This window comes from Trachurus japonicus, chromosome 22, assembly GCF_045865225.1.
Source record: "Trachurus japonicus isolate A0001 chromosome 22, Traja_1.0".
NCBI lineage: Eukaryota > Metazoa > Chordata > Actinopteri > Carangiformes > Carangidae > Trachurus > Trachurus japonicus.
Genome location: NC_140928.1, coordinates 14880628 through 14987179, shown reverse-complemented (window position 1 = coordinate 14987179; position 106552 = coordinate 14880628). Strand labels below are relative to the sequence as shown.

At 40.5% G+C, this 106552-nt stretch overlaps 9 protein-coding genes across 20 annotated transcripts; 4 read left to right on the top strand and 5 right to left on the bottom strand.

The window, feature by feature from the left end:
- Positions 1-5349: 5349 nt before the first annotated feature.
- htr1b (5-hydroxytryptamine (serotonin) receptor 1B) lies at positions 5350-6797 on the bottom strand. Its single transcript, XM_085766920.1, has one exon. The coding sequence runs from the start codon at positions 6547-6549 to the stop codon at positions 5416-5418; it is 1134 nt and encodes a 377-aa protein (XP_085623046.1). The 5' UTR covers positions 6550-6797; the 3' UTR covers positions 5350-5415.
- A 15651-nt stretch (positions 6798-22448) lies between these two features.
- LOC146963745 (snake venom 5'-nucleotidase-like) lies at positions 22449-27502 on the top strand. Its single transcript, XM_085768581.1, has 9 exons — positions 22449-22805; positions 22962-23184; positions 23291-23479; positions 23603-23800; positions 24397-24551; positions 24924-25032; positions 25131-25280; positions 25499-25699; positions 26584-27502. Exons 1-9 carry the CDS (start codon positions 22464-22466, stop codon positions 26739-26741), a joined length of 1725 nt encoding a protein of 574 aa, XP_085624707.1. The 5' UTR covers positions 22449-22463; the 3' UTR covers positions 26742-27502.
- Positions 27503-28271: 769 nt separating this feature from the next.
- On the bottom strand, positions 28272-44330 carry LOC146963744 (sorting nexin-14-like). 9 transcript variants are annotated; one of them, XM_085768571.1, is made up of 31 exons: positions 43811-44330; positions 43444-43614; positions 43201-43321; positions 42907-42980; positions 42397-42475; positions 42250-42293; positions 42076-42163; positions 41904-41988; positions 41661-41817; positions 41432-41507; positions 41214-41258; positions 41037-41117; positions 40840-40954; positions 40501-40656; positions 40271-40395; positions 39579-39637; positions 39078-39104; positions 38068-38217; positions 37247-37379; positions 35869-36055; positions 35326-35409; positions 35006-35106; positions 33596-33707; positions 33334-33374; positions 32938-33057; positions 32135-32258; positions 31203-31367; positions 30840-30935; positions 30627-30718; positions 30421-30477; positions 28272-28512 (listed from the first exon to the last, which is right to left on the bottom strand). In XM_085768571.1, exons 2-31 carry the CDS (start codon positions 43578-43580, stop codon positions 28471-28473), a joined length of 2973 nt encoding a protein of 990 aa, XP_085624697.1. In that variant the 5' UTR covers positions 43581-43614; positions 43811-44330; the 3' UTR covers positions 28272-28470. The 9 variants fall into 9 exon arrangements, with proteins under 9 accessions (XP_085624697.1, XP_085624698.1, XP_085624699.1 ...); XM_085768572.1 differs by having other exon boundaries at positions 43815-44080; XM_085768573.1 differs by having other exon boundaries at positions 28272-28509; positions 43444-44120.
- Positions 44331-44986: 656 nt separating this feature from the next.
- Positions 44987-53553, bottom strand: LOC146963743 (heterogeneous nuclear ribonucleoprotein Q). 4 transcript variants are annotated; one of them, XM_085768582.1, is made up of 12 exons: positions 53428-53553; positions 51458-51617; positions 50400-50518; positions 50054-50161; positions 49742-49855; positions 49290-49466; positions 48872-49007; positions 48125-48330; positions 47876-48025; positions 47645-47766; positions 47214-47539; positions 44987-46530 (listed from the first exon to the last, which is right to left on the bottom strand). In XM_085768582.1, the coding sequence occupies exons 2-12, from the start codon at positions 51603-51605 to the stop codon at positions 46502-46504; spliced, it is 1635 nt and encodes a 544-aa protein (XP_085624708.1). In that variant the 5' UTR covers positions 51606-51617; positions 53428-53553; the 3' UTR covers positions 44987-46501. The 4 variants fall into 4 exon arrangements, with proteins under 4 accessions (XP_085624708.1, XP_085624709.1, XP_085624710.1 ...); XM_085768583.1 differs by having other exon boundaries at positions 44987-46527; XM_085768584.1 differs by lacking the exon at positions 51458-51617.
- A 4459-nt stretch (positions 53554-58012) lies between these two features.
- Positions 58013-59926, top strand: cga (glycoprotein hormones, alpha polypeptide). The gene is made up of 4 exons (XM_085767513.1): positions 58013-58190; positions 58283-58394; positions 58642-58817; positions 59633-59926. Exons 1-4 carry the CDS (start codon positions 58113-58115, stop codon positions 59705-59707), a joined length of 441 nt encoding a protein of 146 aa, XP_085623639.1. The 5' UTR covers positions 58013-58112; the 3' UTR covers positions 59708-59926.
- A 920-nt stretch (positions 59927-60846) lies between these two features.
- Positions 60847-73035, top strand: znf292a (zinc finger protein 292a). Its single transcript, XM_085767512.1, has 8 exons — positions 60847-61058; positions 63051-63205; positions 64320-64398; positions 64705-64840; positions 64986-65188; positions 65488-65624; positions 66155-66296; positions 66428-73035. Exons 1-8 carry the CDS (start codon positions 60909-60911, stop codon positions 72602-72604), a joined length of 7179 nt encoding a protein of 2392 aa, XP_085623638.1. The 5' UTR covers positions 60847-60908; the 3' UTR covers positions 72605-73035.
- Positions 73036-73889: 854 nt separating this feature from the next.
- On the top strand, positions 73890-80752 carry orc3 (origin recognition complex, subunit 3). The gene is made up of 20 exons (XM_085767510.1): positions 73890-74038; positions 74189-74240; positions 74331-74428; positions 74782-74920; positions 75025-75129; positions 75228-75397; positions 75516-75661; positions 75865-76024; positions 76932-77045; positions 77153-77286; positions 77421-77484; positions 77592-77708; positions 77810-77889; positions 78899-79032; positions 79214-79308; positions 79419-79516; positions 79623-79764; positions 79886-80002; positions 80234-80313; positions 80531-80752. Exons 1-20 carry the CDS (start codon positions 74015-74017, stop codon positions 80634-80636), a joined length of 2175 nt encoding a protein of 724 aa, XP_085623636.1. The 5' UTR covers positions 73890-74014; the 3' UTR covers positions 80637-80752.
- A 341-nt stretch (positions 80753-81093) lies between these two features.
- LOC146963739 (akirin-2-like) lies at positions 81094-83769 on the bottom strand. The gene is made up of 6 exons (XM_085767509.1): positions 83606-83769; positions 83058-83237; positions 82695-82838; positions 82435-82584; positions 81893-81964; positions 81094-81735 (listed from the first exon to the last, which is right to left on the bottom strand). Exons 2-6 carry the CDS (start codon positions 83233-83235, stop codon positions 81725-81727), a joined length of 555 nt encoding a protein of 184 aa, XP_085623635.1. The 5' UTR covers positions 83236-83237; positions 83606-83769; the 3' UTR covers positions 81094-81724.
- An 869-nt stretch (positions 83770-84638) lies between these two features.
- On the bottom strand, positions 84639-87974 carry LOC146963738 (cannabinoid receptor type 1B-like). The gene is made up of 2 exons (XM_085767835.1): positions 87801-87974; positions 84639-87038 (listed from the first exon to the last, which is right to left on the bottom strand). Exon 2 carries the CDS (start codon positions 86967-86969, stop codon positions 85542-85544), a length of 1428 nt encoding a protein of 475 aa, XP_085623961.1. The 5' UTR covers positions 86970-87038; positions 87801-87974; the 3' UTR covers positions 84639-85541.
- Positions 87975-106552: the final 18578 nt, after the last annotated feature.

Genomic DNA, 106552 nt, shown 5'->3' with positions numbered 1-106552 from the left:
TAAAAAGCGAAAAAGTGACTGACTTGCTTTAAAAAAACAAAAAAAAACATAATACAATGAAGTGCAGCATTGACATCTGAGCAGGGGAATCTCAAGTTCTCAAGTTCAAGAATCTCAAGACACACAATCCAGCTCCTTATTATACAACAGTTTCCCGTACTCTCTCCAAACTTGACTAACTTTGCGTCTCTCATCCCATCAACATTTGGAGAAGAGGGAGCCATTTGATGGTTTTGGGTGGGAGGGAGAGGGGGGGTTGAATCACAACAACGAGGGATCTGTCCTGATTTGGATTTGTCCTATTTGGTCTCAGTTGCTACAGTTTTAAGCTGCTGAGGATAGAAAGATGTGACCACAAAAACTAACAGAAACAACACATTTCTGCAGACTACTCTTAATCACCCCTGTCTCTACTGTATCTTTGTGTCTGGGTTGCATTTGTCATTTAAATTTGCAATAATCACTTCTTACTGTGGGTTAAGCATATAGTGCTTTTCGCCCATTCTCTCTCCCCATATCACGCCATGCCTCCACTGTCCTACGTAATTAGAGGAAAAATGGGCCAAAAAATAACTTTAAAAAAGGAGAAATCATCTAACTTAAACATGTTGTCAGGTTGAACAAATAAAGCAGAAGGAGACTGCGACTCAGTGTTATAGTTTATATAGGCTATGTATTGGTTGGCATTATCTCAACAGCTAGACCTATAAAACAGAAACAATCCAAATATACTGTATACCACTGAAAGTAGTGTTGGATTTTTTAAAATCTAATTTCATTGAAATATTTCTCTTTGTCATTTTGTCATTTGTCATGGAAATACTGTTTTAAAAATGTGTCACTTGTTTCAAACCTCTGATATGGATCGTCAGTCATATTGGTTACTGTAAATATTTTTAACATCTATTCATTATAAATATAATATTAATATAATATTACATTAAAAATTGATATAGAATTGAAGAACAACACAACCAACTACATTTTATCTGCTGATGAAAATACTGCATCTCCTAAATATCAGCTTTTTATGACGTGCTGTAAGAAACTCAGTTGACCAGATTTTACTGCATTTCATCCCTCAGAGGTTTATGATAATGAAGAATATGAAGGCACTAATGCAGGAGAATAGAGGACAGCCTTGTCTCTCATATTTGTAATTGACTGCCCATATTTTGTGAACATTGCTTGAAAGTCTTCGTGACAGGCACAAGTGAAAGCACAGTCAGGCTATTAAATCACCAGTAGCCTACTGTATAGTGGCAGTGGTAGTGCGATTTTCTTATATCAAAGCAGCCAAATAGCTTGTGTTTTCATCTGGACGAGAAAAAAGTATATGTGTGCTGGGCGAGCGACTAACGCAAAGCATGTGAGCCTGTCAACTAACCCACTTTGAAACTGCTTGTGGCGAAGGATCTGCTGTGAAGCATGGAAAGGATAATACGCCTGACTGACAGCTGTGTTTTAACACACGCACACACACACTTTGAGTTGAAAACCTTCAGCCGTACATGGAGCTGAGGTGTGTGTGCGCCAACTTTGACTCTGCTGTCTCTCTATCTATACTCCATCTCCATATAGCACTGACGAAAATAATACAGATATATAGTCCTGCAACCAGGTATTGATTTTTTTTATTATTAAATTTTGATGAATTTCACCACAGTATAGGGCAGGCTGCTGTAGAGGGGAAAGGTTACTCCTGAGCTTATAACTAAATGCAGCTTACTTGCCCATCCTTTATACCATTACATTACATTACCATTAAATTACAGGATGTAGCAAAAAAAAAACTGGACATTACAGGCGTCAGATTGAGAATCACTGGGATCTAATATCAGAACCTGCCTCTAATTGTTATTCACCCTCAATCTCTTTACCTCTCCATGTCGCCTAATAGATGACTTGCTGACTCGTTTTCCCTCCTGTCAAGGTCAATTGTTATTGCCTTGTTGAGGTAATTTATTAATAGCGGATGGGCTGTTGTGCCTCTGTTTTTTAAGTGATGAATGCCGCAAACCTTCTTCAACCAGAAAGGGTGAAACAATAAAGCTGCTGACCAAAACTATATTCATTGAAAGAATATTTTATAGGTTCATTATCCGTGTGTTCGGCCTCACTAGTTGTTACATCAGAGACGTCCTTGACTCCAGAGTGGTCCGGTGGCAGAGCAGTACAGCACCTTCAGCTAATAGAAAAAAAAGTGGTTGTATAATTAATGTATTTGCTTGCACGATGCAATCATCCCGTGTCAACAATGAGAGAATGTGTGCCTCCCTGCAGCTGTAGGAGGTAGCGCAGTTACCTGTGTGAGTCATGCAATACTTCGTTGGCAGCACAAAATCATAAACCGTGTTTGTTAAACGTCGACAATCTTCTCTGCATGAAAGATTTATTCAGAGAGACTGTGTGCCATCAACACCCCTGTGCTATGAGCTCTGTCTGTGTCATGACTTGGAGAAAAAGGTTAAGTCTTGGGAGGCCTCAGTTGTGACTGTGGTGACAAGTTTAATTATGAAAACAAATCAGTGGATGTGGAGTTCATTAGAAGATGGTTTTACAATATCATTCTCTACACACCCAATTGCTACAGTAAGGGCTAGCAGGTAGAGGCTATAGCCGACACTATAGCCTAACACACTTTGATCACACTATGCAAAGAACTATTGTAACTATTTTCTACTGCATTTATTCTAATACTTCATTTTTTTCAAACTGCCCATTACAGGAATGCAATTTTTTATCGCTCTTTTAATGTAGCATTCCTATCGGCAATGTCTATACACAAGCTCATATTTAGCCTACACAAGAATGGTATCTCCGCCTACATTTAGGAAATACAAGGTACTGTATTAACTTTTATGCCCACACAAATCACTATCCACTGAAAGAAATAATGCACATAATGCCCTAAGGAAATTACTGTAGCATGAGCAGAACATTAGCCTATACTCAGTTTAACTTTTTTTTTTGTCTAATGTGCATTTAGTAATAATCACCACATTGTGTGAGACATGAAGTGTTGAGTCTATGGGCTTGTTATTTTTCTCACATGAATGCCTGGACCTTGCATGATGGAAAAACATTGCATTAAAATTTGTGGGGCATGCAAATTTCAGTATGCAAACAACCATTCCCCTTTTTATGTTATCTTTATGTTTTGTTTTTGTTTCGGTCCTGGGCATGAAAATGCACTTGCTCCACCGTCTTTGCATGAAAAAATGTGAACTTTCTCGTAAATGAGGTCAACAGCTATAAACTGGGCACCAGCCTAATTCAGCCTGGCCTCATTTTTTGAACTTTGAATCTCCGATGATCATAAATTGAAGCTTTTTTTTACATTTATTTTTATGTGCAAGTATTGATTTTATGTCATATTGAGGTAAAAAGAAAATGTGTTTCCTGAGGGATAAACCTTTCTTCCGAATGAATTCTTGTTGCCATACTTTGTACTGGAAACAGAGGTTGTAATGAGGAAAACATGATGGAAGCACCACAGTAACGTTAAAGTGTGAACTACATAAATAGTCTTTATATCACAACACAACACAACTTTGTCAATCTGTAATTGCAGCAGAAAACCTTCATTCTGAGCTTTCAACATCTGTCTGCTCAGGTGCACTCATCTTTCATGCATGATCAGCCGTACAAAAAGTCAGGAATGGAAAGCCAAAGGGCAAGTGTGTTCGTATGTGCATCAACACTATTGTGTGTGAAGGAGCTGCACTAGAAAAGCATCACCCACTGTCGCTTGCATGACTTATTGAACTGTGACAGCTGTTGACCACACAGCACGTGTCTTCCTCTGCCTGCAGGAAGGCGACAGAGAAAGAGAGAGTTAAAGGGCAGGAAGGTGGTGGAGGAATCAAACCTAAGTGAGAATCTCAGCCACAAATGAATCTCCTCCTTTCTTGAGAAGAGGGAGAAAAAAAAAAGAAGTCAAGAGGAGCTGGTGTGAAATGACGCACATTCTTCCGAGACGATTGGTATTGTTTAATGCTCTGCCACGTCTGCAAGATCCTCAAGAGATTGTTGGATTTCATTTTTCACATCATCATGATCTGTGGGGGCCATGACTCTAATCTCTCATTAGATTTCATGGTGAGACTTTAAAAAAAAAATCATCTGTCAGATTATCTGTTCTGCTTTCAACACCCAAACAAAAATGAGCAAAGAATGAGCAATCACCTGGACTTAGACTTGCATTAAAACATTCACTCATAGAACATTAGTGCCAAACAAATGCTTGAAAGCTTTTATTGCACAGCATCTCTGAATGTGAACAGATAGATTCCCAGAACAACATACCTTTATTTCACATAATGCTGACAATTAATCAGCGTTAATTCTGTGCCTCTAACGGCCGGACTCAATTATTCAAAGCAGCAGATCAGTCTCTATAGCCATAATGTGGCAAACCATTTCACACATGAACATAACATACTGTAGATAGAGATTTAATGTAGCAGCAAACAGACCCACACACACGGTAAAACAGAGGAAGTGTTTGTTCAGTAAAATTGAACTTATCATCAGTGTTCAGCTCTGCTGGGTAAATATCAGCCACAGTTTCTTTGTTTGACGCTGATATTGTATGAATCTTTTCTCAGCACCTGGTACAACAAGCAGACTTCTGACAGTTTTTCCCTCTTTTTTCCCCCTCGCTGCATGACCGTGCCTTTCTAAAGAAATAAGATAACCATACAGGGCAGCAGCAAGCACTCTATCACCATAATCAAAATATGTCTTATTATTTTTCAGAACACATAGATACATATTGTTGATCTATGATTTTGAAAACTAAAAATACCATATCTTTACACATAATGCAAAATGGATCCTGGGTCATTTAGCCATAGTTCATTTATATATATATATTTTGTTTGTTTGTTTTTTTACTTATAGGAATCATGTCAGATGTTTGCTGCTTACTCACATTAATGGCTCAGGTATAGTATAATATAATGCACCATCCAGATCCATAGACTGAATGTTTTCTGGCACAACATAGCAGGTAGCAGGGAGCCTCTATGTCATGTTCAAGTGATTATGATTTCACCTCAAGCTCTCATTCCCACCCATCACTCTGCAAAAATGACTGCCAGCTTCTATATTGTATTTCATTGCCTTGAAATTCTTGATTTTAAACTTTAGAAATGGGTTTTTAGCTAATGACAGTACTGTGATCTTTTTTTTTAATCCCCACTACAGAAAAAAACAAAACATTACTGAGAATAGATGACCCATGTTCCACTGCATGCAGATTTTGAATATGAATGAATATTGAAAATGGCTCATTATGAGTCTCAGCATGTTATTAATGGCATTGTCTTTTATCATCTTGTACTATGTTTATAGAGCTTTATATCCAAAAATAAAGAAATCTGGAAGAAGGAAACTGAGTGAAACTTTTGTTCACGACCCGCAGCACCTGAAGCGCACAAGTTTATGGAAAGCTTTCTTAAAGTCCTCGTTGGACATGGTGTATATGATGGGATTGATGAGGGAGTTCAGGTATCCCAGCCAGGTGAAAATGTCAAATAACGCTTGGTTAAAACATGTGACACATGTGGCCACAACCAGTGTATAGATGAAAAACGGGAGCCAGCAAACAATGTAAGCGCCGAGGATTATCCCCAAAGTCTTTGTCGCCTTTCTCTCTCTGGCTGCTGAAATCCTCTTTTTCTCCAAAAGCGCGTCCGACACCGTCACTTTCACCTGGTTCTCGCTCGTTGAGGACGCGGTATCGCAGGACTGGGTGTCGTGTCTCCCGCACTGCAGAGAGGTCGTGGATGTCACGGAACCGGGGGAGTTGTTGACCAGGTGCGCAGAGGTGAGTCTCTTCCCCACTTTCTTGGGGGACTGCTTCAGGATGCGTTTCCGAGCCTCGACGTAAATCCGTCCGTAGAGGACAATGAGCAGCAAGGTGGGGATGTAAAAAGCCCCAAAGGTGGAGTAGATGGTGTAGAAGATATGATCCGTGTTGACGTCGCAGCTGGTCAGCTTCTCCGCCTTCACCTGCCTCCAGAAGAGAGGCGGCAGGGAGATGGAAATGGCGATGACCCAGGCTGTGGCCACCATCCCGGCTGCGCGCCCCGGCGTGCGCTTTTTGGAGTACTCCACCGCGTCCGTGATGGCCCAGTACCTATCCAAAGCTATTACGCACAGGTGGAGGATGGACGCGGTGCAACACGTTATGTCCGAGGAGAGCCAGATGTCACACACGACCTGACCCAGCTTCCATTTGTGGGTGACCGTGTACAGCACGCAGATGGGCATCACCAGAATGGACACCAGGAGGTCGGTGACGGCCAGAGAGGCGATCAGGAAGTTGGCAGGAGTTTGCAGTTTCTTCGACTCGGAGATTGTTGCGATTACAAACGAGTTGGATAAAGTGGTGGCCAGTGTGATCAGAGAGAGGACCACCGCCAGGCTGATCTGAAAGGCGAGACTCTGCGCGCTCTCGCCCACAGTGGATGAAGCTGTAACAAAACTGTCATTGGTGGTGTTCACCAGCTGAGTTGTCTCGACTGGACCGGAGCGCTCCATAACTTTGACTTTTCTTCTTGTCGTAGTTTATGTCACCCTCTGAGATGTCTGGCATTTACTATGCCCTTTCTCTTGGTCGACGCCGCCTTCACCCGTGCCCCCTGGTCAGATTTAATGGCACACACAAATATGAACGGATTCATTTCTCCCTCATTTCTTCCCCATAATGCGCAGATGCCAAAATGTGGACGCGTACATCCATCCCCAATAGGAATTACAACTTTTCCGTTTTTTCGCCATAAAAGAAAAACTTCCTAACTGTACCTGCCTGCCTCAAAAGAGACAGAAAAAGACTGTGTGAGGGATGAGGAGCGCGTCCTGTTCCAGCATCTGGGAAGATGTCATAGATAATCCTCATGTAGGGCACTAAGTTCTCCAGAGCTGTGTCTCCTCAGGCCCCCTGTGGCTGAATGGTAAGCCAGCTCAAAGTCTCGGTTTTATACAGACACTGACATCAAACGAGGACCACTAATCACAACCTTGTTTTTTTTTTTTTCCTCTGGATGAAGGGTAGACTAGCTGCTGGGTCATAGTGCCCAGTGCTTCTATTTGTCACACATCAGGAACCTTTAGGCTATGGTGTGAAATGTGAAAACTGCCCTTTATTACCACACAGGAGGCACTCTATTATATGATGTTAATGATGTGGCTTTACTGGTTTACCAGTGATCCACAGGCTGTTTAAAACCTATTAGGACTTAAAGCACTAGTCGAAGTCTTCACTGAAGGTTAATAAAGTCCTAATTAAAGCCCCCTAGACATTGCTGAAATAAGTTGTGGAACAAGCAAGTGGAGATACAAATACACAACAATCCCTTTAACACGCTAAAGCAGAAGTAAGCGATCCGGTCATTTTCGCTAATGCTGCATTCCAGGTAGGCTTTTGAAATCGTAAATTACAGCTTCAAGTCACAACTTACGACTTTGTAGCGTTCCAGGCAACCCACTCGTGTTTTTCCGACCTGTTTTACCTGTGAAAGTCACTATAACGGCCACTCGTAACTTCTGACCCGTGAACTCGTACCAGATCAAACTGATACAACTTCACAGGTCGGAGTTACGAGTTTCCTTGAACGCACCATAACAGTCCTCGTCCCTACGTCACCACATTCACGGCGTTCCTTGGCTGCACACACAGCCCTGCATGCCGTTCTCTCTTCTCATTGGATAAAAACTGTAGGATACGATAAATGTTTTCTCCTCGACTCAGAGCAGAGCAGAGTGACTGGGAGACCCGTGTTTCGGTCCAAACACTCTATGTAAGTGATTGCTGTCGGAAGATATAACTATTTAAGACTTATATTAACACAAATATATCACTTACTTCTGCTTTAAGTCTATCACCAAAATAATACATTAGCAAATTATATTTACATTTGTGATTAAATGCCTATAGTGACCATTTATATCCGGATGTATTTGAGATAAGCACCTGCACTATAACCAGCATAACCTGCTTAGCTAGGACAAGACAAAACAAATGTGCTTATTGTATCATTTGCATTTGAATTATGCAAACAGTTTATGAAGATACACACAGCTACGATTGTCCATCATGATGTGATGTGCAACTATGTAAACAAACATAGCGCTGCATCTTCGTGGAGCTGGGCAGTGTGGGCTGAGGGGTTGGGTGTATAGGCAAATAGTGGATTACGGTCTCTAAGTCCGTGTTGATCTAGGACTGTATCTGTACTGATAAAATTTGATGATACATTGATTAAAGAAGAACACAACCGCACCAAATGGCAGTCAATGGCCTGTATTTAAAAGGGCAAGGACGTTTCTGAACCATAAACCATTTATAAGCAGTTAATACATTTTTTACAGGACGTCAAAGGTCACTTCTGCATTATGGGATAGAAAGACAAATCAAGCCTAACATCAACGGCAGCAATAACCTCACACTACAAAAATTTATTCCTATTATTACTTTATTATTACTGAATAAGCCATTAGTTGCAAATTGTAAACCCTGTCCGACACCCAAACCTTTGAGCATCGTTTTAAATAGAAATAGAGATGATAGAGCACATTGATGTTTTGACAGTTCATGCTGGGAGTTTTCGGATGTGGAGTTCACAGGCACTGAATCCTGCCACTCTTGTCACTTCTAGTGTGTGAAAAACGTCCGTCAGTGATATTGACTTTGAGTCACTGCCAGTTACACATGAGGCTGTGAACCTCTCACTCTCATTCAATGCATGACGCATCTTCTCAAGGTCATCCGTTGCCTTCACCGAGGCTACGGTGGACGGGTCTTCTATTCAAGACCCTGATGATATTTGTGGAATCAATTTTTAGTCTGGTCAGGAAATATATAAATTATGCAATCAGTCTCTCAATCCCCTCCACATGCACACACACACACGCAAACACACACACCAGGGCAATGTTGTTATTCCAAACTGAAGAACTGAAATGACTCAGAGAAATGAATCTGCTGTCATATATTCTTTTTCCATCTCAAGCGGCTGTAGCAATCATACAACCCCCTCTACTTTCAATAATTTCCTCATCAGAAAGTTTTAATTGGAATTGACTTGTCACTTACATTGCGTCCAATATTCATCAGAGTCACACTTGACTGTCCACAGCTGTTTTCTTCTCTTTGTCCTCTATTAACGGAGACAGAATAGCAGTTGATCAAGTTTGCAAAGAAAACGAAGCAGATTAATGAAAAGGTCTCGAGTTGTGAGACACCGTGAGACAAATTTTATAAACGTCATTTAATTCTTTTTGATGTGTATGATGGTGCTGAATGACAAACACCATCATTAAGCATGTCCATTATTGTAGCTTATTTTGGATGAAACACACATGATTGCACTCAAGCTTTAGGTCACTTGCATGACCAGTCATACAGTATAACATAGCTCTAGGGGTCACATGGATCCAATTAAACATACTGAACATATTGTTAAGAAAACAGATGGTTGGTCAGTCTGTCTTCAGATCAGGCGGTCATGCCCTGAGGGTCGTCCAGTCTGCATGTTCAGGCAACAGGAAGGGTAAATATCAGTACAAAGCAAAAAAACTCAGGGTCCAAGGCAAAGTAGCATAAATAAGATCACAACCAGTTTTGCATGAGGCCATTATGTGTATATTGTATATCACCTGCAGTAGATTCTGATGAGTGGGCTCATAGTAAGGAGAGTCAACTGGAGGTTCCAGCAGAGTGGAAGAGCTACAAGAAAAAACATGTTTTAAACACTTTTAAACCCAAAATTCAGTATCTAAAAAAAATTGAATATTACATCAGACCAATTTAAAATATGATTGTTAATACAGAATTGTTGGTCTTTTGTAAAGTATGTCCATTTATATGGACTCAATACTTGGTTGGGGCTCCTTTTGCGTCAATTACTGCATCGTTTCGGGTGGCATGGAGGCAAACAGCCTGCTGTGGCACTGCTGAGGTGTTATGGAAGCCCAGGTTGCTTTGATAGCGGCCTTCAGCTCATCTGCATTTTGGGGTTCCAAGTGTGCAATTCATGTATGTGAATTAGTGTATGTTTGTTTTGCAGTTTGGCTGTATCTGTGCTGCAGGTTCGTTGTTTGTTTATGTGAAATCAATAAAATATATTACAAAAAAAAAAAAAACACTTCCAGCTTCAATAATCTAATATCTGTTTAAATGTTCATGGACCAGCACAGTGCACAAGTGCTCTGTAAGTAGCTTGATACAGTACTGTGTAGTGCTTATTTACTCCTTCCTAATGCAAACACTATAATAAACATTAGGCAACATCTTGTAATGATCATAAAAGTGTTCACAACAATTAATTTTGCCTAAGAAAAACTTCAGACAGGCCCATAAAAAAGTCAGACAGGTGAATGCCATTTAGAGTTTCATGCAGCATGAAGGCAGCTCAGGGAGGTGCAACTTAATGATGCGTTCATCTGATCCTATTGAGGCTGTAACACATAACATAGGTAGGAGACAAGGAAAGGACTAATAAAGTCTCCCAAAGAGAGACTGTGCTGCTGGGCGGAGTGTTTCCACAGAACATAATCGGACTAAACTTATTTTGACTGACTGCAGATTACATATTTGGCTAACAAATCAGTCCATTCATGTGAATTTCAGTCTAGTTCGTTTTCACGCTCATAACCCTGAGTTTCTACCTGGTAAACTCCAGATGGAAAAGGTAGTCTATCCTCAGTGTTTTAAACTTTTCAACCTTTTTTAACCATTTATGTGTACTTTTTTATTTATGTATTTATGTTATTGGTTGTTGCGTAATATTGTTGTATATATTTTTGTGCTGAGTTGTATGCTCCACATCTGTTACACTGTATGTTCTTTTAGCTCCCCATTGCCAATTGCCCCACTGGGGACAAATGAAGTGATAGAGATTGAGATATACTATCGTACATCTGTATTGTGTACACAAGAACAGACATTAATGAGGTTAAAAAGTGATTCACAAATTCATCTGTGAGAGGTGTCAGGTCATTGGTGCTTCTCCAGGGAGAGTGTACATTACAGAGCGTGGTGATATCTCTTTTATTGGCTTAAACACCAAAATGACCCATAAGGTATACATAAATGCCTCTGACACCTTTGAAAATTACATTCCAGATAATTGCTTTTTGCGCTAATGAATTCTTCTCGGGGAAGGTGCATCTGCTGCAGTGAGTGTTCATTGAGTTTGTTTTAAAAACTGATTATACTAAATGTTTCTAGCCCTCTGGACATCCCAGCAGTGAAGTCAACATACATGTCAATGAAGTTATTCTATATCTTCACTCCTCAGTGTGATGCCCTTGAATTCCCCTTCAGCCACTGACAAACAACACCCTCCTTATCCAGGCATCAGACTCTTCTCTGAGTCCATGAACGCCCCCCCTTGACTGACCGCGAATGCACAGGTCTCTGTCCACAGTGCAGCCACTGTTACCATCGTTTACACAAAAACAAATGTTTACCCCCGCCCACCTTTCAGTCAGAAAACACACAGAGACACAGAACGACACAACAAGCCAAGGTAGTAGATCAACATGTTGTCTATCCTGCTTTAAATATGGTTTGCCATGGACTACGATCACCCACTCAGACTTTTAGGTCTATCCAGGGAAACTTGTAAACTTGAAGAAGTTAAAAATGTATGAACACTGATACAAAAGCAAACATTTATTTATTTTTCTGAGTTTTAGTTTTCTGTCTGCATAAGACTCAGTGAGTGACCCAGTTCAGCAGCAGCACGGGGCAATTTCTGTGACTGTGGCTTCTGTTATCTCCCATCACCTCTAAACCCACTCCCACCAGCACAGCGGACCAGCTATGACACTGGCCCGAAAACAGGCATCGAGTTATACAGCAAGTCTCAAAATCGATGCTCTAAACCACATAAATAGGCTATGCGATTTTTTTTTTGTAGATTTCAAAAATGTTTTATTCATGAGGTGGTGAATTCTGTGTTAATGAGAAAACATCTAGGCATTAGGTAGTTTAGATAAATCAATCAGTTGAGTTGTGAAACCAAACCAGTAAATTAAACTAGAAACCCACGACCTTAACATAGGGAGTCACACCTTTTTACATCTCTCCCTTTCTCTCTCTCTTTCTCTCTCTCTCTCTCTCTCTCTCTCTGAACACAAAGCAGTTGTCAATCTGTCTGTGTGCATTTTTGTTGAGTGTGTAGTGGGTTTTGACAGTAAATAAAGTTATAAACACCGCAAACATCCTAGATATTCCTAATAATCTGATTTAAACATCAAACATCAAGATCATTGAAAGTAATTGTAAGCAAAAAGTATAAAAACCTACTGAAATTTACAGTCTACTTAGTGTGTTTTGCCTAACTATTAGTAAGTATTATCAGGAAGTATAATATAATAATATATGGTGAACCTGAGGGGTCAGCACAAGCAGCTGGATAGGCAATAGACTTTGGATTGGGAGACCGGGGTTTGAATCATGGATAGTATGTTGCCTCGGGATCTGCAGTAGAAGAGCTTGTTGTCTTCTAATGAATAGATGTGAAAAGTATTTGCTGCCATCATAACGAATTGTGTTTTGTTTCATTATTAGCCCCTGCCTCCCCGAGAGAGCCGGCCTTTGGTTGGGCCATGCACATGGCCTGCGCATGGGTCCTGCCTCGCCGGGAGAGCTGGAGGCATCCGGCCTTTGGCTGGGGAGAGAGAATGTAGGAACAGACATGCAGTTAATTCTCATCCTGGTCTCTGACATAGCTAGGGGTTATCACGCTAAATACTAATTTAAATGACAAATGCTACGCAGAAAGATATACAATAGGTAATTAACTGATGTCTTTTAGTTATTGTTGTCAGGGCGTTCTATCTTCAATAACTTACAGCCGTAGTGAGTGAGACCAAATAGGACAAACCCAAATCAGGACAGATCCCTCGTTGTTATGATTCAACCCTCCCTCTCCTCCCAATCAAAACCATCACTGTAGGAAATGACTCCCTTTTATCCAAATGTTGATGAGATGAGACATGGGAGGAACGACCAAACTGAGCAGCTAGGTCAGCCATGTTTACAATCTGGATCCTGAAAGTATCTCAGATCTGTAGCCACAGGAGATCTAAATTCAGAGAGGCAGTGTTGTGACTGTATTACAGGATGTGTTTCATGTTTGTTACACTAAAACACAATTGTTTTGGATTGGCATCGAAACATACAACCTGACCCATGGTTGTATGTTTCATATGATACCAATCCAATCCGTAGTGCCACTATGGTCTTGGTGATTTCCAATAAGAAAACTAGGAAAATAATGAATATAGTTAATCTTCTTGAGAGAACACAAATGCTAAAATATAATGTGATAGGAAATTTTACAACATTTCATTTCATTTTATTTTATTTTTCCTAAATTATCACTACATTACTTTTGTAAATGTACTTTTATATCACTACACTATCAGTCATCGTCACCAGTGACTTTACAGGGATTTTACATAAAAAATATATGAGTTTATGAAATGTGACCAATAAGTATTGGAACTATAAAATCCTATACAGTTGGAAAATCATTTGGCCAGTCCTCTCTGGTGGTGCTGACAGTGTTTGTAAGTGTCTCGTCTTACATCTGCAGTAGTATATGAGTTAGTTCAGGCAGACAACTCAAGCTGTGCCAATCCTGATCAGCTGATCAGTCACATGCTCTCCTCATCTAATTAGGGCGGGATATTTAAACCCCCTGTTTACCTGATCATTCCTGGCTGCTCTGCTGCTGATGCTCATTGCTGCTCCTCCTGCTGCCCATGAGGTTTCTCAATCCCACCACCTCCCCAGCATCCACCTGTGGGCTCAGTTTCTATGATCCCCTGCGTGTGGTTGGCTATTCATTCCTTGTAATGTCTGTCAAACAGATCATTTTTCAAATTAAACTTGCCTCAGTCATGCTGAAATAATTATGCTCTGCTTCTATTATGTAAATGTTTGTGCTAAATAAAAAAATTTAATCTCAATCTGGAGTTGTCTGATTTAATTTATGTAATTTTACTTGACTAAAACTCTGATGCATGACTTTTACTTTTCATTTTTTAATAGTATATACTATATCTCACCACAGACTGACTTCTCTACCACTGTATATTATCTGAAGGCTATGTTGAAGTACAATGAAAGAAACAGTATATAGGACAGATGTACCGCTTCAGTGTGCTCCCAGCCTGGTTGGATGACATATGGTGCCTTCTGTTCCGCCAGTCGACTCTCGGAGGTCCCCATGCTAAAACTGTATTGGGAGAGATTTTAACTTCTATTTACAACTGGAGGATTTTTGGGTTTGAACTTTCCAAATCCGATGAACACATGAAGGATCTGGAACCGCCATAGAAGGGATTGTGCTACTTTTCAGAGGGTCAGCGCTCTGTCTCTGTGAATGTGGCATGAGCCACTTGTTTAAAAAAGGTCACTGTATAAGGATGAACAGGAGAAGAGGTGAACACTAAATGTAAACATTATTGGCTGAAATTTTATTTACTCCCTAGGGCGAAACATGTGACAGGAAATGAGCTAAGTGGTGACGATGTTTGCTGATTGATAAGAGTGCGGCATGGCTCTGGTCAGCCTCATTTTGACTGTGGAGGAAGTGGCTGAATCCATTTAGGGAGATGAAAGGTCAGATGGGAAACTGTCTGTCTGTAGGCTAGGCAGTCATGGGTTTGTTGCATAATGCAAATTATTCTCTCTCTAAACATTCAAAGCATGCAACTACAGTTTCGCAGATGGCCTCATTTTAACAATTAAAGGAAGATTACCCAGCGGTATAGATTGCAAACAATGTAATTGACACGGTGTTTGGAAATATGAGGAGAAGAATAAGACTTGATTATGAGAGTGTGTGAGATGAATTGATTTACTGCCTCCCGGACATCTAAGCTGTCTCGCTCTGTGTGTGTGTGTGTGTGTGTGTGTGTGTGTGTGTGTGTGTGTGTGTGTGTTTGTATATTTGCTCACATACTATATATGTGAGGTCTGTGAAAGAGACAAGGTGATAGTGGGAGGAGGCGACCACCCTAATCCTCAGGGGGCAGACGAGTGCTAATAGCACACATCAGTGGTGGTGTGGGTGACGGCTCGTTGAGTGCGAAGAGGAGAAGTTATCGAGCAGAACAGACACAGAGTTGATGAAGCATCACTGAAATTCATCACCTCATCAGCTAATGTCTAAAAAAAACCAAGGCTGGACATAATGCTGGAGAAAAAAATGATCTGATCATGTATGTGATGTAAAGGTTAGAAATGCGAGGCTGTCGTAGGGTGGAGTGCACCACTCGTTGCTTCTAACTTCATTTCAGGAGTAACGTAGGGTGCAAGGGGGGCAGCCGAACAGATGATTTATTGGGTAAACACTTCACACCTCACTGGCAGAGCTGCGTTTGCTGAAAGTTTACCAGACATAAAAGATCTTGTTATCACAGTGAGGGTCTGTGCAGTAAAGTGGTTTTAGCCCTCAGAGGGGCAGTGGACAGCAGAAGGCAGAAGGCAGAGGGATTCAAAAGAAACCCAATACCACTGAAGAATGATTGTGATACAGCTTCACAGAGTACAATGACATCTGTTGAACTGTGTCATCTCCAGCTCCTCACCCGCTTGAGAGCCAGTACCATTTAGGCTTAATCATAACTGGGTTTGAATCCTACTTAGGTCCTCTGCTGCATGTCAAACCCTCTCTCTCTCTTTCTCGCTCTCCACTTAAAGGGATATTTCAACATTTTTGGCAAATTCACCAATTGCCATAATCCCTATAGTCTCAGGTTCATTACCTTTAATTGTCGGTGCAAGCTGTTTTTAGATTGGCGAGGCAGAGATGTGAGCTGCACGGTATTTCCACATTTCCCATAATCCAACAACTCCAATATGCTTTCATGGACAAGTTGTGACCTGCACCATTCACCACACTGTGAAATAATAATGGTAAGTTACGAGACAAGAGTTGTTTTTGAGGCAAATGCATAACCTAAACTACATTTCAGACACGGCTGCTGGGCGGAGTGATTTCAAAAACAATTTGCAAAAATGTTGAAATATCCCTTTAAAGAGGAACTATGCAGGATTTTTAGCTTAACTATGCTACATTTTTACCTTAATTAAGCAGCTTTGGAGTAATTATGATGGTTTGATAAGTGACATGTAACTTGTTATGAGGGAGACTGGAGGCTCTCTGCCGTCCCCCTAGTGTCTCTTGGCTGGAAAAAAAACTTTGCAAGATCAGTGCCACCGCCCCTGTGTTCCAGCTCTCGTCTCTGCGGCATCGCAACAAAACTTGCCCCTAGATGTAATCTCTTGTTTATGACAGATTAAACTACACAATATACAGGTCGTGCCATTGTATATGATATATAACGTTATGTACCGCTCTATTAATTGATTTCTCGCCAGCTTCATTAAAAACAAATGCACATGGCCAAGAGGAGGGTTAGCAAAACAGCGGAAAAGCAACCAGACTTGCATAGTTCCTCTTTAATTCATTTCAAAAAGAATGGTGTACACTGGTCCTGTGATGGCACAACAGGGCAAACTTTGAAGATATTTTCATGGTTATAAAGTTTATGCACTTTTACCAGAGCAAAAATGACAGTGGTGTTTCTATCTTTTTAAAGCAACCACAAAGAACTTTGAACTGCAAAAGTCTCTTGTTTCTGTGATGTCTCTGTATAACCTACAACAGCAAATGAGGCCATCCGTGGGAAGATAAGCTATTTCTTAATAATGTAGGCAGTGTAATAGGTCAATATTGTCTGACCCTGAATTTTGCTCTATGATAAAAAGGGAACTTTTGGAATTTTTAGAAGTGAATGATAATGGGGAAACAGATCCATCAAACCTATGGGAGACAACAAAAGCCTATTTGAGGGGCCTGATGATATCGTACTGTTCTGCCAGAAAGAAGAAGTTTGTGGAAGAACAGAGGAGATTAGAATTAAAGCTACAGGATGCAGAATTGGAGCACAAGCTGACTCTTTCTAAGGAAAGCTGGGACAAAGTTTTAATTTATCGATCTGCATTTAATACATTGCAATCTCAAAAGTCAGAAAGAGCCTTATTCTTACAGAAGCACAAGAGGTATGAATATGGAAATAAATCAGGACATTATTTAGCTAATCTAATTAATAATAAAAAACCTAGTAATATAATTACAAAATTGAAAGATAAAAATGGTAAATTAGTATATACATCCTCTGAGATTTCAAATGTTTTCAAAGACTTTTTCTGCTCATTATATAAATCAGAAAATTCAGGAGAAGAGGAGGGGATGAATACTTTCTTTCAAAAACTTAAGTTACCTAAAGTTAGCGATGGTGATAGGAAGAGGCTTGATGCTGAAATTACATCTGAAGAGGTTGAAAAAGCTATTATTAATTTAAAAAATGGAAAAGCTTGTGGCCCAGATGGCTTCCCTTCTGAAGTATATAAGACCTTTAAATCTATTTTTGTACCTGTATTAACAAATATGTTTCAGTATTCCTTTCAGGTTAGGAAACTACCTAAGACAATGCATTTTGCCACTATCAAGGTAATACCGAAAGAACAGAAAGATCCGGATAACCCTTCTTCATATAGACCTTTATCAATTCAAAATATAGACTCTAAAATATTGGCCAATATTTTGGCAACAAGACTTAACTTAGTGCTGCCCAAATTAGTGGACACAGACCAAACTGGTTTTGTTCGAAATCGTCACTCGTATACAAATATCAGACGATTATTGGGCATTATGCAGTATTCAAGACTTAATATGAACAATGCGGTTATAGTTACATTAGATGCTGAAAAAGCTTATGATCGAGTAGAATGGAATTATTTATTTAGAACACTCAATGAATTTTCTTTTGGTAGTATTTTTATTGATTGGGTGAAATTGCTCTATGCATCTCCACAAGCTGCTGTATCTGTTAATGGTTTGTCCTCCCAGATGTTTTCCTTAGAGAGAGGCACAAAACAAGGCTGTCCACTGTCTCCCTTACTCTTTGCTCTGATTATAGAGCCTTTAGCTGAGACTGTAAGAGTAAGTGATCAGGTGATGGGCATTCAAACTAATATCAGAACACATAAAATATCATTATACGCTGATGATGTACTTTTATTTATGAAGGAGCCATCTAAATCTATACCAGCTTTAATTAAGATTATAGATCAATTTAGTACTTTTTCTGGATATAAAATAAATTATGAGAAGTCCCTGGCCTTACCTCTTGGGAAGACCTGCAGTGATTCAGAATATCTGCCTTTTAAGGTGACCTACAACGGATTTAAATATCTTGGGATTTTCTTTTCGCCCAATCTCTCTGATTTAACTAAATTTAATTTTTTACCTGTAGTTACTAAAATCAAATCAGACCTTCAAAGATGGGTGAACTTACCAGTGTCTTTATTAGGCCGAATTGCAATTATTAAAATGAATGTTTTGCCACGATTATTGTACCCAATTCAGATGCTACCTACTTATATTCCGTTAAAATTGTTTAAATCAATACATGGTGCAATTCGTAGATTTGTTTGGAGAAACAAACGTCCTAGGTTAAAGCTGCAAAAGCTTCAATCACCCATAAAAAATGGTGGCTTAGCTTTACCCAATTTTATTTATTATCATTGGGCTTCACAATTGAGATATGTCACAGACTGGGTAAAAGATAGTCAGGTTTCCTTCATAGATCTGGAAAGTATAGGGCTAGATAACGTATTAATAGCAGACCTTCCCTTTGTATGTTCTAGGAAACTGCAAATTAAGATGAAGGATAATTTCATAGCTACAAATATATGCAAGTCTTTGACTAGCATACGTAAATACTTTGGTTTAAATCAATATTCATTCTTAGCACCCATTGCAAATAATCCTGACTTTGAAAATTCTTGTGTAGATGTGGGATTCAGAGATTGGAAGACCGCTGGTATTACAAAAATTGGTGATATGTATATAGGTGGTGCACTAAAGTCTTTTCAGCAACTGCAAGAAGAGTTTAAGCTTTCTCGAACTCAATTTTATCGTTACTTACAAATGAGGAGTTATTTAAACTCAATTTCATATTACAAAAGTGGTAGTAAGCTGAACATTCTTGATAGTCTCATCATGAAAGCAGCAACAATTAATAAAAAAGTGATTACTTATATATACGATCAGTTGCTTACGAATGATGGGACTATAATTAATATCAAAAATAGTTGGGAAAAAGACTTTGGTGCTCACCTAGATGACCAGACCTGGCGTAAGGTGTTAAATAATGCCAAGAAAATTACTAGATCAGACAAATCACATGAAGTACAATATAAGATAATTAACAAACTGCATGTGACTCCTGAAATACGTAGTAAATATGATGACTCATGTTCGGTAGCATGCAAGAAGTGTCAAAAACAACCAGGCACTTATTTTCATTTAATGTGGTCATGTCCATTGATCAAAATATTCTGGTCTACTGTCCAAACAGAGATAGAGAAGTTTCTTGGCATAAAAATGGTAATGGATCCTAAACAGTGTATTCTTGGTATCGATCTTTTGTCTTTGTCTGGTCAAACGGGTAAATTGTTGAATATTATGTTGTATGCCGCACGTCTGTCAATTTTGCATGCTTGGCTTGACGAGCACCCGCCTACGCTAGCAATGTGGTATGAGAAACTGTTATCAATTGTTCCTTATGAAAGACTATCTCATGTGGTGCAAGGAACCTTAGATGAATTTGTTAAAGAGTGGACCCCCCTGAGTATGTTTTTTGGATGCGAGTGGCCTTCAATAATAAGTGTTGGTGTAAATTAAGACAACACCCCCACACACACACCTTTTTTTTTTTTTTTTCTTTTCTTTTCTTTTTCCTGTCTTTTGTGTTTTTGGTTCTTATTATATTATGTAGTATTATTTTGTGTTGTATGTTGTGTTCGCGACAGCGGAAGGCTGTACATTTGTGTTGTTTTTTCTGATGAGCTTGTCTTGCTGTCAATGTAAATTAAAAATTAAAAAGAAAGTTATAAAAAAAAAAAATAATGTAGGCCTAACTCTATACCTACGGGAGGAAGTGGTCAGGGCGGTCGGTCCACTGGACGAAACGATTTACGGCACTCAGACCGGAGACGTGCGTGCAAGCTAGATAAGCGTTTTTACGACAATTTGTGCTAGAACTCATGGGAAATGCAGTCTTCGTTCCGGGAAAACACTACCGCTTTTGTCCACAGGGGTCACCATAATCAACACAAAATCCAAGTTCTTTGAAGATGGGAGCTGGCACTGAACATGTTTCTTCTCCTTCCTGTATTTTGACTGTAAAATATATCCTGTAGATTCACTTTTGACCACTAGGGGCACTGGTTAAATAATTTGGCCATGTAGGCTACTGTTTGTATTTATGCACAAAGATAAATGTAGGTTTAAGTGCCTAAACAAGGGCGATAAGAAAGGTGACCTGATAGACATTCCTCATTTCCAAGATGTCCCTTTTATCGACACTTGGTGGCAGTAACATACCAAAGGGTCTATAAACGTGCCAGCAAAATAGGGTAGAAAAAATGGACACATAGATAAATTCAAAGTATATTATTTGTCACCAGCAAGGCAGTTGTGTATGCAAGCAAGGCACTAACATATACACAGACACACATGTTCCTGCACATGCACATAGTTGCGTGAAGTGGGAATGGGAAGATTCCCCAAGGGGAGGGGGCAGAGTTCAGAAAACAAATGGCCTCGGTGATGATGTTCTGCTATTTGCTCTGCTGCTGAGGCAGCACAGAACTCAACCAGAGAGTGGCCAGTGGCCTGGAGGGAACGTGAGGGGTCATTAAGGATTTTACTGGGCTTGTGGAGAGAATGGTAATTGTATTAGGATCAAAGGATGATCCTGGAACTCATGCTGAACATTGTGATTACAAGTTACTGTAAGATGATGTGGTGTGATGTAATCCAAAATGACTTACGTTCCTCAGAAAGCATTTTAAGGTGGTTGATTAAGTTGGTGGCACTAATTCTGCCACTGAACCTTTTACAGGGAAACAGGGCACATTAACATGACACAATTAAAAACACACTAATTTAATGTCTTTTAGTGCAAAATATGGCTTTTAAAAATTGAACCATGGAACACAAAAAAGAATAAATTTGCTATTAGTTTATGACTAACATCATGACAGTCTATGGCTGTATTTCTTTTTGCACACTCTTCAGTGGCACAGCACAGAAAATGAAAACGCAAAAAACACAAATAAAATATGACCCGTTTTACCAGTGAAATAATAATTTAATAACATTGTTGGCTTTCTATTTATGTAGAGTACCTTACAAAGATCGGATTTAAAAAAGTTTCTGCTGATTAGTTTTCAGTGACATTGTTGAGTTCACAGTGGTGGCACTGATGAGGATTTATCCACAATTACTGCATCAGTGACCTGTACTGTTACATCTTTAAAAGGCTTTTAAACTCACTATAGGGAAAACATTTGGGAGGCAGTGTTCCTCCTTGATTAACCTTTGATTAATTAGGTGTTCTAGCCCTTTTCTGTCCACTTAGTAGTGCTGCTGGGGTGAAGGACACTGAATTCACCAGAAGAGATTAATCAGTGCAACTTCTTCTCACTCAACACAAACGGTATTTGGGAAAACAGGAAACTCTGCATTAAGGCTACTGAAAAGAAGCCATGAAAAACGTGACCTATAGACATCGTGTGTATGTGCAGACAACCTCTTCATTGTTCTTGTTTCCTTCCAGGAAAAGAAAATAAATTACATTTAGATTGGCTAAGTAAATATTTCTCCTAATGAATCAAACCTCTCGGGTGTCATATTTTCTCAGTCAATGGTATTGTTCTCTTGAATTACATTTATTTGATCATTAAGTAGCCTACTAGTCTCTTAGTTTCACTGATTTCCTTTACACTGGAATAATTTAAGCTATTGTAAAATTATAGGGAGGAATTCTGCCAAAATGGTGAAATAATGTAGCCTACATGTTAAACTCATAACAGAATTTATGAAAAGCGACATTTCAGCAAAAATGTTGGTAACACTTTACAACAAGGGTCCCTTAATTAATGTTAGTTAGTACATTATTAAGCATTAATTATCTGTTTACAGATATATTAACAATCATTATTATGTATTAGGAAAATAATAAAAGTTGAATAATGTAATTAGTTATCATTATGTATGCATTACTCAGTACTAATCAACACATTAGTATTAATGTTTAATAATGTACTAACTAACGTTAATTAAGGGAACCTTATTGTAAAGTGTTACCAAAATATTACTCCTTTTGTTGTTTTATTACAAAGGCTGCTAAAAGGTACTCATACCTACTATTTTTCAAATGTTCATGTCAAAACATCTTACGACCCCAGTATGTTCCTAAGTGCTTGAACACATCCCACTTCAGACCCGAAGCCCACGCCTTTTTTCAATGTGCTTCACATTCTTGGTGACTGGTGCGTCTTTACGCACAGCTGCACCATGAGAGCCTGGACGTCTCGGCGCGCTCACTGCACCTCGCTCTGCCTCCTTCTGCTCTTGTGTTTGGGCACAGTGCGAACTTTCGAGTTGACCCTGCTGCACACCAACGACAACCATGCGCGGATCGAGGAGACCAGCGAGGACTCGGGGAAATGTGGATCCGGGCGCCCCTGCTTCGCTGGAGTCGCCAGGCGGTTCACTAAAGTGTCCGAGATCCGGAAAAAGGAGGACAACGTGTTGTTTCTTGATGCTGGAGACCAGTTTCAGGGAACTGTTTGGTTCAACTACTACAAAGGGGCCGAGGCAGCGCACTTCATGAACAAACTTGGTTATGATGTCATGGTAAATAATACTCATTTACTTGTGTATTTTTATGCGCAACCACACAGCTGAATATGGTTGATTTTTTTTTCCTTAGAGTAGTACTAAATTGAAGAGTTGGTAATTAACTAAATGAAATCACTATTTAATCAAATGAATCAATTTGACATCCTACAGGCATTTGGAAACCATGAGTTTGATAATGGAGTGGATGGTTTGATAGAGCCCTTCCTCCAGAAAGTAAACTGCTCTGTGGTAAGTGCCAACATAAAACCTGACCAGACTCTGGCCGCAAAGCTCAGTGGTTACTACAAGCCCTACGCAGTCATCAGTGTTGGCTCAGAGAAAGTGGCTGTGGTTGGCTACACCACCGCAGAAACCCCCTTCCTGTCCATGCCAGGTAAAAGCATATTGTCGCAAGTTAAAGCTTTGGTTGTTCAAGATACGTTACATCGATGGAGACGGACTAACTTTTACTTCCATCCCTTCTCTCCTCTGTGTATTAGGCCAACACCTGAAGTTTGAGGATGAGGTGGAGTCACTTCAAGTTCAGGTGGATAAGCTTCAAACCCTGGGCTATAATAAAATCATCGCCCTGGGCCACTCTGGATTTGAAGTAGATCAAGAAATTGCCCTGCGAGTGAGAGGAGTTGATGTTGTTATTGGAGGACACACCAACACATTCCTCTATACTGGTACTTACATATTTTGTTCTCCACTAAGATCTATCTCAGCCCAAACCAAATGTCATGTAAATTTGCAACTATTTCTTTTTTTATTTGTACTTAATGCATTTGACCGAATGTCTTCATCTGCAGGAACCCCCCCATCCACAGAGGTCCCAGTAGGTCGATACCCCTTTATGGTGAGGTCTAAGGATGGGAGAGACGTGCCAGTGGTCCAAGCCTATGCCTTTGGGAAATATCTTGGATACCTCAAAGTTACTTTTGATGAGGCTGGGAATGTGGTAAAAGCCACTGGAAACCCAATCCTAATGAACAGCAGCATACCTCAAGGTAGACTGCAGTAACAGTCATCCATCCATACATTGTTCACACTGCTTATCAGTGCAGGGTCACAGGGGCTGTGAGAAAGCTGGAGACAATCAGCTGACATAGGTTGAGTGCGTGTTACACCCTGAAAGGTCACCACTCACCAGTCTATCGCAGGGCTGACATGTAGAGACAAACAATACACACTTTAATAACAGTCGGTGCTTCAGCAATTAGACATGGCCTGTTTTCAGTTTTTCAGCTGGTGAAAAGTTGAAACATTTCATTTACTGAAATATTTTTGTAACTGAAATAATTTTGAGTGGCGTCGATAACCACGTTTTTCAGTCTTTAAGGAATGAGAACATAAATAATTGTGTACATCTTGGAATAATTATGAATAGTCATTTTATATGATATTTTCATAGCTGGAGAAACAAATTATGTTAAAACAACATTTTGGAGTTTCATGTAAGGTCTATTTTATTCATTCATAACAACAGCCAATGAATGTGGCTGACTTGATGCATTTCCCTTTTCTCTAGGGTTCAATCAAACTATAAAAAAAAAAAAGTGGTGCTGTGTTTCCCATGTTTCTCCTTTTTATGTAACTCCCTCAGACCCAGATGTCCTTGCTGATGTTGAGACGTGGAAGAAAGACTTGGCTAAGTACTCCGCACAGTACGTCGGACAGACCTTAGTCTACCTCAATGGGACATTTGAAGAGTGCCGATTTCGGGAGTGTAACCTAGGAAACCTGATCTGTGATGCCATGGTAATAATTTCACTTCACTTATTCATTTATTGTATTTTCACAAAGTCTTAGCTGCTCACTCTGGTCGTTCAGTTCATTAGCCACTGAGTCAAAAGAAAAACATTTTCTTTTGTCACACTTGAATACATTTTCTGCAGCATGGGGCCCTGGTTATACACCTCCCATCCTGTCTGTGCATGTTCAGAGTTTAGCACTAAGTGGGAATTTGTGGAACTGAAAGGGCTTCACAAATATTGAGAAAATTGACATAAATACCACTTAGGAGACTGTTTTAGGCAGTTCACATAGTCAAAAGGTCAATTTCATGAGTGCAACTCTGTCCAAGAAAAACTGTTTTACTGTTGTGCCATTTTTACTCTTTTATGTTGCCAGATTTATCACAATGTGAAGGATTCAAATGAGGAGCAATGGAATCACGTGGGCCTATGTATGCTGAATAGTGGCGCCATACGGACAGCTATAGATGAACGCTACAAAAACGGTAACTTTACTCGAACAACGTTTTACAAAGGCCACTTTGCACTGGTTGTAGTTTTCAAAGAACAGATCAATACGCTATATTTCTCTCTGTACTTTCAGGGTCCATAACTATGGAGGATATTCTCACTGTTTTACCATTTGGAGCAACCTTCGACTTGGTTCAGTTAAAGGGATCCACAGTGAAAAAGGCGTTCGAACACTCGATTCACAGATACGGACGCAAGTCTGGAGAATTTCTTCAAGTCTCAGGTCTGTCTTCAGACATGGAGTTTTGACTCTAACTTTTTTCAGATGGACAAGTCAGGTAGTCAGGGGACAGGAAATAGAGTCTGAATGTGTTTGATATAATGTGTCTGATATGACTTGTACAGCACTTTGGTCAACAATGGTTGTTTTTAAACGTGCTATATAAATAAACTTGAACTGAACTGACCTAATGACCTCTGTTTTCTTTCTGCTGTTTCCAGGCATTCATGTAGAGTATGACATCTCCAGGCCAGTGAACCAGCGCGTAGTGTCCCTGTCAATGCTATGCACCAAGTGCCGTGTGCCCAAGTATGAACCGTTAGACCCAGAGGAGATCTACACCGTGGTCATGCCTTCATACATAGTGGGTGGTGGAGACGGCTTTTCCATGATCAAAGATGAGTTGCTGAAGCATAACACAGGTGAGGAGACAACAGTATATAAGCATCAATGTCACATACAGATTTGAATTTTTCACTATTTTTCATTATAACAGCTCCTAAGAGTTCCCAGATTGTTAAAACAGCTCTCTCTAGGTCTAATTTCTTTAAAATCCCCTGGCCAACACCTTTCCTTCTTGTTGGACTGAAGCCCAATTAGGCCCCTTTAATGTTGTTTTAATGACAAATCATTGAAAGGCTGAGCAGCACTTTCCATCGATTTCATTTATTTAGTCAGTCGTTCAAACATCCGGAAACATTAGAAACAATGGAAACACACAGATCAAGACACATAGAGGAAACAGGAAGAGCCAAAAGTTATGGCTGTTAACACAAGAAAGAACTTGAAAGGTGCTACGTCCAATTTTCCATTTCAAGCATGGCTGTATTGATTTCAACCACGGTCCGTCTGTCAGGCGACTGGTTCACCGCTCAAGACCGATATCTCAACAACTACTGGATGGATTAACACATTAATTATCTTGTCAGGATTATTTTTTACATAGTCATCTCCTAACTTTTTATCCATTATCATCACACCAGCATTTCAGTTGGTCTAATACTTGACTGTGAAAAAATACCAACAGAACCAGCAACGTACCCGTCAGCCTCAACCTCAAACTAGACACAACTAACCTACAGTAACAGACACAGGGTAATATAACAATAAAGCAGGCCCTGCCCACTCATTTCAAGAGCTCCTTATACTGTTATACGTACACTGAGCAGATGTAATCTAAGCCTCACAAAGTTTATAGCACTATAAACATTGAGAACAGGTTTTGTACAGGATTAAATTTGATTTTTTATTTGGTGACTACCATAAAAGTGCAGCCAAATGAAGCATTTTCCCCCATCTCCTGCAGGTGATATGGATATTACCGTTTTCTCCAAATACATCTCAGAGGTGAAGCGTGTGTACCCTGCAGTGGAAGGACGGATCAAATTCAGGAACTCAGCCGTCTTTACGACCCAGTGCCTTGGATTGTTGCTGCTGAGTTTATGTCTGTCCCTGACCCTCTAATTGGCTTTGCACACTTTGGGAAGCTGTGATAAACTGAAGGGCAAGTTTAGCTACTTGGAAACTCCTCCAGGACTTTAACTGCCTTTCCATCTCACTGCCATCAAGGGTAAAAAGACAAGACAAATACAGGTTAAGCCTCAGGGTAGATTCAATATCCAGGTAGGAACTTGCTTTTTTCCTACAAATGATTTAAACGACTGATTGAATGGAGAGGGGTCAGTACTGTAAACTATGGTCTTGCACTAGCATGATGAACAGATTAAATTTGAAAAAAGCAAAGATGTATTGGGCATTAACAAACATTTTTCATGCATGTAATTTTAGCAGCAAGTGTGAATGCCATTTTCTTGAACTGAACTGACCTGAGTACCACTGTCTAAAACCCAAAAAGGCACTGTCCATCTCCATAGTGAGATAATGAACAAAGGGAAAGCTGTATAGCTAATAATACTGCCTCGGGATTGGTCATCACTTATTCAGAGAAAGAGCACAGCACCTAACATTTTTGAAGAATTATATTACCATAGCTATTTGTGTATGTGTGTCAAATCATAGAGACATCTGTATTGCTGCAACAGATATGCTGTCATTGTTTACTCCAAAGCCATATTTATAGTCCATTTAAATGTAATTGTTGTGGTAAAGTCAGTGTTTTGTTTTATTTTTTGTTGTTGTCGTTTTTTAGTTGTTGATGGGCGAGGGGTGTTTTGTTTTACATGTGGAAATACAAATGTCATCATTATCATCAGAGGAAGTCATGAATTTTGAGACTGTGAGATGCAGTAATTATCTAAAACAATAGTCATGCAGTCAATTATTATCTCACACAACCATACTTTAAAACTAATAATTAGTTTTAATGTATATTTATTGTCCTGTAAGAATTATTCAAACAAAGTCAAGTTATTTAATTTTAAGTAAAGTAAAATTAATTTGCAGAATAATTAACAAAGTTACTAATTATTGCCCTTGCAATATAAATCTTTACATGATGGCCAGTCACAATATTGTCAAGTATTTTAACTAATTTTCATATTTTTCTGTTTTCAGTGAATAATAGTCCCTTCCCTCTAAAGCTTCTGATCCTTTTCTTTAACCTCCAGTTAAGCACTTGGATTGTCATGTTCCACCATCACCTCCATGAGAGATGTGATATAAGTATCACATTTCCACCATGTGTAGTTCTTGTGTACATTATGTTCTGCTCCCCATCATGGTTTTGGATTACATTTATCACAGAGTTGAGTTTCCTCATCCTCCACACGTCACTGAAAAATGCACTAGATTTAGCGAGAAGAATCAGTCACCTCAGGGTGCATGGGGCTTAGCATATAGTTTGGGAGCCTATACTGTAAGTGGGCAAGAGTTTTTCTGATCACGCAACGCAAGAGTTGTTACAAACTTTAATGTAAGGTTAGGGTTAGAATATCTGTGTTAAATAGTGATTTATTTCCAGTTTCATCCGACAGCTGCAAACTTTTATACTGTTTGCCTTTATATTAAGGAGTAATTACACAGAGAACGCTGATCTTTCGTTTATTTACATAGTTTATTTTACAAAGTAAATGTATACAGCAGCTGAGGCCTTGTGTTTCCACATCCTGTACATCTGCATGATCCACATGTTACAGTAGGATTAGGGAACCTGACCAACAGAAGTCTTTGCAGTAGTGTAGGGTGAGTAAATGCATAACAAACATGTTTGATCATGTCTACTGAACTGCTCTTTTTACATCCATGGTGCCATCACAGAGGTCTCCTTCTGTACCTGCTGAGAAAACACAAACATGGAATAAGCACAAAGGTGTTAAACAAGTTGATAGTTTTTCCAATTATAATAATTTAGAACCTATAATTTGAGATAATATATAATAATATAACATGCATGTGTAATTATACACATTTGATTTTGAGATGTAATTAAATGATGATGCGTGTAAATGTTATGCTACTATTAAATGATTAAATAAAACCATATAATCTATGCAAACATTGTGCATACAACTTGGACGTGTCTTAATGATTGCCCTTCACTGACTGCATCATCTACTCTTTCTTTACTGCGCACTTCAAGTTGTAACATGATCTCACCTCTGCAAATACAAAGTTTGAGGCAAGCTTTCATTTCTTCCTTTTAGATATTAAGTCACCAGAAGAAACATGCCTGAGGGGGGAAGAAAACTCTAACTACTCTGTCAAACATACTGCACTTATCACAGTTTTTTTGGTGATATCACTACCGCCAAGAGTAGTTTGGCTTTGATTGTTCAACCAAACATAATTACCGGTATGTTCCTACTGCTACCAAAACCACTGCTATGTCAAATTGAGACATTAAAACAGGAAATACTTCCTAGGATAATAACAGACATGTTTTCAGGGACATAATAGGAGTGATTAGCTGCAGCGATTAAATAAATTAGTCAAGACTTCCAATCACTTAAGTGTAACCATAACGACTTTGACATTGTTATTATTCAGCATGCTTATTCACATAATTTGCCATTGTTTCATTCTTATAAAGAAAACACAGCCACACCACATACTACTTAAAACACTGTTGATGCTTATTTCCACACCCTCCATCTATTTTCTATTATTCAAGTCAATAAATATTCATTTGTTATTGTTCTGCTGGCAACATGTCTCTCTCCTTTGTTGTAGTGTGAGGAGGTCAAGGCTCCATGATACAGTGCCTCCACATTTATTTCTAGTCAACTCTAATTTGTCAGACATCATTAATAGACAACATCTAAATTATGATACAGATTCATTAAAGCAGAAGTAAGCGATCCGGTCGTTTTGGCTACTTCTTGTCAGCCGATGGAGTTAGCAGCCCCCGCCCTCGTCATGGATCTATTGGTCCTCGTCCCTACGTCACCCCATTCACGCGCATCCCTTGGCTGCACACACAGCCCTTCATGCCGTTCTCTCTCCTCATTGGATAAAGGTTGTAGGATACAAGAAAAGTTTTCTCCTCGGCTCAGAGCAGAGCAGAGTGACTGAGAGACCTGTGTTTCGGTCCAAACACTCTATGTAAGTGATTGCTGTCGGAAGATATAACTATTTAAGACTTATATTAACCATAGACTGTAAAAAGAATGGACGTAGCGTCCGTGACGTCACCCATTGGTTTTGGGGAGTCGTTTTTGTGACTCAAATAAGGCGGCCTGAACAGCGCCATGTTGGATTGGCCGGCCGAGAACCCGCCCACTGGCCTCGAAGCAGCTGTCCACGGAGCTGCTTGGACCTGTCACTCAACGTTTCCGCGCCCTAATTGGCCAGAATTTTAACCTAATAACAGTAAAACGGTAGAGTTAAAAAAAAAATTCACCCCCCTCAGAGTGTGTGCGGGGGTAGAAACTATCGATTGAGACGAAAAAACGTTCTGACACCAGGCTTTTAACATGTTTACTGAGGATGTAAAGTCGGCGATTTTAACATGGGGGTCTATGGGGAATGCTCCCTTCTGACACCAGCCCCCAGAGGAATTCGAGGGGATTGCAGTTTTTTGAACGCGGAAGTGAGCTTCACTTCTCAGACCGACAACTGCCCCCTTGATATTAACACAAAAATATCGCTTACTTCTGCTTTAACACTATAGTCCTTGCCAGTCAAGATAATGGATGGTGGAAATTCAGACTCTATTTCTTTAGAAACCCAGGTAGCAGTGAGTTACCTTGTTTAGCTCAGGAAACAGTTCTTGAATGGCGATGTCCAGCAGCACATACGTCAACTGAGGAGACAAAAAGAGTCACAAGATCTATTAAGTATTAAGGCCAGTTCTCTTCAAATAAAAACATAACGGGATTCACTGGAACATAATTTTTTATCATTTTGTTGTACTAAGCCAGTGTGTCTGCGTGTGTGTGTCTGTGCGTGTACCTGTTTGTTGAGAACTGGCTGTTGCAAGCCATCGAAGAGGAGGCGTACTCCCTCATACTTGGCCTCTTCTCCGATACATTTTACCAGAAAGTCTAAAGATAAATAAATATCTCTTGAGTTTTCCAGGAAACACGTGAAATTGGCTGCTTTTTTATCACATCTGCATGTTTCTCCTCTAAGAAATCTGGACCTTAAAAGGTTGAAGGTGAATACCTGGAATGTAGCTCATCATCTCTTCGAAAGTCTTCTTCGCCCTCTTCTGCTTATCCTGAACTGAGCGAGGCAGACTGCTCTCACAGAAAACTGTGTCTAGAAAAACATGTTTACAAAATCACATTTTAAATACTTTCCTCATATAAACATAAATAGAAATCTGCTCATGTGCTGTAACAACTCTTTATGCTAAGCTATGTTAACGTCCCCCTGGCTCCAGAATTGGCATCCATGTTTTCATCCCGCTCTCCCAAGAGCAGCTTTAAGCCCTTTCTGTCAGTAATACAATAACAACACATGGCAGTATTGTGATAACATGTGGCTCTCATTCACGTGAATATCTCTGATATGTCTGTTGTGTACCTCTCAGCAGGGTGATGAGTGAGACGAGCCGATGCTCCTGGACCACCTGGTTCAGTTTGTACTGCAGATAGTGGTCTGTGTAGGCCTCCAGGGTGTTCTTGAACAGGATCCTTCCACCCATGAGCAGGTGGTGCAGCCAGTCAGGGATGCGGAAGACGACTCGACCTGACAACCAAGACAATTAGAAAGAGAAACGTTATCATATTTTCATATTTTTGTAACGAAAAAAAGCATAGTTCTGTCTCTGCAGGTTCATCCTTCTATCTTATCACCTGGTCTTTGCTCTGATGTGTATTGTCAGCTGTGAGACTTATAATACACAAGTTAGTTACCTTTAAAATAACAATAATAATGCCCCATCAACTGACTCCAGACAAGGTGTAGAAACATCTCAAAGGGAATTTGGGAGAAATTACAGGTGTCAAAGCAAATGAATACTAAAATTGTGTTTGCATTTTGTCATTTTAAGATAATGAGTATGGACTGTTGAGGGAAACACCAATTGATTTGATTTTGATTTTAAAATGTGAAAAAGTGAAAGGGTCTGAATTCTTTCTAAACGCACCATGACCTGAGTCACTGATGACGTAGACACAGACCAGACTAAAATCTACTTAGAGCCATCTTCCAGTTCAATCTAAGCCTAAACCCAACCTAAACCCAATACCTGGTTGCAGAGAGACGTCTTCTACCTCTTTGTCACGTATTCTATTAAGAAGATTACACTGATCCAGTCTTTCTGTTCGTGAGCCATTATTTTTTTCCAGGGTCTTAAAATAACTCAACAGACACACAATGCACATTTGGACATGTTTGGTGTTTGGGACCAGTCCCTCAGTAAACATAACTTTGGAAGGGATTTCCAAATCAAGTGCTTCTCAATTGAACACAAATATACATGTGGCAGATTGCAATTAACAAACTCCACTTACCCACATACATTAAGTAGTCATACACCCCTTCCACAGTGATCATTTCCATGAAGTAATTCTGATTGTGTCTCTTCTCCGTCATTTCTGATCGGTTGGCGTTGTTTTTGAAGACGTCATTGAAGAGCTACAAGAGAGGGATTCACATCAGATTTCAAGACCAAAGAGGATTATCTATTCTGAGAACTAAGGTTTTAAAAAAAAAGATCATAGTTTGGGTTTAAATATGTGTGAAAAGGCAGAAAACCTTAACAGCCATGGATCAGATTGCATTAGGACTGGTCGTGACTTGTGAGACACTTCCTGATCTCGGTTTGCCTGTGTGGGTTTCTCTCCAGGTTCACCCGTCCAAAAACATGCACGAGAATGATTGGCGGCTCTAAATTGCCCATATTTGTGAATGTGAGTGTGTGTGTGGATGTGAAGTTGCCTTTGAATTGGCCTGAATTCACTTCTTTTTGGTTCCGTTAAACTTGATTTTTATTTTAATTTGAAAATAGTAAAAAACAATTAAAAACACTATCATGATTAGTAACAGTAACAGAAACCAAATGCTGGTGCAGTGGGTTCCCCCTATAATATGTTGGTAGGATTCAAACCAGGAGTTTGCTTAGAAACAATCAACTGTGAAGCTCGACTGGATTGCATGTTTTTAATCAGAAAGTGGTCGCTGGCAGCCAGTCAGAGTAAACATTTACGAAGCTAAATTTGAGCGTAATGCAGGGAGGTCAGACGATTACAGTCTCGAGGCCTAGCCTTGCGGTGTGGGAGAAACATTTGAAAATACTTCAGCTTGGATTCCCAACCTTCTTGTCGTTTTCCGAGGTCGGGCTGAGGATGGTGAGCTCAGGGCGGCTGGGTTTGGGTTTGGGAGATTCACAGGAGTTGAAGAAAGACTGGATGAAAGGCTCCAAGTGCTGCCCTTTCTGGCAAAAAAAAGCACAGTAGAGAGAAACTATTGAAAAGCTATTATTCTATTATTCTTTTTATTTATGCATCATGTAGAAAATGTTAAAGAAAATTAGAGAGATACAAAAAAAAAGACTGCCTTAATTTGCATTAATGTGATGAAAACATTTCTGTTGTTGAAAGATGAGAAAGGGAGAGCAAAAGAGAAAACATTGTGCTATAGTGTTAGGCTACACCCAACAAACAGACACACACACACACACACACACAAACAATGGGAATGCATTTCTTACCTCTTTTATCAGTTTGCTGGGAACCGACTTAATGATTTTCCCTGTGAAACAGCAACAGTTTATCTCAGTGAAGTATAATGTCACTTCCTGTGTCTGAAACACAAATATCTTTTCACAGTAAAGCCAAGGTCGGCCTGATCAAACATTTCCACAGTGTGTTTGACATGCTCTACTGTGCAAACACAATCCATCTCTGAGGGTTTTTTTGGGTCACATTTTCTACACTACATCCCATTCAGCCAGAATTTGCATCATACTGTACCCAGGTTCACGTCAGGCAACATCTTGTCCAGGAACTGGGACTCCATGCTGTGTGGAGACAGGAAGTCGGCCAGGAGCTGGCTGTTGCTCAGCTCTGGGTGCTGCAGAAGTTTCTGTGAAGACCAATGGAAACACATCATGTTGTGATCTGTGTTGTTCTACAGTGGGACAACATCCAGAGGAACGTGGAACATGTCATACATGAGAAGCAAAGTCACAGCAGATACATCATATTTCCTAGGTTGCCATGTAAACAGATTCAACCAAGTCTGTTTTACTCATTTTGCATTTTGTCATTAACAATTTTCAAGCATCAAAAGAGTTACCATCATTGCTGACCATTTTCCACAAAGTATCATCAGTTTATAATTCATTTCCAGCTTTCAGAGTTGCATTATCTTTTATTTTATTATTATTTTATTTTTCCTCTATTTAACCATAGGAAATCCCATTGAGATCGGAAATCTCTTTTACAAGGGTGACTTGGCCAAGGTAGCAGTCATGTAAAATCAGCCCATACAAGATATACAATAAACAATAAAACTCAGATACTCACACACAGTTCACACCAGAAAAACAATGACACTCCTCCCTCACTGCATTCTTTATAATACACTAAAAATCATTCATAAATGTTTTTAGTTTAGTCTGAGCTTATCCATTCATTTAATCAGACTTTAAAAATCAACTTATATTATATTTATCACAGTGACAATTTTTGACAGTTTTTTGACTCATCAGGTATGGTATGACAGGACTCAGGTCTCAGATCTGAAGAGTATCCTTGAACACACTGCTAAAACAGAAGTGCATCACAACCCCCTGATAGGGACGTGAACTCTTCACCGCGCCATTTTTCTCTGCAGCTGTCCTCATGGCAGCATGGTTAAACAGGTCTAGAACTGGTCCCATCATCATTTGTTCCTCATTGTTTTATACTGATCACATCTAAAAAGTCGTTTTCTGGCAGCGGGTGTGGAGTTAGGACGCCAGAACAAACAGTCAAAAACTGATGAATGTCTAGTCATTTGAGAGCTGCCTGTAAAGCCAGGTGCACTGACTGGAACGTATTTTTATTTCAGACACTAAATACTGGAAAAAGGTCACTGTCATCAAAATATTCAGATTCATGTTTCTTTTTTGTGGATTTTAGAGTCCAGTAACACTCCCTTTCTCACCATCATGTTCTACCTTTATGTACAAGTCAAGACGTGCCAGACTTCTGAACTGACCAGTGTTCGCTGTGAGGAACTTTACATTATTAAAGGGTCTTTACAATATGATAATCCCGAGGAAACTACTGGAAAACCTCTGTTTTGGACCCTTACCTATCAATATAAATTAAGTATAGCTGTTTTAGGAGTATACTATCTTTATGAAATTCAGTAGCAAAGTCTCAGATGTCACCTACCTGCAGGTACTCCTCGAACTCCTCCCGTTTCGATGTGAGGAATTCATAATTTTTGGGACCGATGATTCTCTTCGAAGGCAACTGGGCATCTGGAAACGAGCCTGTGTAGCGTGAAAATAACAAGTGTGGACACCAGTATGAGCCTATACATAATAGTCATTGTGCAACAGGGTCATTTGATTCCTAATAATTCCTAAAACTAAGGATGACTGGGACGAAGTGGTCTGTAGATTCTCTGGACTCCCTGAGTGGAAAATTAACAATGCAGGGTGCGTCCTAATAGAAACTGTTGCAACAAAACGAAAACGAAGAAAACCTACCATGAAACTCAGTGAGCTTTGATTCAAGCACGTAGAACTCCAGATATCTTCTGTACACAGACCAGTGCTCAGTCTCGTGTCCCACTGCAAGTAAAAGAAAGAGAGGGAAAAAGCAATACATTTATATAATCTCAATCAGAATCACTTTTTGGGATGTTCTTTTTAATCTCGTAATGATTTCTATACATTTCAGAGGTGAATAAGTGCCGACAAATAGCACCATAATATCATGGTGTGAATTTATGATATCTCATTTATTAGCAGTAAGACTCTCCTCTCTGTCAAGCTTTTTATTCTTCCATTAAAATCTTGACAAATATAAATTTCAAAGAGCCTGAAAATCCATTGTCACATTCATCACCATATTAAAGATTTATTTTATAATTACAAAGAATATTTAATGTTTTTGCAAATAAAAAAAAGTCTATCAAAAAAAGTCTATCATACTGAACAACATGCAGTCTGATTGGGCAAAGCATAAACACGTCTCTCAGACGACATTAGGTGAGACGGAGGGACCAGTCCTTTCAGTTTCAGCCTCACCTGCCTTCCTGTCGTTGCGCTCCACATCAATACAGAACACAGGAATCCTCTCCCTCTTCACATCGTCGTCATAGAAATCGATGTAAGGGATGGTGATGTTCCAGGCTGAGAGGTTTCGAGGCGTGCTGGGTGTAGAGGCTACCTCCATGGGGGAATCGTCCTCCAGCACCATCATGGCCTCCTCCACCTTGCACAGAAGGAAGGGAGAGAGGTTAGAGTGAAGCAGAGCAAGCCTCCTCTGAATAGAAAGGTCATGGTCAGAGCTGCTACTGCAAAGTATAAACACAGCATAAAGAAAAGAACCAAAAACATATCCATTGGAGACACGTACGGCCACACAAGAGCTGCCTTTTAATTCATTAACATCTTGTTTTTGCCCTTTCAATTCAAGATCTGTTCATTTCATCCTGTATTATAATTCAAGTGAAGTGTGTAGGCTACAGCTGTTTTTACCTGAAGGGAATCTCAATAAGAAGGGAAATCTGTAAAGAAGGTTGACCGAGACTCACAAAAAGGGGAAACTGAAATGTAAACACAGGATTTCCCCTGACTGTAAGTAGCCTACAGGACGAGCAAATTAAGAAATGTTTGCATGTACATTCGGCTGATAGTGCTTGTTAGACCAGTCATTACATCTATCTATATATAAATATGCTTCATTTTCGCATGCATAATATTGTAAAATAATAAAATAATCCCAAACAGTTGGATGTGTCCTGTAGAAGAAAAAAAGGAGTTACTCGGTCAAAATTGTTATAAAAAAACAAAACCTATCCATTTAATCTCTTTCAAAACAAAGATGACATCTAATATTGAGTTTCTCATTTGTCTTCATTGGGAAATATCTGCTCCTCAAACCTGCAACAGCCTTGTAAAATGAGTGTTCAATCTGTGCAGGTGAGCTAAGAGAAAAGGACAAGGTATAAAAATTAAAGTTCAACCTGTTCTTCACCACAACGGTTTTCTGGAAAGTGAATGTCTCTGGAAGCCAAAGGATACAACCTGTGATGTTTTCAATATGGAAAAATCAGTGGAGGTGAGTGACAAACATGGTCAGCTCTGTAGATCTGCTTTCTTTTCTCATCAACGCCCCCAAGTGGTGGCAGTGGAGCAGTGACAAAGAGCTTTAGTTTAAATATTGCTTTTTGCAAGAGCTTGACTGTTTTAGAATAAAAATAATTCTGCGCTGATTGGTTTTAATTACTTTTTGTGATTTGAAGTGTTGCTTTAACATTTACTTGCAGGATGACTCAGAGAACTTCCCACATATCTGATGATGACCTATTTGTTTAAATCCTAATCTACCCTGTGAGGATTAAAACAAACTTCACATCACCTAAAAATCAGTGAGTTTGGATGTTTTCTACATCAGCTTTACCATGTCATCCTCTCCCTCCACCAGCCCGTAGGATGGCAGCATGGCTCCCTCCATGGTTGTGCTCTTGAACACCCCTTTGATCTTACTGCCAATGCGGCTGATCCCAAAGGACTCGCCCCTCTTTGACGTGTTCCTGCAGACCAGACGAAGCGGGTATTAGTGGACGCACAATGGAGGAGGTGTGCATGGCTTCAGCAAAGCACATGCGGCTTGAGAGAGGTGACAGGGGAGGAACCGTAGAAAGAGAGAAGAAGAGGGAGGAGGGAGCGGCAAAACTGCATTTTGGACGATGACTGCACGTGGGAGGAACAAAGCGAACTTAGCCAAACCAAAAGTCGATATATCACTTCACAGCCATGTCACAATGAAATGTCGGGGGGGGGGGGTCGATGGGTAAAGCCACTGTCGGCGCTTAAAGCAAAAAACACAGCACACGGCAGTGAGCAGTGATTTCATGAACAAAGAAAAATTTGAAAGAAAATCACAGATTTGAATGGAAATGCTGAGTTAACCAGAAAAGGCACAAAACATCACAGGTGCTCTGTGGAGGTGCCTGTCAGACTGAGTGAAATCGAAATCACCATGGTGACACAAGGAGCTGCTGAACACTGAAAAGCCACTGCTTTGTCAAAAATTAAAAAAAATACAACAGAGTCGGAGGAGGGACACATGACAAATCAAAACAGGATCCCATGCAGCAGTCCCACCATGCAGGCGTCTGGCTGAGACTGGGGGGGGTTAGAGGGAGGGCGGAGGGTGAGTGGACAACAATGACATCACACTGAGCGACCGTTTTGACACACGGATGGACCCTGACTTACTTTGGTGATGAGTGGCGGTGGGATAGTGAGCCGTATGGGAAGGTTGTGAACGTGGACTGGGCATGGAGGGAGTTAAAGGATGCAGGTGAAGAGCTGCCAGAGGCGGTGAACAGTGAGGAGGACGGGGACTCGGGGCTCCAGTCCCAGGAACTATAAGCAGAACGGGGTCATGTCCCCTCGGGGCGAGAGGAGGGAGAGGACCATGGATCATACCAGGGCAGGCAGTGTGGTGGTTACAGAATCAAAAAAGAGTGGACATACAGTCACAGACACAGCACTGTGGTGGCAGTACATGGAGTCATAGGTGATCGGAGGTGCAGAGCGGAGGGAGGAGGAGGGGGGGGGGGGGGTTACTGAATCGCAGACATGGAGGGAGTTCAGGCTCCTATTGAGTCGACTTTTACAAATGGAGGGCCAGTGATAGTTAGATAGTATTGTCTACTGTTTCCTCTGTCTCCTTTGAGTGGCATGATTGATGCTGCTTTGAAAACTGCCTTCAGAACAAGATGCCTTCATGAACAAAAAGAAACATACAACCGGTCAACCACTGTCCCTGAGTTCCCCTGATGTGCAAATTTGGATGTTTGCGAAGAAAATGACAAAAACTGAAGCCTAAACCTTCCCAAAAGTAACATTTTATACTGCATGTGTTCAGCAGCATGGCTTGATTGGCCTGATTAACACGTGATTAATGCTGACTCATGCTGTAATTATCATGATTAGCTGATTAAGGTCGCTTTTCTCAATCTTTCTCTCATTTACATTTACAGCACAAGCACCAGATAACTAACACATTTAGGGGGTGAAATGAGATTAGCAATATAAAAAAAAAACGGATACAGCTTGATTTCAGAGGGCCCAGGGAACGGTGACTTTGTTAAAAAAAAAAAAAAAAAAGGCAGCACATCCTCCTCTGTAGACCAGTCAGGCAAGAATGAAGTGTCTTATTGTATTTCGCGTGCAGCCAGCCAGCCACTGTTCTGATCAGCACACTGATGCCTTATACTCACCGAATGTCATCCAAACTCAGGCTATTTCTGGAACAATATGCACAAGGAGTTAGTGGCAGGGCCCCGGGGCCACATACACACCACACCCGTGATAGAAACATTGGATTCCTAGGTTCAGCTCAGTTTATGTCTAATTTAATATTCTTTAATCTGCAGAGCAAAGCAAATAAATCTTACTTTAATTGCTAATTTACATCTTATTTTTTGACTATAGTGAGACAACAACTCATAATGTGTTACAGCTGCCACATACTACATTCTTCCTTCACAGTCCTCGAACATAGAAAGTTGCGAACACTAAAAAAAAATGCACATATCATCAGTAAAAAAAGTTTACTTTGGTTGTATGTCATTGATTTCTTGCCTTAAAAAATAAACGTTAAATAGAAAAAGAATACAACTATTAAAGTATCAAAAGCCACCTGTGCGTCACTAAACATCATCCACAAACTTTTCCTCAGTTTCGCACAAAAACAAAAACTGTTGAGACGTGAAACCTACCTGCTCATCTTGGAGTTCCTGGCGGGGGACTCGGCCCCTCGCAGCAGCTGGCGAAAATACTGCGGGTGACATGGAAACTGGTCAATTTCAGGCCAATCAAACACTGTATTGTGCAAAATTCTGACACACTACTGTATATGAGGAACGTGTTGTCTGTCCGGCGATCTCTACGTGTCGTAATAATAACAGTCATGACTGGGCAGCTTGTTTTGGAGCAGGCACAAGAAGTGGCAACAAAAAAGTCAAATAATATCATATTATTCTCCAGATACACTATTCATTGCAGAGGCAGTGGCCTGCTGTGGACAATGGCCGAGCACTGCTCCACCCATGTATTCAATGTAACAGCCTCTGAGGGGTGAAATTCGGCTTGGCAGCTTGGCATAGTGCCAGTGTCGGCTCATTGGCCGGTTGCGCGTCTGGTATTGATGACACGGGTGATAGCGGTTGGTGGCTGAGAGATCGGAAGAGGATAACACAACTGAGTCAATGAATTCCTAGTCAGCTCCACTTTCAGTATTTTGACAGATACGGCTTTGTTGCATCTGACGCTGAAGAGATTCAAACACTGAACTAGATATTAAAAAATTCAGTCTCTGCTCAAACAACCATATTCTGATAGGACTGTGTTAATAAATCAGGATGTAAAAGACAGATGTGGGTGGGTATTTAGGGCAAAAGATGCTGCTAACCTCATCGCTGTGACAGAACATGGGCGTGAACACATTCTCCAGGAGGGACAGTACATGTTCATAGGCTTCAAACAAACACCTCATGGTCTGTAGTTTGACTACCTCTTCATACGGACCCTCTGCAACTAGGAAGTACAGCAAAACAACAAAGAAAAAGAAGTAATCAAAATTTGTAGAGTAGGTAGGTACATGAGAGAATCAGACAGACACAGAATATATGAGTCACATACTGTTGCGTATTTCTTCCACGATGAACGGATCGAAGAGGATCTTGTCCACGCTCTCGTCCAAACAGTAGGTCTCATAGATCTTCTTCACCTCCTCATGGAGCATCGTCTTCTCTGAGTCGGACAGCTCCGGACACAGTATCCTGTCGTTGAATTCCTCTGAGAAGTGGAGAAAGTTACACGCATCAAACTCACTGTGTAACAACGCGGTCTGAGAAGGGTAAAACTAAGGGATTACATCAATTAAACATTGATATTTCCACCACTAAAAACTTCAAGTAGTTAAATTAAGGATGGTAGGAGTAGAAAGTGCAGATACCTACACTACTGGGAGACACTTACCAACTGCGAGGCAGAACTGGAGGACATGGACAGCCCCCTCTTGCTTTAAGAAGTTCATGAAACGAAAAAGAAGATCCTGCTGTTCTCTTATTTCCTTCAACTCGAGCTTCAGCACCTGGTGAGACAAGGAGAGAAATCACAGCTGCACGTTCCTCCGATTTCCGTTGTGTTGTGATACGGTACACAGGTCCACTTACTGAGGCCTTTTTGTTGCGGAGATCAGAGTACTTCTGCAGAAAAGGAACCAGTGTTGAAGTGGGCTCTGTGGCTTCTTCAGGCTTGAGTGACAGAAGTGCACAGATGACATGTTTATTTCATTCACCAGTACATTATGCCATATATGTACTGTATGTACAAGTTCAACATATACTTACAGGAGAGTTGTCGATGAATATCAAAAGTAGATGATTCACTGTGTCCTGAAATTTAAAAAAAACCAGCGGAGAATGTTTACAAAATGTTTACAAAAATTCTGCAGTACTTTTGGTTTTCTGAATAAAGCACGTCTTTGTCTATCATTTGCATGCTCTTGATAAATAACATTGATTTGCTAAACACAAATCAAACTGAGCCCTTGGTTATCTACACTCACAGGATCAGCCAAGTAGTCCATTGAAGGAAGGAAGACAGAACCAGCCAAGACTTCTCTTATTAGGAGAGTAAGAGATCTGAGAGATGAGGCAGCAGGAAACAAGAAAGTGAAAGAGTAAAGAATGATCCGCGTCTACATTTGTATGGTGTCGTTACTGCTGGACTTTCTCTTCAGGGGTCAAGTATATGAGGGCAGTACATCAGTCTTTACTGTCACAGCTGTGAGTTACCTGCAGTCTGTGGCCTTGGGTGGTAAGATGTAAGGAAAGAGCATCTCAGTGAGCTTTCTGAGGTAGAGGAGCTCATCTCTACGCCCGCGGAGGGCAACATGAAGGTCAGGGCCGTATTCCTCCAGCGCAGCTTGTTGGAGATACTCAGTGTTCTTCACTTCAAAAGGCGAACAAAAACAAGTTTTAATGGTGAACACAAGTAACACAAAGTCAGTGGGTGGTGATGGTGCATGTCAGCATTACCTTTCTGCCTGGCTTTGCTTATTATTTCAATGTGCTTCATGGAAACTTTAAGAAGCTTTTGTGTGATGAGAGAAGCCACATCCACCTGAGGAGGGGGAAATATATATTAAAAAAAATAATTCAGTTGATTAACATTCCCAAGGTTTTAACTTTGTATGCTCTAGTTTGTCACCTTCTGAGTTCGGCGGACTAACACAGCGGCAAAGAAGCGCAAAGTCACTCTCAGCTCGTCAACAAACGCCTCATCATCCGTAATGTCTCTGGAAAAGAAACAGTCACTTCAGTATAATTCATTTTACTGCTTCAAATTATATGATACAGAAGAAAAATACAGAAACTGACTTACCTATACCAAGGATACACAAAATTCTCCAAAACAAGCTCCAAAATCTTCGGGAAAAAACAGGAATGGATGAATTGACAAAACCAGTAATTTACTACTACATATGTATAAAATATAGATATATAGGCTATATATTGATGCATGTATTACCTCTGAAAGAGAGGCATCAACTTTTGAGGGAACTTTCAGGTCGAGCCACGGCTGATAGTTTTCCAGTAATAGGGTCGGTCTATCAACACAAAAAAAAACAATAACATCTCAGTTTTACACTAAGAAAAACATCTGTATCCTGTCTGACCACTAGAGGGCAGTGTAACATTTTCCATAACTTCATTCATAATGAACAACAGTGTGTTACAGAGCACACTGAACATGTGTCAACAAACCAAATGGAAAAAGATTTAGGGAATGTTAAATGACTGAATAACTTAAGCTTATGATTAACCTTATAATTTGCCTTTAAATGTATTTCTTTATCTGATTTTTACTCTGACTTTACCAGCATAAGAAAACTCAGCATAGGATGAAACCTCCATATGTTTAGGCTAAATATTTTCAGAATAACTCCAGATGATGACAATAATAAGGTCACAATACAACAGTTCAACACAATTCAGATACTCAGCAGCCAATGGGCAATGACATAAACATATAACTCACCTATGTCTTTTGCACTTGATTTTTCCACAGACAGCACAGCTGTGGCCCAGTGGAAACAGCTCCTGTTGATATGACTGCAAGGGAGTTTACAGATTAACTGTAACTGCAAAAGGGCATTCATCAAAGAGCAATCATACAATTTATGCAGTTTCCTGAGTGAATAGACACAGAGCATCAATATAATCTGTAATATGGGTAATACAAATGCAGTCCATTTTTTAAACTCAAAATTCACTATAAACTTTAGATGTGCTGTGTAAAAGCAGCACAGACAGGTGGTGCTCTCTGACCCACCTTGGTCTTTGGTTTGATGGAGACGAAGATGTTGGGCAGCAGAGACTCAGGGCCCAGGGAGCAGTAAAAGGTGACAACTCCAGCCAAGAAGGACCAGAACACCATCATAATGTGAATATATCTGTAAAAACACAAGACATACTGCTGCTGAGTAAAAACATCATATCACTATTAGGACATAGTAGCTACCAGGGTCATAACCTATATGAGGCGGTATCAATATTGTGATGATGTAGTACGTACCTGTTTAATAGCACAGTGGAGAGCAGTAGGAGCAGCAGCAGAAAGCAGAAGACCGGGTACTGTCGGCCCAGCTCTCTGAGCCGATCCAGCTTTATCCTGCGTCTCATTTTCTGCACATAAATCCTGATGCATCCCATTTTCGCCTCTGTGTGTGAAGTCTACTGCATATTACTGGAATTCGGGGGGTACGACATGGAGCTACATGTAAATAGCCTAATGATGGCGTCTAGCAGCGATACGCAGCACCGTCACCTCCAAGTCGTACCATTTTTGAGCGACCGCTTCGGTTCACATGACGAGCAGGTTGCAGGGATTTTTTTTTATTATTATTATTAATATTTATTTATTTACCGACTCCTGCACCCACTTACTGTTTGGGTACGATGGATAGTACGGGCCATTTTTTGCTGTAGTCCGGCAGCGACACCATCGTGAATTTGCAGAAATACGCAGCCTGTCTGTATTTGTTTTTTTGTTTTTTTTATCAGGTTCAGTGTAGGATAAATCAAGATGCAGCTCACAGCTGTAAACCGAGGCAGGATTAGCGGTAATTACTCAGCATCAGCTGTGCACGGACCGTCCTTAAGCTCCGGTAGGCTCGTTTGTTTGTCTAATGGCTGCGGTGCTCCAGCTGTCACGGTGTCCGCTCGGAGGCACCGGCCGCCGCCTGCGAGTCTGTCAGCGGCGGCGGAGCAGCGTGATGTCACCTCCGCTGCGTTTCGGTTTCCACCAGGATGGAGAAAACAGCGGCTCCGCTAGTTTTGTAGGCGAACAAGTGCACCGGCGACATTTATGCTCAAATAACACATGAGGTGTCCCACATTTTGGAGACGTGGTCCCGGAAGGAGTGGTCCTTATCCGCCATGTCGAAATTTTCAGTATATATTTCTGACTGCGCTCACAGCAATACATCAAGTACTGACACTTGACAAATCCAGCTAGACATAAAAATTAAAAAAACAACCGTGTTTTCAAAGGTAGAGCTTATGTAATATTAAAAACGTAGACATAAATTAACAATTTAATTATTCAATATTATTTCTTTTTAGCCCATTTATGGATTTAAATCATATTTTAAGGATCAGGGCAGCCATATTTGTTTATGCAAGTGAAAATAGGAGACAAAAATAATCTTAATTGCCTTTATATCTTCCTACTCAATTTAAGCAATAACACCCCCCCCCGAATCTGTTCGTGACACATTAGACTAAGTAAATAATATCTCACAGGTATGGCCTACTAAACTAAGTCATTTCATATCTTTATTTTTCTCCTGCTTCCACTTGACTGTCTCATTTCACTTCATAAATATGAGAGCAAACCAGTCTGGTGGCTGGTATCACTGTAGTTAACTTCCTTGTTTTAAATTTAACACATAACCTTACAAGTAAATGAGTAATTCTTCACATCACATGAAGAGAGATTTAAAATCACTGAAAGAAAGTTTCAAAGACAGTCTTGCCACCAAAGTGAACCCGACACCTTCCAATTAGAAACAGCATTTCCACCTCGTGAGGATTTTATCCAAGGAGTAAGACACAGATAGAAATCAAAAACTTTATTACAAAAATAAGTTACACTCACCTCCATTTTACAGTATAAAACAATTTATTTGCAGGAATGCAAAAAACGTTGTTGGCCACCAACAATAGTTTAAAACTGCTAACATCTTTTTTTCAAAAGGTGGTTGTTATGATTTTATTGAGGGAGTTAACTGTATAGAAAACTGGGATTGACGAGCACAGTTTCCTTTTTGCTATACCTGGAAATAGAAATCATTCACTGCAGTATCCCTTCTACCACTATGTGACTATGATCCCTCACCAAATCATAGCAGCTAACGTTAGGCACACATGCTCACTGGCTGGGCAATATGGCAATTCAGTCATCTATCAAGATTAACTCGAAAGATCTTCTACTTAGTTGCTGTCTTGGGAGCTGGGAAGGGATCATTTAAGATTAACATGATCTTACGTGACGGAGGATTGGATTAGGTTGTTTAACATTATTCTTAAGTTTTCTGAAAATGTGTTGTTATCGATATAAAAACAAACCCACTGGAATAATACAGTGGCACAAAAGGGACACTGCAGGGCTTTATTTTTGTTTTTTCTTTTTTTTTTTTAATCAAAGGCAGTTGGATGCCTGTGATGTTGAAGCCTTTACAAAAGTAACATTTTATCCGAAAAACTATACAACCAGTAACTACATACTCTGAAGAAGCAAGGCGGCTAATTCAGTTCAAAATAGGATAAAAGCAGGGCTTGTTCAGACTCATCTTATGAGATTGTTTTGCATGCCCAGTTTGACTGTTTGCAGTGTCAGAGCTGCAGCTAAAATGACTATATTACATTAAGTACATCGTTTTTGCGCTGCAGCTCTTGTGCATATTTTGTATTAAAACAAGCCCTGCTTTCATCAATATAGTTTCCCTATTTACAGTACAGGCCGGGTAGTTTAGTCCTCTGTACTGAGGTAGTCAACCAACCCTTTAAAGACAAGTTCTGAAAAGAACCACTTTCCTGGAATGCCTGACTTATCCATGCCAGGTGGGTACACCCTAAAAACCTGCAAATGTTCTCTTTCAAACATCCAGATCAAACGATTAAGATTTACATGGATATTCCGACAATAAAAATTGCGATTAGCACAAAAATATACAATAGCATCAAGCTCCTTTGAGCCACTTCAAACCTAAGAACTTAAAAAAGTGCAAATTCTTCAATAATTATTTTAAAAATGGCATGTTCAGGGACAGGGAAGGGGTAGATTGTAAGGGCAATACATAGAGCCCCACGTATCAGGGGCTGGGTACAGGGACTCGGGGCAAAGAGGCTGTGGCGAGTATTCAGAATCCTCCGGTCATCTTTTTAAGGTGGCAGTTTCAGAAAAAAAAAAATAAAGAAAAGAAAAGAAAAACATGGGGGAAGGGGTGATGCTTCTTCTGTAAGGCTGGAATATCATTGGACCTTTTTGTCGTGCTCTTTTTTTTGTTTCAACATCCATTGCAGCTTACGGTGTTAACCCCACACATCAAGTCAGTATCCACTGTGACAGGTCAGGACCGCCCTCGGCCTCGTTTCCCTGCTGGACCAACAAGAGCAAAGATATAATTAGTATAACAAACCCACGTTGCATGCATTCCCTGTCAATCGGCAAACTGACGAGATCATTGAAAGAGAAAGAAATTTATACTGAAGCCAGTTTTTTGCAACCACAGTAGGACTCAGCTGCCCTTCTTAAAAACAAAGTATGCTGTGAATGACCTTTGTCTGCTGGCAGCAACAAGCCCTGTGGCTGCTCTGAAAGATGACACCTGTCAGAGATTAGTTATGAGGCCAATAAGCAGGTGTAACTCTATAAATTTAAAAGCAAGGTGTGTGTGTGTTTTGTGCAGGCTTCTCAATACTAACAATCAATACCTGCACCATGAGGTCATCCATAACATTTCCCAAACTGGAGTTACTTTCATTTTCAACTGTAGTGCAGCCCTGCCAAACATGTATGTCATTCTCCTGGACCTTGAGTCCTAAAAGTTGACCTTTAGCCTCAGATATATAGAGACAAAAGCACAAAGACTGAGCTCTAATTCATTTTTTAAGAGTTCTAAAAGTCACTGACTCATAATGAAGTGAGCCACGTAGCAACTTCTTTGGGTAATGAACGATAATTAACTGGAACAGCAAAGTCAAGTTTTATTAGTCACTACTGTGTGACTAATGTGGTTTTACTCACTCTTCAGTGCTGCTGCTCTGAAAAATGTAATTTACCTCTGCTCGTTCCAGGACCTCCTCGCTGGGAGAAGCCGAGCCGGCCCCTTGGTGTGATAGCGCCACGGCCTCTGGTCTGACTGGCACTGCCACGGATTCCGCCCCTTGCTCCTCGTCCTCTTCCAGACCCCTGGAAGTCCTCGTAGCCGTAGTACGGGTCATCATAGCCGCCCCGGTAGTTGTGGTAATCGTATCCATAGTAATCGTAATAGTCTTCATAACAATAATAATCAGGAGCGTAAGAATAACCTCCACGCCCGCCTCGGCCTCTGCCTCTTGTGGGTGGCGGCATGTGGGGAGGCCCGTAGTAATAGTAATCGTCATACCTGAGAGAGGATACACAGGACAAACATAAAAATGATTTCCTGCTTTATATCAACATTTACATTTGGTAAATCTTTGTGGGTTTGAGTTGCATTGTTCCCTCTTACATTTGTGTTTTAGCGGCTTGTCTCTGGGCTTTGCGTTCTTTCCTCTTCTGGTCGGGGGGCTTGGCGAAGACGATTTCAATGTGCTCGCCTTCGAGGTCTTTGCCATTGAGATCAGCCAGAGCCTGTGAAGTTAAAGAAAAGATTGTATGATGAATCTCGCCTCAATGATAAGTTGTAACATTAAGATTCATGTGTTCTGTGTCATTACATTCAGTGTTTTTTCTCCCATACCTTCACAGCACCGTCTCTCTCCTCGAAGTGGATGAAGGCGTAGTCTTTCAATTTTTTCACCCGCTCCAGCTTGCCGAACTGACTAAAGGCCTTTTCAAGTATCTCCTCTGTAACAGTGCTCGCTAGGTTCCTCACAAACAGCACCTTGACCTAGGGAAAGAAAAACAAGGTTTAGCCTTTATACAAAAAAAAAAAAGAAGCAGAAAACGCATTTTGGTGACATGTGCACTTCTCTGCTCTGTGTCTTACCTTGGCCATGACCTCTGGGTCTGGGTCCTCGATAGGGTCGGCCCATTCCACGGTGACCACATTTCCCCATACTTTCACCTTGCCGCTCATCAGCCTGCGCCGGGCCTGAGCTGCCGTCTTGTGGTCTTCATACTCAAGGAAGCAAAAGCCCCTATTCTTCTTCTTGTCGTCTGGCTGGTGGTACAATATGACATCGTTTAGACCCTCTGTAGAAAACAGAAACAGGAGAGGGGTGGAGAAAAAACAGCAGGTGATTAAGTGGCTTTAATCAGTATTAAAAAAACAATCTCAAATCAATGACCTGTCAATAATCTGCCATTAGTTAACAAAAAAAAGGAAGATGGGAACATAATGTAAAACGAAATCTGAAAGGATTAAAGAAACCTTTCAGATAAAATTGTTTCACTTCAGTGTTAAAGCAGAAGTACTGCAAAATTATGACTTAAGAAGTTTTCCGGTCACTTGAGACCCAACCATGAAACCAAAAAAAAAAAACTATATTTGCTTTGTTTAGTGTCCAGTCAGATCTTAGCGGTAAACCATCATAGTAACGTGAGTCACTCCAGCACAGTAATGAAGTCATCATTTGGACACAACCTGGAAAAACACTTCATTAACCTTTACTGTCAAAGCTTCACCCACTCATTCTTGCATTACAAATCTTGTATGCAGAGCAAATCTAATCTAAATAGTAGGTTATGAAGCTGTTGATCGAATCACAGACATCAAGGGATGGCAATGACTCACCTGTAACTTTAGCGAATTCTTCAACAATCTGGTCTTTTGTTTTACTCTTGGGGATGGAGCCAACAAACAGTCTATTATTGGCCACAGAGATGCACACGCCGATATGTTTACCCGGTCGGATTTCATTGTTGTTGCACTGCGGAAGGATGAAGGATCATTTAAGTAAGGGACCAAAAAGAGAGGCAAGAGAGCCTACAGATTAGAGCCTAGGTCAACTCTATGTGCGTGTCATTCACATCTTTGTCTACTATCACAACATATTTCACATCCCTCTTTACGTTTTAAATACCATTAGCATATTCTATACTTCAGAGGGTTACTTTGTTGTTTTGTTCAAAATCTATTATCGCATGTTTTGACTAACAACTCCATCAGACGACTTCTCTTTCTGGCCACAACTGCAGTAGAGTCAACTTACCAATTTGACAGCCTGCTGTGCAGCTTCTTTAGTGCAGAAAGTGACAAAGGCGTAGCCTCTGTTCAGGCCACTCAGAGGATCCATCATCAGGCGCAAGTCCCAGATGGGGCCAGCTTTCTCAAACAGCGGAACCAGCTCATCCTCAAAAAGGTCTCTGGGGATTTTGCCTACAAATATCTGCCAGGTTGAGCAGAAATATTACAATGTATGAGAGACACTCTTTGGTCTGATTTTTAAGGTGAAAACAAGAGATTGGTGGCGTTTAGGAGAAAGGTATCCAGTCAGTTCTTAGCGGTAAACTATCAGTGTAACCAAGGTTACTATATAAGATATTCAAGTTTCATCATTTGGACACCATTGTTTTTTAAGGATTTAGACCAACCGACTTACAGCAACTAAAATGTCCACTACACTTGCAGTGTTATTAAAATGGTGTAACACAGGTTTCGTACCTCAGTACCGATGGTGGGCTGTGCCCCTGAGTGGGCGGACTCTGGTGGGGGACCTCCGTACTTCCTCTGGCCTGTTGTTACATCAAGTGTGTAGCCAGTCCTCTCCAGCAAAGCCTGGAAATCAGAAAACATGGCAATATTGAAAAAGACATTGTTTACTCAACAGGCAGGAATATGCCACGTGTTCAACTTGTTATCTGGGTAATAGAGTTAAGGTGTATTTTTGCATTCAAAGACACTGCATCAGTATTCACGTCTATCAGGCTTAATGTCAATTGCAATATAATATTAAAATAAAGTATCAATTCTTACTTTGATTTTGGCTTCATCTGGTCCTTTATTGGTGTCTGACACTTTGGTCCCTTGTTTCTCTCTCTGTCTGTACGTCTTCATCACGCCACAAAGAAAGGCACTTTTGTTCTGAAACAGAAAAAAAGTACCAATTAAAATGTCATCATTAAGACAACTTCTGATTATCTACTCAACAGAAAAAAGTCTGTTCTGCAAGAGTCCATCTTTAAGATAAGACCACTGACAATCAAAAGTTAATAGTGCAATCACAGCTCAACTACATATTGTTGTTTTCCATCACTTAACAGAGAAAGAGAAATCATCCACTGTGTTCAAGTATGATACGCCAACCATTCAACATGCATACCTGAACATGTGAGAGGTCGCTGTCCTTGAATTGCAAGAGGACTTGCAGAGCACCTTCCTCGTTGAATTCTTTCAGAGCCTCAATCGCTCGATCATCTAAGTCACTGTGTGACACCAAACCTGGAGGAAGGGGGACAACAGAGAAAGAAATGATGAGCTACCAACAAGAAAGGCAAAGTTTTCATCTACTTTGTCACTCAAGGACAGAAATTACAGCACTGGGAGGAGATTATTTACATGAGCTATTTTGAGTAATTTATACTTTTTTAAATAGTGTAATATACAATAAGGGGAGGGGTGAAGGCTTGGTCTAGTGGAACTATTCAGTAGTCACTCTGCACTTTACTCTCCAAACACCGCGTTTTTGCAGAACTAATCACAACAGATGTGACAGTGCAACTTGATATGCCAGTGCCCCTCTATACTGTGACTGGGAGTTTCTAATGAGCCAGTCTGCATTCTCCTCTGTGGATGGGCCGTCACCTGTCCCAGGCAGCCACACACCAGACAGCTGCTGCCATTGTTTCTGCCGCAGTTCCATCTGGCTGGAAAGGCCAGACCAGTACTTTTCTAGATCTGACCGCCCAAACAAGTCCTAAAATGACCCCCCGAATTTTGTCACTGCAGCTCACCTAGTACAAACTTCTGTAAACCTGACCAGAGTGACTGATAAAAGCTGTGGCTGACATCATACTTAGACCCACTTCTCCTTCTGCAATGACTTAATGGGATGGGAGAAAAATTCTTAGAAATGAGAGACTTAACAGGCTCACAATGATACTCCCAGGACAAGACAATTCATTCACTGTGACACCAGTTCTCATGCAACCATGTTGGGAATGCAAATGCTGCAATCACATACACATTTTCACACCAGTGATGTGTAATTTTATATTTTGTAGCACTGCAGTACCCATTTTGGTAGGAAACCACAAAAAGTTGCTTCAGGATCCCAATTCCCCCATTCAAAAAGGTGATAAAATGACAATACATGCAAGAAATTGATAAACATAAAAAATTTGCATATTTGAATATGCAAGTATATTCATTGTGCCTTACCTGCTATGTAAATTTCATCTAGTTTTTCAGCAACTTTCTGTGGTAAACCAGCTTCTAATAAAGTCTGGAAGTGCTCAGAATGGGTAACTGCAGCAGAGGTGTCCATTGGTTCTTCTGGACCATTTCCATTAATATGTTCTGTGGCCATGTCTCCAGAAATCTGTGTAAATGCAATGAGCCAAATTAATCCTGGATCAAGGGCAAGACTTGGGATGTGTTCAGGAGAGTGCAAAGTCTTAGACATGTCAGACAAATCATTAAAAAAAAAAAACAGTTTAACCATTTATGATCTTGATTACAGAATGGCTTTCACATCATTTAGTGCAAATGATCAAAAACAGGGAATTTTGCAGTGCGCAAAATGAGTTATCAGCGTTGTTTAAAGTCTAGAGACTTTTTCACAATCCTGACTTAAACACTTGCAGCTCTCAGCTTGCATGAGGTAGAAACCAAAACACCTGCATAGAAGCAGTTGACACAGATGTTTGAACATTGCGCTCAAAACAGACAATGCACATACTCAATCCCCCACAGAAATCAATTAAATGACATCTTGTAAGAACTGTGAAACTATCAGGTTTGTGTCCATGTGGCAGTATTTTCCACTCTGGCTTGGTCTGGGCTCAGAAGTTTCTGTAAATGGAGCCAAGAGTTCACTTGCTAAACGCCTGTATCTCAGACCTCTTGATCTCTGCTGGTTCAGACGCCTTGTTTGCTTTGGTCTCTAAATTACAAGTTAGCTTACCTTCTCACTGCTGACTTCAGCAGTGGCTAGATAGCTGATACACGTGCTCCATCTGAGAGTGAGCCCCAATTTCCGGTGGCTGACCAGTTAGCAAGTATTCACCATTTAGCATTTCGTTTATTGACACATTGGCAGCACATATTGTTACCGAGTGGTATATACTCTTATCAGCTTCATCACAAACCAAACAATGACTTCTTTTTTGTTTGTTCTGCTAGTGTGGCAATAGCTCGTCCAGAGCAGCTATCTAACTCTTCTCTAGCCACATTAACTGCATCCGGCAACGCTGGACTCAGCAAAACGTGGATGACAAACTTATGTTTTGGCCTAACGTTAACTCTGCTACCATTACCCTAAGCTAATATTAGCTGAAAGAAAACCATGCAACCGAGACCGCGTAGTGCCCTGCAAATCAATCACATTATATCGGTAAGCACGTGCTTTCTCTTTGGATAAAACGTCCCCACGTTTGTTACAAGTAACCGTTTGCCCCCTTCGCACAAAAACGAGCCTCCAGTTTTCAATCTATGATAACAATTTCTTTGAATTAATTATTCTATCCTCCGTTTGTGACAACGTTAGATTTAGCGGGGAGGGACTGACTCGCACACGTTGAGGCTAGCTAACTAGCGGGCTAGTTTGCACAGCTAATGTTACAGCAGCCAAGCTAACTTACGGCTCTTCATCGGTACAATAACATGACGCGCTAGTATGCACTTTCTTTGGACGCGCCTGTCTTTTCTGTTTCACTAGGCAAGAAGAGTGTCGGCTAGTGCAGCAATAACGCCGGATTGCAAATTCTTGCCAAGATAATTAGCTTTTGCCAGCGAGCTGCTGTTAGCATACAATGACAATGAACATGTCAATTCCACGATCTGTCAAAATAGGCTAGCTTCAGTTAGCATGCTAATTAGGACGGAATTTCAGTGAGGCCATTGTTATATCGTCATTTGTCGGTGCCGACCTCACAAATTGACAAATCGACTACTTTTAAATCTCATTAGACCCATCGAGGCCTTGTGAGCTAGAGGTTTAGCCTGCTAGATGCGTGGTTTGTCAACGTGCCGCCACATAGGAAGAGTCCATTTTCAAAAAGCCGGTCTGGAGAAGTCGTTCCCAACCACCACCAGTTTCCACATTGTTTGAAACAGCACCGCACGATACAGACTTTTTAAGCAAACAATTAAGCAATAATCACGTGACCAATTAGTAGCATTCGCCCTACCTGCCGCTGGCTCACCAACGCGTATGGTGTTGATTATTTAGGAAGATAAATGTGATATTTAAAAGACAGAAAAAGTGTAAAACTCCCGGCACTGGTCCGGCTTCAGTCATTCACTCTTGATGATGTAAAATGGCTGCCACGTTCACGCCTCGAGTTTTGTCTCGTCGATGGGGTTTCTTGGACAGCCCTGCACGGGCTTGCCTTGTATGCATTTTACAGTAGAGCAGCAGGTCATCCGCTGCATCCATCACCATTACTGACGATGAGGAGTTGCACCGCAACTGCTCTGTTTATGACACGGATACAAATGTTGGCGTACAGAAAAACAGAAACATGAAAGCATCACAATAAACAACGAGACTATAAACCAGTGCTAAACTTATTTAAAAGTAAATAATAATGAAATAAAACAAGGGATGATCACAATGAGATCAAATATTAGGCTATTAATAATTGACTAATAGCCTATATTCAAATACACCCATTTATAAATCATAATTATAATAGCAACAAGAGGAGGAGAAAGACAAATTTAACATTTTACAAATATTCTTACATATTAGCTACATATGAAATGCCAGTTCACGTTTAATTTATTACTGCATACATTGAATCTATGAGGCCAGGGCTTGTAGGCTACCGCATGTGCCTTACAGTAGCATACAGTGACTGCTTGACTGGGGCTGGTGAGGTAGGTCCCACTTTCTACCACACTGTGTCACTCTTCTCATGGATTTCACAAGAGCTCATCTTCAACATGAACAAAAGAATATGTCAAGATTGTGTGTGAGTGTAGAAAATTATCAATTCAACAAATAGATGTTTTTGTTGCTGTTGTTGCTTTTATATAGCCTAGGCCTATAGCCTAAATCTGTGATTTATAAAGGCAGCTAACAAACTTTTATTTTACTGTTTTCATGAAAATATTTGATGGATTCATCATCATCATGTATGTAGGCCTATTACAAGATCATTTTTTAATGTTTGTGTTTGTCACAGAAAATGCATATTTAAATATTAAAATAAATATATGATTGTGAGCTATTTGTTTGCCATGGGATTCTCTAGGCCTATCTATAGCACTGTATGTGACATTAAGGCAGTATAGAGGTTGACAAAATTACAAGTAGCCTAGCAAAAGTTGTCAGATCAAACTTGGCCATATGTTTTTAACAGTTAATCTCAAGTATGTGAGTTTAGGATTGGGTTATCTGCTAAATTCATCACAACTTGACTGAATTGTGGTCTTAAAGTCTGGCTCAAGGCTCATGTAATAAAACTTTAAAAGGTAATTGACTCCAACAACCCCTGTGGTTATAGAGCATTAACAGCTGGATGATGATGGCTGCGAGAGTCTGAGGAATAACTTGTGCAGGTGTTGAAGAATAGAGTGACAGAATGAATTCCTGTGAAGTTTAGCACTTTGGATGGAATGACAATAGCACTGTTCATTACGTCTTATTTCAAGGGATAATCATCATCATCACCCAGATCCTCGGGTGAAAAGCTATTCAGATTTCAACTGGTGCCCAAGAAAATCTCGAGCATGAGAAGTAAATATCACACCTACTGACATCAAATTGCTTTTTTATTAACCCAGAATACAACATTCAAAATGAAACTGCAGTGGTATAGGTCTTTGTTTTTACTTTCTTAATGTTGACCATATGCCTATGAAATAAAAAAACATTTTGTTTTGACAGTGATTGTTGCTGGTGTTGTGTGTCGACAGGTCTTGATAACCAGCAGGGCCACGTACATTACAGATCTCTCATGCCACCATGTGGAGAGTGTCTCTGTGTCCTTATCAATCAAATGGCTGCTGAATATGTTTGCAGAGCCACCACAACTGTCAACTTTCCATTCCAGTGTGCACAATAAAAATTAAACTGCTGCAAGACTATATTCCATCAGATTGACACTTTGCCTTACATAGGCTATTTTAGTAACATGTGAAGAAATAAAATCTTTGTATAGACACAGTGAGTGGGTTCCTTCAAATCTGATGAGGAGTGAGTCTACAATAAACTGGTAATGGTAAATACTAATATATAGTGTGACATTTTGAAATTTGGGAGGCAAGCATACATAGCTTTATGGCTAAATATACATTTCTCCCAAGTCATGAAACAACCAATGCTCTTTTTCTTTCTTTCTTTCTTTTTTTTTTTTTTACCAACAAGAAAAACCACCATTGTGATGTGACTTCCATGTGCTGCTTTGTCTCAGTTGGTTGAAATTCTTTCATTTAATGAGTACCTTTAGCCAGCCCTCAGTTTTGCTGTATTGAGCTGGGAATGAGCCCAGACTTGATGGGTTTTCATATTCATTTTCAATCACAATTCTCTTTGCTGCTTCAGTGAACACTGGAGCCATTAGCTTCACAACCAAGAAAATTACAAATCTCAGCAAACTACCACATGCTCTCAGGTGTCACTGCCTTCTAGGTGGCTACATCGGCTTTGATCTGTGCAGAGACTGGCTGACTATACACATGACCTGCTAACCTCACCATGTCTCCCTTGCTCTATATCCTCAGCAGCAACTGTGACTGTTTTGACACCAGAGCCCCTGAGAATATATTGGACTTGTGTTTCATTGAGCATGACCACCACAGCATTTGCTCTACACCTGGGGCTTAACATCCCTGTGGTGCTCATCCTCAGTCTGCCAGATCAATACAAGGATGCGGCCTAGGAAAGAAACAGGCAGCACTGAGATAATACATTGCAAGTCTGCTTATGATGCTGAACATCTGGCCTTGCTGATGTTGTACTTGCATAACCTACGACAAAAAACCCCACAGAAACATGTTTTGTTTGATATTCAAGAGGCCGCGAAGCAGTCACCTTCATTCTCAGCTGCTTGACTCCACTTTCTCTGTGAACTTAATGGTCGCCCACACTTCATTCAGGGTGAGTCTTGTGTTATAAGGAACCAAGACAAATAAGATCAGTTTTAAAAAGCTTTCATCTTGAGAAATGGGGTTGTCACTCATTTATATCAGCTGATGTTTGGGATTATTATTACTGAAAAATTGATTCTTTATGACACATAAAAATGCATAAGTACACTAACAGCGTTACCATTACATTTGATTGATGTATGGTAATATGTCATTCTATTACAATGACTGTATGCCACTACAGTCAATGTGATAATAATCAATCTTATCAGCAGGAATGAAATTAGTAGTCCTACCACTTATTGTAAGGTTTAAGACAAAAGTGATAACAATGCAATGACGTAAGACGGAAAAAACACTGCCTCCTGACATCTCTGTGACTTCACATCTTGTCCTCCACAGTTATTGAGTTACGAGTCTTAGGCTGAGGATTTATCACCAGCACAACCAAGGACACAGGACATGGGAAGTTAAGTAAACACACAGATGAAATACAAAATAAATTCATATTCATCCTTGACATTTCAGATGGCGGACAGATGGATACTCCTTCGCAGCTATTAAATATCCATTTATACACAGCTTCTTCCATTCATCCATCCTCTAGTTGTTAAGGAGTTGTCAAGGAGTTTAATGTTAAATTTAAAACAAAAGGTAAAAAAGACTACTGGTACACACCGCAAAATTCAATTCAATTCAAAGAACTTTATTTTTCCGTTAGGAACTTCATTTGTGGAAAAGCGTCAGTGCAAATTTAAACAAGGTAAATAAACAAGATAAATACATATAGATCAATACAAATGTTAAAAAGTTAAAAATACAAAACAAATGTTAAAAAGAGAAGGACGCGCACACACACCCTAGCTAGCACACACAAGCCAGACCAGGTCAGCTTTCAGAATTGCCATTGTTTAATAAAGTTTACTGTTTTTCAAGCGAACATGATCTGATAATAATAATAATATGTTATTATGCATGTTAAGACAGTATTGCATTCATATACTAATCAACATTAGGCAGCACATGATGATTGCTTCCATCATCTGCAGATTATTTTATAACTTTAGCATATCAGAAAACAAATTTTTTTTTCTGTCATGTTAACGCAAGAAAACTTATTTCTTTCATTCATTTTCCCAGGAAGCTGCCACTCAGTGCATTGAAAGATCAGAACCTTCACAACAGAGGACATCAATGAAAATTCAATTTACACCTACTTTATTAGATTTTTACTGAATGTTATGGTTGTAATGAATGTACATTTGACAAAGGAAGGACAACAGCAACTCACAACATCCATCACCAAGGAAAGCCATATCCTCTTTGTTGAATGTTTAAAAAAGTAGGCTATGTAAAAAATTGTCACACTGTGGAGGACTGAATAATGAACTGTTTCAATGTGGCTAAGAGAGCAATGACATACACCTACTTTTCATTATCCACTCACATGCTGCCTGTGCTGATGTTCAAACTGTAGTTAACCAAAATGACCAGGAAAATCCTCAACTAATGACCCTGCCTTTGCTGTGAGATGAAAAATAATAACAACCCTCAGTTACCAAGTAACAAAAACCCAGGGATTACGGGTCATTCATAGTCAGGATGGAAGGATGGTGCAAGTTTGTTTTGACCTTCCACTGTTTGTTCTTATCATTTATGTTCTATGAAGGGATTATGAGGAAGGTAGCGGAGAGGCCAGTGAGTCAGTGAGATCACTGATAAGGTCGATAGGTTTTCACCTAATCCAGGAAGTTGCCCAGGAACACTGGTATAAAATGAGATGGACAGGAGAGGGAGTCCTCCATATAAAGGGGTCTTGTACAGAGGCACAATGAAGAGGACACTTTCTCTCAACATGGTAATACTCTAATAATATCTACCGGTATTTAAGACTTACTCTTTGTCGATGAGGTTTTGATTGATAGATGTTCCAACTTCTTTTTTCTCCAGGTAACTGCTGCAACCACAATGGGCTCAGTGAGATCGGCTGGACTCTCTTTCCTTCTCTTGTCTTTTTGTCTTTACATAGCAGATTCTTACCCCAACATTGACCCGTCAAACAGTAAGATTTATTTGTGTTATTTGCATCTCTCAGACAAATGTAATCACATATCATCTTATCTGGTATCTTACTGTTAATGCCTGTATCATAAACCAATATATAAGCACTATCTGCCTGTAATGATCTGTGTTCTCCACGAGTCTACACTCAGATCTTATCTCAGATTACAAGTTTTAATCAATACCTCAAACTGTCCGTGATTCACAGTTTATGATTCTGCTTGTAAACCACTATCATGTTTCCGTAGTGGGCTGTGAGGAGTGCACGCTGAGAAGGAACAATCTCTTCCCCAACATCTACCAGTGCATGGGCTGCTGCTTCTCCAGAGCGTACCCGACACCCCTGAAGGCCATGAGGACGATGAACAACCCAAAGAACATCACGTCGGAGGCAACATGCTGTGTCGCAAAGCACAGCTACAAGGTACAGGTGGAGAAAAACTCATTAAGCTTTGTGCCATACAGCGAATTGAGATCAGCCTTGCAGACTCCTAATGATAAAGCTGCATACTGTGTGTAATTGCTACAACCCATGTTTAGATCTGGCTTCTTCTAGTTTCTTGTCTGTTGCTATTGAGACAGGGAAAAATGTCTGACAAAATCACAAATCTTTCCCTCCTAGAATCTGCAGATAATATGCTGTTGACTAGTTTGGAACCTTGCTATACACTTTTAATCTACCAAAAATACAGAGGAAATAATTTGCAATCCATTGTTCTTTTCAAATTAAGATGAAGAAGATTTTAACTTTAAAAATATACTACATATGTAGCTATATGTATAGCTTTCTTTTGGCTTGGTGCCTGCAGTGATTTAAGATTTCTATACAGTTCCACAAAAGAGGAACTTTCATTCAGACTCACATGGATTCATTTAAGGATTTGTTTGAGGTCCAGAATGATTTAGTTAGTGACCAATAATAAATGTAATATTTGTCAACATCAATTCTCTGAGAACTTTTGACACTTTCAGCTGACAATACTTCTGTACTTTTTATTTCAACAATTTTTTAATGCAGGTTTGAGTGGACTATTTCTTAGCGTAATGTTGGTACTTTTACTTAATTAAAAGATGCGCTCCACCACTGTGTTATTCTGAATAATGTTTGGTTTTAATTTAGTTTATTTTAATTAAGAGGCTTTGATAACTTATTCTGGTAATCTTACCATACATTAATTGCTGCAGCAGACTGATGTGACTCAGTATTCACCACATCCTCCTCTTGTGTTTCTCTTTCAGACAGAGGTGGCTGGCATCATAGTGAAAAACCACACGGACTGCCACTGCAGCACCTGCTATTTTCACAAGATATGACCCATAAGAACTGGAAAATGTGCAGCGCTCAGCTTGGCAACAAGTTATCTTCTAATATGCACAAGTTACTCTCTGTTTTAAAAAAATATGTTCCAGAGTTGCCAGATAATATTTTTTGTTGAAATCCTGTGTCCGTGATGTGTAATTTTGGCTGACAATTTTGCATTGATAGATATGCATACTAACTCTAGATTGAAAAGCAATTAAAATATGCACCAATATGTTGTATTTTCATTATTTTACACTGAATTCTGTGTGTTGCTAAAAAAAAAAACAGTAACAATAAAATAGACTTTGAGTTTGCTTAAAGGCTTAATTCTTCATTCAAAATTGAGCCAAACAGATGTCAAGAAACTAATTAATAACAACAAATTAAAGCCAACAGACAATAAAAAGAGCTATGTAATATTAGTGACATAGCCTAATTAAAAGCTCCTGAGCAGCTTTGGATATTTCAATTTATTTTGACTGAGATTAAATTTATAAATTGTCATACACTGTGGCACACATCACATTACACCATTCCATATTTCAGAAACATAATCATAACAAAAATCTACACAACTCACCAAGCAATATGATGCATTTCATGCCGTCTTTTATGTCAAGCTGTGGATTTTTCAGTTGACCGACCCCTCTTTGTGAACATCTGCCCCGCTGGAGTGTCAGTGAGCAAGTCACAGTGAATCAGGGCTGTAGTGAAGATGACCCCACTAACACTCTTCACTCTGACTGACCACACCGCAGGGAGAAGAAAGACAGTGAACATTTTTGCTGTGTGAACATATGTAGAAAAAAAACAGAGCAGACTGCATGGTGTGTGCACTGTCTGGAGGTCAAAGCTTACACCCTGCAGTATCCTTGCATTGCATGTGCATACGACATCAGGGATGTTGAGGAGGAACCCAGACATCCAGACACCCAGACATCCTGCAGAATAGCTGGTCAGCAAACACATCACATCCAGCCTGTGTCCAGAGTGTGACACTGTAAGGTCATGGATGCTTTGTTGACATCAGGGTGGTGGTGAGGCGGGGTGGGGTTGGGGAGGATGGGGAGGTTGTATGCGAAGCACACAGTGTGCTCTCCCATCCCCACCACCAAATAACCCCCCCCCCCCAAAACCCCTCTCTGCGTGCGCGTGCGTGTGCGAGTCTGGCAGCGTAACATCTGTGCGTACGCGGTCGTGATTGTTGTGAAGATGGCGGAGGGGGAGGCAGAGAAGGAATATGACACACGGAAAGCTATCGAGGAGCTCCGAGAGCGGTTCCAGGGTCTGACCACAGCTCTGAAGGAGAGTCCGCAGTCTCCGCTGGAGGCTTCATTGCATTTCTGCCAGGAGTTTTGCCAGGTTAGCCCCGCTCTCCTGCTGCTCATCCCGGGCAGCCTGCAGCCCCTCTGGCTTCCTGGCCGAGGATGCGCGTCTACGTTTGCTACAACAATGTAGCTAAAGGGGGCTAGCTGCCTGAGCTAGCTGCCTGGCATTTCGAGATGGGGAAAAAAAAAGCTGCTCGGTGCTTTTCCGCTGCTGCGACAGTGATGTTTGCTTGTGGCATGTACTTATTTGCAAACGCTAAGTATCCATGTGGCGAGAAGTCACACCGGTGTACGCGCACTGTGCATGTATTACTCGTATTTTCCAGGCCAGATAGCTAACAGCAGATGAATGTTGCTAGCTGGTATGCAGGGTCCCCCTGTCCTGTGCAGTGGTCATGCTGTGCAAAAAAATGGGTAGCTACGTTAGCGAGATTTTACAGGGCGATTGCATTGATATGCACTAAATTACATGACTGTACTCAGTGCAGGAAACACCACTGAAACGTATAACACCGTATCTCCATGGTTGTGTAGGTTTTAGCTTGGTGTAAAAAATGGGTTACTTTGGTGAAAGCTGCTTTATTGTACCGAAAGATCAATGATTTTTTTTTCTTCCCCCCAAGGTGCTAGCCCAGGCCTTTTGCACTAATTAATCCTGCCAACCACACCAGAGCAAAGTGTTCATTACAAACACACAGCGCCAGAAATAAATAAAACGATGTGAAGCTGATGTCAGGGTTTTTTAGCGACCGATGTGCCTGCAGCTGGCTGTGGCAGTGATTTAAAAGGGAAAGTGTGGCAGTGGTCACTGACTCCATTACACATCCATCCTCCTCATTAATTTGCCTTGACCACGTAAATATCATGCGAGGTCTCCATATACCTGCGATGCAGCGCAGATTGATGTCATTACACCGCATTAAAGTGTGAGATTATTGGTTTTCGCCTCTGTACCACGTTTACGAGGCAGCGACGAAATTCATTCAGTTTCAAAGTTATTTGAGGAAAAAAATATATAGAGACGGGGACGAGCCTCGGACTGAGAGCTGGAGCTTTGTGCGGTGAAGTCTTGGTGGAGCTTTATCTCAACAGTTGTAGGGGAAAAAAACAGTGATTGAGGGGTGAAATGGATCTGTGTGAGTGCAGTGCGTGGAAGAAATGGAGGGAGTTTTCATTGATGCAGGTTTGGCGTTACTCTAGCTGGGTGATGGAAAAAAAAGAGGGGGAGGATAAAAATGGAGCTGCTTGCAGAAGCACATTAAAGTTTGGTGATTTTTTTGTGTGTGAATCTTATATAATGAGATTGTAATAACAATGTAAAGATTTATCAAAAAGCTATTTTTTTAGATAGTTTGTGTAAGTATATCATTGTGTCTAGTCTAAGCCTGAAAGTTTGCTGTGGCCTTTAATCTAAAAGTTTAATGTATTAAAAAATTGCCATTACACTTTTGTTCTCAGTTTTTCTCACTGTTCGGATTTGATTGTTGGTGCTGTCAGTTGTGATCATTCAGATGGCATTTGTCAAAATATGCTTGACCTGTTGTACTGATAAACACAAAGCTTGGGAAAGGTACAGATAGATTTTTTTTTTAAAAAGTAAAAAAAAATAGCAGAGCTAATTATTATTTACAGTGTTGGTTAATCTGCTTGTTTTTGAGATTAATGTGTCAGAAAAATTGTGAAAAATGCCAGCCAGATTTGCTCAGTCAAAAGGTGCATTTCCAAATTAGGCTAGATGCTTTATTCATCTAATGTCTCAGGAATTCCGTGAGATTAAGTTTATAATCACACAAAACAGAGAAAACAAGCAAATCCTCACTTTTAAGAAGCGGGGAATGTTGATTTTCTGCATTATCTCTTGACTGGTGTGAATTATGAATTGACAAACCACATTGTTATAACACACCTATTCATCATTTACACACTGTTTTCAAAACACATGGATTTTTATTTTTGTGCAGCAGCTTTTGATTTAAAAAATGTGCAGAATCAGTGTTTCTTATTGTCGTATTTAAATGTTCCTCAGGTCCTTGTGGAACATGCCGGCCGTTGGAAAACTGATGAGGATCCACTGCCTTTGCTGGAGGTCTACACTGTGGCCATCCTCAGCTTTGCTAAGGCCGCCTCCTGTCTCTCCTCCGAATGTGAAAACGTGCCACTCCTACTTGAAAAGTTAGCACTGTGAGTAGAAACTCTGACATGTATGTCAGTAGGAAAAAAGAGTTCTTCAATCCTGTATTATTTTCATGCTCTTTCAAAACACTTTTCTCTTATGAACTTTTATAACTCATGAACTTTTATTAATTACGGGATGTCGTGTGGTGCATTGTCATTCCCCCTCCCTCTGCCTCCCCATTTCCTGTCTCTCTATACTATACTAGTATCCAATAAAGGCAAAAATGCCCAAAAATTATACTTGAAAAAAGCCCAACAACTTTTATTAATTACATAAACGTATTGCTCTGTTTTTATGTGTGAGAAAAGTGTCTTGCAGTACGTTTTAGCAATCAGGTCCTAGTGTTTAATGCGACATAGATGGGGTTACAGAGTTTGGATGTGGACGTAACATTAGACATAACATTCATTCTTTTGCTCTGCAGTTCAACTGGTGTAGTTTTGTCTCGGGGCAGAGACTTTCCAAAGACAGACTGTAATTATTTAGATATTACTTTAAAGATGGACACTATTTGACAAGAAAAATAAAACAAATCACACCCAAACCCCAGAGGAAATGTAGATATGAGAAGTTAGTGAATACTCTGCAAAGAGTCCACTGGACTTATTCGAGCTATTTGCACAATTTGCTCAGATGTGGCAAAGACCTTGAGGCTGTAATACAGAATAGAAATGTAGGGTACCTCTTGGGGAGCTTCGACATATTTGGGATGAGCTACAGAATGTAATTTGCACACGGAGGCACGGCACATACACAAAATGAAAGAAGAGAAAAAGACATAGATAGGTTAATTAATCAAGGATTATAAATGCTAATTTTGGTCATTTTGAGAATTATTGTAATCAGTGTTTTTCTTTAGCACCAGCATTACTAACAAAACAGTGACCGTTAAATAAGAACGCCACCCTCACACTGATGGATGTTAGTGTCTTTCTGTTGCTGCTGGTGATGATTTATAACCCCCACCACTCTTGTTATATTTCCAAAATGCCACTCTGACTTTTACTGCTCGACACTTTGAGAATAGTTTATTCTTGTATGCTTACCCTTAATTTGTGGACTGTGTGCACATCCTTGACCTAAATCTGCCTTTAACAAACGACTGTGTTGGATTCGCAGGAGCTGTGCAGAGCTGCTGCTCTTACTGCCCCACCACGTCCCTGGTGCCTTATGGGAGGAGTTTCAGTCCTCCATGAAGGTCAGTATCCTCAGGGCTGTTGGTGCACTTTTTTTCTGAGGCTTATCTTTGCAGTGATAAGCAATGAAATGTTGTATGGTAATTAGAACGAACTTGATTTTCTTCTGCACGGAAGAAACAAAAACATGTAGGTTGAAATGTCAGGGTCCGTGGCCTCTCTCTACAAGAATGATGTGAGGCAAATTCACTCCAGTAACACTGCTGTAACTCGTACTTCAGAGACTCCTGACTGCGTAACATTTTAAGCATGACTCACTGACATTTTAGTAATTCAGTTACTGCATATGTGTTTGTCTTCTGTTGCAGTTGGCACACAGCCTCTTGCAAGAAAGTGGGAGCACACAGCTTTGCCTGCTTGCAGTTCTGGCGCAGCAGGATGGCGTCTGGTCCAACACCACACTAAGCAGCATCCTCTCCAAGCAAATCCCTCAAACTGAGCAAGGTTAGTTCTCTTTTTTCTTAGTTTTGTATTGATGTGAAGACCCACCTACCTGTACCGTTGTAGTTTGCATGAACTTGTTGTTCTGGTCTGAGCTGCATCTCACATTTTGCCTCCATCCTCTTATTTCCCCCTTTCTGTCTCTTAGTTCATGAGTTTCTCGAGTTAGAAGGCCCAACGCTTCTGAACATGAGAATAAAGCACCTAATCAAAGTGGACAGTGTTGATAAGGCTGCTGTCCTAGCGAAACTGTGCTCAGAGTATCCGGGATATGAAGGAAAAGGGAACTTCAAACAAATCTACTTGCTCTGCATCTGCATGACAAAAAATCAGGAGCAGCTAATGGAAGAGGTAAAAAGGATGACACACTGCAATACAGTTCTTTATTCACACAGTCATGAAGTTTAACCATTGGATAAGTACTACGCTGCTGAAACAAAACAATTGGGCTGTTTTTAATTTATAATATACCACGTGTAACATTATTGTAAGTAAATGTTATGTGATTCATTGCAACTAATGGGCTATTACACTGAAAATGTGTAATTATCTTCCAAAACTGAACAAATCACTCACTTATAATATTGCTAAATGTAGCTTTTATGTAGTTTCATTTAAATTGACTGTTTCTTTCATTACCTCTCTCTCAGATTGCTTCTATAGACTGTAAAGATGCTCTTGAAATGATCTGCAACTTGGAGTCGGAGGGAGACGAGAAGGGAGCGCTCTGCTTATGTTCCGCCTTTCTCAAGCGACAGCTCCTTCAAGGAGATGTTTACTGTGCCTGGTAAGTGTTTGTTTCAGATAAGTACTCTTCGAACACTTAGAAAATTACTCCCAGGAGTACAGTTATCGTGGAACATATTTATTATGCAATTGACTTTTGTCCAAACTGAAGCAATCTGTGTGATAAGTATGCAATAATCTGAGACAGCTTTGCATCACCAACACACAGTTAAAAGTATGCAGAAGTGCATGCTGATATGTGTGGTTATCTGTAACCTGAACACATGAACTTTTTGTTTCAAATAAAACCATAACAAGTAGAGAGGAAATAGGGAGTTTAAAGTTTTAAAAATTGATTCATTATTAATGACATTACATTGTGACCAAACATTTGATGGTTTCACATTCTTAAATGTGGCATTTCCTGCTTTTCACAGTCTTACACTATAGTAAATTTAATACGTCAAATGTTTAAGCTGTTTAACTGATTGAGCTTTGGTTTGTACACTGAATGAATAATTGAAAAATAAGCTGGATATTAATTGATGATGAGAAGTGATTTTCATTGTGTGTGTGTGTGATGTCTTCCAGGGAACTCACACTGTTCTGGAGTAAGCTACTCATGCGATTGGAGTCGTCTGCGGATGCTTTTCTTGGACAAAGCAAAGATATGGCTCTTCTCTGCAGAAGTGTCTGTCATATTCTGTTTCTCATCAAAGTAGTCCAAAACGAGGTAAGAAAAATAGTCCACACACTGATAGCAGAAGTCTCACATCGGTACTCTCACACCAACAATAGTGTGCTGCTTCTGATCTAAAAAACAAAACCGTTGCACTTATGGGTTGTTGTTGTTTTTTTCTGCAGGTTGGAGAGGTGGGGCTTCCAGTGTGCGTGGAAATGTGCATTCAAGCTCTGAAAATGACCTCCAGTGACCATAAGGACAGCAAATCGACCATCTGCAAGACTATTTCCTGCCTCTTACCAACAGATCTAGAGGTTAAGCGTGCATGCCAGCTGACAGAGTTCCTCCTCCAGCCCACCGTCGACTCATACTACGCTGTGGAGTCACTGTACAACGAACCCGACCAAAAGCCCGAGGAGGACGGGAGTCTACCAGTGCCCAATTCTTTACGCTGCGAGTTACTGCTGGCCTTGAAGACACAGTGGCCTTTTGATCCAGAGTTCTGGGACTGGAAAACACTGAAACGCAACTGCTTGGCACTGATGGGCGAGGAGGCAGCTATTGTGTCATCTATTGACACACTCAATGACACGGACGAACAAGAGGTGGAAAGTGCTCTTGGCAAGCTTCCTGAATACAGAGACCTGGAGGATTTTCTGTTAACCACTACGAATGAACTCAATGAAATCACAGATGAAAGAGAAAAAAACAGAGAGGCCAAAAAACTTCGAGAGCAGGGTTTTGTGTCTGCTCGGTTCAGAAATTGGCGGGCCTACATGCAGTATTGTGTTTTGTGCGACAAGGAGTTCTTGGGTCACAGAATTGTCCGCCACGCTCAAAAGCATTTCAAAGATGGAGTGTACCTTTGTCCCATTTGTGCTGACAGTTTTGAAAGTAGGGAGGTTTTAGAGCCACATGTAGCATCACATGTAAAGCAATCTTGCAAAGAGAGACTGGCTGCAATGAAAGCTGCAAGGAAAGTAACCAAACCACCTCAGTCCCCTAAAAGTCCGTCAAAAAATTCAAAGGTTGCTGCCAAGACAAGCATGAGTCCTGTTAAAATTGAACCTCAAACTGGGGAACAATTGGTAACTCCCATTAAGGTAGAACAAACTACATCTGACCCACAGATAAGTCAAGACTGTTTCTGTCCCGTTAAAAACTGTTCCAAGGCTTTCAAATTTTTCCGTAACCTCATGGCTCACGTCAGATCTCACAAAGATGATGAAGAGGCCATGAGGTTTTTAGAGATACAAAAACAGAAAGTGGTGTGCCAGTACTGCAGACGGCAGTTTGTTAATGTCAGACATCTTAATGATCATTTGCAGATGCACTGTGGCAGCAAACCATACATCTGCATACAGTTGGATTGTAAGGCCAACTTTAACTCCAATTCGGAGCTCCTCATGCATAGAAAAACACACCCAGAATTTAAGGCCCAGTGCATGTTCCCTAATTGCGGCCAAGTTTTCAGCGAGGCCTACTTGTTGTACGATCACGAGGCTCAGCATTACTTAACCTACACCTGCCAAACGGATAACTGTGGCAAAATATTCTACTCGCAGTCTCAATTCTTGTCTCACCAACAGAATCATTGTGCAAATGCCACAGTAAATAACTTGCCCATTAATATTCAGAACCCTCCTCCTGTCACTCCCAATGCTGGACCACCACCTGAGAGCACCCAGAGCAGTGATGACACATCCTCCGGTGCTGTTTGCCCAGAGAGGATTAATACAGATGTTTATATGAAGGAAGCATCAAAGGAAAACATGTCACCATGCAGATCACCAGCAGCTGGTAACGAGCCTGTGCCTGTGAGGGTGAAACACTCGATCGAAAGCATGCTCAACCCAGCGGCAGAGCTCGCAATGAAAGAACCAGAGAAATGCTACACTCCGCTGACGAACCCCACCGCAGCACCAGCCGATGCAAAGGCACCACCAGAAGCTCCACACGCACATCAACATGTTGCTGGACAAGGTGAGATTCCTCCCGAGTATCCCGTCCAGAGCGCAACGAACCCTGTGGCAGGTCAGCAGGGAGACGGGCACAGTAACGTACAGGGTAACGAATTTCCAAAAGCGATGCCACAGATCATGTTTCCAAGTCAAATCAAGACTGAAATTCCTTCCTCGCTGCAAGGATATCCTTCCAGCACGCCTGCTGTTACTGCTGGCAGTGAAGAGAACCTACATTGCTGCCCATATAATGACTGCACAAGGGCATACAGTACAAACAAAAGTCTGTCCAGGCATGTGAAGAAGCAACACCCTGAAATATTTGAGGACTGGAAGTTGGCAAAGAAATACAACAAAGTGGCCAAAATTACAGCGAAAAAGGCTCCAAGCGGGCCGGTTTCACCAAATCAGTCTCAGAACCTGGGTAACAGGCCGCCGAACCAGCCAGGAGTACTATGCAACAAACTTGGGGTGCAACAAATGGATTATCCAGTGGGATGTTCATCCTCACCTGCCCAATGTTATCCTGGATCAATGGAGCCTGTGCCTATCACTCCAATGGTGAACCCCACAGTCTACCCGCCATGGGGAAGTCCAAACAATCCTGGCGTGATGATGCAGTCTGACATGTCCCAGTCATGGTCCTCACCTCCCATGAATAACTGCTATCCAGATGCCTTCAACATGAATGACTACCCCTCCCGCAGCTATCCTCAGTGGCAGGCAGACCCTTATCAAACCACAGCATCTCTCCCATCCGATAGAGATCACTCAATGGCAGCTATACACGGTCCCGCTATGTCACAGGCTCCTTCAGATTCCAGTTTGATGTCTCAGTATGTGTCCAGCTCCCTGATGCTCGATAATGGAGGCCAAATGCATAATGGAGGGCATCAGTATGGACTCGTGCACCCCGAGGGGAGTGGAGAGGGTGTAGATGTGAGAAAAAACAGTGCAAGTATGACAGGAGAGTTGGATAATGGAAACAGTATCTCAACAATTGACAGCCTCCCTGAAGGAAGTTACCACCCACCTTATGCTCAGACTGAAAACCCCTGTCTAACTCAAGGCCCATCAGTTGATATTCCCTTGAAATGTCTCAGCCCAGAAGCGCAAGTTGCATTAAAAGCCACAAATGAAATCATTAAAACAGAGAACATGTCCACTCCTGGTTACGACCAGATGGACAACTCTGGGGACGGCATGCTCAGTCCACATAGTGTCATCCACACAGATTTCCCCTATGACGAGGACTGTCACAATGCGGAATGTGAGGCCAGCCCGGCGGAGGAAAAGGGCGGCGACCCCGACGCGCAGAAAGGAAAACGCAGCAGGTTGAGCAAACGCACCAAATGGCCAGCTATCATCAAGGATGGCAAAGTCATATGCAGGAGATGCTTCAGAGAGTTCACGAGCACCAAATCTCTCGGAGGTCACCTGTCTAAGCGCTCGCAGTGCAGACCTCTGGATGAGATCGACCTGACTGCTGACCTGCCAACGTCTTTCCTTGATTTCCTCAACGACCCACATGTCCCTGACACTAATGGAGCAATATATAACGTGTCAAACGGTGATTTCTCACAAGAATCATGTAGCTTGACCACTTTAACTTCACCTTTGGCGCTGAAACAAGAGCCCCAAAACACAAATATAATGGACTATTCTAATTCTTTCACTGTTTCCCCTGAAAACCAGCAAGAGAAGACAGTGGAGTTGTCTAATCCAGGCCTCACTGTACCTTATCAAGAGGATCACCTGATGGAAATTTCACATGCCTTTCAAAGGCTGGATTTGATTGAGGCTGCTCAAGAGAAGATGCGGAGTGTGTTGTCCTTAGAGCAAAATGTCAGTCATTGTGAAACAGCCCCGGACAGAGAAAAGAGTAAAGTCCCAAGCAAGAGTGATGACAAACCCCCTGAAAAGGTACCAAAACCTTTTAAATGTGACCAGGACGATTGTGAGTATTCGTTCATGACAAAGGAGGCGTTATTCAAGCACTTATGCAAAATGCATGACTTCTCAAATGAAATGATAGAGGAGTTAAAAAGAACACCATCCAAACTATCTCCATATCCATGTCAGATTTGCCCCAAAACATTCACCAGAACGACAGGGTTGAGAATTCACTATGAGAAAGTCCACCGCTTATCAAAGGCAGAAATGCAAAAGCTAAGGATCAGTGCTCGAAACAGGCGTGCATTTAGGCTTAACAAAGATAACAAAGATGTGCTTACTAGTCGTCCCACCACAGATGCCAATATCAGTCAGACACCACAGTCTGCACAGTCAGCTATATTATCTGCCATTAAACAGGAACCACTTGACATTGCAATTGCACCTCAAACAGAAAATGAACTCAACCCAGAAGCTGATAAAGTGACTTCACAAGGAGAGGCAGTAAAAGAGAGCTTCACGCCGGATGTATCAACTGTTACACGACTACCATCACCCCAGAACTATTTGAATGACAGGTCATTAAGTGAGGTGGCGCCACCACCTGAAGGCAGCCCAGAGCAGCCTAAAGTGGCTGTTGTAAACCAGAGTCCAGATGAGAAACTGAAATGTGAGTTAAAAGAGAAACTCAGTCCAGTTGGTAAAGCAAAGGAGCAGCGGGGAAAAGCAGACGTAACGTTAAGCAAAGTTAAAGAGCCAAAGTCCGTCTCTCCTACTACATCTGCTTCATCCTCCCCAGAGAAACCAGGCAGCTCCAAAAACACACCAACAAAGGATGACTCTCAGAGGAAAGAGAAAGGTCAGAAAAGGCTGAGCCTCAAAATGTGCGACGCAGACAACGCCTACAGCCCATACAGACCATATCGCTGTGTTCACGAAGGATGCACCGCTGCATTCACCATCCAGCAAAACCTGATCCTACATTACAGGGCCATGCATCAAGCGTCTCTGCCCCCCACCAAGATTGAACCTGAACCTGAACCTGAGCTGTCTCCTGTCAAAAACGGACCAGAGAGCAGTCCGAGCATAGGAAAAGATAATGAGGTCAGGTGTCAAGTGAAAAACTGCTCAAGAGTGTTCATGGGAATCACAAGATTAGTGCAGCATTACCTCTTACTACACAAGTTCACCCGCGACAAAGCTACGGCCATGATGGCCAGCATGACTATAGGGACATTCGACTGTGACCGGCCAGAGTGCGCACTCCCTTTCAACTCTGTGGACAAGTACATAGAGCACATTAAGAATTTTCACAAAGAAATCGCCATCTCTGAGAGTGGCTCAGTTGACCCCACCTTCAGGTGCGAGTATGAGGAATGTGACCGTGTTTACACTACAAAATCAAACCTCCTCCGTCATCTGATCAAAAAACATGAATATGTTTATGACCCCAAAACAAGTGATGGAAGAAGGACTAAATCGGTAGGGCTTTTCACAGGGGTCAATGGGAAAGAGAATGTAGAAAGCAAATTTAAAATGAAGAAGAAAAACACTAAAAAGAAAGAAGGGAAGTCCATTGAACATTGGACTAGTTTTGGAAAACCAACACTAAAATCCCATGAGGAGGCATCAGCTATGTGCACCAAGAAATCAGCCCTGCAGTATCCATGCATGATCATAGGCTGTGATGCAGTGGAGAGGGCTGAAAGAAATATATTTAAGCATTACACCACTCATGGCCTCACAGAAAGATACATCGAAGATCAGAGGAGTCAGTTCATTTTCTGCAAAAAGTACTCACGTGCCAGATTCAAAGATGCAAACAAATCTGAGGGCGCGTCAAGCTCGTCCTCTGAGGAGACAGAGCCAGAAGAGGGCGAAAAGCCCAGTGACCAGAAAACAGAGGATCTGGTGGACAGAATAGGCCAAGATGACAGCAAGCTTTCCAACGACGATAGTGCAGAATCTCAAGCTTCCACTGGGACAGACGGGGGAATTAAAAGAGGCCGACCCAGGAAACCTGTACAACATAAACCAGCTTGTCCAGAGAGGATGCAGACCCTTAGGAACCGTACGACTGTTAGCAGTTCAAGAGAGAACTCAAATCCTGGTACCCCTACATCCCAAGAACAACGTGACGACATGGTCATGTCAGGGTCTTTCAAGCCTCTCGGACTTGAGGACTCCTTCCTTAAGTTCTTGGAAACCTCAGAAACCACCCACCCTTCCAAAAGGAAATTAAATGACAAACCGAGTGCTGAACTACCGTCCAAAAGACAACAAACTCACAAACAGAAATCTGCAATGAAAAGTAAAATAACTGATGAATTTAGAGGTTGTGAAAACCTTGTAGACTTCAGAAATCCTTTAAATCTCAAATCAGTGAGCAATGTTAAGATTGTCATGGATAAAACATTTTCAGACGGTGCTGATCTTTTGCTAAAGCAGCTACAAGACATGAAGCCCATGGTCATGATAAAAAAGTGGCTTTATAGCGGATCATAGCCCAATATTTTGTTTTCAAGTCAATCTCACTCAGGATTTGAGAAGTTATGCTGCAGAATGGTTTGTTAACACATCAGATTTCCAACTGTTAACAGTTATGGTCACAGTTAACGATGAAATGGCCTATTTTGTACTTAATGAAAAAATGTCTCGGATGATTTTAAGTATGTATGTTAGTTATAATAACCAGGTAATCTATAGGGCATAGATTTTAGAAACATGTTTGTATTTATGCTTAGTACTGAAGATGTTTTTTTTCTTTTGCTAAATGGAGACTTTTAAAGAAAAACTATGTTTTTATATATCCCTATGGGATTTCAAGTTCTGTTTGTATTTATTTTATCCTTTTTCAACACTAGTAGACCTATCTGTAATATTTACATGTCTTCCACAAAGTGTTCAATAAAATGTAACTGTTTCTTTTTGTAAAATATTGTGAACGGATCTTTTGTGTAGCCAGTATTGTTTTCTGATACTTATCATACTTATAGGTGTATAAAACAATAGAATAATATTTGTTCACCGGGCTACCTAACTTTTTGCACTATCCTGCTATAACACAATATGATTGTTTAATATGGACAGATACTTTTGATTTTTACAGTATTGTGGAACTGGTTTGCCATAATCCCACATAATCAATGTTGGATTTCTGACAAATGAGGTGAAATGTATAGTTTAAGTGTAGTTGTCTGTTAATTTATCCTTACAAAGTAGACGTTTACAGGACTTGGTTTGACAGAAAAAAGATCATTATGCAGTAGTATTTTAAGTATTAGTTCACTATTAATGTTTGCATAGGAAACCCCAGAGGTCAACATTAATAAGGTTGCATGAAATGCAGACAGGTCTCTTTGTTTTATGATACCTGGATTATAATAAAAGTAAACTAAAATAAAATGTTGACTGATAAAAGCAAAAATATTAAACATGCACCAATAACTTAAATATCAACATAAAGTAATAAAGGTGTGAAGATATTTATATTATTGCATCACTTTCCATATTAGTCGTCTGTATATGAATATAAAGCTGCAAGGAGTTCAGGGAAACCATGGGGGCGAGGATGTTCAAGATCAGCGATGTTAAAAAAAAATTTAAAAAATTAACCGCCTTGAGAAGAGAAGTGCAGAACGACAAAGAAAACCTAATTGAGAGTGGAAACCTAAAACTAAAAGACACATTTTGCAGTCACTAAATAAGGCTCTGACCAGCGGTGCATGTTATCTGTTATGTGGGTTTCCATAAAACTTCATGAACACACCAGAACAGCTCGCTGCAGCTGAACACGACCTTTTCCGGACACGTCACATTGGCGGGAAGCAACAGCTGCTTTGTCCCGGTTCACTATCGTCATTTTAAATACACATGTTTGTGTAACTCTCAGGCTCCGTGCAGCTAAATGCTAAGATGTCTACTTCGTCTGTGTCAAAGGTAACGTGATATTCCGACATTATGTTACATTATGAGTAGACAACGTTATCTTTCACGCACACACACACACGGCCACGTCAAAGTTTATTCTGTTGTTTTTGTTACTTGGTTTGTTATTGTAATAATAACTGACACGGATCATATTTTCAGGGCTGTTTCGTTTTCAAGCCAAGTGCTAAGAAGAAAAAGACGCTCAGTTTAGGTGAGTTTTGTTGCTAAACAAATAACGTGGAGAGCCGTCATGTGACATGACAGCCCTACAGCACATAGAAACACTGTCATTTCTCCACAGAGGACCACTTCACTGACGGCTGTGAAGGTGCTGAAAACAGTGAATTACGATTCAAACTCTGTCAGGATCTGTGGGACAAAATCAAAACACAGACAGAGGTAACACGACGTTCAATGAATTCAACATGCCACACAACAGATTGTAGTCTAGAAAACTGAGGTCAAAATGCTGTGATAACTCTGTTACCATATAGTTTGCAGGATTTATTTATTTAAAAGAGCATCATTGATTATATATATCAAAAACTTTTGTGCAATGTTTACAGAACAGAAACACAGCACACTGCATTGTTTAAGAGGTTTTAAACAAAACCTGTTGAATTCACGAAGTGTTTTAATGTGAGAGCTTGAACACTAATACAATAAAACTGTCTGCAACTGATCGACAAGAGGGTGAATTTGTATATGAAGGAGATGTCTGTTTAACTTTTTTTTTTTTTTTTGGATGTAAGGTTTTACAGGATGAACTCAACAGGAAAATCCTGGACAGTTTGCTGGACTTCACCAGGAAATGCTCTTCCACTCGTCAACACAGCGACTGGGCGTCACAGATGAGAGCTAGTGAGATTCCCACGGCAGCTCTAGTCCTTGGTATGTCTGTGTATCAGACGGTGGCTGACTTGGAAAAAGTTAGAAAATAATGGAAAACAAAACATTTCAACTGCCTTTCTCTTTTTATGTGATATCCTCCACAGGTGTGAATGTCCCGGATCATGACATGACCTTTCAGAGTCTGTCGGAGTTGCTCCAGCAGTCGGTCACTCCTTACGTGGCCTCTGTACAGGCCAAGGAGTGTGGAGGTAACAGATTCATCCCATCACGTGTACTCCAATGACTCTACGATGTCCTATAACAGTTTGAGCTTTCAAATGTATATTTCTTGCTTAATTTATTTCAGTATTGAAGCATTTGATGAAGAGGGTGCTGGAGAGGTTAATGGATACAGTGGTAGCTGTGGATGAGGAGGAGGAGGAGGAGCAGGCAGCTGAGGAGACCAGTGCTCAGCTCCACAAGAGTGTTCACTGCTCTCTCAGTACGCTCTGTGACTGGTACAACGCAAAAACAAAGGTGAGAGCATAAGGCAAAGCTAGCACCACACAGTAACATTTACAGCTTGGTTGATATAAAAGAAAAGAAAAGAAAAAATTGGGATCACCTGAAAGCAGCAAAACCATTGTTTTCTCAGAAATCCAGCAGTGGTGGTACTCCGGGGAAAAAGCGTAATTCTCCAGCCAAAGAGCAGCAGCAGCAGCAGCCTCCTGTTGTGGTTATTTTCAAGGACTTGGAGGCTTTCAACCCAAGAGTTCTTCAAGATTTCATACTCATCTGCAGGTAACAACGGACTCTTGAATTCAGTTGTTTCTGTGTTATTTTATCAATGCCAGGTCGCCTTCTGTAGAAATTATAATCATGATCTACTTGTTAAAAACATCCGGTAAAACTAAATTGACAAATACCTGAGAAACCTGCCAGCTGTGGTTCAGTCTTGTCAGTAGAACCAGTGTCTCTATTATTAACTGAACTCTACTCCACAGTCGGTACATTGAACGTCTTCCGCTGATGTTCATCTTCGGTATCGCCACGTCACCCAGCACCATCCAGCACATGCTGCCTCACTCCGTTTCCTCCCTGCTGTGTATTGAGCTTTTCCAGTCCCTGTCCTGCACCCAGCACCTGGCCACCGTCATAGACAAGGTAGTTTCACACTGACACGCAGCACTGTCCATAGGAAAGGAAACGTACTGGAGAGTCACATCGTGGTGTTGCTAGATTTTCATTTTCACCTTGGTGCCAAGACACTGTGTTGAAATACTGAATATTACTAAACTTTTAATTATCATGATGCTGTAACAAGTTACATTTTTTTATTTTTTTTACTTGTTCCCAACAGTAGGTGAAAAATCTACATCATGGAGATTTTATAAAATTTAAAATAATGTTAAGCAGCTTAATTAAAAACTGCAGCATTTGTAATCAGGCTCAGGTTTGTATCATTGATCACATAACCTTATGTTTTGCAGTATGATCTCAAATGGGAATTTATAGATAAAGAGGTGGCCACAGCATGTAACTCCCAGCAGCCCTGTAATAAATACTGTTCCCTTTTGTTGAAGGACCAGTGTGTAGGATTTAGGTCATCTAGTGGTGACATTTCAGATTGCAGTCGACTGAAAGCCACTCCCTTCAAACCTCCTTTTCCAAGTATGTAGGAGAGGCTACAGTGGCCTTCAGGTTATACAAATGCTCTATAGAGAGTGTTTCATTTGTCTGTGCTAGGCTACTGTGGAAACTGAGGACCTGCTTCCTATGTAGATGTCCAGGGCTTATGATTAAGATGATGGAAAGAAAACAATTTTTACTTTCGGGTGACAAAACACCTATATGCAGTATACATTTAATGACATTAATAAGTCATTAAGTCCTACACACTAGTCCTTTTTAAGTATGTGTAACAAAGGTATGGGTTCAACACTATGTTTATTGGTTTTCAATTTAATTTTTTGTAATTATCCCCCAAAAACATTTTGGAATTAAAATGTTACTGGACGATTTTAAATTAAAGGAAGTTAATTTTGTTTTTTAATCTTGTCTGTGTTTCCAGTTGATCCTGACGCCTCGATTCCCTTTTAAGCTCAATGGTAAAGTGATGCAGGTGTTGATCAGCATCTTCCTCTACCATGACTTCTCAGTGAGGAACTTTATCAAGGGTGTTCAGGTACAGAGATGCCTCCAAATGCTGTATCTGTCAAGTTGTCTGAGGATCTATTTCAGATGTGTGTCTGTGTGTGTGTGAGTCTAAATACCTGTTGGGACTTTGTGCAGCTGGCCCTGCTGGAGCACTTCCACTCCCAGCCTCTCAGTGTTTTGTGCTGCAACAAGAAGGAGGCTCTGCTTCATGTGATGCAGCTCAGTCACCGCGATTTGGAAAGGATCAGGCAGCTGACGTCGTTTAAGAGGTACCTGCTGCACACGCATTGTTTTTAACCTCCTGATGTGCCTGTGTAGAAGGGATTTTCATGGTTTGTTTTTACCTTTTTAAATTAAAAATTAACCTTTAAATCTGGTCTAACTTAAGTGAGTGTTTTTGCAGGTATATAGAGAAGCAGGAAGAACAGGAAAAGGTCAAACTATTGAAGGATGATGACCATTTAAAGGTGCTTTTTGTTTTTTTTATTTTATCTCTACACCCGAAACACTGGCCAATAATGACACGCATAACCAAACACAGTCTGACACCAAAGGTCACCGCCTCTGTTTTTAGGAGGTGTGCCAGAGGCTGATAAAGGACCTTCGCCAATATCACAAGAACTATTACCCCATCCTGAAGTGTCTCCACACTCTGACCTCTTCGTTACCTCGGTACCCGCTTGGAAAACAGGTACGAACTCATTCCTCTGTGTCTCTACAATGCAACATTTTGACCCTAAAAGCTTTGCACCTTGTGTTTGATGTGACACTGAAGTCATCTCTGTACCACAGATCAGGGAGCTGCATTTGATATGCTTCGAGAAGAACGTGTGGGAGATCGAGGATTACCAGTCAGCCATGAAGCTTTTGAAGTAAGCCTTGATAATGAATCTGTATGTTAACAAGTGGGACCCACAAATGAATGTCAGACTTAAAAAATCAAACTCTTAGATCCCCTGCCTGCTGTTGAGATATTCCTAGGCCCAATCCTAATGTCCACATTCACAGATTTATGGACTTTGAGGCGCATTCCTGCTAAATCCATGTGAGCTTAGGGTTGTCCCACTGTCAAATCATCAAATGTATGAAGGCTCTCTCGCAGATGTTTTGAGCACTACCCACTTTCCATAAATCTTCACATCTGCACACTTTACCTGAGGGATTGCCCACAGGATTTTAAACAAGGGGTCAAGGTTAAAAAAAAAAAGGGTAAACAAGCATGAAGGGAACAACCAACCAAATGTTTACATGGAAATACAAACACAACTCACTGCTGATTCACAGCCACAAATGTGTGTAGTTGTTTGTCCTTTCAGAAAGTCTGTCCCCTACAGTGTCTTGGCTCTGAAGAAAGAAAAACCTGTGAAATAAAAAGCCCACAATAGCATGAAACATGTTTTAGTGTAGCAAGAAAACAAAAGCATAATCATTATATACTTTATCAAAAAGGAGTGAGAAGTAGCAATGCTTATTTAACCCCCCTCCCCTTCTCCATCAATCATAAATGAATCATATATATATCCAGCTTCCTTAATTATCTCGTGTTGCATTGTTTACCTTAGAGGAAAAGAAAAAGAAAAAAGAAAAGGGTCAAGTAAAAAATAAAGTAAACTGTTTGCAAAGTGCCATCCCATTGATATTGCTAACATTTTGGAATTGGATCCTAAAATCATCTACATTTGAGATTGTGTGGTCATTGCGCCTCCTGGTGCCCAAATAGCCGTATTCATTAAGATAGTCTTGTTCCTATGCACCATGCACCAGTTCCCCTAACCTAACCAGATGTTAGTCCAACAACAACAACATCCCAGTGTGAAGTTAGCTCCCCGAGGTGCCACTGTGCTATTGAGTTTTTACCTTCCTGTGGTTTTCACCCTCCAGGATGCTGGCCAAAGACGAGCTGATCACATTGCTCCAGAGGTGTGCAGAGATTCTGCAGTCGGCCAAGTCAGAGACGATGAAGAAGGCTCTGGTCCAGTTGGAGGAGCTGCTCGCCAAATTAAAGCAGTTGGACAGTAAGTGGCAAACCTGGGGTTGAACGTGGTTAATATGTTCCTCATTTTCCATCATTAAATGTCCACTTTGGGACGTGTCTTGTTTTGGATAATTATTGATATAAGTGGAAAAAGTAATGGAAATGTAATGCATACAAATCCCTCCCTGTCAATTCTCATCATGTGTCTAAACTCTAAACAGCAGCAGCTGTTGAAGCTGCCCCCAGTGTGGAGGAGAGTATCACTTCTCCAGTCAAAAACCTTCAGAAGAAAACAGATCTCTTCCAGCTACAGAAGGTACGTTTTTTTTATGGGGGCGTATCAACTGTACATCAGAAAAGATTCTCCACTTTCTTGGTGTTTTATAATACTTAAATACATAAATTGCACATGGCCAAACATTCCAGACGCTGCTGGAGATGAACGAGTCTCGGAGATCCAAGAAGCTGAGTCCGTTCGAGGTTCTACGGAACGAAGCTCTCGAGTTTATCGACGGCTTAGTGAAGTAAAAACAGATTTCCTTCTCGCACTTTTAAAAAGTTTGATGAATTTCATTCTGTGAACCATCGTAGAAATGTTTTACAGATAACATCTCTCTCTCACTCGCCCAGGACTCACCTGTCTCCCCCTGAGTCTCAGCCACTTTACGAAGTCTGCTACTACAGCTCATCTGCCATCGTGAGACGCCATCTCAACGCAACACCTCGCACGTCTATTCAGGCTGCTCTCAGCAGTCCCTACTATTACCTGCAGGTGCGTCTCTCACCATATCAAGTACCTGTCTGAGCAAGAGGAGGGGCTGGAGATTTATAATCAAGATCTTGTAGAAAAGTGAGACACATTTGTTGAAGACATTTTCATTCTCTGCTCTCAGAATGAAAAGCTAAAGACGGAGGACGGCTCGGTCTCTAATGCCGCTCCTGATATCTGCATTGCTTACAAGCTTCATCTGGAGTGCGGCAGGTTGATCAACCTCTGTGATTGGTTAGAGGTGAGTTTACACACCAGAGGCTAATTTCATTTAACCAGTGAAAGAAAAACATGTGTTGATGAAGACACTTTTTAAAAACACAAAAGTATAACCTTTCAACTTTGCCTTAGTCTGTAGAAAAGGCTGTATTGATCCGAATGATCAATGTGTGTTATTGATCTTTGGATCAAATATCGGCCCAGCATGGACAGAACACTCACATGAACGGAAACGTGTTCTGTTTGTTTTCAGGCTTACGCCACTGTGGTTTCTGGAGCCGAGGGCAACGATCCAGACTCAGACAATTTCGGGAAAGTGGATGAAGTCAAACAGTATCCTTCCCCAATTTATCTATGTACACATTTCCCATCATGCATCTTTCAATTTATTATGTTGGTGCCTGTATGTAACTGTCATGGTGTTATATTTGCTCTAGTGATGTGTAACATAAGTTAGTTGTTGACACAAGTTACTTGACAAATGCTGTTGTTAATCTTTCTGAATAGTTCCTGAATGGGTTGGTCCACTTTTCCTCAACTTCATCTCCAGTGCTCGTTTCATCCAAGCTGTATCAGAGCTTGAATTTCTGGGCTTTATCAAGTCCACCAAGCAGAAGACTGACCACGTGGCTCGACTCACCTGGGGAGGCTGCTGACCAGCACAACCCAGAGGGAAGAGCTAGGATAGGATGTAGCGCTTAACAGTTGTGACATGAAATGATATTTTGTACTTAAGTCACCTCTAATAAAAGATATGGTTAATGTCCGATAACCATCTTTATTTATGTCTGTGCATGAGACAAAAATGTACTTTATGCTCCAACTCCATATACCAGTGCTGGATCTTCTAAAAGGGTTTTCAGTCTAAATGAAAATATTTAACTCTGTATTATACATAATTTAACATTATATAATCAAGGCTGCAATACTAGTGTACAACTGAAAGGAGACCATTATAAATGGTGTGATGTTTTATAAAATACAGTGATTAAAAGTTAAAAAACACAGGATTTTGGGGTAATCATTCACCAAATACCATCCAAAGGTAAAGCTTAGTTCAGATTGCAAATATTAATTTCTTTGTGATCTCATGTACTGAATGCACAACAAGTCTGAACTCTTAAAAGATTTTTATTGTTTGTTTTTTCAATAAGTACATTGGTTTCAAAGTGATACCAGCAAAACAAAAGTTAAAATAAATAAAACACTGGTAGGGAGAAAAACAAAACAAAACAAAAAAACAAATCAAAGTCATTAGCCCACTTAATGCTCAATTTAAAAAGCAATGTACAGATGACAAACTGCAAACATATTGTCTCTGTTCTGCTGTGTTTCTGCCACTCCCTTTCAGATTGACCAGCAAACCTTGTTTAAAACTACGCTGCGTTATCGTATTTACATGTAACAAACAGAAATGAGTGACAAAGCCTGGAATGCTGGGAATCATTACAAAAGTGAGATTACTGTAGATACATGTACAGCAGGAGGAACATAGGCCACTGGTAGAGATAGGGTCCATTCTGTTACATTAGGACCAAGTTGCTTACAACAGAGTGGTAACAACTGACAACAGCTTCATATAAACTTTTGCCCAAAGACAGAAATATGGCACGGTAAGAAAAGTTTCATTTAAACTAGCTAAACTGAATCTCTTACAATGATGAGCTTTTTTTTCTTTCTTGAGATATCACATGACGGCTTGCAGCAAGAAGAAGGCCGTCTTGCAGAGGTTTCTGTGCCACACTCAGGAAACATCTGGAGAAGAGGGAGATGAAATAAAATACAGAAACCAGACTTGTTACTTTAAACTTCAAAGGAGGAGCTCAAACCGAGATCCAAGAAGTTCTCGTGTACAGTATGCCAATGAAACGGGAATGTGGAAATAATTCAAGATGGAAATGAAAGGACTCACAGCTTGCGGGCTGCTCCCCGAATCGTCGCATCAATTGATCGTGTGTGAACTTCACAAAGGTGTCATATTGTTCTGAAATTCACAGGAAATCAAAGATTACATTAGACTTTAAGTGTTTACATTTTTCCAGACTCATTTTTACACTGCAGGTCAAGTAACCCCACGAGTCAAATTGCTGTATGAAACTCAAATCACATAACTGTATAAACGTACGGATATAATGCTGAAATAATGTCTTACTTTTTCTGACACTCATTTTCATATATCCTCAATAGCAATATTCTTCATTTTACAGCTTTTAATTTTAAGTACACAATCTGTAAGAATTTAGGCTTTGATGACTTGGACTTTTGTCTTTACTTTTTCTGTTGCACACTTGATCACAAAAATATGAATTCACCTCCTGAGAGTGTCAGTGGGTGTAAGAGACAGAGGAGGTGCTTTTCTAAATAAAAGTATCTATTTACATTCCCCTTACTAGGGTATGAATAAGTAAAACTGACTAACTGCTGTTCTTCTGTTCATACTTGGAGTGTACAAACCTGCCAATTTTGAGGTCATGGTCTCCTCATATTCCTCCCGCACCTTCTCTTCCCTTTCTTTCAGCAGGCGTTCACAGATCATTCCAACTTGTCTGAGGGTGAATAATGGCTGTTCTTTTCTAGTAGGAGAAACACCTCCAGAGGACGTTCCTGCACAAAAAAATCAAGGAAAACCTAAGTATCGATGCGCCCATGAGGCTTTGTGATTACCTGAGTACATGTCACAGTATCTTCTGTAGACACAGTGTTTGAAGGCTAACCTGGCATGCTGGAAACATTCATAGTAGACGACTGGGATGGGGACTCAGGAGAATAGCAGCACTCCGACTGTTGGTAGCCTCCATCTAGATGCTTCCTCTTTTGAATGCGTTTGTACTCCTGCTTGATGCTGTTGAGGATTTGTTCTACAGGGACAATAGAAAGTTAAAAAAAAGAAAAGAAAAAAAAGTCGATTAGTAAAAGACTTACCAGATGACACTTAAGGGATCCACTGCTTAGCTTTATCACCTCTAAACATGATTGTTCTCTGGTTTGTTGTAGTGTGGCTCAACATGTTCCTAATACCTTACAGGTGCCTGGCCGATCAGCAAGCAGGCCAACCTGGCCGTCATCAGTCACATTACCTGCGCTAAGTCTGGACGATGACTCCCCAAATGGCGAGGGCTCCATGCTGAGATACTTCCTAGGGGACGAGGATGAGGACGATGGGGACACGGGGATGCATCTCCGTCTTTTGGGTGAGGTAGGACTCATCAGCGGATCGAAATCCATGGTCCTCTTCAGGGTGGCTCCACACGCCATGACTTTAGTTTGTTAAAGGGAGGAGGAGAAGGAAGAGAGGAAAGGAGGGGGGTGCAGAAATGCCGAAACAAGACAATAATGAGGCGACACATTAGTTACTTCACATACCTGCTAGCTGCAGCCGTTAGTCTTTAATGACACTTACTAATTATAACGTGAAATGTCCCACTGAAACCAGTGTCTTTCGCTGGGGGAAATACATGCTAAGCATACTGCGCAGCTGAGGCTTTAAATATTTGCTAGCAGGCTAGCATTAGCTGAGCTCTGCTAGCCAATAATCAAAAAGAAAACAAAGCTAACGGCTAGCTTTGGCTACCGCTGGTCGGACAACACGTTGTGGTGTACATTTGAAAAAAAACTAAATTTTTACCTTACGGAGGAGAAAAAGTTCGTGTGTCCAACTGCGTCCCAACAACTCGTCTTGGTCCAAAAAGTTGCTTCCCAAAAAGTTGCAGTGACGATGAGCCAGCTGCGGGCCAACTGTCTGCTGATATCGGCGCTAGCTAACGCAACTTAGCTGCTTGTTTTTGATATGAGGCTGTCGGCTTCGGCTTCTCCGGTTAGTGACGTCACGTGTGAAATCCGATGCGCAATGCATTCTGGGTTATGTAGTGAAACTGAAAAAGAGAGGGGTAAATAAAGGTTTAACGTCCTAGTAGCGACAAAAGACACCTATACCACATGAATTTCGCAACTCGGTGAAATTGCCTCCTCATAAAAGTATTTAATAAGCTGAACTCTACTCATCTACAGTATTATTACATCGAAAACAATAAAGATAATGTCTCCTTATCCCCACAAGAGGGCAGCGTTACACTAAAAACTAACCCTCATTCTTTCAAAATTGTGGCTTATTTTTTACAGTCTATGGGCTTATCCCAAAAAGTCTGTGGTTCACAGAGTAGCCTAATTCAAGTGATAAGAAAAAAATAAAGCCTGTATTTCTGCCTCATGAAATGTTGCAAGGAGTTTCCTCAAAAATCTTTATAGTTTACGATAAAGTAAAAAGATACAATTGAACTCCACCTAATTCACGTCTAGAATAAAATAGAATAGAAATATGATATTTCTTTTACAATATGGTAATTTTTTGATAACTTTACAATTTATTTTTTTTCTTATGGGAAAGAAATTATATATTAACATTTTAATCCAAAATGTCTCCAAATTAAACACAATGAGAATACAAAAAATCTCTTAGAGCACCATAGTCTCTGAAATGGGGACGCAAAGATGCTGCTTCACCTTAAAGGTTATGAACTGCAGGTATTGTAAAGTCATGCAAACACGCACACCCCCACACACATGTTTTCTGAGCATATTTTGTTCAGTAAATTCGCTGTGCTAATTTTTTTATTAAGAAAAACAAGTATGTTGACAATAATCATGATAAAAATAGACAAATTTCATATATTTATTGAAGTCATGTCCTTTCTTACACAGTTTTACGGAGCACAATGGCACAATGTATGCCTCACAGGAATATGGCAGTACGGCTTCTCACATAATTTTGTAACTGTTTAATAAGCATGAGTGTAATAACGGATATATAACATTCTTGTATCACTGCAGACTTCAGGTCTTATTTGATCAAAAAGCCACTCATTTTTCAAAGAAGGACTCAAAATCTTTGCTTTGCAAAGTACAGTAAAAAAAATAAATGAATAAATAAAGTAAAATTCAATAGAATTGAACAACTGCCAAACCTCACAATATCATGGTCTTGGAAAATGCTTTCAAATCACTAATAAGGCGCTAATTTCACATTACAAGCAGTAAGCTGTTATTCAAAACTGACATTTTGTATGAAAGTGGACACTGTTTTACCTTTGACTACTGCCACAATGTTGGTATGATATAATGCAAAGAAAACTGAAAGGAGAAGAAAACTCCTAGATCTATACCTTAAAGCTGAAATGAAAAGAGAGGAAAGAAAAAGAAATCAGCTCTACAGCACTAGAACTAACAGCAAAGATGACAAAGTATGTGTTTGTAATGTATTTAAAACACCTTTGAGTCACTGAACCAGTTATTGGGAATATCACTATAGTTCTTACTATATGAAATAAGATGAAATAGGCATTTTGGGTCAGACATAACCATCTCTCAATGGCAAAGTGAAAACAGAGGAGCACATTGTGTTAATCACACAGAATTCACCTTCAAAGTCATCAGGGTTTTTTTTTTCCTATTATGTTTTGGCACATTTCACAGTCAAAGAACAGTGCACTAGCAGGGTCAGGGCTATTCTACAATATCTCCTCTTCACAGTTGTACCAGAGCAGAGCAGAGCAGCACCTCATCTTTTAAACCGGCTCTGCAGTAGAAGTCTCAGTCCCTCCAGAAACTGTAACCTGGGCTACTTTTACTCCTCGGGTGCTTCCGTAGCTGGCTCCCTCTCTGCCCACCCCGCCCCTCAGGCTCTTGCTGTTCCAGTCACTCTCGGCACTGTTGTCCAGAGTCTGCGTCGCTCCGCGGCACAGGCGGCAGATGTTCAGGAAGGCCCTGCGCAGGTCCTTGCTCCTCATGGCATAGATCACAGGGTTCACGGTGGAGTTGAGCAGACACAGCATGCTGCAAAAGGCAAATATAGTCTTGATGAAGTCGTTCACCTTTCCGAAGAGGTCGTAAACCATGATGGCCAGTAGCGGGCCCCAGCAGATGATGAGGGCCACCAGGATCAGAACGAGGGTTTTAGCCAGGCGGAGATCCATCCGAGCCTGCTCGGGCCTCACCGTCTGAACCTTAGTCCCCTCTGCCGTGTAAACAATCACACTCCTCTGGGAGCTGCGGCTCAGCATGCGGACGGCGTGGTGGTGGGACTTCCAGAGGATGAACATGTAGGCGTAGATGATGAACAGGAGCAGGATGCTGGTCACCCCGATCCAGAACATCAGGTACTTCTGATCGATCAGAGGGAAGATGTCTGAGCAGACCGAGTTGAGACGCTTGCAGTTCCAGCCCAGCAGCGGCAGCAGCGACATGACGATGGAGATGGTCCACATCACGCTGAAGGCGATGACTGCTTTAGTTTTTGTCACGATGCGTTTGTACGCCATGGGCCTGTGGATGGAGATGTAACGGTCGATGGCGGTGAGGAAGAGACTTCCCACAGAGGCAGTGAAGGAGGCAATGACCCCGGCCAGCTTGAAGAGGAAAACATTAGGGCTGTCCTTCCTGTGGAGGACGTGGAAGTCCAAGAAGCTGTAGACAAAAATGATGCTCCCTATCAGATCGGCCACAGCCAGACTGCCGATGAAGTGGTAGGAGGGCCGAGATCGAAGGGTCTGGGAGTGCAGGATCACACACAGCACCATTAGGTTCTCCAGCACCGTGAACGTACCCAGGGTCAGGGCCAGGATAGCGACTGCGAGCTGCTGACCAGGAGTCAGAATCATAAAACACTCCATGTTGTCCACAAAGTCTTCTCCACACTGCGTCGCCACCCCGCCGCTCTCCACAGAGGTGCCATTACCCAGCAGAAAGTCTGAGATGTTGGTGGGGAATATGGGGGAGAGGCCGCCGTAAATGACCTCCTTGTTTCCAGGGACGAGTCCGGGGAGGGAGTCACTAATGGAGGCAGAGTGAGGTTTCTCGAAGTGGAATTTGTTCTTGATCAGGCTCGGGTCAGCGGAGGGGTCGTCGTAGATGGCGTCATTGGAGCCGAGATACTGGACACCTGTTGTTAAGGTGCTCATTGTAGTGCCCGCTACCCTGCGCAAAGCCAGCTTCATGGCTGCTTAGTGGCTGTGGAGATGCTCAGTGGAGAGGTGTGTGGTGGAGAAACAGCACTACAGCCGCATCTATGAGGAGAGACACACACCCAAAAGAAAAAAAAAAACACAAAATATTTCTTTAAATAAGTCATCAAACATCATGTCACATGCAAACCAAAGTGCACTGAGATTCATTCATGTTTATTAATGATTAACATAGTGGAAAATGAATTTGTTGCTGGGAGATAGGCTGTTGGGGGGGAATGTGTACGTATCAGCCAGCTGACTCCTGAGCAGATGCATCCCAGACAATAGTGGGAAACTGAACAGTTGATGACAAACCTGTGCAGCCTCGGGGGAGATCACCGCATTAAGTATGTAGGACAGCCCGGGCTTTCTTATTAATTAAAGGAGGTCATTAAGCATTAAGCTTTTTTTTTTTTTTTTTAATTTTTCAATAATCATTGGATTAATTAGGCATCAAGGGAGGAGCGGCATACAGAGTGGTACACACATGCTCAATGATCCATTTCCAGTTTCATGTCAGTAATGATGATGTCCATTAAGAAACAGTTAGCTGAACACGGTGGTATTGGAATAACAGGAATATTATTGGATAGTCAGTGAACTTATTGCTAATGAAACATGTTTAAGTTTAAGACAAATATATCTCATGTCGTCTATATGGACAGGAGAGATACTGAACGTGGAAGGCTTTAACGCACAATTGGAGCAATAACACAATTAGCTAACAAAAAAAGAAAAGAAAAGATAAAAAATGTAAAAATTAAAACAAATAAAAGTCCTGACGGGGACAGAAGTGATTAAAAAGTCATTACGCAGTCGTACCTTGAGTTTCTCAGCACTTGCATCCATCCATGACGCCAGAAAAACCAATTCAGCCAAACTGGGAGGAAACCAGTTACATCTGCGGTCTCCAGTCTCCACCACCAGTTACATGAACTCCGATAAAACTGGAAATCACAGCAGTTGTTCTGATGATTATCCCCGGATATACTGTCAGTCAGTGTCAACTAGAGTGAAGCCAGACAAGCAGCCGATGGGCGTGTGTGAGGTCGTGTGTGTGTGAGTGTGTGAGTGAGTGAGTGTGTTTGTGGGAACGGGCGGTTATAAGGCTCCGCTTTGTGCGCCTACTGGTCACGTGGTCTGAGGTGTATGAGCGCAGGAGGAAGCGCATCCCTGAGTATCATCCACACCTACAGTGTTTATCCACGACAAAACAGCAACCGCAGGCAACAGGTCCAGCCTGCCCTGTGACTCAAATAAAGGTTTATAAGATAGGCTAATAATTAAAATCTGGTGCGTAATGAGCGTTATATGTCTTGTAAGCATTGGAATGTCTCTGTCTGCTCTAGATGTCTATAGCCCACTGTTACATCTCATCAACTCAGTATTATGAAAAAGTCCATTGCAGATTTGCAGGAATTAGTGTGTAAAAAGATTTTTTTTTTAAATATATCAACTGTAAGCATATGTTTTATGGCTATTGATATGGTCCCAGACAGAAGTAGCCTAATGGATTGTTTTCTGTAGTTTAACTTCATGAGGTTATTAGCAGTTCTTTCCAAAAAGGACAATTCATCAAATCTCACCATAATAAAACAATAGAGCGTTTCTAAACAGTTCAATGAAACGTCGCCTTGATAATCCTTCAGTAAATTTAGGTAGTTTTTAATCAAAATTGTCATTTTTAAGCTGCTTTTATGTCTTTTCAAACCAGTGTAGCAGAATCATATGGTGCACTCACACAATGTAAGTGTTTTTTATATATTGCTGGCTGGTCTGTATAATTACATGTTTTACTTTTGATGCCAACAATATTCTGTTTAACAAATGACAGTTAAATATGTGACTTGTTCCACATGTTTCCAGTCCCTTTGTGTTGATAATGCAGTAACACAATAATTCACACAGTATAATCTTAAAGTCACCGTGCAGCTAAAAGTCCACTCTGAATATCCTCCACTATTTATGTATTTATTTACTGCAGTTGGGGGGTCACATGCACACTCTATTAAGAGTCCTTTTCCTGTCCTGCGCAGCTGCGCAATTATTTCCACTATGCACTCCCAGCGGAGCTATCTCCCAAATTACATGTATCTTGTTGTGGAAAATACATGACATTTGGCGATGCAACATCATGGGAAAACAATGAAAAGCCCTGCTCATGATGCCAGTGCCTCCAGTTTTGGCAGAACAGAAGAGGCTGAGGAGTCATCCAACTAATTACTGAACACTTGTTATGCTGTGCTTGAAGCAGATTTAAGCAGCCATTGATCATTTGTGGTGGAACAGTATGTCCAATATGTCCTTTTCATGAGGATAGTTTACACAGACGCACAGTGTAAGTGAAACGTCTTATTACTGATGAGTGATCGTGTTGTGGAGTTCATCTGTGATTCATCCAGATATATGTGGCGTGACTCCTGCTCCTCTATTTACTGTTTTCTTTTTAATCAGGATAAAGTCTTCATATGGTTTTGGCTTGAAAAGCTGCATCCATCATCTCAGAGTATTGAAATCCACATCCATCAAAATAATTATCATCATTATTTCATTGTCATCATCGGCAAAGGCTCCAGTGAGCGGAGGAGGAGAGATTTGACAGACAAAGCTGTCTGGGATGACAAATGTGATTTGTGGAGGTTCAGTTTTTCTAAATCCTCTTCCTCTATGTGGGCAGGGCAGTAATGGGCGGCGGCTGCCTTTGGTCCGTGTCCATCAGTCGTTGATGGTGACTATTACAAATGATTTGCAGTGGATGATTTCAGTGCATCTATACAGTGCATTTAATATTGATCCCTCTCCATTTACAGACCGTTAGTATTTGAGTGCAGGCTGCCTACATTATGGGATCATTACTTGTAGACATGCAGGCTCTAAGAATCCAAAATAGACACTTTTTGAGTAATCCAAAACATGTGAATTAAAGTATTTTAATCAGATTTGTTTAAACTATTGTACACCCAAAAACTAATTGTGTGGAGTCAGACAGCTGGAAATATAGTGGTTAGACACACAGCGTGTTACCAGACTAGGCTCTGAAGCAGGCTGTCTGTCTCTTATGTGGTGGTGTCGAGGGGTTGGAGAGAGTATAGGGAACGAGGGAGGGTGGGTGAGGAGGAAAGGATGCATAAATAGAGGAAGGGAGGAGGTTGTGGCTGCACATTGACAGCTCTTAACTGTTTCCTAATCTGCCACTTCTATATTCTGTGCCTCCCCAGCTGGAGGCACTTCATATTGAGGCACCACAGGATGAAACCGAGTTTATGTCGAATTGATTAAAAGAGGAGAAAAAAGTCCAAATATAAATTGTACTAAATGTATTCAGTTTTGTTTTACTCGTCTCTTCACCGCATGCGGGGAAGAACCATGTGCATCCTCGCATATCATCAGTCCGCAGCCGCCTTGCATCCTCATTATTCACTTCATCAGTTAATTACATGTGTCTACCTGGCTTCATTAGGCAACCCAAAAGTGTTTGTTGGGGTATTTTGTCAAAGGTTTTTAAAGTAAACAGCACAGCTCAGCACCAAGGATAAAACATTAGAGAGATCAACAAGGAGAGGCAGAGCTCCAAAAGCTCCCTGTCGTGTTTCTCCCCTGTATCTATGGAGGCCCAGAGGGTCCAATATGCTGCAACTTAGGAAAACACACAAATGCACTACAAAATAATAAAATAAACAAAATCATCTGATTTTCTAACACAACTAACAATCAAGAAGCACTGAACAGATGCATGCCTCACATCTGTCACTTTTTTTGTGTCATCGGTGACACTTTTGTGTGTTGTGTTGTGAGTTTTTTCAGTGCCTTTGTTGTTTTATGAATCTGTTGCACAAAGTTGTGTCATAAACACTGTAAACAATAGCAGGACAAAAAAAGCAGATCATGCACATTCTCACTAAATACTGTAAAAATAATCTAATTTAATGACTGTTTTTCTATCTTTCGCAGGTTTTTGTGCATGAATTTCAATGATGGATCTTCCTTAGTGCAGATATAATAGCGTAATGGTCAGTGGATTGAATCCCCTTCATGCACCATTTAGTCATATAAAGACCCCTTTTTTATCTCAGCAGAACACAGTGGTAATCACAAAGACTTAGCAGGTGGTTCAGTGAATGCTCACTTGCGGAAATACTATGCAAATGGATGCTGCAGGCACAGATGAATTACTCAGGCAGCAGTGAAATTGTGGATCAGTTGAAACGTTTTCTCTGCTGGTTTTCACGAAGAAGAGCGATACGAGCCAAACGTACACTGTAGCCCCGCAGCATCAGAAGAGGTGGGTCACCTTCATGACACACTCATGAGACGTTCCTGAAACTCCAGCCCAACAGAAGCCAGAGTATTATCAGTGTATAGCCTGATTCACCGCCAGGGAATATTTGCCCCAAAGCCAGTTGCAGAGCTTCACAGACTGACGAGAAGCCCAAATGGACCTGACTGCCATGACACCAACAGTCTCACTTGGCCCTTTTCTGTCACGAAGAAGAGGGGTTGTGAAATTGAATTTATTTTTAGCTGTTGCATCATCTGGTTCCCAATACTGATCTCCTGTTCAATAAGAAGGGATTTTCTGAAATCTTGCTGTTATGCTAACCTACAGTGTTGGACAGTGCTTAAAACTGGCTGCAGTATTGTAAAAGTGTGTTAAAATGATAAGGCAAACTTGTGAGGATAAGTATTTGCAACATATACATTTTATTTTTGGGGTCATGTTTCTGATCACATGATGAATGTTATTGTAAATCCAGTTTTAACTTTCCTTCTTGACCTGATTCAGTTTTTGCAGCAAACAAACGGCTGCACCACGATCATCAGGGAATCGCCATCTTTTGGCTTTCATGTGGATTTTTAGAGTTTTTCTTATTTTTAATTATTTTTTAGCAAACCATTAGAAAATGATGCTGTATGTCAGGGACAGTGAACCAAAACTGACCAGGTACTGACTGGGAAACCAAAAAAATGCTGCTTAGAGCTGATTTTATCATTTTAAAGGATTTGATGGTTTTGAAATTCAACTGGCACTTGGTTTTGATGTTGTTATTAAGAAATTCAAGCCTCAAATTCAGCATCTTTTCAAGCTGACGGGGGTCTTGATGTTTTCAGTGGAAATCTGTAATCACACACAGTCACAGTTGATCTGTGTTCACAGTAAAAAATAAATAAATAAAATCAACAATTTTAAACAATATATCAGAATTTAAATATACCTCCTTTGTGTTGATAATTCTACATTAATTCGTTTTAGCTTAAATCACAGTAAATGGTATGGTTTTTTTGTGAATCAGAGCTGCTTTAAATTCTTCCCTCATTGAGGAATACAGTGCTGCATAACCCATTTAATTACTTAGTACATTGCGCGTGTAGCACCTATTAAAACAGGGGAATACAATAATATAAAAGGGAACATGGACACAGTGTTTGTTTATTCACAAAATGCTGAATGAGGAGGGTCAGGGTGCACCTGTAATTATTAGATGCAACATAATGATTGTTGAGGAAGAGGTGGAGACCAATGTGGACCCAGCAACACATCTAGATAAAAGAAATAGTTATAAATACAACACCTGGATAGATATATAGTGTCTTTCTGCCACTGCTGTGTGTGAAGGTATTGCAGTTTGAGCTCGATTCCTACATTGTGTGTCCATGAAAACGTTTCACAGCCACCACCGTGCTTATCCATTTTCATTCTACTCACTCCATCATGTTTATTCACCCATTACCGGCAGATGCATCCAGCTAACAATGTCAGAGTGCTCTCACATCCCAGAAGGGTTCTTTCATCACAGAGACATTTTATATATCAGCTTTTAGCGGTATACAAGATGAGGGGACTCGGCCACAAATGAGTTCACATCAAAGAAGAAATGGCTTAAAACTTGATATCGATTTTGTTTTGCTGTGTTCCTTGGTCAGTGCAGATGTGGAAGTTCATAACTTATATCTTTTCTTTCATCTTTCTTTTGTTTAAGTCAGTGAGAGAAATTTAAATAAATAAGATGGTTTTGTCACAAAAGGGGTGAGATGGATTTGCACTGGTGCATTTACTTACATGCTGCAGGGGGAAAAGAGGAAAGGAATCAGGTCTGGAAAAACACCATTGGTCTTAATGCATTTGTGGTGAGCAGTGAAGAGCAGTTTGACTTAATCGGTCTGACTTGATGGATGATGGAAAATGTTTTTCAATGAACTACATGGAGCATGAGCACTGACTGTTGGTCAGATGTGGGTTGTGTGTGAAATGAACAAAACCAAAGCCGATTAATGAAGGAAGAAATAGTTTCTCTACTCTCTTGTTAACATTATCTATCTCTTAATGTTCCCATTTAACTCTCCCCACTGTTATGAACCAAAGTGTGTCTGGAAAAAGCACACACATTTAGACTCTTCTGTGCAATCAATTATGTGTAAACTCTTTAATCCGATTATCCATGAATGTTTCATTTAAGCCCAGTCTTCTGGGTAACAAGGTCCCTGATGGTTAAAATAAAGTTTGAGGGTCAAGGTATCACATAAACTGTTGGCTACGACCTTCTTCTACTCCCACTGCTTTGGGAAATGACATTTCTAACTGTTACAAATCAGAAATCGAGCTCCTGTAGTGCTGCTGAGCTGGGAGTCAAATACATGAACCAGGTCTGAAGTCATCCACTACCACAGAGCGACTGCTAATACACTGCATGAAATCTCTGCTGGTGTATGGTTTCTCTTATTCTCTGAGCAGAGAGTGCATTATGTGAGACTTGGCAGTTTTACACCTCAGTAAAATCATAAATTGAATGCAGGGCAGTGGGTAAAATAAGATTAAGTATATAGAAATACAATATAATAGGGAGCGCTCAGCTAATTGTGTGAGATATCAAATAAGGAAAGGATTGTTAAACTAGAGAAAAATCTATAGTAATTAATTTTCTACAGAAATCTCTTCTCTGGTCTATATACGTATGTTCATGCCCCCTGTCTACAAATGTGACAGTACTGCATGTTCAACTCCCTGCATGCGTTCTAAGTAAAAGCTTAGAATTTCAAGTTGAAAACATTTTGTTCTTTCCATGTAATTTAGGAAGATCTTTAAAATAAATCATTACACAATGGTTTTGTCTCCCACATGTAGAGGGCTCCAGTGTCCACAGGCAAAACACATCTACAGTATGAATACTTGTGCATCTGATTTAGGCCTACATCATTTGTTTTTAATTTGATTTGGTCAATATGCAGAAATAAGCCTAACATTGATTAGAAAAGATAAATAAAAAATCATCTAGGCTATATATATATCAGTGAGGCTTCGACATGAGGAGCTGATTCGGAGAGATAGCCACACATGCAGACAGATTTGATTCTAATCCTCGTCAGGTAGAGCTCATATCTCCTCCTCCCAAAGCAATCGCTACCATCTGGGCTGGAAAATAGATCGATGCCTACAGAGCATAAACAACCCTGCTGGCAGCCAGCCAGCAGCCATCATGCTGAACTTGGCCAACGCAGCTGATTCCTTCACTTTACACCTATAACCCTCCCCATCCTCATCCTCATCCCCCTCCCACTCCCCCTCCCCATCCCCCCCTCCACCAACACACACACACTTTTTTTTTTATCACTTCACAGCTTGTGGCCCGATTGACTCCAGGCTCTTACGTATGTGAATTAAACTTCGAATCATCTGTGGATATAACTCACTGAGACATGAGGCAGCACTATATTGCAGAAACCAGGATCAGTAAATAATATAAAGTAAAGAAACAGCTCCTTTATACTTTGAACCTTTATTTTAACTTCACCACTCGCAAGATGTTGTTTGGTTTTTTTTCGAAATCCTCATAGCCTTAAAGCCTCTACTTTAGTCTCTCTATGTTTCTGTCTTTGTGCACCCATTTCCCCCACTCCACTGCTTGCACTGGTTAAATATATTTATTTGTCATTAAAGTTGTAGCAATGAAGCTCTGCAGAGAAAAACCATTGTCAGTCAGTCTCATTCCTCACTCACAAGCTGAGAAGACTATAAAAGCTGCACCTAGTCTTTGTTAGTATTTCAGGTGCATCACCATGGAGACTCTGCTGTGCCACAAGTGTTCAAGGTCACCCGGATTACACTGTAGTGTGTGTGTGTGTGTGTGTGTGTGTGTGTGTGTGTGTGTGTGTGTGTGTGTGTGTGTGTGCCTTCTGTCTGTGTGTATATATTCCTGTGTTTAACTCTGCAGAGACTCTTAGGGGGCACAAAAGATCCACAGTTTGTTTGATGATAGTGTTTGAAAAGCAGTGGATGAATGTGCTGCGATCAGAGTCTGTTATTATTTGGGTTCACCACCATGTCAGGATTGCTGCGATCCTTCACGCTAGATTGCTTTTTCTGTGCTTACTGGTGATGTCAGCCATCCAAATGTCCTTTCCTAACTTTCGTCAGCATTCAGATGGATGTAAAGAATTACTTTATGACACCATCAGTGATATGGATGTATGCATTTTTCTGTGCATCCTGAGCAGGTTCACCGCTATTTTCATGAAATTATTCGTCTGCAAAATACTTTCTTTCTGTCAGTGACTCCTTTTTTAGGTCCCCAGAGCCTGGCTTCTTTTCACATGAATTTAAGGGATATCTGAATGTGACAGATTGAATTATTATGCTTGCAGTTGTATGAGACTGCGTGGTTTCATCAGGGGTTAGTACCTGAGGTCATGATGAATCATTGCCTGAAAAATTCACTCAAGCAGAAATTTTATTCAGGATTGCAGTCTGTTGCAGAACCGTTATGAAAATTGATTGTTGATAGAAGTAGTCACATTTATATGTAAAAGATAATGCTGGTTCTATTCCACATTTCTGTTATTGTCAACAGATCCCATTAAAAGTCTTTCTGATGTAAAGCTTAAAAAGGGCCAATGCTGTCATTTGTGCTGTTAAAACCCACACAACATTGTTTGTTTGTTTCAGTGTCAGTTCATGTTTCCTCTTTTATTTTGAAATGTCTCGCCTTGTGGTTTCCTCCAGTGATTACCTCACGTTTCTCACCTGTGTGTGATTTCACCTCCTGTGTCTCGTTTCTCCCTTGTGTATTTAGCTGTGTGTTTCTCCTTTGTTTTTGCTGGTTAATCCCTGTGAGTTTGCAGTGTTTCTTTCTTTGTGGTGATGTAGAATAAAGAGCAAACAGACATCCATTCATCCATTTTGGAGGCACACAGAATAGAGAATGGGATCAAGTTTTGGTCCCTCAATGATGGTTGTTAAATAAATTAAATAGAATTTATATAAATACAATTTGTGGGATTAGAGAATTGTAAAATGTAAGATGTAGCCTTTATTATTTTGTTAGTTACAACACAAAACCTGTTTTTCTTATAGGCCATAACTGGTACCACCCAGTTTTGAGTGCATGCAGGTTCAACCCTCTTTGGGGTTTCCATGTTCATGGATGAGGTCAAAGGTCATGACCGGCAGAGTCAGGAGTTCATTGTTAAGTTTTGATTGATTAATGGTGTGTCACGCAAGAACACCTGTTCCCACAATGAAATCAGCATCTGATCTACTTTATCCCTGATCATTCTCATTTCACAAACCCTCACAGTTTGCTTTGCCGAGTGTCTGCCTGAGCATGTGTGTGTGAGAGAGAGAGAGACAGGTTCTGTTAGGAGGTAGAAAGGCTCTCAATTATTCAGCTGATATATGAGCTCTGGGAGTTTGGGACAGACCTGTTATTAAAGCTGACAGGTTTGGACCACAATCATTAGGAAATAGAATCATGCAAGTCTATGCTAGATGTATTAGCAGTGATTTGTTTTTAATTCCTTCTCTGTGGTGTCACTGCTGGCCAAAGAGCCATCTGGGTCTAGATGTGACAGTTGACATTAACATCAATGCTCTTTTTAATGATGGATACAATATGTCTTTAATAATCATTTTATCTCGAAAAAAGTTCCCATTTTTGTCATGTTTTTATGTGGGTGTGTGTTTATCAGACTTTGTACGCAACTCCCGATAAACCAAACAGCGCCTCTATTTGTATTTGTATATCTTTTCTTTCTTTCGTCTTTTTTTTGTGGCAGCATGACCTCAAAAGGGAGCACACCTATCTTCCAGTCCGAAGAAATTGCCATAGCGGTGTTGAAAGGAGATAAGCACAGGGGAGCTGGAAACATAGTGGCAGGAGGTTGGATGTCGGAGTTGCATGAAAGGTAGAGTTTGAAAGCGCCTCTGTTTTGTTCTGTTTGTCTCTCTAGTGTTAGTAATTTCTTTGACCTTGAAGCTGAAAGAAAACAAGAAAAAAAAAACACCAGTCTCCAAAAAATGCAGAAATGCAGGCAATTATCAGAAAAACAAGAAGAAACCAGCCACACAGTGCTTTTTATTCCACAACACAGCACAAACAACACGATTCCTTTTGTTTTACAAGCTGTAATAGTTGTGAGGGTTACAAAGAGAAGTTTATCCTGAGGTTCAACTCTCAGGTCATTAAAATTTATAGAGGCCACCTATTATTTTATGAGGAATTCAATGTTGATAGTCTTGCTGATTGCAGCACTGGAGCAAAGCAGAGTCCAAAACAGAAAGGGTTCATCCTCTTGGGAGCCTGCGTTATTCAGAAAATATAATGGCCAATGGCTCATTGCATGTGTTACAGTGGAGACTTGACAGAGTCGTTCAAATTATTAGTCATCTAAATTTTCAGGCAAAAGTGGTCCGGGGCACTGATATCTTTCCCTCATGTGTTAAACTGGTAATTTAAACATTAAATGTTGAAAGATTGAAAGATATCATCAGTCCTGAAAGCAGGAATCATTTCTCACAACAGGCTCCATAGGTGACACGGCTGCTTCCCATTATAATCAGTCTGTGAACAACATCCTGTGGTGAGTAAGCCTGTCTTCACATCCTGTATGATGATTGTCTGATCGTTGAAGGCTCAGTCTATTATACTAATCAAATGGTTGCTGAGACTACTGTGTAAATCACAGCTATACTGTAGCAACTTGTAGTGTAATTCTTATTTCATTCATCTTTATTGAGCAGGGATTCAGCTGAAATTGAAAAAGGCATAACCAAACTCCTTGTCCCTGAAAATCTATATGTTCAGTTTGTCACAATAGGGGGCGTCAAATAGGCTACAGGACTTTCCAGGATGCTGCTCACATCAATGTGGTGGTGTGGAGCTCCACCATAACGTGTGCCTTTCTATGTCATGGAGTCATATTGTTTAAATAAACCCGAGCCTGTGGAATAATAATTAGATTAATTTCTCTGTCGAAAGCTCAGTATCATATGAACACATCAGCCTGTGTTGATCTCCATCAAACATAAGATAAAAAACAAAATGGAAAATTCTCATGAGAGGGATTAGCGCCTTGTAACAGTATCTTACACAAAATCTAATTAGACAAAAGCAATTTCATGAGTGTACATCATCTCACGTCACCTCCTTGTTGTGTGTGTGTGTGTGTGTGTGTGTGTGTGTGTGTGTGTGTGTGTGTGTGTGTCACATCAGTATGACCTAAGAGCCCACAGGCAGCATGATGTAGGAACAGGGTCTGTTAAGTTAAGCTAAGTCAAATCTTTGCAGAGTGAAATTAATCTGATCTTTCAACTGTTTCGTTCAATTACAAATCGCAGCACTGCACAGAGCAGAGGAGCTTGATCCACATAGTGGCCTAAGGATTAAAGTCTCCTCTTACATTGAATCCAGTCTCAGATTTTAATTCTGTGCTTCCCAGTAGAGAAGGCTATTGTCATCTGGATCCGCTACGCAGTTTATGTGGCAAAAGTTTAACATTTTGGGGGAAAACCCTTTTTGCTTTGGCACTCTTGTGTTTAAATAGGGAAAATACAATGGTAGCAAATAGTTAGTTAGCCAGAAGCAAGTGTCGTTTCCATTCTTCTTCATTCAAGAATGAGTGAAGGTTGACATGGAAGGGTAAACGAAAATAGAAGTAAATACAATATTTCAAAAGTCAAAAGATCAACATGAAGGCAAGCATCGATAGACATGATTAAGTTGCAATTAGATTTTTTTTTACTTTGAAGTCTATGCTATTGCTCTAAAAGCCTGCTGTTTACTATTAAAGGTCCTCCAAGTGTGCTTTCTTGAAACACCCCACAAGTGTCAGAGGAGGACATGTATGAAAACTGGGTTCGTTTAACCCTGCAGCAGAACAGCCGTCACAAACACAACAAACCCCTGTGTCTGTTGTAGCACAACAAATCCAGTTGTGTCAGCTGGGGTTTAATCTTTTGAATGCTTAAGTATTATTTATGCACAACAGGTCACGAGTGTCTGAAAGGAATATTAAGTATGTTCATTATTCAGGAGTAGCTATGAATCCAAGAGAGCCGTGGCAATTGCATTAGCCGATAAACAGCGAGGACAAGGAAGACGCCTACGAGTTCCCTTGGGAGAGCTTCCAATTAACACTCGAGCTTTCTCACTGACATGTCGGCTGGCTCGAGAATGTGAAGAGATGGAAAGACACAGAGAGAGTGTTCAGGCCGACACACTCACAGAGAGCGGATGTATTATTTATTAGATGTGAAATATGTATCCAAATTAAGGTATTTAAGTAGAAAATTAGTGCTCCCAAGACACTGTGAATTCCCTCTTTTAGTTGAAATAAACAAAATCTGTTTACACGGTCTGTTTCTTATTTTAAAAATGTATTAAATGGATTGACATTAGAATTTGGTAGATTCATTCACATTCCTCTGCAAAAAATTGTATCCTACTGTAATAACTTTTCTAAAACCTTCAAAACTAATGACATTCCCAATCATTTCAAATGAATGAGTCATTGTCTTTGATACCAATTAGCAAATGTTCACATGCTAACTAGCTGAACTAATTAGAAATCTAGTAGGCACTGCCTCAAGAAAACACTATAGTCTTGTCATGATGTCTGTTGAAAAAATGAATTCAGGCAATCATTGGATCATTATTGCTGTCTCATATGGAGATGTAATATATGTACATATATTAAACTGAATAGTCTCAAACATTGGCATATCTTTTTAGCTCATACAATCTAAAGATGTCATCTAAATATTTTATATTGTACTGTACATGTTTTGTATAATGACTCCTGATGCCTGTCAGTATTTTTTTTATTTTTTTATTTAGCCTTTAACAGGTCGGTCCCATTGAGATACAATGACCTCTTTTTTTTGTATGCTGTTATTATACACAGTAGGTTGCAGAAGAATGAGACATCTTTCCTAGACTAGGCTGCTGAAATGTTAAAAGATTAATAAAATAAACTTAAGTATATAGAATTTATTTGTATTATTTCAGTAAACTTGTATATAAATTATTGTTAATATATGGCCCCAATGTACTCTACATAGGCTACATATTTTTTTTTTTTACCATGGGTATATACCGGTATGTTATAAACCAAGGGGTGAATATATGTGACAACAATCCAGTATATTCCCATAGGTGCCACTCTTGATATAGGAACATATTATGCTCTTTTCCCATTTGTATATGGGTGAAATAAAAAACTGAGTATTTCTATGACTTAACAGCTACAAATTATTTGGGGAAATTTGAAGTGGTTGGTAAATTACTGATATGTTAAACAGCAAATAATAAACGACACTTTAAGTGTGGTTGGAGGGGCTGCCTAGTGTACAGTGTATGATCTGTTTGCTCCGTGTCAGACCAACTGTGGTCACGTCCACTCTGACCTAGCAGTTTCCCCTCTGCTGCTGAGGTGACTGACATTTCTGTTTTGCCTTCTAACTATTAGAGAGAGACACTGATCCATGCTTGATCTCTGTCTTCTCTGCAGGCTTCTGGCCCCTCAGTCACCCAGCATCACCACAGTCTTATGTTTTATTTAAACCGCTCCTGCTTGTGGCAATTATCAGAGCTGGAGGATTCTCTGAAAAGAAGAGAGGGAGGCGTATCTTCCCTCCTCTGGATCAGAAAACTAAAATTAATCCTGCCCCTCAGGAACCAGGAACTCACTGAATGAATTTTGAGGATGACAAATGTACCGAGGAGAGTTTCAACCTGTTTAAATGCAATACATGTGGCTCGTATAAAAGCAAGGCTAAATTGTGCCAATTGTCTCTGGGCTTTACAGTGGATTTGAACAAGTTTTTCCATTTTTCCAACTACAGCTTCATCTCACTGACGGATGTGAGAAGACGTATAATCTACAACAAATTACACGCATGTGAGGGATTAAGCTTTTCTGTTGTTCCCTTCTTACCAGAAAACAGATCTATTGTTCTTATAAAAGATCCAGCACAACAACTCAGTAGGGTAACATTTTCAAAAATCTGCACATCAGCCCCACTTTGCACACATCCCGCTGTCTGTAGCTGCTCTGTGGTTGGAGGGATGACCCGTACTCCCACTGTTCAACACACTGCCCACAAAGGCTGATGTTATTAGGGGAGACAGCAGCCTTTTCAGCGCTGTCAAACAAAGAAAGGGCACCGCTATAGCAGGGCTTCCTCTGAAGCAGCGAGGGCGGGCAGCTGGACTTCTTCTGGAGCTGGAGTCAAAGATATAAACTCAACCTGAAGGCAGGAAAAAGCAGATATTGGAGAGATGTGTGTGTGCTTTTTATTATTATTATTGCTTCATTGCATGTTTTTGAGATGTACAGTAGCCATAACACTGTTTTTCCTGAATCATCCCCTCTATTTTCTACATTTTTCACACAGCAATAACAGCTTTTACTGTCCAGACAAACATGCAAACAAATCCCATAGGATCTGATACAAACTAAGAGGAGAAAATGTGTTACTAGCTGTGTTCAAGCAACCAGAAAAGAGTTGAAGCACTAATACACAGGTAATTTCAATCAGTGGCAGAATGCATCAAATAGATAGTTTATATTATGAAAATGTGCATCATAAAGACTATAATAAATAGAAACCCTGATGATGTCAACATTCATCTTCTGTGGAGCTCGATCATAAACCATAGAGCGTCACAGACACATGAACAAATGTTGTACGGCGTAAACCCACCCCCACTCCACCCCCTGAGGAGGATGGCAGGATAACTTGATAAACCGAGGTGTTAATGTATTCCAGCTTGGTGAACGCAGAGACACACTGTGTGCACTGATGTGACATTAATGACAGAAACAGGACTGTCAAGTTGCACATGCACCCACACACACACACACACACACATACACACATATGTACACACACATTTCTGAAGCCCGTGGGGGATATTTTCCAACTACCAAGTGACTTGCTGTGTTATATTGAACGTTGCAGGCTGGATTTCCGGGGAATCCTCTAAGGGTATATTTTGTTTCATAGTGATGCTGACAGGGCAGAGCAAGCACGACTGACACATTGTCAGTTTCCGTCAGTCAACTCCAATCTCATGTTTAAAATCAGACTCATCAACAACTTCTCTGTTTTCGTGTTCATCTATTGGAAAGTAGAATGAACTGGTTGGATTGGGGTTAGTATGGAAGACCAGTTATGCCAGAAGAAGAAAAATAATTGAAATGAAAACACTCGAAGGATAGGAATTAAAAAGCAAAATTTGGCAGACTGCTGATCATAACACACTAAAATTAAGGGAAATCAGCATATGTAAATTAAAAATGAAATAAATAGCCACAGCAGCCAGCTTCCCATTTTTGGGACCCCAACAACAGATCTGGACAGCTCATTAGTAATAATAATAAGAATACTGAATCCTGATTTTGGGGGTTCTGCCAAATACCGAATCCACTGTCTAAGATTTGGCTGAATCCGAACCAAATACCGAATCCTACTCCCATCATCAGCCCATACAGTAAACACATTATAAATGCAGTAAACATCACACAATGTGTTTTATTCTAACTGTAAAAAACAATGGGCAATAACTTTTGCCACTATTTTGCATTTGAACAGAATGCTCACAGTGAGAACGAACATCACCGAACATTTAAGGTTCAAGTCATTCAGGATACAGGCTTTAGTATTTTCTCTCATTCAAAACAGGAAAGAAAAGGACCAAAAAGTAAAATGATTTCCACAGACCAGAGAAAATACATGCCTGTAAGTATTAGCATACTTGTTTACATGTAGCATCAAGTTAGCAGACTTTATATTTAGTTTGTGATGACCAGTGTTGGGTAGTAACGCGTTATTAGTAACGCCGTTACGTAACGCCGTTACTTTTTTCAGTAACTAATAACGTAACGCGTTGTTTTTTTAAATCAGTAACTCCGTTATCGTTACCAGACGCTGCGTTACTCCGTTCCTTTCTGTTCCTTTGGTGAGGTTTTACAGCGGCACACACTTCCCATTACATTGTAGCGATCAATAAAGTTTCATTGAATTGAAAGAAAGACAGAGCACACTGACACTGTTTGACTGTGAAAAACAAAGCGCTTGGTGGCCGCCCTCTAGCGTCCCACACGTAATCAAACACGCTCCATGAAGAGGACTGGACAGAGCACGGCATGACGGTGAGCTAAGGTAACGTAGCTAACGCAGCATCCGAGACCGAAGCTGTGTCCCAGTTCAGGCTGCAACCCCCTGAACCGGGACACAGCTCCAGAGTCACAGCGAGACACAAGCAGCCACTCCACCTGAGCAGCAGCGGTATTGGAGTCCGACAGATGGACGCCTGAAACGGTAAACACAGCTGATTGCTCCGGGTAAACACAGCTGATCGATCGAAAAAAATTACCGCTGGAGTGAATTTAGTACTTTCCGTCATTAAATCAGGTTCTTGAACGTAACTCGGTCAAAGTAGTATCCTCAAGATGTTTGCAGTTCTGTCATGCTGCTGTAGGCTACATGCTGACATCATGCAGCATGATGATGATAAAGTTTTAAAGATAAAAAACGTTTTTTCATCAGCATCAGTACAGAACTGAGGTTAGAGGGGAATTCAATCAACCTTTATTTAATGGGAGCATTGGGGGAAAAAAAACGTTTTAAAGTAACGAAAAAGTTACTTTCTCAGTAACGCATTACTTTTTGGTTAAAGTAACTGAGTTACTAACTGAGTTACTTTTTTAATGAAGTAACTAGTAACTGTAACTAGTTACTATTTTCCAGTAACTAGCACAACACTGGTGATGACCTTGTTGTGTGGTTCGCGTGCACGCACACACATTTGACACATTTTAGATTTGTGTTAAATGATTAGATGGCATACATAAAGCAGTTTTTTGTTGAACCAGCAGCTGTGGCTGTGAAAGAGAAGTTATTAAAATACATAGTTTTTTATGCCTGTGGTTCTGCGGGTGTATTTATTCAAAGTATATGAGTCTAAGCTCTTTTTGACTTCACCACTCTGCCGTGATGTCCCGTGTGTGTGTTGAGACAGTAGAAATATGTTAACAGATTATGCAGAGATCGTCTCCTCAAAAATAAATGCACCTGGTCAAAAAGATTTAAACACAATAATGATGTTTAGTTAACATTAAACATTTGTTACATAGTCAGGACATCAGTTGGGAGAGAGGCGCTGCTGGATATGCCTTAATGTCCGGCCATGATGTACAGTACCTGACTGCACAACTGAGTAGAGCCCAACTTCTGTGATTGTTTATAAAATTCAGTGACTTCCAACTTTTAGACTCTATTATTTGATATTGGGCTCAGTTGTTCAATTACTTCTAATAAAATCTAAGACTGTTTATTTAGAACAACGTCTATTTTTCATGGGTTCTCATTCTTCTAACAGCCTTTAACGATCCACTATCAGTCAACCTCTTCTTCAGCTCTATCTTACCATATGTCTTTTCATCTTGGAGCTTGAAGTCATCCAAACCTTGGGTAAAATTGATGAACCTTTGTCTCTGAGCTGAATATTTAATCGTCCTTCAGTGAAGTAAAAAATAAATAAATAAATAACTGAGCTACCAACTATTATATTCAAAGGCTAAAGAGCCTCTCAAGTTTCTTAGCCATTATACAGTAGATACTGACATGCTGCTGAAGGCCATCTACACAGACTCCACAGAAAAGGGATCATTCAGACTGTGCCTGCATTTAAATAAATGTACCCGACCAATTCTGTACTTTCTGATGAAGAAATGCTGCTCTTGTATAAGTGAGGTGAGCAAATTAATAACAGCATGTACTATTTCACGTATAACTGTAGTTTTTCATAATGTTTTCTCTATAAATGCTTGCATCTCAGTCTCACTTCTTTTATCCATATTATTTAGACAAAATAAAACCAACCAATATTTATCAATATTCAAGATTATGGTATTTAAAATGGACATCTCTGGCTCAAAATCTTTGAGTGTTTAAGTCAAACCTATTATTATTATTGTCATGATTGTCACTATAATGACGAACAACACATCAAAAAATCTTTCCCTAAACATAACCAAGTTGTTCATCACCATAAAATAGATATGTATTTTAATTGTGATTTGTAATGATTTGGGAAGAATCAGCTGATGCCCTGTTGATATGAGCGTAAGATCAGAAGTGTTGTTCTATAGAGGGCACAGACAGGTCAGAGAAGGGGAGGAACCATGACTGACGGCCACATTGCCACTGATGCCTGCTTATCTAATAACCTGAAAAGTGTTGACTGGAACATTTTTATTTACATCATGTTTATTTATTGACATATATGGGCTTCCATATGAGGCAGAAGCAGAAACACCAAAGCATTAATATGTGGATCACATTCTTCTCTTGGTCACAAACACACACACACACAAACAGCCGTAGTCTGTTTTTTGTTTCATCTCCCATTTCAGGAGCATGCTGTTATCAGTAGCACATCCATTCATTGTAGCTGTCAAGCCAGCCTTCCTTTGGGGCATCCTGCTGCTGTGTGACGCCCGCATGCATGCATGCATATATCTCAACCCGTGCATCCCTCCTTGCTCTGTGGGATGACTAGTGGCCCAAACAGAAATATCAATCTAAAGCTGCTTGAAATATTTGTTAGCATACACAGTAGGCTATGTCATGTGCTCATAGGGTCACTGGACAGAGGTTTGATTTGTTGCATCACCCAGAATATGTAATCATTTCAACATTTGTCTCTAGGTTTGTCTTCGTTGTCTTTCTCCTCTGCAATTATATCAGGAGCACCTCAGCTTCATCTGTGTCGGGAATTAAAAACTTAAATTTGCACATAGAAATCTCAGATTATTGATTTCTGGAAGCCGGCATGTGATGTCAAATGCATGTGTAATCATGTGAAATTATGCACATGTTCCCGAGCCAAATCTCCTAGTAAGACAATGGGGTGACACATGGCTGCCTCCCTTCGCTGTCACTTAATTGACACACAGTGGAGAGTGTCAGCATCACTGGTGGGGCGTAAAGTAAGCTGACAGACAGACCATGTCAGGAGGACGTCTTGGTGTCAGCTTGCTGAGCGTTGTTCTACTCCTGTGACAACCGCCCCCAATTAACCTCCGACTCAAATACAGACAGAATACACGTACATGTACACCTGCTCTCTCTCTCTCTCTCTCTCTCACACACACACACACACACACACACACTGACTGGACATGTGACAGCTGCAGAGCTTTGTCTTTATTCATTCAGTGCTAATTGACCTTGTTTTTCACGGCCACATCGCAGCTCACCCTCAGCAAAGCAAAGAAAGGCATTGTTTTGCCTGCTG

Coding starts and splice junctions, on each gene's coding strand:
- htr1b (XM_085766920.1), bottom strand. CDS start 6,549: ATGGAGCGCTCCGGTCCAGTCGAGACAACTCAGCTGGTGAACACCACC.
- LOC146963745 (XM_085768581.1), top strand. CDS start 22,464: ATGAGAGCCTGGACGTCTCGGCGCGCTCACTGCACCTCGCTCTGCCTC. Junction 23,801..24,396: donor GAACAGCAGCATACCTCAAG/GTAGACTGCAGT, acceptor TAACTCCCTCAG/ACCCAGATGTCCTTGCTGAT. Junction 25,033..25,130: donor AGATGAACGCTACAAAAACG/GTAACTTTACTC, acceptor CTGTACTTTCAG/GGTCCATAACTATGGAGGAT.
- LOC146963744 (XM_085768571.1), bottom strand. CDS start 43,580: ATGGGATGCATCAGGATTTATGTGCAGAAAATGAGACGCAGGATAAAG. Junction 41,818..41,903: donor AAGCAAAGCCAGGCAGAAAG/GTAATGCTGACA, acceptor CGCCTTTTGAAG/TGAAGAACACTGAGTATCTC. Junction 39,105..39,578: donor AGGAACTCCAAGATGAGCAG/GTAGGTTTCACG, acceptor ATATTGTTCCAG/AAATAGCCTGAGTTTGGATG.
- LOC146963743 (XM_085768582.1), bottom strand. CDS start 51,605: ATGGCCACAGAACATATTAATGGAAATGGTCCAGAAGAACCAATGGAC. Junction 50,162..50,399: donor GCGACCTCTCACATGTTCAG/GTATGCATGTTG, acceptor TTTCTGTTTCAG/AACAAAAGTGCCTTTCTTTG. Junction 49,008..49,289: donor CACAGCAGGCTGTCAAATTG/GTAAGTTGACTC, acceptor ATCCTTCCGCAG/TGCAACAACAATGAAATCCG.
- cga (XM_085767513.1), top strand. CDS start 58,113: ATGGACAGGAGAGGGAGTCCTCCATATAAAGGGGTCTTGTACAGAGGC. Junction 58,191..58,282: donor GGACACTTTCTCTCAACATG/GTAATACTCTAA, acceptor TTTTTTCTCCAG/GTAACTGCTGCAACCACAAT. Junction 58,395..58,641: donor CAACATTGACCCGTCAAACA/GTAAGATTTATT, acceptor ATGTTTCCGTAG/TGGGCTGTGAGGAGTGCACG.
- znf292a (XM_085767512.1), top strand. CDS start 60,909: ATGGCGGAGGGGGAGGCAGAGAAGGAATATGACACACGGAAAGCTATC. Junction 64,399..64,704: donor AGTTTCAGTCCTCCATGAAG/GTCAGTATCCTC, acceptor CTTCTGTTGCAG/TTGGCACACAGCCTCTTGCA. Junction 65,625..66,154: donor GGAGATGTTTACTGTGCCTG/GTAAGTGTTTGT, acceptor GATGTCTTCCAG/GGAACTCACACTGTTCTGGA.
- orc3 (XM_085767510.1), top strand. CDS start 74,015: ATGTCTACTTCGTCTGTGTCAAAG. Junction 75,130..75,227: donor ACAGGCCAAGGAGTGTGGAG/GTAACAGATTCA, acceptor AATTTATTTCAG/TATTGAAGCATTTGATGAAG. Junction 77,046..77,152: donor ACTTTATCAAGGGTGTTCAG/GTACAGAGATGC, acceptor GACTTTGTGCAG/CTGGCCCTGCTGGAGCACTT.
- LOC146963739 (XM_085767509.1), bottom strand. CDS start 83,235: ATGGCGTGTGGAGCCACCCTGAAGAGGACCATGGATTTCGATCCGCTG. Junction 82,839..83,057: donor ATCGTCCAGACTTAGCGCAG/GTAATGTGACTG, acceptor TTGTCCCTGTAG/AACAAATCCTCAACAGCATC. Junction 81,965..82,434: donor CATGACCTCAAAATTGGCAG/GTTTGTACACTC, acceptor TGTGAATTTCAG/AACAATATGACACCTTTGTG.
- LOC146963738 (XM_085767835.1), bottom strand. CDS start 86,969: ATGAAGCTGGCTTTGCGCAGGGTAGCGGGCACTACAATGAGCACCTTA.